This window comes from Sander lucioperca, chromosome 13 (assembly GCF_008315115.2).
Source record: "Sander lucioperca isolate FBNREF2018 chromosome 13, SLUC_FBN_1.2, whole genome shotgun sequence".
Lineage (NCBI taxonomy): Eukaryota > Metazoa > Chordata > Actinopteri > Perciformes > Percidae > Sander > Sander lucioperca.
Window position 1 is genome coordinate 12,540,899 of NC_050185.1, and position 144,179 is coordinate 12,685,077.

A 144,179-nucleotide genomic window follows, 5' to 3' on the forward strand; every position below is an offset into this window, starting at 1 on the left:
GTGCTCTGTTTTTTACACCTTCACCCTCATTAATTAAGTTGGACCTGATAATTTTAGCTGATGATTGGAGTTGGGCCAAGAGAACATGGACAATACAGGGATGCATGTCATGAACACTGCTCTTCATCCCCTTATCCTGAGCAGCTTAGTTTAAAGGTCCAACTTTTAAACACGTGCTTGAAGTGACTGTGAACTTTTAAAGACAGACCACAGCGAGATCTTTTGTTTCACAGGATGAAGAAGGCCAACAGCAATTTTACGGTTATGATCTGTAACTAATAATGGCCTATTTTCGGATGCCAGCCAGAGTATCCGAAGCCTTTCCAGAATTACAACTGTAGTTTGTTACAGTTCAATTGTCCCATCAAAAGAAATAATGAATAGGTCCGGTCCGCAATGAACTCATTTGGCACATGAGTAATGAGGAGTGTTGATGAGGTATTCAGGCCTATTCTTCCTGAGCCAAATCTGGTGTCTGAGTCTCCACAGGGTTATTCTCAAAGCTTAACTGTTGGCCCTCCATTCAAGAGTCAAACTAATCTTACCCAAACATTTCTCAAGGCTTGATTGCAGCGATGATTGCTCCAGATGTGAGAATGTGCTGCGCTGAAATATACAGACAAAAAAAACACTTATAGATATATAAACAAAGATCCATCTTGCCTAAGACACAGACCATCAATGCCTTTCTCCACCATGTCTTTTGTTATTTTTGCTTTTTGACAGTGTATCCTACTCTCCTGCCAGAGTTAGTTATAAGGATGAAAATGTGTTTTCAGTTAATAACTCACCTCATTAGTTTGTCAGGCTAAGAACAAAAGAGGTTACAGAGGAAAAGCACAACTTACATTCTGTGTTGATGTTGATGTGAGAAAGAGTCCAATAAAATAACAAGAGACGGGCGTTTTTATTGGCTTTACTCTGCAACTAATTTTTTTCTTATTACAATTAAACCTCCAAATAACAAACAAATGTGCAGGAAACAAATTGCAGACATCTGTGAATTGTGTAATTATCTTCAGTCTTAACGTGATTTGTCACATTAATAGATAATTTCCACTTCTTTAGAATGCATGCGTCCATGAGGTCAGTAAGTGTAAATCACCAATATTAGCAGGCCAGATGATTGAAGTGATATTTGAAAAACCACTAATATACAATTAGAAATTAAGGAATTAAGTTGGAGGCTGCAATCAAAGTAAAGTTAATAAAAGAATCTCAAAAGAGTATTCCACCAATTTTACAAATCAAATTCAGTTTACCTTACTGTGAAAACAGTTTCACAATGTCCTCTGTGGCTCACGGGGGAGCACTCTGAAGAAATAACCCTGATGATATCTTAGTGATGTCATCTGGTTTATCTCAGCTTGGGTTTAGAGACTAAAACAGAAAGCCTGCATTACAGACTTGGTGTGTGGAGTCTGAATACGATGTGGGCATTTAATAAAAGACGCCATCAAGTTGCATTATGGGAAGTGTAGGAGCCAGTGTTTTGGGGGCTTGAAACAATGGGACTAAAAGTCAGGATATCTTTGCCTCTGCTGCTTCAATTTTGACCATCTTTTTTGTAATATGTCACTAGTGAGTCTCCCAACTTTATGGAAGTGCAATACAAAATCATTGGAGTACCTTTAACAGTTGCTCTATTTGATGGTATTTCATAATGATGTTGACTCACTTTGATTACGTACGGGTCGCCTGATCAGACTCAAAAGGAAATCTTGTTGTTGTGTACGCTTTTGTATTCCCCCTTCTGATTTTTCTGTTGATACCAAAATCTTTCAGGATTGAAGAGAAAGGTAGAGGTGAGGGTGTGCAACCAGGATTCTTTTTATGCATTAAAAGTTAATGCAACATAGGAACTAATTTGTATTAGTTTCATTAATCAATTGTTCAACCAAATGATTGATCGATTGGTATTTTGATCGATATACTGGCACTGTCAGCTGCACTGTCAGTGCATACAAAGTGATCTGGAAAGTGTAAATCTGGCATTGAGAGCAGAAGCAGGCTTCAGTAGGTTTATAATAGTTAGCAGAAACAAAGGAGACAGCAGACAAAGGAAGGTTTACTTACAAAACAACTAGTGACAAAAGCAGGAAGGTAATCATACTTTCTTCACCATCTTGGGAACATGTATATGTGGGGAAGATTGTTTCAGATTGTCTGTTATTTAAGTCTGTGATAAAGTCAGTGAATGTCTACTGACTGCCTGGAATATACAGCTGTTACTGAGACTGATCACTGCCCCCAACTATGGAAAACATATGTGTATGACAACCTCTTGCACAATAGTACATGTCCATTTTCTTTTTAGAATTCTATCATGAAACACTGCACTTATGCAACTGTAGATGCCTGAAGTACTAATCATTATCACTTCAAAATGACTTAGTAACAGCATTCTAAATGATAGCCAGGACTCACTGGCTGAAGAACAAACTCCATCATAAAAGCAACAACAAGTCCTCAGAAGGCCTTTACTTGAGTTGCACTCAAGCCTGGATGGAGCCGTAAAAGTATTATGGAGAAAAACACAGTAATTCTGAAGAGATTTATTACAATTATGATAAAATTCAATCACACATCAGATGTATTCATCAGCTGTTGTGTCCGATACTGTGGGATATCTTTGCAACACCGACAAGCTCTGCTGAGTGGAACAGCTCCAGCGGACTGGAAAATAATGTTTCTGCAGCATGTCAAATCGCTGCCATTTGGCACAGTGTCCTCGTTATCATCAAATATACTGCTAAAGATGAAAAGATCCCAAGCAGACCCTCAGACTGAAGGCCAGGTGTTTGCCTGCATTGATAAAGAAACTACTGATTGTTTTCAAAATGTGAAATTCTTTAACAGATCAACACTGTTCAATATACTCATATATGTAAACCATCCCTAATTTCTAATATTTGGGATTTGTTTTTGTAACCTGTCCTTTTAGGAATAATATACAATTTTCAAATTGCATGACAACAAAGTTACTGCTTTCAGTGTTTGTGTCATTAGAAGCATAGCAAGTTGTTTGGTTATTGCAAAAGTTCTAAGCAAATAATTTGATAATTGATTTTGAATGACAATGAGGACTCAAGTTATTTCAAAAGGAAAGAGAAAAGAAGTATTTCAAAAAAAATGAATGTTAACAGTTTAAATTAAATTTTAAAATAAAAATGAAAATGTGAAACATGTCATAGAATGACAACCTAACCATAAAGTATCTGCTGGCTGTGTACACAAAGCCCTTTGGTTTCTGTATGCAACACATATATTATTTATCATTCAATACACAGAAGAAGGGAAATATCCACACATGAATATAAGAATGTTGGATCCCATGAAATATCTTCAGAGTATCTGTTAATTTATTCCACCTGGGCTAAACCTGCATTCCACATCTGCAAGCTGCTCTGAAGAAGAATTAAAGTCATATAAAGTACAATATGATGAAATCAAAAAGGGAATGAAAAACAAAAAAAGAACATCACTAGAAATGAAAAAGCATTCACTGTAAACTGTATCAACCATATGGTATGATAAAACATTATTATTTATGTTTAAGAATGTGGATTGCAAATCATATTGAACTGCAGAGGTCTGTTTAAAGTTACAATTACTGCTCCACTAAATCCTCTTGTTCCTGCCCAATACAAATATCACAGCTAGCTTCATAGCTAGCATAGCTTCACATACTGAATTCATAAAATCACATTGTTGTACTTGAGACACTAAAAGAGCAGGTCCACCAGACTCAACAAACCATAAGATATCAATGATCTACAAACCTATTTCCTACCACTTTGCAGTATAAATGTTTAAAAAGTACACCTGATCAGCAAAACACTTATATTTAGTTGCCTTTTCTCAATCTACACGACTCTGTTGTCTTGCTTCCCTGATCAGAAGATGACAAATGAAAAGAGATGCGCTGGAATCCACATCTTCCACTGATTATCACAGCATGTTGCCTTAATATTGGAATTAAACATATTATGAATAACTACAGTCTGATGTGTTCAGGGGCATGCTTATGGAAACAGATTGGGCCAGAGGTAGTCTTGCATTGCCAGACCTTCTTTCAAAGCGCTGCGGAGGAGGGTCTTTAAACCGATCACAATCATCTTGGGCGGTGCTAAGTGCCGAGTGGAGCCACGGTTCCTCTGCAAAATAGCCTTGGTAAGGAACTTTTTTTGGTGGAATAGAAAACTCAGATTGGATAGATAGTCTAGCTAGCGGTCTGGATTTACCCTGCAGAGATCTGAGGAGCAGTTAACCATAGTTCTCATAAATCGCCCAGAGTTTAAAATAACAGCACAAAGAAAGCGGAAGGTAATGGACATCTGAAAATGGACATCCGAAAAGAGTGACATCCGGCGGAATTTCTGGCAGAACGAGAGCAATCCCGGAAATGGAACGTCGTGGATATAGACTAGGCCAGAGGAATCACTGACAGATACAAATGTACACAATTTAAACTCTGTTGGCAAACAGTTGATGCAAACTATACATGCATGCTGGATTAATTCTGGTCATAGCAGCAGTGGGGGTGCAGCTGCTTTAAACCATCACTCTATCCTTGTCACAGTATTAATCAGACAGACTCAGGGGAACGGACAGAAACACAGTAATTTCAGCGGTTGCCACCCAGACACAACTGCACAGTTCCGCATCATCAGCAGTAACCTAAACCTCACAAATTGAATATTATAAGCGCTGAAGCTTTCCAATGCTTCTCCCTCATGATCTAGTGATTGCTATAGGCTAGGCCATAGGTTTTCTAGTTGGTACATTTTAAAATAAAATTTGTTTTTACATGCAGTTTCATGTTAAGTCAATAAGATGCATGACGACATGCAACCACCACTTTTATTTTTGACATGGTTGGTTTTCTCATCAATTCCACTCACACCATTTGTATGCCAACATCAACAAGGTGTAGGTAGAAAATCACAGTTTAGCTAAGCGCTTGCATATAAATTAGATCATCTGCACAGGTGGAGGTGCAGCTGTGTTTTGGTTGGTGTTTCTGTCAGACTCAATGCTGGCTGCTTGTTCCATTGTTTTCTTATGGACCATCTTGTGCTTTGTCTTCATGTCCCTCAGCAGCGACAGAGCTTCTTTATGCTCTTGCTTGCTAACACCTGTGCCTTGTATGGCACTGCCTGTACAGAGAACAAAATGTTATATGAAGACAGGTCGTGAAAGGTAAAGTTAGCTGACATTCATTATTCATTGTATCAGAAATGTGCATACTTAAGGGGACTTCTCTGATCGTTGTATGCTCTTTAATTTCCTTGATCATTTCATCAACCCTTGCAGTTGGCTTCTTTATTGGCTTCAAAGGTGGAAGTTCTTTAATCTGTGTATAGAAAAGTTATTCGTTTAAAGTCATGACATGTATGTGATAACATTCTCCTTGTTCTTTACAGGTCTTGCTAGTATTATTATACGTTGACAGTAATATTGAGCGCTGCATGCAATATATCCAACCCTTTTCTCTCTTTCTCTGTATGGCGTCTGAATGCTATCAAGTTTTGGTTTTGAGTCTCTGTAAACGTTAAGATTCTTCAGTGTGTGTTCCAGCATCCGAACAGCTGTTTGAATTCCTGTTGAAAGAAAAAATGGGGTACTTGTTTAGCCAAACTTTTAAAGACTTGAGAAAAATGTCCAAAAATAAATAGCTGAATATTGAAACTACAATCCTCACTGATGGGCTCCACCACATCATCAGGATCTGGTTTTGCATCCATCAACATTTTGTAGCATGTGAATCTTTCAGAATTGGCATCGTGCTTGTTCTCTGCAATTTCTTTATCATCAGCTTGAAGATCAAACTCACATTGAGGAACATCTGTTGCCTGAGATAAAATGAAATTCAGTAAATGTTGAGACTAAAAGAGAGGAGGAATATCAAAACCACAAAAAACAGATATGCATACCTGAGTTACAAAGAAGTGCTCTGTGTTTTCTTGGAGGGTGTCGTCTCGGCTATTCTTGCCCTCAGATTCTGGTGTTCTCTTGACAGTCATCTTACTTTTCTCTACCTGAGTTTGAGCAGGACAGGGTGCATCCATCAACATTGGCATCTTTGGGATTCTTTCTTCCACCTGCAATATAGAAATGTCCAAAAGAAAAGATGACTCCTATCAGTTTAATTTTCATAAAGTGAAATCTGGAGGGTCACTGTCAGACATCAATGCACATCCAACCTTCCATTTTGGATCAGTGGACACCTTCAGTGGGAGCTTCACCGCCTCCTGTGTCTTCTTACGCTTAATCGTAATCCCCAGTCTCTCATGGAGGTAATAGGTCAGTAAGGGAGGGTCTCCTGTGCTCACACAAAATCATAAAAGCAATTTCAGCATTGACAATTCACAACCAATCTTTAAAAAAAAAATGGCTTCATATAGGAGAAGCCTTACCACTTCTCTGTGTGGTCAGAGGGTTGGAGTGAATGTCAATTTCTCGAAGCATCGGGAAAAGAGCGACGGCCATCAGTGCTTCCTCCTCTGCAATCTGATGACGAAACACTGATGAGACATGTTAGCTCATTTTTCAAAAGGATCGTGGTTGTTTTGTTTGTACAAATTATCCAACACACCTTGTTGTTGGCTAAATTGAGGAACTGAAGCTCTGGTAGTGGGAAACTGGATCTTTTGCAGTGCTCCTCATAATTTTCCTTGTGAGAGATGCATAGGGTGACCAATGCAGAGATTTAAAATACGGGAAACACAGTGATGAAACATCTCAAACGTCAACTGTAGAATGAAATACCTGTGAGATGCTCTTGAAATGTTCAATGGTATTCAGATTTGTCTCAGTGTGGGCTGGATAGAGGATTAAGAGGATAAAAATTACTAAATATTAGTATATATATAGTTATATAGTTATAATAATATATTTTCTGAGGATGTTGAGGAAACTCTGACATGCAGGTCCATTAAGTAATTATAGATTACATCAAGCAGATTTACCAAGTTCCTCTTCTTCAGCTTGCACTTCAATAGGAGTCTGCAAAGGTTGGGAACAGCCCGGAAGTTGCAAATATGGTATATCAGAAATGTGGTTCTCCTGCAGGTTTAAATACTTTAGCCTGTAATTGACAATTATAAATTCTTAATAAATGTTTCTACAGATTTTGTTATGCATTATGATATACGAGTTTGCCTTAAGCGCCACAGAGGGAAGCCACACGCCGCACTGCCCACACAAAGATGACACAGAGCTGGATTGAAATTGGTAAAGTATCCCTTCAACTAACACTTTGTTTGATATAGCAAACTTCAAACCACATCATGACCTCTTAAGGTTTGCAAGACTGTTGAAGACTCCAGATGACAGTTTGTTATCGTCAAGCATCAGGACTTCAAGTGCTTTAAACTGTGTGTCTTCTTCTTTAGCCGGCCTGCACCAAGAAAAACAATACAATTCACACATATACTGATAAATATAGTTACATTCATTTGTAAAGTTACAGTAACATACTATATACAGTATGTGTGCACACCACTTTATGCTAGGCTTTATACACCTGGCTGTAGATTAGGTGTATGGAATGTCATTACATTTGCTTCACCAGAATCAAGAGTGTGAATTTGGAATATTTGTGCACCCCCTCTTGGTCAATTTGAAAACTGTTTCAAATGCATCTTGTTTGTGGCCTTTCGCAGTAATTAACTGTTATGAAATCATACCAATGTAAGAACTTTGAACACATTACAATTCATTGTTACTCATGAACTGTAACAATAAAGACATGGTGATACTTTGTAAGAAAGATAATGTATTATGTGGCTGTCAATCAATGATGATTTCTGCAGTAATAATTGCAAAAAGCAAGACCGGATGCAGCGTCAGACTGTAGTTAGAAGAAGAATTTGCATGGTCCTGAAAACATATTATGAAACGGATTAGTTCTCTTTCATTCTGCCAGTTATTCCATGACTCATATCAAAGTTTTTTGTAAGTATGGAAAGTAGGCGTTTTGCCACCATCTCACTGGCAAAACCGCAATTACACAAAGCAAGGTTTGACAGAGCTGACCTGTGTGAACCTGGGACAGAAAAGCCACACCACATTCAATAAATTAATCAACTATCTACTTGTGTTTTTGCTATTTTTCCCGAAACAAATGACCATATACTGTTAGCAGAGAAGTGGATTCATTTGTATTGATTTGTTTGTAAGTTTAAATCAAACTAGACAGAGACTATTAGCAAACAAGAGCAAATGTATCATCTGAGTTGACACAGTTGGCAAGTTGTCTGTAAAAAAAATAAAATATATATATATACATAGTAAGAATGCTATAAATAAACAAAAAAATCTCATAACACACTTGGTGACTAGTCACTCCTGTATTGCTGTTTCGTGAAAAATAATTTACTAACTGAGTTGGGTCATGGCTGGAGGAACCCAGATTAGGAGGAAGATGATGAAGCTGATTTCCAGTCAGATGAAGGACGTTTAGACGTGAAAGCCGACCAATAGAAACAATATCATCAGCTGACAAACTGTTGTAGGACAAATCCAAAACCTGTAAGGATTTAAAGAAATCATTAAGATAGACATTACCACATCATGAAGAAAATAGAAAAAGCAAAAGGATTATCGAGTGCAGGCCTGTGATATTGCAATGTGAAATATTATCAATGTTACATACTTAAAAATTCTCTAGATTTCCTGGTGCTCTGCCATGCGCTAGCATGAACTAATTATGCATTTTACCCTCCCTCATCATCAACTTTGCTAAAACATCAAACAAGTACAAATATTGAAATTCTATTCTCATAGATAGATATGAGATATTCTCTTATTATCAGTAGACACAACATAAATTGGCAGTCCATGGTTTCTTTGTTTGATACCAGTTAATATCAAAAGCTCTGATGAAATAAACATTTTGGAAATAAAAGGCTTTCAGGTTCTTGTTAGGACTAAAAGGTCATGCCAAGTTGGACTCTGTGGCTTGTTAATATTCCATATATATATATATATATATATATATATATATATATATATATATATATATATATATATATATATATATATATAACCTATATATAATACTAGTTTATCTAATAAGTAGGCTATGTCAAAGTCATCTTACCTCGAGATGAGGGAAGTCTGCAGCATCAAATTTCATGTTGCATAGCCCGTTTAATGCCAGATTGAGTTCTCTTAAAGACACAAAACTGCTGAAAGAACCTGTAGAAAAACATTTTCTCAAAGTTACAACTTCTTGCAAGATGCAGGAAATCTTCTGGAAGGTAAATCTGCATGATATATAAGAATAATCACCTAAAGAGAGGGAGTTAATAGATGCATTGATGTAAGCAACATTGTCAAACACCTTGAGGTCTTCTGCCTTGACCTGTGCACAGTAAGGAAACACAGCTGTAATTGTTTTTTTCCCACAGATTACCAAATAAATGTAATAACTATGTGAAAAGTGATTCTTACAGCATTCAGTTTCTGCTCACTGATGTCAACAGAGCAGAGCTCAGACGGCTTGTCAACACAATGTAATTGGAGCTACAAAACAAAATTGTATGGGGTCACCAACTGGTCTTGCTTTCTTTTATTAAATGAGCACTTCTTACATACGTAGGTTTCAGTGTCTTACCAAGTAGAGTCCATCTAATGTGTTACCATATGTAAAATCAGCCCCCCTGTTCTCAAATTCTTTAATTCTTCTATGAACATCCCTGCATCTCTGCTCCTCTGCCTTTCTGTAAGACACAAGCCAATGACCAGCACCTACAAGGCAGGTCAAATTGAATAAAATATAATCAGCAGATTTACAAATACATACTTAATAACAATGAGTGCCTTTACATGGTAGTTAAGTGTTTTGTTTTGTAGCTAATTTAACTTGACCCACCTTCCTTCCTTCGACGGGGTAATGTCCAGGGTGGGAAACATTTGGTAGGATTGCTCTGAGTCTGGCCACCATCAAATTTATAGCATGCTGCAGTCATCTTGTTTGCTTGTGAGATCCATTTATCGAAAACAACTTTTCATGTGTTAATTACGCGTTTCACAAAGTGAACTGACCCGACTACTTGCTACAATATATCTTGATCTTGAGATACACTGTAGTGCCCTGTATCCTAGCAACAGCATGTCGAGAGCTGCGCCTCCTGCCCAGAGGGTGGCGGTAAATAGTAAACATGAGTGTTTTATTTTTATTTTTTTTTATTTTTTTACAGGCGGAGGCGGAAGCAGAAGAAACCCATCAGCCTAGACGTCAAAGATTGAATTCAATGATAAGATAATAGTCCACCTAGCCACGTTAAGATACTTTAACACACAAAACATATATTGTTACGAAGATGTCGCAGTTTTCCATATATATAACACACGGTATCCAATTACTCACCAAGGCGAATTTACGTTCGACCCGTGTTCTTTTTATTTAGCTAGCTAGCTGGCGTCTAATCGGGATTGACCACATTGCGCATGCGTGATGCTGCACACCGGAGTATGTTTCTGATAACTCCTGTTCTCTAACATTTAGTAGCTACCATGTCTGTCATTAAGATGTTTGCACAACAAAATGAGTGATACTTGACACAACTGAATCGTTGGAGCTCTAGCTGACGTAGGTAGATAAAGCTAACGTGTATTTTAAGCAGCACGAGTCTAAACGAATACGGAAGTGAGTGCGACTGTCCTGTAGCTCCAGCGTCGTCTTGTTTTCTGATGAGCGCATAGCATCAGTATCGTGAACATCAGAGGTCTCTTTTGTGGCCTGAGATTAGACGGTATGATGCCGTTCACGAAAAGATCAAGGGTGACAGATGTAAAGAGTGACAAGTGAAGGTAAGGGTTTTGTTTTGCATGCACAATATACATTAGATGCTATTTGTAACAATGCAATAATATGTGTCTATGAGGAGCTGTTGGAGTGTGAACTCTTTCTGTGCAAAGATTGTTGAACAAGATTAAAGAAAACAAGCCAAAACTTGTCATATATTTGGAACATTTTGAATTCACAGGAACTCTGATCCACCATGGGAAACACATCATCAAAGGGTGGCAGCGGAGAGGAACCGGTCAAAACAACTTTGTTTGAAAAGGAGCCAAGTGGGATAACATACAGAATTCCTGCTCTAATTTATCTGAGGCACAGTCGCACCTTCCTCGCCTTTGCAGAGAAAAGATCCTCACCCGTTGACCAAGATGCCAAAATTCTTGTTATGAGAAGAGGAACGTTTAAAGATGATGGATCTGTTCAGGTTATTACTCACATGCAGTAACCAGCAGATACGCCTTTGCTTTAACACTCATATGTGTCAACAATATCTGTGCTCATCTTTTTAACTGTTGTCTGTTGTCATGTTTTTCCAGTGGTCGTCCAGTCAGGAGCTGTCAACAGCATGTCTACCAAACCACCGCACTATGAATCCTTGCCCTGTATATGAAAAAAACAACAAAACACTGTTTTTATTTTTCATCTGTATCTTGGGAACAACCACAGAGTGCAGGCAGATCTTCACAGGTAAGAACAAGGCGCGTCTTTGCTGTGTTAGCAGCAGCGATGACGGGCAAACCTGGAGTCAAGCGAGAGACTTAACAGAAAGTGTGATTGGCGAAACTATCCATAAGTGGGCCACATTCGCCGTGGGTCCGGGCCACGGTGTTCAGCTGGAGAACGGCAGATTGATCGTCCCAGCATACGCCTATTATGTCCCCTACCGATGCTGTTCCTTTCCCATTCCTTTTACAGTCTACCCACGTGCACTGTCAGTATATAGTGAGGACTTTGGCCAGACGTGGCATATAGGTAAGATGCTTCGAAAAAAGTCATGTGAATGTGAGATGGCAGAGATCATAGACCACGAGGGCAGGAGTCATCTTTACTGCAATGCTCGTAACACTGGAGGCCACAGGTGTGAGGCCCTGAGTGAAAACAGCGGTGTGTATTTTGACAAACCCCACATTGCTCCAGAGCTCGTCGAACCACCTTCAGGCTGTCAAGGCAGCGTCATTGGCTTTCCAGCTCCTGAATTTGTCCCCAATGATGACGCTGAAAGCAAAGCTTGCGGCACATCGCTCTTGTCTCCAGACACACAAACCTGGCTCCTCTTCATCCACCCAACTAACAAGTCGAGTAGAAGGGACATGGGGGTGTATTTGAACCGATCCCCCCTGCACTCATCTGGGTGGGACAGGCCCAGGATCATCCATCGCGGGCCCAGCGGCTACTCAGACCTGGCTTACAACGGAGACAAGGATCAGTTTTCGTGCCTGATGGAGTGCGGGAAAGAGAGTGAACTTGAGCAGATTGCATTCATGTCGTTTACCCTTAATGATGTCATGCAGACAGGCAGTAAGAAAGACAAGAAGATGCGTTGAATTTGCGGTTGCTTTATTTCTGTATTAACGATGCTCTCTAACATTCTCCTGCAACCTAAAAATCCAAGCAAAAGCCTCTAAATATGCTGTGCAGTAACATCTGTCTGTGTTTACTGTTGTTCTACAGTCTGGAGATGATGATAATGCATGCATGAGTCGTGTGTTTTGTTGTCTCCTTGTTTACATGCAAAAGTAATTTAAGTCTTTATAGTATTAATATGCAAGCAGCTGTGTAAGAAAGGAAACTATTTTTAATAGGTTGGGTGGCTGATTTGAAGCATGCTGTGCTGAGCTGTCATCTTTAAAACAGGCTTTGTGTGTAGCATGTTTGACAAGTACTTATGCCCATTTCTGCATTTTATTTAATTGTCAGTATATTCTGAGCAGGGGAGAGAATTTACCTACCTCTTTTTATTGTCATATGAAGATCATAGCAGGCCTTTTAAAATAGAGCGTATAGTTTCCTCCATGCGCAGTCGCTCCTTTACATTAAGTATACTCTGATTCACATATGCCTTCTATTCCACGGTTAAACTTTAGCTGTGCCACAGTCTGTCAGTGCACACATTTTCTGTAGGTCACAGTGAGCGCAAAGTTAGACAGAAAAGATAAATATTTACTTTTTACTTGCCACATCCAGCTAATCAATGAAGAGACCAACAGAACTGTACCACATCTATAAGTTTGAGGAGAACAGTTGATGGATTGATAGAGAGCAACACTTCTATCAAGAGCATTTGGGATACTTTGTGCTGTACACAGATTTTCAACAATATTTCACTTGGGTATATTATTTTGTTATTTATTTTCTGGCGCATTTAGCATGATTGTCTGAACAGGCTTCCCCCCCCCCCTCCCCCCGCCATCATTAATTCATTGCAGTGTATGATTGGCTGGCTGTTGGTTATCAAGTGAAAGCATGTAACAGAAGAAGAAGACTCACTATTTATAAAGCCTCTAGGAATTTGCACACACACACACACACACAACCTTGTACTGAGCGACTTTAACATTCATCTTTGCCTCCAGGTGGTTCTACACTAATTCCATTGTGTTTTTGTTGACTGTTGTGGAAAGTGACAAAACCTGCATGAAACATGTCTTTTAGTAGAAAATAAAAGTAACCTGTGATCATGAGACTCATCGGTTTTGTGCACATTTATCCTGATTACAGTGTAATTACAGTTATTATTGCTTTTAACAACTGACTGTTGGGATGCATTTAAGAAGACAAGTTAAACAATAATCATCGGTCAAATAGGGATAGGGGATAAAAGAATAGATAGGGCATGTGTGTGGTTTTAAAAAACAGCTATGAAAAACACTATCGGCTAGAGGGAGTATTTAATTCCCTGCGCAGCTAAAGGAGGCTTAGAGCATGTTGAAATGATGTGAAGGACTTTTGTTGTAAAGCGACCTTTGGGGAGTTGAATGTGATTCAGCAGATGTGCAGACAGCCGGGATAAATTAGTGACAGGAAGGAGCGTTTTAGTTGAGGATGGAATGTTGATATTCAGTTTTTTTTTCGAGTTCAAGTTGGTAGTGGCAGTTTTTGATAAACTGCAATTAACAAATGAAAACTAGCTGTGTCGTGACATGATTTACGGACTGTCTGTACAAATTAAAATATAACAATCTACAATTCACTAATACATGTCAATGGCTGTTACTAAGTGTTACACTACACTTGGCAAGGTCATTACAATAATGTTACATTCTCATTAAAAGTTCAAAACCTTATGTTATTTTAAATGTTTCTTAATGTCAACAAATCCCATTAAAAGACCAGTAAATATGTTACTATGATGTAACCAAACATTAAAAACGGCTTAGTCATTTCATAATAAAATAAAACGGCTGAGCTCTAGTTTTTATCTAACATTACTCAAACAGAAGTAAATAGTGCATTTCTTGGGGTCTATTTTCACCTCCAGATTAATACACAGTAATAGCAGTAGCAGGATGGTCACCCAGTGTGATATTGTGGCTCACTGATTTGTGTGTTTAATAGTTTTGGGACAACAATGGAGGCCTACAGCACAGAGGAATAAGATACCCTTCAAGTCCACTTAAAGCTTCACTGACTGTATTTAAATGCCACAATATGGCTGCAAATTGTAGTATATGGTGCAAGCACTCAACTCATACTGACATAGATTGCCTTGCTCTATTACATTTTTATATTTGTAAGGGAATTTCAGTAGACATCTCTTCCTTTTGGTACACAGCAGCAGCTACAGGTTACTTGGTACTTTGGTAGTGTGTGATTTATATAATCACTGAACTGGTACAGAAGCAACAACTAGGAAAGGTATGATGTGTATTTTATTAGATGTGGGGGCTTGTAAATCTCAAATGTGTTCTGACCAGCTACTTTCTTGCTTTCTGTTTTTCATCACCTTGTCCAACCAGCTTCTTTACAAGAAGGATTAATCACGCGGTGAAACAGGTTTTTCTCCGACAGTGTTGGCTGTGACACATCCAACGTTTTCCAGCACGTATGATAATCTTTATCAGATAGGGGCTTTCTGTAATACACACATATGTTTCATATATCACTTCAATGACATTTTGGGAGTCCAGCAACGAAGAGGCTAGCAGTGTCGGCATCACAGATGTTTTCTGTTTGTGGTAAGCATGTGTTGTGTCCCGGCAGGCTCTGCTCTTTCAGCAGCACGGATCAGTGCTGGACACAGCTGTCACATTGTTCTTGTAGCATCCATTTGATTGACCCTGTCGGACATTAGGAAGGATGACAGGAGTCCATTTAGTTTGTGGTGAAAATATTGCATGGCTTGGTAGCTCTTACTTTCTTTTTTTTTTTTTACTTCAAAGAGTTATTTGCATTTTAAAGTTGTGTTTTTCATCCGCCTTGTAAAGCAGCTATTGTTTTCCATTACATATACATTTTTACCAAGAAGAGAGCCATTATTTAGCAAACATCAAAATACATTCTACTATAACGTGTAAGTGCAAATGTGGCACCTTCGTATGCTTAGTATGTTCATATGCAATTGTATATCTCTGTGTACACATGGTAATAATGCAAAAGCGCTATTTTCCAACCTTAATTGCCTAATGCCACCACAGATATTTAGTAGGTGTGGGCCTTTGTTACACATATAATGTGTGAGCCTGCAAAACATAGCTGTTTTTCACAAATTAATAAACAAAAAAGCAAAAAATGTGTTCATGTCATCTAATAAAATGTCTTTGCCAGAATGAGAAACACTCAGGAATAAAAATAAGAGCTTGATCTAATTCTGCATGGGCACAAACAGTATTGAGTGTGAGCTTTTACAAGCAGCTCTGCATCTTTCTTTGTCTGAAGAGCCACATAGACATAACATTGATGTGCCTAAGATTTACGCACAGACAAAATCATGGTGCAAGCTCAGTACCTGTTGCTGTTAAAAAAAAGTCCTTTTAGTGTAACACACCAGGAAGCAGACACAGGCACATTAAGAGCTTCACTGGGTGCAGAAATGGAGCAACTAAACCTGTTCAAGGTTCAAGGTAGACTGTCTGATCTGTCTGAAGCATTGCAGGTGTGCATTATGGTGTGTGTGTTATGTACTGATGTCTTATATTAATCTGGCTTATGTTATGAGTGCAACTATACCAATTAGAATAGAAAAAGCAGTACTTCAAGCTGATGCTGCTGCTTGTTTTACTTTCTATCTACATAAACATTTTTACTCTGAGGGATTACAGTTTTATCATGGGAGCACATGGTATGTTAGACTGTTTATCGATTATAATCCTAGAACTAGGGGCATTGTAGGTTATAACCCATATACTATTCTTTTTGGGGATAGGTTATATGCAGCTTATAAGTTAATATCCCTGCACATATACACAAATAAACAGTTTATTCAAAATGTTAACGGGTTAGCTAATTTAAGCAAAACAGCTATGATTAGCCTATATAATCTTTTCTGACTATCTTTAAACATCTTGACTGTGTGTGTGTGTGTGTGTGTGTGTGTGTGTGTATGTTGTGCGCATAAAGCTCCTGTTTGGACAACCTTTTTGTCCGAATCCCAATGTAAATGTGTGCACGACAGCTCTGCAGGTTTCTATGTAACACGTTCAAACATAAAAAGAAACTATACCTTTAAAACATGTTTTGTACTTTGTCCCTTTAGGTTAGGATAGGTTTGAGCAACAGACATGATACATTCAGTATGAGTTGTCTCTTCTCTCTTTTGGTTTCTCTTTGTTGCAAGACAGTAAAATATAAGTTATGCAGGCAAAGTTACATTTTCAAGGTTTGATTGAAGTTATCTATGTACGCTGGATGCTACACTCGGTCAAACTGTACATCATCACAGAGTCACAGAGGGGAGCAACGTTTTAGCTGCTCCTTCAGGAATTCTTTCATGATTCATATATTCAACCTTTCTCTCACTGCCGAACAGATAAGCATATTTACAGTACAATATAACCTTGTAGAAACTAAACTAAACTATGTATCAAAACACATCCCCGCTCTGGCGATTGGTACTGCTTTCATGGGGAAATCACAAAAGGAACAAATCCCCCCTTCTTATTACAAAGTTTTGACATCAACACAAAACTAAAGGGAAAAGACATGAAATGCACAGTATAAAACCAGTCGTGCATGTGTGCAAGAATCAAATGAACAAACGATACAGAGAGAGAGAACTCCCAGAGAAATGAGCGGAGAAGCTAAATGTTTAGGCTTCCACAAAAAAAAGTTACATTTGCTAAATTTATCCTAAGTGAGCTGTGGCAAGAGTGATATCACATTTGATAAACTCAGTCTTATCATTGATGTCCTCTCATTTGAAAACTACTAGTTCACCACAGTGTGTCCCGATCTTTGTGTCAGATTTTCAGTGACCTTTCCAAATGTCTTGAACCTCTGATTTAGGAACAATGATGCTCTTCACAAGAATGGCATCATTGAAAGTGTTGTCAACACATTTTGATACAGTTTAGGACAATACAAAGATTATACGTCAGATGGACACACAGCTGTGTCTGTAGACTGCAGAGAGTTTTTAATGCATCCTGGATCAAACTGCCAGACCATTTAGAGTACAAAAATGGCTTACAAGGTCACTGCAAATCTACATAAGCCATAAAAGCCATGCCACATTTACACCCCGTTAGGGTTATTCTCTCTTAAAGGGACATGCGCACAGTTTACAAACAGAAGAGGCGAAAAGACTGCTGACAGAGCAGCAGGGTTGAGAAAGTTACTTTCAAAATCTTGCCCACTACTGATTCCTCATTGCCAATTTTAGATTGTAATACCTAACATAATGCACTCTAATTCAAAAGCCGGTCTATCAGTTAATGTTGCAGTATGATTGATTAATTTTCATTTCGATCAAGGATTTGTGCCAAAATCAATCATTGTTTCCGAGTGTGTAAAAAATGTCACAATATTTGTGTACTTTCAAAGCATATGATCCGTTCTTTTTTTAAAGTTACACCAGACTGGATTCTTTTTTTTTTTTTCACTATAATGACTTTACAAGTACTCCATTGTTCCCAACCCTGTAAAGCACTGAGCGTGGCAGACCAGTCACATGCACACTATGGGAAATGTTAGGCTAGACACATGAGTACTAACCTTTGGCTCTCAGGCTGCTGGGTACAAACATCATACAGAATAACAGGCGGCTGCGAGGGAAAGAATGAAAGCACCATTCACGCTTTAAAGTTGCATTTTAGCACAGCGGTCTTTTTTTTCCAACTTTAGAACATTTGATTACCAAGAGTCAAATGTGCTTTGACAACAGTTGAATATCTTTCAACCTCTCTGTGTATTGCAGAAACCTGCCGCTCCAACCATCCTCCCCCTCTGTAGAAATAATTAGTCTGTGAACAATTGGAAGAGAGCAATATATGACCTGTTTTGTTTTTTACTATTGAGAGATCTTCTTTTTTTCATACATGATACAATGTACTGCGCAAAATGAATATGCGCACATACTGGAAGCATAATGTTGCTGTGGACATGCAAGTTGTTGAGTATACAGCAGAGCAAAAAGCGATTTTTCCTAAATGTTATTGTCTCCTTCGTCTTCTCGAAAACATCATCTGTCACTCAGATTTGTATCTTCAAGCACGCAACTCTTTCTTTGAGTGTGGCTTGTTTCCCAGCAGGGCATCAATCTCAGCAATAGTTTGAGGGTTCATTTGGGATAAAATCTGCAAGTAGGAAGAAAAGACGGCAATCAGTTTAAAATTTTATCTCACTTTCTCACTTTGCATTGCACACAAAGTAGCATATGTATTGGTTCAAACAACCATGGCTCAGTATGTCAGGCACAGTTATTAACATGGAAGGAAAAAAAGGAAAGAAATTCTACCCGTAGGGCACCCAGGTTCTCAAGTAGCTGGTCTGTATTAGAAACACCCAGAAGAACTGAGCTAACTCCCTCACTGCGCAGACACCAGGCTGCAAAAAAGAGAGAAAACCAATGAAAATCATTCTCAATGATATATATCAGTGTTAACCAAAGAAAAATAGACACATTTGAATTTAATGGCCAGTGTCAAATGGCCAAATTAAACATGTATCTACCAACATTTTTTTGAGTATTCTGAATTCTGACCTAAGATCAGATGACCAAATACGCTTTGGTCTACTACCCAGATCAGTACACGTTATAGTAGATAGGCAAGGGCACATGGTGGACAAATCAGGCTTTCTAAACAACAAATAAACACTATTGATTAAACACAAAGATGGGGAAAAGTAATGTTATTAACTGATAAGGTCATTGATCAGCAGTAAAGTGGTTGCATACAGGCAGACGAGCACATAGGAAACATTTGTGTGAAGCAATACATCTGTTGCCTTTCACCTATGTGTAAAATAAGTGAACAAACATTTTGAATCAATAGTTTTGTGCCCCAACAATATGCATGTGTAAAAAGAAATGTTAACCTCCAGTCACACAACAATAACATAAACAAAATTTCTGTATGCCTACACTGTACAATTATGTTATCTGCCTGGGTCGTACCTATGGCTAACTGTGCAGCAGTGCAGCCCAGTCTGTCTGCCAGTAGATGGAGCTCCTTGATTTTAGCGAGCTGCCTGCGGCCCTCCTCGCTGTTCACTCGTTCCTTCAGCCACTGGTATCCCTTCACCAGGGGCAAATGGAGAAACGCATTGATACAGTACTGATTTCACACTACAATAACCCACTGATCAGGGAGAGAATAACACTGAGGCTAATTTCCAGTGAGAGAAATCCCAGAGGAGGGCCAGTCAAATCACACTGACCTTCATTGCTGCTCTGGAGCACTCTGGCACACCATCACTGTACTTCCCTGTGATTAATCCACAAGCAAGTGGAGACCAGGTCATTGCTCCAACACCTGAAAGAGGGGAATAAGGGTAGACATTTGAATACAACAGAATTAACCTTCAACTAAAATATTTAAGATAAATAGAGCTGCGAGACTGTGGATGTCTGACCGATCTTGTGGTAGAGCTCAGGAAGCTGCACCTCCACTTTATCCCTCTGGAAATAGTGATACTCTGCCTGCTCACACACCGGTGGTATCAGGTTGAACTGGCGTGCCACTGAGTATGCCTCCTGGTGCCAAACAGACAGAACAAAATGGTTATCGATCAGCACTTTTGCCATAACCTGACAGCATTGGGTTTGTAAAGAGTGAGCTTTTCTGAGTGTGAGATCAGCGTTCACCATGATTTCCATGGCACTCCAGCGTGAGGTTCCCCAGTACATGGCCATACCCTGGTTTATTACAAACGTCATGGCCCGTACAATCTCTGCAAATCACAGTATACAGCATTGCATTTACATAACTTACTCTTTTGAACACTTAAAGGCAATTGATTGCAGCAAACAAGAATCATTTTCAAATATCTGTGACTGACCTTCCATAGGACTATTGACATCGTTTCTGTTGGCAAAAACGATGTCCACGTATTCTAGCTGGAGTCTTGATAAGGATCCTCTTAAACCTGTCATAAGCAATGGTCAGTGATTAGATGTCATTATCATCGAAAACAGTCTACAGCCACGCTAGTGACTCTGTGAGGCTGTATTTAGGCATTAGCTGAGGCTGATGGGAATGTCATTAGTTCTGCAGGTATTTGGTCATAAACCATAGTAGTTGTCTAATGATGACACTAGATGAAAAGTGGGATCACCAAAGTAAAGACAATTCATCCTGACAGGAACATGAATGTGTGCATCAAATTCCATGCCAATCCATCTGATTATTGTCGAAATATTTCACTAAACATGTCAACCAATGTAAACAGATGTCAACCTCATGGTGACACTAGAGGAAAAGTCGGGGGATCAACACAGACTTTAGGATTCATCGTCTAGGAATCAGGACTGTACAAAACGTCATGGCAATCCATTCGATTGTTGCTGAGATAATTAAGTTAAGATTTCCAAGAAATAGTTGATTAACTACACTGTTCAACAAAGGGTAAAAAGCAATCATTTTACAGGGGGATATTGTTTTAGAAATGTTATACTAGATTTTGTTCTTCTTAAATTGTTTTGCATCAATGTCGCCTGTGTGCCAACTTTTCAACCTCGGGTGTGTTTGCACTTCGATGTCAAAGTAGAAGTCATACATTAGGTGAAATATACGTCCAAATATGAGCACTGTCCTTGCACTCAATTCACTCATTATGCAAAGGCCTCAAATCAAAAGCCTCATGACAATGACAGTCAAACAGCCCATTTAACTCCTCTGTAAATGGTCACCCCAAGGCCACACTACTTACAAAACATACAAAGAAGATGTCCTTATACAAGGCCAATAGCCTCTTAGCTTTCTTTATTTTACTTATATATATTTATTTTGTGGGAGGGGGAACTGATTTGGACAATCCTAATGATCCTGAGATGTTATTTGCACTAAAACTTCATTTTTACATTCCCTCATCTGTACTTTTGTTTTCCTTTGTCCCAGACAGAAGACAGACTTGAGTTAGCTACTGTACACCTGATGACAATCCACCGATCACACATCATGTCCTACTAGCAAACAGTCCACTAGCATCCTTGCAACCATCAACTGCTGCAAAGGGTTAGGGTTTGATGCATTCACTGTGACACGTGACATGGCTGAGTGAGACAAACAATGCACACTCAAAGATTAAAGGGTCATTAAATGATTCATCACAACTCAGGGTCTGGGTAGAATGCACTCTGGGAAACATTTTATATACAATAAAATGACCATACAATCCATTTAAACCGTTTCGAACTTTAATTAACCTCTTAACGTATGTTCAACATAGAAATTTAGCAACAATACACAGCTCTTTATTGACCCCTTTCCTTTTTTGACTCTGTTTTGTGATAAACCCAAGGTTAAAGGTGCTGTAGGTAGGATTGTGAAGATCCAGGACATAGCCAAAAAATCTGAAAACTTCTCAGTCCCTCCCCCCTTTCTGCTAAAGCCCAAAACGGTCTCCTAAGACCCTCCCCCTACAAGGGAGAATTAATGTGTGTGCATGAGCAGTGATTGACATGCAGTTAGACACCCCCCTGGCCCTGATTGGTGCATCTGAACAGGGAGCTGTGGATTTTTGCAAATCGCACTACAGTCTGTAGGTGGTGCCAGAGGAGCCAGATTTCTTTTTTAAATTACCTGCTTCATGTAGTTCTACTCGAACATAGGGTCAGTTTCAGCAAATATGACAGAAAGTTAGTTTTATAAGTCTTACCTACTGCACCTTTAAGAACCTAGAGCTAATCCTGAACCTGCTTGTATTATGTAATGATTTTTTATAAATTAAGTTCAGGTACTTCACTGTAAAAAATATGTATTTTACTCTACCTTCAATAATGTGCTTTCTGGAGAGTCCTCGCTCTGTCTCTGCTCTGTGGAGTGATGAAAACACACATTACTGATGAGCTATTGAAAGGATTAATAAAAACAAGGATTTTGATTTTATTTTTTTTTTTTAAAGGAAATAGTCTTTTAGTGTTATACTTACTGGCCTCCCCAATAGATCTTTGTTGTGATGACAAAACTTGAACGCCTGGCAAGGACACAAGATGGTTAGGAGCATTATTTTCCCATTTTTAATGGGAAAATAAGAATTTTAGTCGGAAATCATCTATTTTGTGATACTATGTACAGTTTCTTTAGATATCTATAAATAAATCCGATATAAAAAGTGGTAGTGTCAGATTACACATTATTATTTCAAAGTTTGGTGTTTATTTATCCGTATATTTTCCTTCAGATTAACACTATCTCAAGGACAGGCAAGTCATCCACCAGTGTTTATTTCCACATGGTATTTTAATCCTTTTATAGTCTTTTTGTGGCTAAAGCTCCTCATTTGACTAAAAATTATGAATTTCCCTTGAGATAATTTAATTGTGTGCCTGTTCCAACAGTAACAAAAACATGTGGACAAGCATTGAATTTAAGAAAAACAAGGGGATTATGAGGAATTATTAGGGTTTCAAAACATATTTTCATAATCTAATAGAAAAAACATTCCATGTGCATGTGAGTCAGTTTGGAAAAATGAGTAATATCACCTCCATCCCTTCTTCTTGACAATGTTCCCTAAAGTGATCTCCGCTCTGTGAAGAAACACATAAATTACTGTGATAGGTTGATGCTAAATTCAGATCACTGCACAACAATGTTGAATCATACAGGGAATCTGCAGACATGTCATACGTTAAAACAACCTGAACGATCATGAGAGACGTTGCATCAGAGAACACCTACTGATGAAAAACCATTCTACAAGAAGAAAAACAGAAGCAAAAGTTTGAACTGATGCTTAGAGGAAGAAGTGGCGCCTGACCTTCCAGAGGCGTACACCTCTGCTGTGTCAAACAGGTTCACTCCACTCTCATACGCTATGGTCATCAGGTTCTCAGCCATCTGGGTGGGAACACAAACATTAAAACTGAGAGAGGGAGACGTGGAAATATTCCAATTACACAGAGGTTGTCCATGAAGGGCACGATGCAGGGAGAACAATACAGTAGAGTTAATATCTAATATCTCACAAAGCTATTTTAGTTTCTAGGTATCAGGTCTGGGGGATTTTGAAACTGTCTTATAATTGAAAACATAGAGATTTGCGATTGCAGTGTTTTCCACTAAAGCACTATGAGTGAAGGTGCTCGGGAATCAACTTCTCATACAAACGGAGAGACAACAGAGCTCTCACCTCATCAGAGATCTGTGATCCAAATGTTACCCAGGTGCCTGAACGAGGAGAGACAGAGACATTTGTTTTGTTTCAGAAGTTAAAACAGATGAATATATTTCCCTGCCTTCAAACCAACTCACCTAACCCGAGGCAGGAAACACGTAGGCCTGACTTCCCCAGGTTCCTGTGAAGAAAGAAAGAAAGAAAAGAACAGTCTGTGAAGCTCATAGATAAAATGTGGAAAAAGATGGTATGCTGTGTGGGTATTTAGGACACAAACAATCACAGGTGAGATCCCATCTTACAGTACATTGATGTTTGTGAGTGACAAGTGCTGAACCCAAGTGTAGTTCTGAGGGACTTGTACTTTACCTTTTATGCTATTTTATACTTCTACTCCACTACATTTACATGACACCTGTGGTTACCAGTTACTTTGCAAATTAAGATTTTATGGACAAAACATATGATCACCTTTTAAAATATGATACTTGTACAAGTACACATAAAACAAAAAATACTAAAAACAAAAAAAAACAAGTTCCAATCTTATATGGACCATGAACATACAACAAACAAAGACAAATACATAAATAAATACAATTAATTACAATAAACCAAATGGGATGTAACACAAACCACGTGTTTTGCAAAAAACTGAAGTATAACACAGATAAAACCACTACATGTTAACATGCCGTACTTATTTCCTCTGTGTTCTTGGATGTGAATGCTTCCTTCACCACTGCCGCTGAGTGAAAGTCTTTCTTACCTGTGGTTAAATTACTGCCTGTGTCTAATTATTTCTGAAAAATTGGCTTTTTAGCCTTTGTATGTTAACAGTTCAGTGTATTACAGTAGGTCAGTGAAACAGCTGGAGGGAACAGAGCTCAGCTCAGATAGGATAAAGCTTCTCTCGTCTACAATAATGGCCCAAAATGTTCCATAAGCTGGAAGAGGAGTCCATTACCCAACATGCCACATCTGATTATCTAGACAGTTGAATTTTGAAGGGCGAGCAAGAAGAAGCAAAGAGCTGCATTTCTGACCACAGCCACATGTACAGCTAAAAATGATGTGGGCTTCATGCTTGCTCTCCTCCTCCATGCGCGCTCTCCCCCATTCTAATTAGCCATGGAGCCAGCTCGAGAGGCAGCAGAACTGCAGTGCAACTCACTGCTCGCCGTCTTTTCATCTCCAGCGCCTCCTCCCTTATCTGCCTGCCTGCATCCGCCACAAATAGCCAAATGCAGAAAGACAGACAGTCAGAGCATTTAGACTCAGTCGAACGAGTCCTGCTTTTACTTTCTGTGGTCTATTTTTAATGCCTGACCTTAAGCTATTTTTAGATTCTTGCGTATGTAAGCATTTGTGTCCCACTGTGTGCGTGTTGGGGGCGCCTGTGTTCATGTGTGCGCTGCGTGTGGGTGTGAAACGCATATTGTTTGTGTCATTACTTTAAACTCTGTCAAAATAGCACACAGGTGGAAGATCGGGAATTATATATACAGGCAAAAGCTGTTAGGGGGGTTTGATGTTGATGATTCCTTGTATGGTAATCTGGCTCTCAACCAGTGACAGCTCTGCCTGTTCTCACACACTGACAGTCACACTTTGAACACTGGGAGTAAATATAAATGAGGCACATGGGAGAAACACACTTCAGAGACTTTTCCCAAATCAAATATTGAATTTTTTTTTTTTTTCATTTGTTTTGTAGTTCTTTACTGGTATTTGTTTGTGACATCCATCAAGTTGTGCCTTTTTGCCTCAACTTCAGTCATGGGAAGTTCAAGGAAAAATGTTGTCTAACATTTGACAAGGTTGGACCAATAACAGCAACCTAAAAATATTCCCTGCTATTAAAACAGCTTCCCTCAGCTTCAAAACAAAAAGAAAGGCTTGGAATTTATCAAAAAATTGCAGCATTTATTTGCAGATTTTATTGATACCAATGCCATTATAAATTCTTCTTATTGGTCCGATTTAAGCCCATGTTGTGTAGAAAGACGTTTCAGCAGAATTCATTACATTAATAAAAATCTGCTTACCACCATAGTCACACAAGCTTAGTACCATAATGAAAAACAGAATGCTGTGTGTTAAATTTCACATTTAATGTGTGACAACTCGAACTGCAACTAAACATGAGTCAGCATTGTGAGACTGTCAAGCATCCGGTAGCATCCACAGCTATTACACAAATAAATGCTTTTAATAATCTTATATTCAAACTGCTTATTTTACAAGAAATAAGTACACTAAGCTGACACACTAACGTGTTTTTATGAGCAAAAGTGAAACCAGTTTGCATTAGTGGGTGAATTTCATGATTGCCGTGCCACACAAAACACTATTTTTCTTGTTTCTGGGCAATGGAGGATGTCATTGTTTCTCTTTCTGTGTGACAACTGGCTACCCCCTCCCTGCTCTCAACTCCACCACTCTCTGCAGTGCTGCAGTCTGCTAAATTACTATCAGTGAGTCTGGAGAGACACATGCTCTCTCTTTCCTTTCACTATCTCCCTCATGACAATATCTCCCACTCTCTCTTTCACACACACACACACACACACACACACACACACACACACTCACACACGCACACACGCACGCACACATACACAAATGCACGTACACACTCAGCCTATATTTAATTTGAAATGTATTTGGCATGAGTTAAAGCAAAAAAACTGACAAAATCTATACTGTGTCGGCGTCAGTGTGGCCAGTCGATGCTTTTACGTAAATGTTCACGCTTGATGGCAATTACACTTCAACACAGGCACAGATCTACATACGATCACTCATGCATGAATGCACTCGAGCGGGGCAAACACAGATGCTTCTCTGTAGCCTTTATAGGCTTCCTGTGCTTACTTGTTTATTTTTTCCTTGAAATAAATCATGAAGTCCAAGCAAGGTGATTATAGGGACTTGGTTGTTCCATACATTATTAATGGAAGAAAGCAGCCACACAGGTGCTCCCTCATGGTGTAGTCAGCATTTTAACCTGTGCTGACATTCACAGTTCGTTTTCAGCTGAGACAGGAGGAAGACACTATACAGATGGTTTAGGTGCAAATGATGGAGTTTTTTTTCCTGCAGTTGTCATAAAATGCCACACACATGCTGAGCAGGCTCTTCTCAAGAGGGAAGCACACCTAGATATTAATAACACTCACGTCAGTGCGTGTGTGTGTGTGTGTGTGTGTGTGTGTGTGTGTGTGTGCTTATATGTGCATTTTCTGAGCACAAACTTTGGGAAGATTGTGGACTGTCTGTTCTCTTTTAATAATGCTTTATAAACCGTTTCAGGGTTTTAAAGGGTCAGTTCACTCAAATTACAAAGAACATATTTTCTCACCCATGCAGATATTTCTTCTTCTGCCTCAATACAATGAAGGCTAAATAATTTCAACATCTTTTTTCGATGATCAGTGTTCTTTTTACTTTAGATATAAGTGAGACAATTTATACTGTGTGAACCAACTCTTTAACTCGGAGGGACAAGAACCGACAGTGCTCTTATTCTTGCTTCAGCTATTATTAATGACTAAACAACTGACTTTTCATGTAATGTAATGTTTTAATTGAGTTATATTAAAACAGTTAGGAAAGTAGGTCTGTCCTAATTATATAATACACATGCTGTGAGCAGAGGAAATGTAAAAAAAGAAGCACAAAGACACTCACACACACACACACACACACACACAGCTGCAACTGCTGCTCTCCACTAATGTTGCACATAAACTGCAAACACTGTTTGTGGTCGTGACTCTCCTATTAACTGAAATTGCACGTAATGAAGTGGCACAGCTGAGAGATTACACCAGCTGATATAAAAATTGTGGACCATTTTATATTTGTGCGAATTGTGTTTTTCTTTATTAAAGATTTGGGGCTGCTGCACATAAGGATGTATGTAGCACTACTTCCATTGTTTTGAAGGGCAACTGGGTGTATAAGAGACATTAAGGTGAAACAATACAAACATTTCTAGATAGTTTGAACTTACAGTAAGTTGTCAAAACGTATTTAAAGGGAGTTTATTAGTAATTACATCCAGTGTTCGAAAAGGTCACTGCACCTGGTTGCCTGCCGACCTTCTTTATGTCTGTTGCGAGAGTGACGATGATGTGTCAGTTTCCTGGTCTGCTGCCTCATAAATATAGACATGAAAGCTCGATGATTTTAAAATGATTAAATGCAGTCGCATATATGTTTTTAAGTATCATGGTGTCCCTCAGCAAACATAGGTATGAAAGCAACCAAGAGTCCAAAGAGCTTTTATAACTTTAAGATAAATAAAAATGTAAAGATTTTAAATTAATTAAATTAATACTTTTTTGAGACTTCTCCATGACCTTTGGAGATTCTTTTTCATTAGGCTGTGTTCCTGCTCTTACGTAATGACATGCAATGATGACGTTGTCTGTGCCGTAAGACAATATCAGACTTTGACTTTGACTAAGCAGCTTTTTCAGAGGACGTGACGCGGATATACCAGCACTGATTACGTCACTCGCTGTTTAGAACAACCCTGCTGATTGCTGCTTCCATCCACAGGCAAATATTGACAAATGTAAGCCTCATCAAACAACACTGACCCAGCAGTTGCTTCACATTTTGAAAAGACTAACTTATCTGCTTTATGTAAGTTGTTAAATCCCTCCCTAAGGTCTCCAACCTGAAACTGTAAAAATAACGGTCTAAAGTATTGCACAATTCCACCTAACTAAAATAGAGGGAGTCTCTGTCTGTCTGTCTGTCTCTCTGTCTGTCTGTCTGTCTGTCTGTCTGTCTGTCCTTCACTTTTCTCGACAACTGTTCATCTGATCGACTTCACACTTGGTGTGTTGCTGCAGCCCTAAGGAAGTGCAGTGTTGAGTGTGATCTCTTGAGATCTACAGGACATATCTGTTAGTAGTGCGTGTATTGAAAGTGGACCCCTGTTGACTGTTACACTGCCGAAAGGCGTGCTAGGTACAGCTCGCTCTTCGTCGCTCGCTACAGTACATTCAAATAACCGATGAAGAAAGACCGGAGATGTTACATTGTAGCAAACACAAATATTTCAAGCCTCAGCAATGAAACTTTCGGAATGAACATTTTTTTTCGTAAAATAGCCTGGTCCCAAATAATTAGCTGTTAGCAAATGACGCATATACTTTAGCATTGCTAGGGGAACGCAACTATGTCATGGCATGTATTGCTCAGGACCCAAAGAAATCGCAGCATTGAGTGTGAAGTGTTTGGACGAGCGTTTCTCGAGAAAACTGCAAGCAGCAACACCGGAGGCCAAGCAATCGGCCCGTTTCTAACAGCCAAGTTTTGAACAGGCACTACACTAGTGATTTATTATTATAGCATTCAACAACCTGTTAATACATATGTGGCAGATGAAATAAGAAGCCAGATTTTTGCAGTTTAGCAGCGAAAAAACAGATCATAGTTTGGATATATTTTGGTTAGGAGCCAGGCTGAAATCAAGCAAGAAGACTTGATGTGACTTTGCCTAAAACTTTTGCTGGACCTCGAAGTGATGTCACTAATATGTTCAGTCAATAGGAAACTCAAAAGCCCAGCGAGAGTTGAAGGTCAAGGTTGTTGCAGCACACAGTCTTGTTCTGCTACACAAACCATTTGTTTCCAATGATTATTAATCATGATAACAATAAGCATTTTAATTATCACTTAATTCGTTTTCATAACGACTCCACTCTGTGAAGTCCATATTTTATCATTGTTTGGTATTTATAATGGCATCCATAGGGTTTTATAAAAGTTTGAATAGTCTGCTTGCTAATCTTTCCACAGCTTTTCAGAGTTTTATAGATGAGGCAACTCTAAAACCACATTTAAGTAAATAGTCTGGGATCAAATTAACAAACTGAAGCTGTGAAGTCAATATGCCCTCTGCGTGTATAAAAGGGTAACACTGGGGCTGGATCACTGCCTCATAGCGCTAAATGACCACAATCTATCTGTACAACTTGACAGGGTTGTTCATCAGTACGACTCAATCATTACTTCATCAGCTGCTGAGAGTTCAGGCTTTCAAAACTCGCTGTTCAAGTGTACTCTGTTAGAGAACAGTGCCTCTCTGCATGGTTGAATGTCAGGACACTTCAAACCCTGATACAAATTCAAAAACATAAGCCTTGTTCTCCAGCTAAACATGCAACTCAATGTTAGATATAATTATCATTGGTATTTTGTTTTGTGCTTTAGCACCTTTCACTGGACATTTACATTTGTTATTTGGTTTAACTGTCTAGTGTACTCATTTCTACTGTGACTTTGTTGTCAACTACAGTCCATCAGGGTCAAAGTTCGAGAAAAAGCTAGTCAGTGGACCTTGGGTTAAGATCCTTTAATGTCTCATTCCCTCACCATATGATAATATACATATTATACTATATTATGCGACTATGTTACATTGACTCTTGTACTCTATTATATTACATTATATTATTACAGACAAATGCTTGAGTTCCATTACATCCATGTCAGTCTATGTACACTGTTTAAATAGACCTGTTGACTCTGCTGCTATTATTTACACCATTGTCACTTTATCATGTAATTTGTCTCCAAATACTCTTGTATAATTTCCATTTTATTCTTTATCTTTTAGTTTTGTATCTCTTATTGTTTATTTCTGTTACTTTGTATACTTATCTGTATTTATTTCTGTTGATTCTATTATACTGCTGCATCAACAGAATTTCTCCGCTGTGGATCAATAATGGTGCATCTTATCTTATCTTATCTGAAACTGATATTTACCATTTTTACTTGTGTTTATTAGCTTAGCTCACTTACAATAATGGTGGTTTTGTTCTTAATCCAAAGGGACTTCTATGGCCAGACTACAAGAGACCTACTGGTCGACCTAAGGCCATTGAACTGTTAAAGGAATAGTTCAACATCGGAGTTACATGACTCACTCACTGCAAGAAAGCCAAATGTCTTTCCCAAAACGTTGAAGTATTCCTTTGATGTTGCCAAACGTTCAGTTGGACTCCCTGAGAACATCAGGATGATGGATTTAAGAACAGCACATTAACGTGTCGTCATCCCTGAACATCTCCTTTTCTCTCTTTCTGTCATTAAAGTTGTTTTATAGAACCTACAACCAACATCTTTAAATTCTTTTGACTCTTTAACAACATTTGTATTGAATGGTTTAAGTATGGCTTTCCTACTTACATGTTCCTCTTCTCACTCATGCATTAAGATAGCTGTATCCAGCTGCCTGCAACTGACACAATGTGCCGGGCTGCCATTACATTGCAAAACTCCATGATAAATGTTCAAAAATGGCAGATATATCTATCCTGGAAATGTACCTGACCTGCATACCAGGTTGCTGTTGGTGAAAAGAGAAGGCCTGGTTCCCATAGAAACGGCCAATTTGCTAAGTGACAGACTTCTAGACTCACCTAACCCCCACAGGTTCCCTGGCAAAAAAGACTCCATGACTGCTGTGTTCTGCTGGGTATAACTATCTAGGTTTGAGGAATTAATTTAATTTTTTTTTGAAAATTTAAGAATTTTAAATGAGCTGATATGAACAGATCGTTTTGATTACAGGAATGTACCTTTCTGCTTTTCTTGGTTGATGCAAAGGTTTTACAGCTATTGTAATCACACAATTATTCAAAGGTATTACTGTACGTAAAAGATTGAAAAATAATGTTTAAAGCTATAGTGCACAACTATTTTATATTAATGAACGTCCGTTACAGTCAAGCCATTGCCACATTAGTTGATACAAAGCTAATTAAGCCTATCAGCTTCTGGATACTGGCTGGATACTTAAACACAGGCTTTTCCATGGTGACGCCGAAATCTGTGACCCATCAGAATGTGTGCCTGTAGAGCCGGTCTGCCTGCCGTAAAGCATTTTGTGACTTTGTGGGAAAAATCGGACCCGGACAAAGGCATTAATAAAAACTATATAAAAAGTGTTCGTCAGGTCATTTATGATCATCAGATAAAAAAATTACACTGTTTCAGAAACATTTTAAAGTTACATATAGTTACATTAAATATTGTCATCACCTTTTTCCTTATTTTATAAAGTATGTGCACACACACATTTTGACCTTAACACACAGAAAGCTGCACTGCACTGTAGTATTTCAAAGAAACTTAGTCAGAAATTGAGAAACTTGGATCAAAGAAAGGAGATAAAGAGAAATGCAAAGAGAAAGAGTTGGGGCAGGGGGTGACAGCAGGGGCTCATGTGGCCAAAAGACTACAGTTGAAAATTAGCTGGCTGGCTAACACTGGCACATTTACAGAAATGTTAATTAATGTGTGTTGTCCTTTATAAAATAAAGAATAAGAATAAGAATGGGAGTGATAACTGGCAGCAGGTGCCATCGTCTGCATCCAGCCAGTAAGTGATGAATACTCAGGTTAATGAGACAGCAGGGGGGGGATTAGAAAACATGCAGTCAAACAGGGCAACTAGTGGCAACGATAGGTGCCATCTGGAGCTGAAATTTACTAAGAACTCTTCTTTTCTGCTCTATTGTGGCATTGATATGGCCTCAATACACATCATGTCAAGAAATCTCCAACATTTACTCTCTGCACAGATACACAGACTCATTCCTGCAGCATGTTTTATGTAGATTCCTGTTCCTTCCTGACCTCAGTGGGGTTGTGACAGCAGTATAAAATGGAGAATGTGCGACCACTGTGCTGCAAACACTCCGTGGCCGGGTGGTGAGTCTTTGAAAGGCCTCAGTTGCAGAAGGGACTGATAAGCAACAGCAGTGCTGACTGATTAGGAAATAAGACAGACAAAAACTAAAGGCAATGCCTGGGGTGTTGCCACTGGCAACTGGAGCTGGCCATATGCTGTATAGATTTATTGTGCTGCTGCACTCCCTATTAGTGACACTTTTCCAGAGACAGCAGAGCTACCACCCAATCAGAAGAATATATGCAATTCTTAAGGAATATAAAACAGTAGTGGGGATATCCAGGTTTCATCTTGTGACTCATTCCCTTTTTAAACATCCTATTAAATGAAAACTAAATTGACTGGAGAGAATAGCAGCAATTCAATCAACCTGATTACCAGGAAAACAGGTCATTAAAACTATCCTCCTAGTTATTGAATTTTACAGTCTAAATGAAGGAAGCATACGGCATGAGTTTATGGTCTTATAGATTCTGGTGCATGCTGTGTGTGTTTTATATGCATATTTATACAGATGTGCATTATTGTCTACTGCTCTGAGAACCCCTGAGTGAGTGAAGGCTGACTGAGCAGCTACCCTTGTCTAGCTAAAGCTATAATCCATCAAGGTGAACTGAATAAGAGAAAAATTAAAAGAGAAAAAACTCAAATTACATTCTTTTCCTGCTGTTTATCTGGTCTGGTTCCCCCCCTACATTATGACTCAGACCTGAATCAGAATCAGAATACTTTATTGATCCAATCCCCTCAGGGAAATTATTTAGTTGCATTTGCTCACAGTCAAATTCAAGGTAAAATAAGAGTAAGAAAAGTCAATAAGTGTTTTAAGTAGCAAAAGTAATATAGCCACAGTAAGAAATAAATAAAAACGTTAAGTGGTGTGTGCAACAATGGTTTTGTGTGAATAAGATCCTCTGCTGCACCATTATTTTTATGAAAATGAAATGCTTTTAAAACCTCCAAGAAAAGCTGGTGGTCCTGGGATGCTTTTAGAAAGCTGTTATGGGAGGTAGGCCTTTTATTAACCTGTGGTGAAGGAAGAGACCAGGGCGAAATCTGCATAAAACACCTAAGCCTATAGCAGATGCTCCTATGCATACTGTCTGTTATACTGTGATAACAGAATAGTTGTTTGGTATGGATTATGTAAGCATTTTTACATCCATCAGTGCAAGTGTGTTTAAGCGTTAATGTCATTTTTTTTATAATGTCAGTAAAATCTCTGCTGTAGGTGCACTCACTCAGGTACATTATCCCGCTAATGGATATGTAGGCACAGTATGCATGTTGGTGACAATTCATGCTAACCATAGATTCACCTCGCATCTCAGCAAAGAGATGGACAGAAATAGAAAGCCTGGCCGGCAGAGCTTCATGATGAGAGGAGGGCCGATCAGATCAGCTTCCCCCCTCGTCACCTGGCGGAGGAGTTGCCACTGATGCTCATTATGATAATCTAGTACCCCTGGGATAATCTGGAGGTCAAAAGGCCGTGATAATTAAAGTGAAATGAAAACCAGTCAGATCCCTCTGATATGGATTAACCCTCCACCCCTGAAGCTCCTCATCTCCATACTCACCTGTACTTCATACTGCTGTGGCGCCCGATGGCCTCCTTCATGTGGGCATGGCCCTGTGGAGTCGGACGGGACCCGGACCCCTCCCTGGTCTTTCCTTGAGACATGTAGTTGCCATTGCTCCCTTGTCCACTACCACCTCCTCCTCCACTACCACCACCTCCTCCTCGATCACCGCCCCCTCCTCCTCCACTGCTTCCTCCAGGAGGTGGGGCGGTGCGAAGGCCACAGAGACGGTCCTCACTGCGACTCTTGAGGTTGTGCTCAGTGCAGGCGAAAGACACCTGCATCCTGACCCTGGTTTCTGGGGGCTCTTATTTTGATGGAGGGCCGGGGGAGGGGGGAGATACACAAACAGTAATGTCTGCAAACTATTGGTGCTGCTGGACACTGTTATCCCGTTGTGCTGTTGTGGCAAAGCAGTGATGCTCATATACAAAAAGGGCTCAGACAGGGCAGGTCAGAGCTTTTGGCTGACAGTTGGAGGGAGCAGGCAAGAGTCCAGCCTCTAACATGACACACACAGAGTTACCGTCTGCTCTGTCTCCTGTCTGGTGATGCAAACCTGGCAAAAGGGCTCTTTGAGTTTTCACACTCACAAGATGCATCAGGGCTGCCCTCCAAAAATCATCAGGAAGCGTGTAAGCTCACAGCAGTCCTCAAACGGATTTGGGGATGTGGCAGTTCTTGGGAACCTCAGTGCAATAGGAGCCCTCGAGTGTGTCAGCAGCTCGGCCTTCTCCCACATAGGCTACATGCACGGGTTCGTATGGCTTATGTTGGGTGGTAAAGCACTTGATAGCTCGCTGTCTTCTCTTCAGCTGAGGTTGGTTGTGTCTGTCTTGGGAAAAGGAGCTCCGGAGTGTGCCGCAGCAATGACACAACCACAGCTACAGGCATCCTCGCACCTCGCGTCGAAATAAGGCATTGCTATATTTTTTTTGTCGCAAGGTGGGTCAGCAAAAAAAAAAAAAAAAAACTGTCTTAACTGCTCGAATTTACATTGCCGTGGCGAACAGTCCGATATCATATAAACTTGATATGATGCGAATTCACCCAGTCAAGCCCCACCGATGCATCATCGCCCAGCAGCCTCACGCAGCATCAGATTGATGCAAGAGAAAGAGAGAGAGATGGGAAACAAAAGCAAATTCAAGAACAAACACCGAGCCGGTTTTTTTTATTACCTTCAGTGTGTGAAGTCGCTCACATACCGGCAGCAGCTGTGCAGGTCTCCCGTTATTCGACAAAATCTCACGGTACACGGATTTGAAAAAAACGCCGGTATACTGGCCCAAAAATTAGAAATTTCAAACGCTCGGTGCCGCCTCGTTTAGCATTATTTTGTTTTCTGAATTCAGACTTTTTTCTTTTCTTTCCTTTTTCCAGAGGCTCCGAAATGTTCACGACTCACAAGCAATGTGGGTTTTTAAAGATGCTCTCTCTCTCTCTCTCTCTCTCTCTCTCTCTCTCTCTCTCTCTCTCTCTCTCTCTCGGGTGTGATCTCTACATTTTTCATCACACGGGTGTACAAACATTTCATCACATATTACATACACTATAGTGTTTTGAAATAAGCAAAAACAATCATCACCCTACTCATGTTTTGAATATATCTCTAGAGTACCATTTTCTACACATGCCTCTGTTCTTTTCCATATGCAGGATCTCTCTTTCTACCACACCCATGTTTCCACCTTCAAACCCGTCTTTTCCACTTCATCTGCTGTGTTTCTATATGGCACATCACCCCAAATCATACTGCAACACTGTACCACCATCATCATCATCATCATCATCATCATCATCATCTCACAACAAAGAGCTGATACATGTCTTCGAAGTCACCTCACATCACATCATAACATGGCATAGCGTGGCATAGGCCTATCATATCGTATTGCATCACATCACATCATCTTACAATAAAACTGATGTGTCATTTGGTGATCAGACAATGATAATAGTTCCTTGAAGGCTGTGTTTACAATCTAAACTATGCTGCCATATCCTTAGAGAAGACTGCCAACCCAGGAAGTTGCTGTCAGTGCTCAGTGTTTGCTCTCTCTGCCTCACACAGCGGGACAAGCTGCAAAATAGTGCAAATAAAAATGCCGACACGCACTCATACAAACATTCATCATTTCTGTTAATTTGTTCTCAGGAGTCATGTCTAATGAAATCTTGCTTTAGAGCAATATTCAGTCCCAGAATGATCACAGAGCAGCAGCTGACAGCAGACTGTAACTTGGAGCTGGCAATCAGCTCTTTTTAAAGAGCTATTCAGTAGCCTACATGTTGGGACGGGGAAGTTTCCAGCTGTATAGGCAGAAAGAGAATGTCACTGCCACCCACTGGGACATTTTAGAAGAAAAGATAGTTTAATGATCTCCTGTACTGTTAAAGCACAGTAGAGCGCCTACACAGGTACGTGGATGTTGCAGCCACACACTTTCCAAGAATCACTTTATTCTGAGTTCCAGACCACTAACAAAATCACATTAAGTGAATGGACATTAACATAATGACTTTGACTAAATCTTCATCTACCCATAGGCTTAACCTTCACCTTTACTCCAAACAATGTCCATCATCATCATCATCATCATCATCCCTTTAATGCAATGACACATCCTGCTCCACAGTTTAGAAATGATGATGGCTCACCAACGCTTGGGAGCTTCACTCCACCACACTGTTATCACCAATTAGTTGATTTTACTAGAAATTTGCATGGAAACCCGTTGCCCCGTTTTTACACAAGGTGAAACTTAACAGGTCAAGTTGCAGCCTATTAACACAGAGCGGTAAGTTGATGCAGTAGACAAATCAAGTTTACATTAGTAGTCATTACTAAAAACCATTAGTAAACATAAAGTTATGTTAAGTTAAATGTCAGAGAAGTGAATGTTGCTACATGGCAGGTAGGCTGTCTCGAGGAGACCGCGCACCAGGCTACTGAACGAGACCGTAAGGACCGTAACTGAGGGTACTGCATGAGTCTATATTCAAACGGGTGTCTAGGTTCTCTGCAAGTTTGACTTATCAACCGATCCCAGAAGCCTTTATTTCTCGTGCATCTTAGATGATTGTGTACATAGAAATTCAGAGGCTACATTATCGATGGATATCACATACAAATACACGTCATGTTATCTTGGTAGTTATGTTAAAGGTCCTATGACATGCTGCTTTTTTGGATGCTTTTATATAGGCCTTAGTGGTCCCCTAATACTGTATCTGAAGTCTCTTTCCCGAAATTCAGCCTTGGTGCAGAATTACAGCCACTAGAGCCAGTCCCACAATGAGCTTTACTTAGGATGTGCCATTTCTGTGTCTGTAGCCTTTGAGGAGGAGAGGGGGGGGGCAAGGTGGAGGGTGGGGGTGTGGCCTTGACCAACTGCCACTTTGCTTGTTTGCAAGCCATGATGTCTCTCTCTTTCTCATGGGCGGGCCAAATTCTCTGGGTGGGCAAAGCAGAGAAAGGGGAGGTAACCTTGCTCCTTATGAGCTCATAAGGAACAAGATTCCAGATCAGTCCATCTGAGCTTTCAGTTTCTCAAAGGCAGAGCAGGATACCCAGGGCTCGGTTAACACATATCGCCATTTCTAGCCACTGGGGGACCATAGGCAGGCTGGGGGAACTCATATTAATGTTAAAAAAACTAATAAAGTGAAATGTTCATGCCATGGGACCTTTAAGTTAAATGTTTGTTACATGGTAGGTAGGCTGTCAAGAGAAGAGCACGCACCAGGCTACTGAACGAGACTGTAACCGTGCCTAATGCATAAGTCTATGTAATCAAACGGGTGTCTAGGTTCTCGGCAAGTCCCAGAAGCCTTTATGTCTTGTGCATTTTAGAATTGTGTTCATGGAAATTCATAGGCTACATTACCAAGGGGGAAGTATTATATCACATACAAATACACATAATGTTATCTTGGTAGTTATGTTAAGTTAAATGTTAGAAGTGAATGTTGCTACATGGTAGTTAGACTGTCACAAGGAGACCACGCACCAGGCTACCGAATGTAACCATGGCAAGTGCGTGAGTCTAGTGTCGGTCATTATGAGTGTGTAAATAGTATGGCGAGACCGAATGTAACCGCAACCGCTCGAGTCTAATGTAATCAAGTGGTGTCTTGGTTCCTGGCGGGGGAAGTAAACGTGCAATTTCCTCATGGGGGAGAGTGGGAGACCGAAACTACGCACTATAGCTTTAAATACGCAAAGCAACAATGACTACATAACATAAAAGACTTTTCAAACTATCACTGTTCAACAAATATATAAATATTGCTTTTCCTTTATGACAATCTAATTTTAAGAACAACACATTTAACAAAGTTCCCAATTTATTGTATTGTGTCAAATGTTTCACTCAGCAAACAGAGATACTTCTATTCGATCTGTATAATAAGTCAACATTCACTGCCCAGATACAAAACTAAAACCCAGATGACATAAATGCAGACCCAAAACATTAACAGAACATTATTAAAACACACTTTAACTAGGGCAGAAATCGTTCAGAACATTTTTCCCATGAGCCTTTGAGTCGCTTTAGCGCAGAACAGTTTAAACGACCCCGCCCCTCCCATACAGAACATCCTTGGTTATCTCTGCTTAATAAGATCTGTGCACTGCATACTTATAAATATTATAAACAACTAATGTGATTTAGCAATGAATATGTTTTTTAACAAAACATGAAAGAATAAGTAGTGACCACTAAAAAGTTTAATTACAACTAAATCTGGGTTTACAGTGTAACATAGAACACCAGCTGCTCCATTGTCAAGTCCTTCAAATAAGAAGGCTGTATTAAATTGCAATATCAGGAAGTTAGATTGAGGACCATCTTTCTACGGAGATGCATTATACAAATTGGAGGATTGACTTTAAATTCTATACAACTCTGCCATCAGACTCAGCACCAAAGCTCTTGTCTCTTCTGACTGTCATCTGCTACAAACTGCCAAGTCACCTTTAATAAAAATACTTAAGCTTATTTACATAATGATGTTTCTGGTGGACAACATGTTGCCATGGCCTGAACCTCTGCAGCACTTTCTCACAAAGTTCAGTAAATACATCTCTTATTTGAGTGAGGTTTTCTGAAAAATAAATATGTCCATTCATTGGTTTTGAATAATTACAGTATAATGTCATGATATAGGGGAGATGAGTTTTAGGTGATTGATCACTTGTTTGAAGTATAGAAAAGTGTGTGTTTTTGGCATAATCCCATTTAGCTAAGCCATTTTAAAAAAAAGCTTGCAGTAAGTAAAAATAACATTGAATAACGTGTAGAATATAGTTTAGCACAAATCAGGGGCTCAGCCCAAATCTAGGAGAGATTTTATTCCTGTTTACGGCAGCTATATGCACTATTTTTCAAGCCAAATTATAAAAGACTAGCCTGACAAGCCAGACCTACATCAAGATGTTGGGTCTGGGAACTCACCATTGGCAGGGCTCAATCCGAGGGGCGGAAAAATGGTTGTCTTTCAAATTCCCTCTGCACACAATAGGATAGCGCTACAACCAACCAGAGCAACGAAGAAGGTATCCGGTCGGCAAAACTGAATGACTTCAGTGCCGTTCTTTGTTCTTTTCTCAAAGAAAAGCTTAACTCCAAGTCTCCAGAGCCGATTCGAAAGACCGGCTTTGCCATCGTCTTTGTTTTCAAGTAGCAGGGAATTCACGTGGAACCGTCGTAACTCTGCCGTCATTATGTCAAGCCTGCCCGCCGACTCTATATACGATGTGATTGGCCCGGCTGGAGTTTGGCTTTTCCAGCTCACAAGCTAACGGAGAGTTGCTAGACCCCCTGGCTTCAAATTACATTTGCTGCTGATAGGGTGCGTCTAGATTTCTAGGCTAATAAAAGACTGCCTAAACATCTGTTCATCATTTGGGAAATCATTTGATAATTGCCAAGGAAAAAAATCATCCTGTAGAGCTTACATCCTATTTTGTATCTAATTGTTCTCCAACTGATTTCATTATTCTGAAACCAGAACACAACATGTTGAGGATGACTTATTTTTACTCCTGCCACCTAAAGAGAGGTAAACATTGTCTGATGTTACTGTTTTGAAAGTTGCATAACATAAGTAGGGTAGAAATTTGACGTAAACAGAATTATTATTATTAATATGCTGGAGTTCACAGAATGAATGTTTAGCTGACAGATCTGCTACATTTGAATCGGAATCCCATAATAATCTGGGCTGCTCTAACTGCATATCAAGGATCCCCAACAATGCCAAGTAAATGTGGTCTTCAATACTCTTATTTATTAGAGTAGTAAAGTAGTAGCATTTTAAAAACCTACTACAAAAGATTCAGGCATTTGAGAAAACATTCAGGAATGGAGCACCAGAAGCCACTCCCCACCCCTTTCCGCCCCTGGCACAAATGTTGCCCAGAGGAGAAATCTAGATGGAGTAAAGAAGAACATCTCTCACTGTGTCATATTTTATGGTGGCTGCAGAGATGCTAACAGCTGGTTTTGACTTCCTTGAGTTGAAGCTGAAATGAAGAATGCTGAGAATTGTTTTTGGTGTGCCTCTACAAGAAATGTGCATGCAGTTTAGCAAAGATGAAGGCATTTATCCTTGCTGAAACTGTAACTTTGAAGTATTCCCATCAGACAGCTTGTTTTTCTTGTGGTTTTGGTCTTTGGTCTTAAAATGATTCAGTTTAGCATTAAGTTTTTCACAAAGAGGACAGCCAAAGGACAGTTATTAAATGCTTTTAGTAGGATTGCTTTTACTTAAATCCATCAAAATTCTGAATCCAGCCGACTAATTGTAATTTGTTCAAATATGTCTCACCTTTAAGCTTTATTTTAGTGAAAGACAAGATTATGCTTTCAGCCCTCCTAATCTGTTTGTCAAAAATGTAAGTATCTGTCTCACTTTCCTAAATTTGCTCTGCACTCAGGAGATCAGTGGATGTGGAAAAAAGTTGTTTCCAGCAAAACCGGCTAATTAGACAGAACGCCAAGGTAGATTGTTAGCTGTTGTGTTGATTACAAGTAATGACTTTCAGTCTCGAGGGAGTTCAAATCTGATGCATCATTACACAAATGAACCAAAGCTCACATAGGCTATCACATGCACAGAGGCTGCACAGACTGCTGCTATTACAGACATGAAGTGTGAAGAGGAAATTTACAGTGATGGAAGAATCTGTTCAATTGCATTATACTCTGTTATGTAATTCATGTATACCAGTTATCAAATGTGTGCTGATAGAAAACACTGCAAATAGATCTGAGAGTAAATGGGGCACGTTTTCTGAGATTGTTCATAATGATACCCTTTAAGCTGCAGATTTTGTTCCTTCTCTATTTGAGTCATTGAGCCACAGCACTGACTGCATGTCTTCACACCAGAGTGACGCTGCCACCTAGAGGTATTTTTACTGGAGTCTCAATGGTTGTGTGAGTCTGTTTGAGATATACACTATCAAATAAAATGCCACCTTGTGTCACGACAAACCTTAATCCAAAAATATAGGCTTATATAAATACATACAAATAAGCCACTGATATTAAACATACACAAATCTACAACATCTATAAAACAATTTGCTGTTTATCTTCTATGTTTATACTCTTTATAGTTTCATTTTGCACATTATTCAGTGGCCATGGATCCATGGCAACCTTTTTATCCTAAAATAGCTAAACTGAGCACGTAAAACTGAGAGATACAAGCACTGTAACAACCAACTGCCATTCAGCCATCATTAACCCTGAATGCCTGCCCCACTGATGTTGACCCTGTCATGCTGTCTTTTGGAGGAGAATTAGACAATGGTTGAGGTACAAGTCCCACGTAAGTTACTGTATCTGGCATTCACATTAGTTATCCTGAACAACCACATTTTTACGCAGTCCAGCCACATTTATTCAGCGCTGCTGTGCTTTGAAATCTCATGAAACGTGTGATATTTCTTTCTGGGTCACTGGTGGGGTAAAAAAACTGTATATTCATATATATATGAATGATGTCCCCACTCACTGCCTTCAATTGCAGTCCTCTTCAAACACTCAACTACATTCATGCATTATTAATATATAAGAAAAATATTAATAATGTTATTTAAATGGATCATCCATCGATGGCTGAGTGCTCAGGATGGTTGGATAATCTCTCTCTATCTCAAATATTTAGTTTGTCCTGCATTCTCTATTAAATCTGTCAGTCTGGCAGATTTGTGTGCATATTCAGATGTTATTTCTCTTAATATTCACTATTTATGAATGCAACAGAAAGGTTAAATTCCAAGGTGTTTTACATGATCGGTCATCTTTTTATTCCCAAAAATCAAATTGCCTTGTGGTTTCACATTATAATTTTGTTATACTTTCCCCCTCTTTCTGCCTCCTTCCCCCTCACCTGTATGTCATTGCAGAGCGCTCAGCCTCGCACTCGGCCAGGGAGAGGCCACATTCTCTCAGGTAGAGCTCCAGTCGGCGTCGCTCCACCAGCCTGTGTGCTGCCGCTAGGATCTGAGAAGCCAGGGCCTCTGACTCGGTCCTCTGGTCCGGGGTCTTGCTGCTCCGGGCTCCAGATTTGGCCACAATACTCCCTGAGGAGGACGACGCCTTGGGCTTCTTACTGATGCCATAGAGGTCTTCCACTGAGTATTTCCCTCCTTTACCTCCTCCAGTTCCACCACGGCTGGCAAACATTGTTATCTGGAATCAAGTGCTGCAATCTGATAAAAATCGCTTGCTTGCTACATCTACTCAGGCTTCTCAGTTTGAAACGAGAAACAACAAGGCAGAGCTATTTTGATAGAGATTCGGGAAGATTTGAAACATCCGGCCCAAGGATGTCAGACATCAAACTGCTGGAAACAAGAACTTGAAGCACCTGTAAAATATCAAAAAGTCTCGACTGCTCCTTTGTGGAGTCTAAATCCAAAATAAAACAAAGCCAGTCTTAACATGTCAGCAGCATCACCCAGTCACAAACAATGACTCGTGCTGATGTGAGGTGCTTCTTTGAGCAAAAATGGATAGGAAAAGCAATCAGCATCCTTCTGTCTTTATCTTTGAAAAGAGGGATTTGTGTTGAAGCCTCACCAGCTTACATTTGTTCAGATTAAGAGAGCGCCCGGATAAATTATCTGTACTTCTGTGGTTGCCATATAATCTGATACAGCAGAGGCTGCATCTCTCTGACATTTTCTTCAGATTCTGAGTAATAATGAATCCTTTTTTTTTTTTTTTTTTTTACCTACGTAGAGTTTTGATCAGTTCATCTGCTGGGGCAATGTCATCATAACTAACAGTCTTGTTGCCTGAAACAAAAAGAGAGTGGCATCCTCCCAAAGCCTGGCCCTGGCTTCAGGCCAGTGCTGAGTGTTACTGTCAGGGTCTGGGTTAATGTGCAAACCCCCAGTGCCTGATTTTCACACAAAGCATAAAGAAGCACAGAATGTGTGAACCTCTTTCCACTGGAGGGGAAAATAAAATCTCTTACCACTGATTGTATATCATCTGGGTGCTAAAATGATATCAACATTAAAGAAAATAAAGACAGAAATGGAAACACAGGATGATACGGTTTATAGAATGGTGATGCTGATAGAGAGGATTACTTATCTTCTCAATGATGTATGCAAAAAAACCACCTTCTAATCTCATATGTGCATGCTTGCTAAATCCCAGTTTAAAAACCAATACAGGAAACAAAAATCTATTTAAAAAAAAAAAAAAAAAAGTAATTCACTCTCTACCACCATGAAACAACTGCAGGTTATTATTTGGATGGATATGTTTTTCATTAAAAAAAAAAAAACAATCAGATGAGGAATGATTCAAATTTCAAAGTTTGCTTGTTCACAACCTCACATATGTCACACTCTAGTAGGTTAAAGGTGGGATACATGGGATTAAAAAAACAATGAATGAACAGATGAATGGAAATACACAAAGGTCAAGCTCATTGACTGTCTGAGAATCCATTCATGCCTCTGTCTCTCTTTCTGTTCCTTCATCTTCCAGCCGTTAATGGCGGCCAGGCGCTATTTCTAAACTGCAGTCCTCGCTGACTTTGCTGCAGTGGCTTTTAAAAGCAGAGATCATCTGGGATTAAGCTGCTATAATCGCTCTTTCGATTGACCACAGTCACACAGGCAGCTGCTGGAGGTCAGCCTTGATCTTCAGTATAAATTACAACCCTGAGTGTGTCTGGGCCACAGAAGGTGCATGGCGGCTTCCACCAATTCTCAGTAGTGAGATTATTTTAGGAGAAGTACTAGAGAGAAAAAATATATGTTTGCTTTTGTGTGAGCAATCTTGGTTTCCACATTGTATAACTGGCATATATCTGGGTTAGAACAGTTTGTTTTTAGTAAACTGTTGCATAAGTGCAAAGATAGATTTAGTCAGTCTGACAATATAGTAACTGTACGAAACTATATGGAGTGGTGTTATTTTTGTTCCCTTGTACATACTGTACAGTGATGATGAGAGGGTGGTAAGCTCAATTGTTTGTGAGAGAAGTGGATTTACTGCAGATGGAGGCAGAAAAAACCAACTTGAATCATGTCACCATTGTTCAGGATCCCTGCCCAGGTTCAGTGTTACTCACCCACTACCACCTTTAAACACTGATGCACCGATGGGTGTCAGATTCATTTTACTGCAACTATGGGAGAGGTGGGGGCAGAGACAGTCTGTAAAAGTCTTGGTGGCAAATCACAAAACCACACTAAGGGACTGTATGAAAATTATTTAACAAGTCCTCCCAATTAAAGGACAAAGCACATTGTTTGTCCATTCCCTCGAGTACGACACAAGAAGCATTTTCTGATGTGATGCCCCACAGCATCAGCACAACGACATCATTTGTCTGTACCTTCCAAACCTGTTACATATCACTGATGAAAACAACCAGTTTTATGTACCAAATACCAAAATCTGTGACCCTTCAGAATGTGTGCTCTGTAGCGCCGTCTACCTGCTGTGAATCATTTTGTGACTTTGCGGAAAATTCGGACCTGGGCAAAGGCATTCATAAAAACTATGTAAAATACTGTTCTTTTCACTGTTAGTCTCGGTTGCTGTTACAGGTCATTTATCATCAGATGGAAAATTACACAAATTAAGAAATGTTCCTCTTAGCTACTTTAAGGCCCTTTTATTTATTTTGCCATCAATGACCAAAAGTACACACAAATTTATAGTGTACTTCCAATTTAAACCTTAATATGTGAATGGAATAAGCATTTTCACAACATAACAAATTGACACATTTTACTTTCCTGGGCGTTTGTGTGAAGATGCTGACAAACGACGGGCTCTCTGGAGAGACACTCGAGACCCTTCCCCACACTCCCAAAAAATGTAGAATACCCTCGCTTCAGCAAAATGAAAACAACCTGATCCTCCCCTTTTTAAGAACCCCACTTCCCCCTAATAATTTCCATACAGTCCCTAAGAATTCACCTCTTTTTTTTCTCACAAACAATATCATATGCTGAAATTCTTTAACAAGTTTTATGATACTGTAATGCTTCACCACCTATGAGGTATTGATTTGGTTTGTTTGTAATTCCATGTACCTGTTGTTGGGGTTGGGAAGTGGCACTCTTGTTGTTATGAAATTATGAAAATATACATAACCATTTACATAATGTACAGTAGGTATGAAAGGGAGTAAGGAGAATGATTGGTCAGAGTAAGATGATTATGCATTCAACCTCGTCCCCAAAGAGCAAATTTATATACTTATAAAGGCATGGAATATATTTATACAAGCACACAATATTTTCCATATTGAGTTTCAGACAAACAGGAGAAGGGCTTCATTTTAGCAGGGAAAGATTAGTGTCTCTGTGCTTGTGAACAAAGCCAACCATCAAATGGCTTAACGTGCTTTTAAAAATGTAGACCAAGTATAAATATACAGCAGGGTGTTTGACAGTGTGTGTGTGTGTGTGTGTGTGTGTGTGTGTGTGTGTGTGTGTGTGCGTGCGTGTGCGTGTGCGTGTGTTGAGGCTCCTCTCACACCTCCACTTGTGGTTGGTCAGCCAAGCGAAACATGACTCTCCTTTTTCTTTCTTCAGGGTGCCACATCCTCCCATCACCGCTAGGAGGCGACAAAGCAGCGCGGCTGAATCATAGTCTACTGATGTCTGCCTTTCGAATCAAGTTACCGTGCGGGAATCATGAAATGCTAAAGTTCAATTCATTTTTAAGCAGTAGACGAATCCTCCCTGTGATGTGTCGAAGAGACAGACATTGTCACCAACAGGTAAAATGCTGATGAGCGCCTCACCTTTAAAACTCAATAATACAAAAAAACACATTTACAAACACATTGGAGATGGACGCTGACCGAATATGTAGCCTATTTGACATGACTTGTGGACACTACAGTTGACAACTCTGAACTCATTTCACACACGCTGCTCTCTCTGCTCTGTGTGTCCTCGTCTGATCCAGACATGTGGAGGCAATGGCGCAGGCTGCACACCGTGTTTTATTTCGGAGAGCACACTGTGTGAACAGACTGTGACAGAGTAAAAATTATCAGGCATTAACACACCCTGCTGAATGCTTGACACGAGTTTATTGATCCAGACAGCATGTTCTTCTAATTGTGAAGTTGGACCGATGTCAAGCATCAAAATATGCTGAGACACTGCATACACAGGGCAACCCGTCTCTGCACAAGCAGTAGCTCACATGCATCCATGTCTGATATGCAGAAGGTCTGGATGTATTTCATATTTCAAGCTTACATTAACTTCCTATTTTCCCTTACACTGACCAGCCTGAATGTATGGATTAGGATACACGTGAGCAAAATTAATTATTATTTTTCAGTAGCTATTATATTTAGTAGAGTATAGTTTCTGCACACTAGAGGGAGCTCATAGCACAATAAATAATGCCAATGCCTTCTTTTTTTTTTGGGGGGGGGGGGGGTAAATTCTTTTATCCTGGGTATGTTATGTATTTGAAAAGGCGTGGTGGTCGTTGCATGTGACTGTGTACAATTAGAGAGTATGCACAGCGTTGATTACAGTTACTTCATTTGTGTAATCTGATTACATTCAATACACATTCAGTGACACACTTCATACTTTGTAAACCTGCTTGTATTGCATCCAGATGCTGATTAAATCATAACCATGTGCTCCTTCCTCAGATTTCTAAGTGGGCTCTGCACATGTTGAAAAAAGGTGACTCACACACACACACACACACACACACACACACACACACACACACACACGGTCCTGACTGTCCTGCAGACTGTCACAATGCGAGCCCAGAAAACACGGTTTGTTCATGGGGTCAGTGATGAACGTGAGTGGTCATGTTTTTACAGTATAATCAACAGTTGTGATGGATTGTCATTTATCCGAAGCAGGCTGGGACAGCGGGTGTAGGTTAGGGGGTGCCCCGGGGGAACAGAAGGGGGTGCTTTAATCCGTAGGCCTGCTGTGTAAGGAGCTGCATTCATTCACGCAGCAGCCCCCCCCCCCCAAAAAAAGGGACTGAATTAGGTTCGTACTTTACATTTAAGAGCAAAATCTGTTCTGCAGTGCACATTTATTTGAATATCCAGTGTTTACTGCTCATCTATGAGAATAGCTTATTTAGGCTATTGGTTGGCAAACTATATAATTTAAATGTTGAAAAAGAAGGGGAAACATCCAGTTAAGGTAAACAGCTATGACCACAATACAAATAGAAATACCAGATTTCACTGTAATCATGAAAAACAGAATAAACAGACAAAGCTGAGGGCTTTACTGCAAGCACAAAAAACAACCCGTAGATGTTTTAAACTGGTTATTTTCTCAGAAATCCTTAAAGTTCTACAAACCTTTTCTGATTAAACCTCAAAAATGTCTGGTGGTAAGAAAAGGCCGTGTTTCTCAGTGTATGAGGGGGGTGACTTTTGGTGGATAGCCTATGCATTTTTCAGCAGATGGTAAAGATTTATGCTTATGGGGTTCAGAGGTGTGGAGGAGTTAGGTTGAGTTAGGACTTGAAGGTGAGGCCTGTGTGAGAGAAGCACAACACCGAAGAGTAAACTCATCAATCTGAGTTCAATAAGCAGAGTTCAAAAAGGACGTCAATCAAACTGATCAGAAACATCTTTAACATGAGATGCTTGCCATTTCTGAATCTCACTTCACACACTCTCTCACACTCTCTCTCTCTCTCACACACTCACACACACACACACACACACACACACACATTTTTGTCACACAACACCTCACTACTTCTGACTTTTAGAGCAATTTGATAGTTTTTCCCTACTTTTCCCCCTTGTGGTCCTTGACGCATGTGGATTGAGTTTCAGAATGCCAGGGGATTCACACAGAGAGGATAAAAAGCAGAGGAGGTCACACTCCTTTCATTTCCTCACAGAAGGCAAAGCTGAGACAGAGCAGGAACCTGCAAACACCTTTGGAGGGGCCAGTCGCTCGTCCTGAAGGTGTTCATATTTGCATTCTTCATCCCACTAACACCTCCTCTTCTTTTGAGGTCTGGAGAAGAAGAAGTGCATACCAGCTATATACTGTATGTTATGGTCGTTTTGGAGTCATAATATGTATTGGAAAAACTATTTGGCTTTATGAATAATCCATTTTTATGAGCAAACATATGCACAAAGGAGCAGACATGGATCTATAACTGTGGAAATTGCATAAAACTCAAATAAATTGAGATTACACCAAAATAAATTCATTCTGGAGGTGACAGCATGGAAGGAGATAACATAACAATATTTGAATACTCTGCTACAACAAATAATAACAATAATAGCACTGAGGGGACAGCAGGGGCCTGTAATCTAAAGGTTTACATTGATTAACTGGATTAAGTGTATGATGAAAAGTACAAGACTAATTCCACATCAAATTGTACTGCAGCATGAAAGTATAATTAAATTCGTACAACTTTATTTGACCAGGTGGGTCAGCAAAAAACAAATTCTTATTTACAGCGATGGCCTGGCAGAAGCTCCAGCAAAGTCAACAGAAATGCTGTAGAACAGCGGGAAGGGACAACTTTCCCAGTGATCAGATTTAATACGAAACAGAGTGGAAGCGCTCAGCCGCGCAATGTGCCTCTCCACAATCACGCTGCGTACACAAGAAAAATAATCTTAGCTGGCTGCTCGTTGGATTTGCCCAGAAATATTGGGCCATTTTGATGAAATTGTCTGCAAGTCATCTCGGGAAGGAAATCAGGCACCTGAAGTGGAGGGAGAGAAATGATCATTTCATCCATCTTCAAGCTTCTGCTGTTCAAAGCATTGCTGCAGATCCAAAAAGAAGATTAAGATTAAGTTAGTCAGTAGTTTCCAAAAACAGAGCTACTTTTACATGTTAAAGGGGCATGCCACTAGCCTGGAAACCAGACAAATCTGCAAGCTCATGTTTCATTTGCTCTGGCATACGTCGGGCCCCCCTCACAGAATTCCAGTTAGCCAGATTCTGGACGGACCAATCACATCCGTTTGTCTGACATGGGGCGGGATTTAGACGATGATGAGGAGCATCAGCTAACCTAACATATTTACAGAATGTAACTGGCATAATGCGTCCAGCACCAGGCTCACGCATTTGCGAATTAGTCTGGCGATGCCAGGCTAGCATTCCACCAATTTTACACATGAGAACTTCATGTCGGTATATGCTTGAAAAGAACTAGTTTGTACAACGTGTCGTCTGCCCACGTCGGAAAGCAAAAGTGTTCCTAGCTGTTCCAAATGGTCACATCATTGAGAGGAGCGAGATACGTTAATCATTCATATGCTGTATGGCTTGATGTTGTACACTTTCAGACAGTCTTTCCTGGAAAGCATTGATAGGGTTGCACTCGTTTGCACTCACAAAAAGAAAAAGTTCAAACCCGAGTCTCTTTCTCACCTCACCTGGCCAATGGATGAAAGTTACATAAATTGTCAGACACATCCCCCTCAAATTCCAACGTCAGAAACGTGTGGGGGACAGGGTTTCAGGCGCTGACCTTGATGATGTCATCAGGGTTATTTATCAATCTGTTATCTCGGATAAGGCGTGAGACTTTTGATGCTTTGAACAAGAAGCCTGCATTACAAACTGGAGGGTTTGAGAGGAGTGATCATTTGAGGGGCAGGGAGGATCTAACGGAACATGCTATCGAGTTGCTTTATTGGAATTGTAGGATACAGTGTTTTTGGAGCTTAAACCATACTAGAAGCTAAAATTCCAGATATTTCGAAATCAGCTGTATCAAATTAGACTATTCTTATTTTTCTTTTTTTTTGTCTCTTGTGAGTCCCCCAACTTTATGGAAGTGCAACAGTAAATCGCTGGGGTGCGCCTTTAACAATACACTTTGATGCAGGATCACACTTTGAATTTCTGTTCACAGCCAAAGACATGGTGAAACCATTTCAGATAGTCTCTTATCCCGTCTCTCCCTCCTTGCCCCCCTTGCTTGCAAACAAAAATGTACCTGTCCCACTGGTTAACCCCCACCCACCGCTACCATCCACCCACACACACACACACACACACACACACACACTCCACACTTGAATGCACACAGGAATGCGAGGGGAATGACACAACCCACCAAAGCCTAAAACCAGGGCGGCCTGGTTGGCTCTCTGCTCAACAGCAGACCTGATGAATGGCCATTCAGATACACAGACAAAGCTGAGGCTAGATTTCTACTATACGGTGGGGTCAAGGGTCATTCAAAGCACTGACAGAAGTAGAAACCAGAGCTGAATGCCTGTCTCTCTCGTTCAAACACTGAATCACTCCGACACACCAAAACACACTGTGGGGTTTAAAAAAAAAAAAAAAAAAAAAAAAAACTTGCTTACAAGAAAAGTTACTCATCGTTATTTATCTCCACTACATGGAAGCTCCACTTGTGCAGGTCTGTACTTTGTGGGCCACACGAGAGCACTAGAACAAGAGGAATGAGTCAGGACCACAGAGATAATCAAAGTACATTAATCAATGAACCTAAACACTTCTCGAAGCCATGGCAGCTTTGCCTGTTTATGGTAGCTCTGGAGATAGGAGGGAAGAGAAGAAAAAAAGAGTTAAAGATTATTCTGCACTCTAAGCTGCTCTCAGCCCGGGGCACGGGAGAAGAAAAGAACATCTCTTCATGATTAAAGGGGCTGAGGACCAGGAAGGGAAACATAGGAGAGGACAAGCCTCCAGCCCTCAAGGGGTAAAGGCTTTCTGGAGAAACAGACGACAAGAGGAAAGGCAAAGCTGGAAAATATAGGGGAAGTGAGACTCAAGTCTCATTCTCGCAGTCTCCTGTTTCTCATTGTCATTTTTAAAAACAGGTCGACGGGATAGATGAGAGGCACGTCTGCAACATGAGCCACAAAGAAGACAGAAAAATATACCCCCATTAGACATTTTATTTGCACATTTCTGCTGCTATGATTATAGACAGTTCAGATGAGCCATTATCAAACCAAAGATAAAAACAAGAGAACCAAGAACAATTTATTTACCTCACATCTGTGCGCACTGAAGTAAAACTCAAGACAATAAAAGGTTCAAGCAAATCCAGAAACATCAGTGTGTTTTGGCAAGGGTGGAGCTGCTTTGCTATGAATTTGGGACAGAAGTCATCGGGGTCACTGGGACAGATCAGCCTGTCATCAGACCGCAGACAGGTAAATTATACAGGTTTTCACTTTCAGGTCGGACAGGAACTTCCTTTGACGTCTAAACAAAGAAGTCCACATATGTATGGGCAGTTGTCATGCTCCACTTAAAGTGAGAATGACGATAATTATCTACAGAGGCCATTCGACATGTTAACAAGCAGAAAAATTATCATCAATGTCATTGATGGTAAACACTGGTGTGTATCTTTATTATGAATACTGAATACAGATTAGCCTACACACAGGACAGTAATCAAAACATACTTTATCTATTCATTATTTCAAAGTTAAATTTGAGATCTTCAATATGAAGACCACATTTCCCATAATCCTTAAAGGAATCTCTCAGACTCTTGTGTGACAATACCAGTGTTTTTAATGAAGGCCTAACATAAATTTACGTTAGATAAGAGAATGGATATATTTTATGGTATAAACGTTTCGACCACACTTTTTTTAACACTATGTGGCCATTATCACCACCTCATTTTTGGTGTGAAGCAACCAGACTTGAATTTCTGTTAGACATCACATTTAAATGGAATTTGAATGTGTGTAGATTGCACTTTGCACCTTTTAAAAACCACAGATAAGAATCACATTATGATAGAAATGCCATGTTAAAAAGGAAAACCCAAATTGCCAATTGAAAAAAACACCTAATCACAAAAGTGCTCTATGGCAAGGTTAAAAACATTTAGAAAAAGCAGTCATAGCATTTGGTATTCAACATAGTTGATGGAGTATGTTTTAGTGGCCGTTTAAACTTCATTTTTCTAAATCACTGCAGGTAAATTGTGCATGACCTAAATGTCAAAAACACTGGTGTTATCCTTCGAGAGATGCAAAGTCTTTGAGCAATATTGTAACATTTTGAACTCCGGTCTGTTATTCTTCTTCAACAAGCACTTGTAATAATGTTATGGGCCGCTACTCAGCTAATCAAACAGCAGCTCAACAATATGATTAGCATTTCACCTTGAAACCAATGGATACAACGGACTAAAAGCTAGCATGTTAGCTGGTAGCTATGTATTGTTTTCTATGCTAAATGTTAAACAATGTTTTTGTAGCTTTGTGCCAAAAGCCACACAACCAGCATCTGATGAACGAAAAAAATACACTGAACTTAAAATGTGAATGAGCTGCTGTGCTAATCAAACAGCAGCTCAACAGTGTTAGCATTCCACCCTGAAACCAATGGATACTGCTTACTGCAAGCTAGCATGTTAGCTTAGCTGGTAGCTGTATATTTTTTCAATGCTAAATGTTAAGAATCTCAAGAGGGTCATTTTGTGTAGCTCTGAGGCAAAAGCAGAAACAATGTTCCCGACTACATGACCAGCATGAAGGAAAATAATACACTGAATTTCAAAATGTCAAAGTAACCCTTTGAGGTACATTTTAATGAGACAAGATGAATCACTCATGAGATTTCTGCTTCATAAAATTGGCATTTAAGTCCACAAAGACGACTGAATGGCACTGGAAGATGGAGAATACAGAATAAGAGAATTAAAAATGCATCCGTTATATCAAGAAAAACAAGTTGGAGGCCAGATAGCTTCCTTGGTACAACAAAGAAAACCGACTGTACAGTGTTCTCTGGTCTCTGAGTCCACTTGGTCCTTGTTCAGTCTAACTATAATAAAAGTGAGCTGCCAGCAGAAACACAGGCAGTAGAAATAACCAACCACACGCCGAGAGAAACACATGGAGTTACTGAAGATTACAATTCACTCTGAAATGACAAAAGTGCTGATATGTCTCTCTGTCTCTCTTCTCCTCACGCTCAGTGGAGCTGATTAGTGGAGAGACCGAGGAAGATGAGAGAAGTCTGATTAGGACTAGGAGTACAGTGCTCTCCAAAGTTTGCATTACACATCACACCTGAGAGAAGAGGAGGTAATGTTGAAATCAAATGGAAACGAAGTGAAATCCAACTGTTAAAATGTTCGGTCTTGATGTGAAAAATGTCTACGTAGTAATGTAATCCAGATGGATTTGATGCAAGACACCCAGGGTGAAAGCAGTTCTCATTCATAATTACACACTGATATGACAACTGAAATCCTTGGATTGGCACTGGCATTTCTTTTTGTCTCCTTTGGTGAAGTGACTTTTTACTCGACAACAAAACAGTCGACTGTGTCGACAGTCTATGTTTCCAAAATGACATGATACTACAGAAACTTTGTAAACTCTGATCAGTCTCTCCTCTTAGTTTAGCACATTTATCAGGTCCTGACTTTAGGTCGATATAAAAACACCACAAACTGTAAAAATGAGTCAACTTCATCTCCTGGTCCCTGTGGATGACAGGGACTCGCCTTTCTCTAAACGACTTTGTCATCCTGATGAGAATGTCATGTTTAGTCGTTTATTTTTCAAAAAAAAAATTCTGGTCATAGTAAATACTGCCAATCTCCCTTGGAGTCCGTGTTCAAAGTAGGTCACAGGAGAGGATCCAGAGTACTCTCAGTACATGGCTGCACGTCCAGATTAGGAGACAGGTGAGCTAGAAGCTCACGGTTGCAGTGCTCTTGCTCCGAAAAGTCATTGTCTGGATGCTGGAAAGGATTTTCCTCTGGTGCCCGGCCAGAGTCACTCCCATGTGCAGCAGATCCCTGAACACAGACAAGAACAATCACTAATTAGACAGGAAGAACAGGAACAAACTTAAAGCTATAGATTTGATGGACATTAAAATAATATTTCAGTCATCACATTTTTTTTCTCTCTGGGCTTCCATCATCTTAAATTCAAATGAAATTGCACTTCAGGAAAATGTAAATGTAACTTTTTAAAAGAAGTAATTTAGTCTGTTTGCAACTGTTACTACTAAAAGCTATGAGGCTAGCTTCCCGACCTTGTACCATGAAAGTGTGCATTGAAAAGTGAAAATGTTCCTCCAGAGACAAGTATCAGTTTAGATAAGAAAACTGGAGAAAGGAACTGACTGTGTGGTGATCTGGGCCAGCTGGTCCACTGAGTTGAAGCCGGCCTGCAGGAAGCTGTCTTCGTAGCGCTCCATCTTGATTGCCCTCAGCCATTCTCCCACTGAAGCACACGGCGAGAGGGCTAAAGGTGCACGCTGGTCCAGCAGGGGGTAAGACGGCCTGTGGGACAGAGTAGAGAAACAATGGAAGAACTTACACACACTGTCTTCAAAACAGCAGTGAGGAGCTTATATATATCCTGCAGCAACATTCCAGTCGACAAGCAAAGGTATAATCTGAGGCTGAGTGACTGACAGGGACAAACAATGGCATTTGTCAGGGGTGGAGTGTCCTCGGCTGTATGCGACCAGCTGACAGGCAGAATGTGGAGGAAGGGAAATGGGCACAGCAAGTGGTTGACAGGTCACAGCAGGACATTAAGGTGGTACATAAGATTGGGCAGTAGGACGCTAATGTCTGCCCTGTGACTGTTAGAACTCTAAATGGACACTAAAGAAAGGGACATCAAGAAGTGACTGACATGCTTCCTTTTTATCATTCTCAAGCTGTACATTTGCTGCCATTGTAACCTCATCAGGCAGGTTTTCTGTCAATCACCCAAACACATCCACACTCACCCTGCGCCTTCTTGAGCCACTATTTTCAGCGATGCAGGGTTGCGGATCAGCTTGTCCAGAGCACTGACAATGTCCGCGAAACGAGGGCGCGCCGAGCGGTCCTTCTGCCAGCAGTCCAGCATCAGCTGGTGCAGATGAGTGGGACAGTCAGGGGGCGGTGGCAGCCGGTAGTCCTGCTCTATGGCATTGATTACCTGAAAGGAAGAAAAATGATCACTTTTCAAACCAATGCTTTAACTTAAATGTGCACTGTACGACAGTGTTGCTGGGCAATCTCATGGTTAATGAGATCTCATGGTCTTTTTTTCAGAATTCAAATGTTAAATTCTGTTTTGCAAAAGCTCGACTTCGTGCTGTGCCTAACAAAACCTTCAAAACCATTTTCAGGTATGGCCCAACATGGCTGTTTGCTTAAACTTATGTACATCCAGGGGCGCCTGGTTAGCTCACCTTGTTGAGGGTGCGCCCCATGTACAGAGGCTCAGTCCTTGTTGCAGTGGCCGTTGGTTCGGTTCTGACCTGTGGCCCTTTGCTGCATGTCATCCCCATCTCTCTCCTACTTTCCTTACTTAACCTGTCCTATCAATAAAGGCAATAAAAGCTAAAAAAGTCATCTTTAAAAATAAAAAAAACTTACGTCCTGGTTGCTCATGTCCCAGTATGGTCTCTCTCCAAAAGACATGACCTCCCACATGACAATGCCATAGCTCCACACATCTGAGGCTGAGGTAAACTTTCTGAAGGCTATCGCCTCCGGTGCTGTCCAACGGATTGGGATCTTACCTCCCTGCACATAAAAGAAAACAGTCAGCATGGCAAAACTTCATAACAACATGTTCAGACAGGGAAAATTAAAAGGTTGTAAAATAATAGAGACGAAATAATGAACTTTAAAACCATATTGAAAAAGACAAAAATAAAGCCTTGAGTAATTTGTCAAATCAGTGTCCCAACCACCCATTCACCTGCTGAAGCCTCGAACTGAACGTTTTGGAGGAAACAAAGCGATTTTTAGCTTTTATGAAATAAAGACCTCATATTGTGCTCATTTAAAGGTTCATAATTGTATTTACAGGTTATATCAGAATAGGTTTACATGGTTTAATTTTCAAATAACACCATATTTTTGTCGTACTACACATTGTTGCAGCTCCTCTTTTTACCATGTGTGTTGAGCTCTCTGTTTTAGCTACAGAGTGAGGCATCACACTTCTATTCCATCTTTGTTAGGTGTCGCACATGCGCAGTACCTAGATAAGGACTACTAGCCAGTCAGAAGCAGAGAAGGGTGGGTCTCCTGGACATGGCGATACAAATATCTGAACTCTTCGGGCCTCCGCTCTAACTAGCTTGGTTTGAGGACATGCCACACTAGCAGCTAGGCCGGCATTATAATGTGTGTTACAAGGTGAAGCAAAATGACACGCGTTTGTCACGAAAGTAAAGGCTGGACTACAATAGAGCTGTTTGGAGCAGTTTGTGAACAGTGTTTTCTGTGGGAGATGGTAACTCCCTTTGGGGTGGACTTTGGGCTTTTTCACTTTGTAAACCTACAACGTGCACAAAAAAGATATACTATAACAAAGGAAGGGGAAAAAACCCAAAAAGCATATTATGAGCACTTTAATATTGTGAATATGATTTGATATAGAAATGAATAAATGCCGTCTGACAGGCAGATACACTGTAGACAAATTTAATGAAAGTGTTTTTTTAGGCATCATCTGAAGTCATCTTACCAAAGAGCTGGTGTAGGTCGGATCAGAGGAGTTCTCCTGCAAGAAGCGTGACAAGCCGAAGTCGGACACCTTGCACACGAGGTTGCTGTTGATCAAGATGTTGCGGGCAGCCAGGTCTCGGTGGACGTAGCTCATCTCTGCCAGGTACTTCATGCCGGAGGCGATGCCGCGCAGCATACCCACCAGCTGGATGGGAGTGAACTGGCTGTCGTTCAGCTACGGAGGAGAGAAACGGTTCAGATGGAGAATGATTGAAGTGGCGGTGTGTTTCAGTGTGCGAGTGAAGTGCCTGTGTCTCTCAATGTGTGTTCTCTGTTTCACACTCACCCGTAGAAAAGAGTCCAGAGCTCCGTTCTCCATAAACTCTGTGAGGATCATGACTGGACAGCTGGCTGTGATGATCCCCTCCAGGTGGATGATGTTGGGGTGCTGGAACTGACCCATGATGGACGCTTCAGAAAGGAAGTCACGTCTCTGCTTGTCAGTGTAGCCTCCTTTTAACGTCTTAATTGCTACGTAGTTTTCTTTTTTTCCTGGGATCTTCAGCCGCCCTCGACACACCTCCCCAAACTCTCCTGCAGCACACAGACACATAAACACACATTAGGGCTGTTTTCTTTAACTGGTGTTTACCACATTAGGAGGATGACAATTGTCTTCGGCAAACCTAAAGCTCGCCCGCAGCTAGTGTAGCCCTTTTGTTTGAATAAGGGCTGGTTAATTGCTTTATTCACGCTGCAATATTGAATTTTGTCTGATAAAGAAGAATACAGACAATGGTTTTAAATGTCACAGAATCAATTTAACTTAGTAAATTAGATATATCCTTAATAGTGTTATTTTAAAAAAGGACAATCTGTAAGGCTAAAAAACAAACCGTCTGTGAGTCCACAAAAAAGAGTTGACCAGTACAAAGTTTACACATTTTGGGAATAATGCAGAAAGCATACGGGTGGGGCTTACCAGCACCGATAACCTCCTCGATCTTGACAAAGGAAACATCAATTTCCTTGGCAAATTCTCGCACGGCCTCATTAGGGTCCTCATAGGTGAAGGGGTCGATATAAACCTTGACCCCTGCGAGAGAAAGACAAACAGAGTCGTGGGAAAGGAAAAGAAGAAATGTTAGAGTGCTATGAGCAGCAATGAGCTGGGTCACATTAAAAATGATTTTCTTGACGTGAACGAGTTGTAAATCACAGCTGAGGTTTAGTGTGCACGTCCTTGATTTGTTACCTTGGCCAACAAGGTACTGGCTGTTTTTGTCGCTCAGCTCTGGATCCTTCACTCGGCTGTGTCTGCTGCAGGTAGAAAGAGATTGGGATGAATAAAAAAAGATTAGGATTGGCAGTGCAGCTATCTGCAGAATAGATGTCAGACTTTTTTGGCAAGCATTTCTAATGCTTTATCAGCCCAGTGTTATGCAAATCTCTGGTCTTACAATCTGACTGTTCATGCAATGACAGTAATAAGACGCTTCTGTGACTAAAATACACATTTAAAAAAAAAAAAAAGCAAAAATGGGCCAAAAAAAGAATTCATAAATTGTATGATTATTTTTATTTAATGTTTAAAAAAATCCAACACGGTCTCACGGCAGATCGTGAAATTGTCATGTTATTTTTAATCTATTGATTCATGTACAACAACACGTTTATCTCGTTTTTTTTCGTGGTGGCCAGCACGAAATGGGAACCATCTATACGGAGGTTGGGTTTAGGAAAAGATTAACGGGGAAAGCAAACGTCACACCCCGGGACACGTTCCGCGGTCTCTGGGGGACACGCGACAACAACAGGGTGGCGGAGGTTGGGTTTAGGAAAAAAACAACGGGGAAAGGACGCCTCACACGCCAGGAGACGGCCGCGGGGGATGCGCAACAATAATGGGACGGTTGTGATTAGGAAAACAACAACGGGGAAACAAATCGCCACACGCGGGACGCGATCCCCGGTCTCTGGGGTGAAAGTCCTGTATCGTTTGACCCATCCACCACCCCAACCAACCTCCTTACGCGGATTTTCGGCATTTCATACTACTCGCTACCGTAGTCGTGCTGTGATCACGACATATGCTTCCCATTGAAATACATTAGTTTACATTTTCGTGCTGGCCACCATGAAAAAAAATGAGAAAAACGTCCCCGTGTACACAAATCAATAGATTAAATAACATGACCATTTCACAAACTGCAGTGAGACTGGGTTGAAAAATCTATGGTGCAAGCAAGCATAGCAAAATATGATAATTTATTGGTCCCCTTTTTGAATATTCTGCTATCTTGGAGAGGTCAGAGGTCAGTAGAGCTATAGACCAATACCCTCCAGCCAACAGAGATACAGCTCTCTGTTTCAAAAACACCTTCATCATTTTGTTTTTTCTTGGACACAAAAACTCTGCTTGGTTGAGGAAAGGCTTTTGTTGGCCTTGGACAATCTTCAGTGATCTCAAACGCACAACACCCGATGGCTTGTGGTAACGGTGAGTACCTGAGCCAACCCCTATGGTTCTGCTCTTCGACACAAGCAGCTCCATTATAATTCTGCTGGCGCAAACTCATCCCTGCAAGACTTTAACAACCCTGTAGCTACTGGATCCCTGCCTTCCTCTATTTCTCTCCAGCTCCCACCTCATACGCCTAAAATAGCAATAATGCACCACCCTCGGTTAGTGGCAGATCTGGGCCTCAGCCACTGGTTTGTGTGTGTGTGTGTCACAAGGTCACAGCTATTGTTCTCCTGTCCTGTGGAAACAGGGTTGGGACGCCTGCATCCTGTCTCCTGCCCTCTACCTCTATCGTCATGTCTCTCTTACACACACACACACACACACACACACACACACACACACACACACACACACACACACACACAGCATCCAACACTATTTACTCAAACAATGAAGCCTAAGGAAAATGTCCTAATGAGCAGGATAACTTTTAGCTGTGTAAGCAAAAGACTACATGAGCATTGCTTTGTGTATGAACTGCCTCACACAGAAAAAAGGGTATGGGTAACAGAGTGCAAATCCACTGTTGATAAGATATGATTTCTATAAACAAAAGAACAAAGTGGTGCAAAACTGTAAAATTGGGGTCACGTTGTTATTGGTTTTTGATTTCCCCCCCATTTTACCGTTTCCTGTTATTCTGTCAGCTTCTTTCCCTTCTAAATCTGTCGTTTTCTCTGCCTCTTTCCCTTTCCCGTTCTCACCGTATGCAGTAGGCGGCCACTAAGACGAAAGTGACAAGCAGCAGCATCCCAACAGCGATAAGGATTCCAGGTACTAAGAACTGAGCGGCGGAGTCGTGACCTGAGAGAGGAGACGGAAAGACAAGAGAGTTAGAGTAATGTCATCATGACAGGAGGTTTACATTGGTAGTACAGAAAAGTATGAGAAGGAAAAAAAGAACATGACAGGAATTTATAATATTAAAGAGGCTCAATACAAGGACACCAACTCAATACAAGGACACAGGCGGCAAGACATTCATTCAACAAGAAATTGTGCAGGGACTGAAAAGAATCTGAAAAACCTTCCCAATGGAAATTAAAAAAATGTGTGAAAGAAAAAAAAAGAGCAATGTGTGTGAAACTCCTTCTTCAAGTGCAAACTAACCATCAGGCAGCGTGCGGAACATGGCTGCACGACTGAAGCTGCCATAACCGGCCACGGTGCGCGCCCGAACCTGCACCTCGTACTGAGTGGCCCTGCGGAGGTCCGTCAGCACGGCCTGGTTTCTGTTACTCTCTGTGTAGTGGCACTGATCTTCACTACGTCGCTCCTACCGTATGAAAACAGAGTTAGCTGGACTGGAAGTGAGCGCAAAACAGGAATAAGTGAGAAAACAACAGAGATCACTGTGGAAAAAAACCGGAAAGACTGCTAGAAAGCCACTAAAGGGTCATCTATAGGAATTCAATTTGATATTGATGGTGTTGAATATGAAGTTTAGTCAAATTGACTCAATCCAATTACAGCGCATTTAAAACACCATTACACAATCTTAATCAGAAGCATGTTAACTAATATGTTTTGTAGGATTACATATGTTTTTTAGATATATATTGTTCACACAGAAGTGTCTTGTGTCTCAGCTGTATGATGGTGGTTCTGAGTCAGGGCATTCCCTGTGTGTTTTGGTCAAAGCAAAAACACAAACCTAAACTGAAATGTCAAAAACACACCCATGTGTACTGCATACTGCCTCAACAGTTGTCACATGCAACACTGAAAAAAAGCCTTATGTCTTAAGCTGACATACTGCAATATATAATTTAGACTGTCAAATACCTGAGGCATTGTTTGGCTAGGCAATATACAGGCAATTTGGGTTTTTAGTTCATTTGACCTTAGCCACTGTGCTATGCTGTTTACATTTCTTTGCGAAATTTCGAATCCTGAGCCGTAGTACACCTCAAAATAAAATGATGAAACCTGAATATTATGTGAACTTTAAGCCAGACAGTTGAGAGATGTTGCCAGGGGGCTCTCACCTTCTCACAGTAGCGTAGCTGATACTGCAGGATGGTGTAGTGTGGCTGAGCCGGGACTGGCCAGTGCAGAGTCAGACTGCTCTCTGTGGAGTCACTCTTCTGAATCACAGAAACCAGCGATGGCACTGCACGGATGGAAGAAGGATTATAAATACCACATGAAATTCAGAAAATGTATACCTTTCTACCTCTTCCCCTCTACCTCTCTTACCGTCATGGCTTGTGGTGATGTTGACGCTTTCACTGCCAGGGTCTTTTCCGCTGACCAGAGACACCCCGTTGAGCGTCTGGATTGTGAAAGTGTATGTGGTGTGAGGCAGCAGGCCCCACACCTCCACCCTGCGACCCAGCAGGCCGTGCTGCGCGGGCCGATAGCTGACGCTGTCTCCGCAGGAGAGGCACGGCCCCTTCGGTGACCTGCACACAGAGCATGTCACGGAGTAGCTCAGGTCTGTTCTGCCGCCGTTGTCCAAGGGCTCGTTCCACTCCAGACTGAGCGTGGTGTCGTTGATCTGGGTGACGATGCTGCGCGGAGCCGAGGGAGGTCCTACAGTGACAAAACATTTGTTTTTAATTAAACTGATTTGGCATTCCTGATACTGGAAATACCATAAATCAGCAGAATAATTGTCCCTCAAGCTCCGGTACTAGTCCGACACATTACACAAATAGTTTCTGTACTTCACTATTGAAAAAATTAGACATAACATAACTCATTAGTGAGCTTTAGAGGTAGAGTAGGTAGATTTATTTTGTTGTTTTGGATGTTTCCCTGTTCCCAGTATTTATGCTAAGCTAATTGTCTGCTGGCTGTAGCTTCATATTTACCATACAGACTGTGGACAGTGGTATTGATCTCTAAAGAATTCTGAAGAGATCAAATATGCAAATCCCAAAATGGCAAACTAGTACTTTAAATGTTCTCTTTTCCTATTCTGAAGCTAGTCTTTTCTAAATACCCTCAGAAAGCACCAGTTGTCATCCACAAAATACTGTCACATTATTCGGTCAAAAATGTCATCACATTTTAATATATAGGCATTGCTTAGCCCTGATGCAATCATAAATGTCTCCATCAAATCAAGTTATAATCTCTTCTGTGTCATTTTACTGCTGCTTTACCTTTCCATGACCCACACAGACCATTTGTTTACGTTTTTCCCTATGTGTTGAAGACATTTTATTCAGTCTGCACATGTAGTCACGAAGCAGAACAATGCTCCTGCAGTGGCTTTGCTTCACAGCAGGAGCATATGTGTGGCGGAATTTAACTGGTGCAATTACGTTTGTCTAAAACTGGATGATAATGATCACCGTCTGAAAATTGTAAGAAGATAGCTATTGCCTCAAGCCAAGCATAACTAAACAGCAATACCACTCAGCCACTGTGAATGAGTTTCTGTTCCTGCCAAGGAGGCTTTGTCACTGAGCCTGCAGCTAACTTAAGTGCTAATAGTGGAAACCAAAGTGGTCACAGCATCATAGACAATCTGGGTGCGAATGAATTCTGAATTCAACATTTGGGAGTGGGGATTTTTTTTTAGAGGTGATACATTTTATGACATAACAATCAAAATCCACTTTATTAAAATCACCAAGGCTGTCGCAGTAATGTAAAACACTTATTTTCTGGGGGAAATGTCCGCATGTTTTACAGATGGCACGGCTGGTTTGCAATTTTGCACACAAATTGAAAATATAAGCGATATGCAGAATTGCACAGACAAACCAGTACAATAACATAATTTATAATATGAATGGCCTAATTAACTGATTAATAATTAAGATAAAGCCTTTGTAATTAAAGTTATCAGTAATAATAAAATTGGATGTAAAGTCTAGTTGGCATATCACACCTGCAGAGAGCAGGAACCTTTTAAAATCCTGCCCGTGTTTCACTTTGTTTCACATCCTCTTCATGGCCATTCCTAAAGAGTGCACCTCATTAAAAAGTCCCTCCCATTCACACATCCAACATGCGGCTGAATTGAAATTCCTGAATCTGCTTGGATGTGTCACTTGAGACCATCAATGCCTACTCCACTTTGGAGTGGAAGCCCTACCCCCAACAACCTGCCACAAAAGACATGCATCTCAATACCCAGCATTGGGACAAAGGACACAAAGAAGATTAGAGAAGTTTGGCTAAATGACACCAGGGGAAAAAAGAAATAGCACCAGAGACGGAAAAAACAAAGTGAAGTAGAGCGGGGGAAAGTAGAGAGTGAAAACAAACAAGTGGATGCTTGTGTTTCTTAGCACCTCCGCATTTGCATGTGGTATCGTGCATAAGTACGTTTTTCTGCATACTTACTAGTGCACGGCATGTTGGGAGATTCAGACTCTGCACGCAAGTATCCGGAGCGACACGCACACAACGACGCCCCTCCCATGGCGGCGTGGCTGAATCCTGGACAGCCTGTGCACTGTCCCTCTGAGGTCGACTTAAACTGACCCACAGGACAGCCTGGGGAAGACAGGAGGGGAAAACAAATGAAGGCAAATTATCATGAGATTTGATTCTGGACATGACCTGTGAATACTACACAACACTGCACCAAATCTTCACATTCACTGTGTCCCAGACAGACCGGGGTGCTGTTTTATTTCAGGGTACTTAGGTGCCAGATGGTTGTAGAATGACAGACAGAACCATGTAATGAGGGCCATAAACTGAGGACAATCACAGTGATGAAGCTGGTAGTAGTAACAGTCTATTTAGTGTATAAACATGTCTGACATTCACCTGCTGCTTATCATTGCCTTTATCTGACCATAGGGCTGTTAATCAAATTTGAATCGGGATTACGATTTCGGCTCCTAACGATCACAAAAACAATGTAATCGAGAAAAAAATTATTATTATTTTGCACATTACGTTTTGCAAGTAAACTCTTGTTTTGGTTTGTGTTCTGAATGAAAAACTAAGTTCAAACTGTAAAAGTATCAAGGGGAATATCACAGTTCAAAATGTTTTCACTGTTTATTTGTTTAACTGTTTCACTGTTTTTTAAGTTCAATAATTGCAACATCTTTCCAAAAGTCGATGAGTAAACGTGTTAAATAATAGGGATTTCAATATTGACCAAAATAATCGTAATTATGATTTTTCCCATAATCGAGCAGCCCTACCTGACCATATCTGAATAACAAGACTAAACAAGTGGGTGTCCTCACAAAGAACTGCCTTTGCTTATTGATCCAAATATTGTACTCTCTCTGTAATCTCGTCACTAAAACCAAAAACAGCGCTGCGGTATTTAGAGTGTAAAGGACCAGTGAAATGAGTCGGAACTAGTGCTGAAAGGATTAGTTGATCAATTGATTCAAAGATGCCAAACATTCTCTGGTTTTGGCCTTTCTCTTACCATAAATGTATCATTATATAACATTTTCTTGACTAATCTATCAATCAAATAAAAATGGAATAAAAGAAATAACATATATCATTTGATAATGATAATGGTCATTAGTTGCAGCTCTAGTCTGAACCCTTTCTCCTCTCAGCTTCACAAATGATACACACCAGATTCAACACACAGACACTTCTCCCACAGGTGAATTTGTAATGACCCGTCACCTTGTAATGGCACATACAGTCACCAAAACCGGTAGTGTTTGCAATATGTGCCCAGGGTGGCTGTTGAAATGCAGCTCCAGCTGCTGAGTAAGAGGAATAAAACAATAAACTTTCACACCAAGTGGAGCATTGTTAAAGGGTCAACACACTCTGGCCAGTCCTTTCCGACTGACATTTTGCCTGCTGGAATTTCCCACATGTGAAAAATGTATTGGTGTGTTCTGAGTGCTGATGCATGTCTCACCTGTTGAAGGTTGTTAAAATATATACTTTATAGGTCAAATGCAAGTGACCGTCACAAGACAGGATTATGAAACTAACCTGGGTGCTTTTAGAGTCTTATTCACCACATGATAAACACAAATTACACTTTCTGATTTACAGCAACAGCCTGTTTTTAATGACTTCAGAATGTTTAGCACAGTCCGTGCTAATTTGAGTGATTATTTTGTTCTGAACCTTTTTCTGACTAAAGACTATCTGGAATAAATACTGATATCAAAATACTTTTCACTTTTGTTTCAAATATGAAGATTAATATTAATATTTCTGGAGTTTGTTGACAGCTGCTAACATTTTGACGTAACTTCACATCTATTTGGGAATATACAGGGCATCATCTTGTACCCTTTTGTATTATATAACATGGGTACAGCTTCAGTATAATGGCACATGGGGAAATACACCCCTCCCATGTAGCAGTATTTATAGTCTGCTCGAGCTTTACTTCAAAGACGTGTTTAAATATTCTAATCAAGATCCTCTATAACACTTAATCAACTTGACAACATTCATAAGTTTTACGTCAAAGGGCTGTGTTTGACCCAGAAAAAGTATGTATTGTCTATGGGAGATAATGGCATTACAGCTAAAGTAATTTAATTTTAAACGTCAATTGCATTTTCTGAAGTGACCGGCCTATGAAGCAAATTAACTGTTCAATCTTGCTATAAAAGGCAATTTCCCTTTATGGTCTGGTGATTGTTTCTTCCTTACGGCACTCTTCAATGACAGAACGCTGGAAAATGCCAACCCCACTTCACCAGAAGCAAAATGTTAGAAATAATTTTTTCGTTATGGAAAATCATTATACCTCCCACAGAGATCAAACCAAAATCCCTCCTTTAAACACGCACAGATGCAACCGCACACTTTCTTGAGAAAATGTAGCATTTCTTCTTGTGTTTCTGTGTTTTTAGTGCTCAACATTTATCCGTGTTGATGCGATGCAGTGTGTGTGAGCGTGGGGGGGGGGGAATGTTCATGCACAAGGCTTGTTAATTGGACTCATTAGACAGAGCTGCTGCACAGCTCCAGAGAGAATCCTCCTGCTTCTTTCCTTCTGTTTTTTGTCTGCTTTGCTTTGATGTTGTCAAAGTGATATGATCTTTACCCCGAGCGCCCACCCCCCCTGCTCTCACTCCCCTCACCTCTCCTGTCCCCCTGTGCTCCTTCTAACTTAGCTGAACCATGAGTTTTCACAGCAGTACGCATTTGACCCTGCTCTTCCTCTCTGAGATAAGTGCTGCGCCACCTGACCTCTCTCTGTCCACTCCATGTTACAGCCGTTCTCCTGCCTCGTTAACTTCCTACGTCTCTCATTTCTCTGCTCCAACATTTCGATCCTCAGTGAACCCCACGCTCAGCTCACCATTGTTTTCTTGTTTAGTGTGCCTGCCCTGCTGCATATGCGAGTGTAGTTTATATACATGCTTGTATATGTGGCCTAACCTTGCCTCCTTCTTACCTGTGCATCTAGTGTGTCCTTCGGCAGACTCAAATCCTGGTAGGCAGGCGCAGGAGGTTGTTGGCTGGCCCACCCACTGGCCATCTTCCCCGCAGAAGAGCTTAGGTGGCCGAGGTCGGGGCCCTTGCTGGGCCGCGTGCTCCACACACACACCCTGCGCCTCTTGCACCAGAGTACGGGGAACAGTCTCGGGGAAAGAGGAAAGAGCACTGACCAGGGGGGGGCACTTTTTGAAGAATACCCTGACTGACAGCAGGGCCATGCAGGCGCCCTGAGCCTGAAAAGCCAAGTAGAAGCCTCTCTTAGATAGAGGGCCGAGTCTTAAGGTCTTCACATTGAATTTCCGCTCCCCTCCCTTCCTCAGAAGAAAGTCTGCAGCCACTGTGTCCACCTAGGACAGGAAGAAAGAGAAAAGATCTTATGTAATGGCCTGATTCCAACACACAGGATACAGCCGTAAAAACGACCAGACTGGTGGTTTCGCATGTTTTAGCCATTTTAGCCCATTAAATACACATCACATATGCTTTACATTATTGAACATTTTCCAAAGCATACCACTGTGATTTTAGATTGATTTCCTGGCAGCCATTGTTTCTCATTTGTTACAGTACGCTTTGAAACTCAACTTGCAGGGACCTGGAACTTGCTTGGATGAAAGGTAATTCATCACAGTAAACAATTCATCACTTTTATTGTTCTGTCAAAGTTACATTATTAAGTGGTAATAAAGTCTAACAACAGGCACTATTTTGAAACCTCTCTTTGGCGATGTGTTCAAGGACGCCACAACATCTGAGGTTTGAAAATGAGATGCCAAAAAGACCTTCACTTACAAACTATGCATTTGGTAAATGAAAGCCAGAAAATAAACAGAAAGTAAACATGCAGGTTGTGAAACAGATTAAATGCACCGATGAAGAGAGTTTTCAAAACAAGACTTGCTCCCATGAGACGAAAACATAACTTGGAGAAAACAAATAAAAGTGATTTAATGTCGACTGTAATAAATACATAACTAAAGCAATGTTTCGGTCTCTACAGGCTGATGACTGTAAAGAAGTGAACTGGCCAATTGCATATTAGAAGTCAATCTGAAAACGTTAGTATGCTTTTGAAATGTATTATTTACAGTACAATGCAGATATATCATACATACATACATCGACTAAAAATGCAAAACAACCAGTTAAGTCCTTTAATCCTTTAATTTGTCCCTTCTTAAATAAAATAAAAAATAATGAAATGTGGTCTTCTTCTAGTTTCAGAGAGAGCAACTAATATGGTCAAAGGGAAAGTCAAGAAATTTGGTTATTTTTCAATGATTTGGAAATTATACACTGCTGTTCTTTTTTCTGACTGTGTTGTAGGGTTTTTTTTGTTCTTTTTTTACTTAAAGCGTACTTAAAGGTAGAATATGTATTGAATATGTATTGAGCATTTTTCCCTAAACAAAACTAAAGTCTTTATTGATTAATCGAGAAAATAAATTGCATTAATCGCTGAAAATAATCGTTAGTTACAGCCCTATAATTAACTGTTCTCAGATGTAAAAAAAAGTTTCTAAGAGTTCCTCCAGAGCCAAATTGCACAGTGGTTCTCACAGGCTCAATGATACTTACCATGACAAGGAAACTGATCTTCATATGTAAAAATAGGTGAAATAACCCTTTAATGCAGATGTTCAATATGTTGAAAGTCCATACAAAATAGTATTTAACAACAACAGAGAGAAAAAAGTGTCCTTTAATAATAACAACATGATATCCCATAACAATGAGCATTTGTGACATATTGACATATACCGTCAGAGGGTGGGCGTGGACGTACCTTGGTGTATGGGTTCTCCATCCAGGGCGGGTAAGAGGACGTGGCCTCGTTGGAGTCTGCCTGGTAGTAGTACAGGTTAAAGGTCTCCTTACAGCTGCGGTGGTGGGTGCTCCTGGATGAACACTCCATCATGGTGAATCGCAGTTCCACGTAAACCTGAGACGCTCCACGTCGCTGGATGAAGCCGCTGCGCAGCCAATGGCTGGATGAGCTGTCAGTCTGACAGATCTGATAGGTCCTCACACTGTTGTTTTCCTCATCTAAACCGCTTACTTCCTCCCACTGAGAGCAAAGAGGAGAACAAAGGGTTGTCAAAGGTTGCCAGTTGAAATGACACCTGACCCAGAAAACTTGTGAACATTTTTAATTCTCCTAAAGACTTTCACTCGGGTCGTTATAAAACTGGTCACATTAAAAGCCCTCTGCTGTACTGCACCTCAGAGGCTCGTGGGACAGAACTGGCCTGCTGTGGATTTAGATCCAGCCCAAATTTGAAACTGGGTTGGTAAATCATTCCTCCTGCTGAGCTGCAGCTCAGCTAGTGGGAATACAAATCTCACTTGTCAAACAGAGCACACTGCTGCACACAGCATCCGAGACAGACACAGATCTTACCCTTCAAACACACTTTTAGACTAAAATAAAAGGGGCATATCACAAATACATATAAAGCGAAAACCCTCCTCAGAAATCTACATTTGTTAGGGAGCCAAATGCAACAAAAAAGACTTTAATGTACGACTTCTGAGTCAACAGCAAACATGTTCACCATCACTATGTTCCCAAGAGCAGGAAACAAGCATGAAATTAACATACTCAGGGCAGAATTTAGCAGATTTGCTCAACTTGAGGCTCAGAAATTCAGTTATGTAAATATGTAAATCTTTAAAAATCCATTTGCAGATGATGTGTTGAGTGAGGCAGAATACTGGTGTGAATGAATTACAGTGCAGCAGAGCACTGAGAGCCAGGTTTGAATCTCTCAGAGGGCAGAATTTCCCTTTCAATCCCAAAAAAATAAATACTTAGGACTTTGGCAGTACATTATTCTGTGAACAAAATGTTTTCTGTGATGGCAATGCACAGGGCTCTTCTGGATTTGACAGAAATTATTGAAAGAACTTGGTAGAAATAAGTGTTTGAAAAAAAATCAGAGAGATGTACAAATATACAGATGTATAACTACTGCGAGACTGATTTAGTAATATAGGCCATATGTTTGACATTCCTTTGAGTACAAAGCATTCTGTAGGTCTGAGCGAGGTAAATGACACGACTTTTACACACACAAACTTATGTGTATGTTTTATTTAGACACACAGCTTTCAACCAGCATTCAACCTGTTAATGCATGAACAGGGTTGATCGTGTGTTATCGCTGTTTACACAAGATTTGAGTCTGTAACTGGAGTCCGATACATATCACTAAAACTTAAACTACAAAATTATACTGATAGTTTCATTAAAATAGTTTTACACTAGAGGTTTAACATGAATATTAGCTTTATTTGGTGTCCTTTTATTTATATATATATATATATATATATATATATATATATATATATATATATAAATTGGGGGGGCAGTCCGTAGGGAGTTGGGTTAGGAACCAAAGGGTCGCTGGTTCAAGTCCCTGTTCAGACTGGAGAGATGCCAGTTCACCTCCTGGGCACTGCCAAGGTGCTCTTGAGCAAGGCACCGAACCCCCAACTGCTCGGCCAAGGAGCCCCCTCACTCTGACATCTCTCCATTAGTGTGTATAGCATGTATAGGTCCTGAGCATGTTTGTAATTTAGGCATGTGTTTAATGTGTGTGCAACTGTACTAACAGAGTGAAAATTATGAAAAAGTTTTTCTGAAATTGAGAAGCCAGAATTTATATCTGACAGGTTTGGAAGTTCCCACAAATATGACGGTATTATAATCCTTGAATGCTAAAAATAAATAACCATATCTTAACTGTTTTATATCTGTAAATTTGATGAAGTGAGCTCACGGCATGTCCCCACTGCTGCCTGTCATTGCTATCTAAATCACTGTTTAATACTCTTTGTTTAAAGCTTTTGATCAATGGCTTCAAATGATAATGGCTCTGCAAACTATTTAGAGACTGTCGGCCTGTTTTGCTTTGCATCTTAATCAAAAGCGCCGATACATTTGTTGAGTATTTCTGTCTGGTTCCAGATATCTCCTTGCCAGCATTACTGTAACCATTTTCCTTCTGAGAAATCAGCAAGTTAGACAGTTTTGGACGCTGTTGGCAAAAAATACCCTAGCGACCACTCCTTAGTTGATCAAATTACAAATATGTCGTTTTTTGGCAGCAGTATTCAAAACTGTGGGCAGCCAGTAACTTCAACTCTAAGGTTGATGAGATATATCACAGCATCTGCTTTCAATGTACTTTGAATCCCAAATTCACTCTGGCGTTTCTTTTATTCTGTCAGTTACCTGCCATATAAGGAGCTCTTTTATAGCCAAAGTAACAAAGGAACAGCTGGAAGCCAAAAATCTCCAGTCACCACAAGGGTTGTGTTAGTAATACAGATAACATGGTGAAGCTGGGGTTACATACCTCGGGTTTGGCATGTGAGAAGATGGTCCATTTGAGATCAGAAGTCTCCGTTTTAGTGTTCATCAGGACCTCTGTGAAAAAAGATGTGAGCAGGAAATATAAAAATGACACGTACAAGACTCATTTACATTCAGAGAAACACACAAGTGAATTTTAAATCAAAGATTGGACATATTTCAAGTCCCAAGCTGTCTGCCAAGTATCAGCTATGGCTTACACTGGGATTACGCTCGAAAATGGAGTTTCACCAGTCAATTACATCTACAGAAACATCCCCACTACCTTAAAATTGTCTTTCTTCTCATGTTTGTTTTTATTCCCCCCACGTCCCTTGTGTTCCCTGCAACACACCATGCCTGTGGTCACACTAAACCTGCTGAAAAGAATCCGCTTTTGTCCAGAGAGAGTAGGGACGAGTAGTAGGAACAAGAGAACAGACTAGACTTGCATAGAAACACACTCACAGACACACAAATATAAAGATTTAAGCCCTTCCAGTCACGATCTGTGATTACAATAGAATTGATTTTTGTAATCTTTTGAGGGGCAGGCTGCCAGCTCACAAACAATCTGAGCAGTTCTGCTATGATTCAGTATCACAATAAAATCCGGGACCTGAACTGCATGCAACTTTGCAAGTTAGGTTAGGGTGAAGGGACTTCTTTTCATGTGAGGACATCTTTCTCCCCCCAGCTGTCTTGGCAGATTGTCTCTGCTGAATTGTGACTAGTTTTTATACTGATGGGATGAGCTTTCTGTCACAGACTGGTTTTTAGAGCCCTACGTGTTCCCCACAGAAGCTCATCTCAAGGGTGAGGCCGTTTGGTTTTACCAATAAACAGGATTTAATGCAGCTCTCCTGTGTGCCATGATCAGGGTGAGCACTTGCATGAAAATGGATGCTGGAGGAAATGGGGGTTTTAGTGAGAGTTTATCATTGGGGTTATTGAGATGTTTTGTTGAATTAGGCTCCCAATATAAGGCTCAACAGTAAAGTCTGGCATACCAACACACACGCACACACGCGCACACACACGCACACACGCGCACACACACGCGCACACACACGCGCACACACACACACATCTGACCCGGCATGCAAAAAAAACAACTTTTCTCAGTTTTCCTTCATGGTTTTATGTTTCCCCAATTTTGGTTTCAACATCTTTATTTAAGTATAAACAGAATAATTTGTTTCAGCTCTAAAGTAAAGAAAAATATCTACATCCAATATAATACCTCGCATAGTTTGACTACAAGTGTCAATGTAAGAAATGATGCCACCGAATTATAAGAATTCGTCCTTACAGTGGAATCATGAACAGACAATGAAAGTTACTTTCATTGTCTGTTCAATAACTGTTAATGATTACAGTCAGTTTCCTATGGAACACTGTATACAGGAGAAAAGGATGTTTGGAAAAAACATTTCACGTAGAACATTAAAGAAATGAAAGCTGTCAGAGACTCCTCGTGCTCTATGAATATATATTTCAGCCCTAACACTTAGTAGTATTTTTCAAAAATAACTGCAACGCCTACAGTTACTAATCTCTGTGATCCTGTGTAAAGTGAGAGGCAATTACATTTACCACTTAGCAACCCACATGTCAATGAAATACACATGAAGGCCCAACAAAAAGCTCAAGAGATAAAACAGAGTCTGACTGGCGCTTCCTACTGAGACAAATGTTACAGCTGCTGCTATTGTTTAACACTACTGAACGGTAAACTGTCGGTTTAAGATCAGATAATGCAGGGAAGCTCGGCCCATTCAGGATGGACTGTTTAAACTCTCTCTTTAGTCCTTCCACACTTAAAACTGAATATAAAGGGATACTGATATATTCTAAGTATATAGTTTATGGAAAATCAGCTTGTTCCATCGTGCTTGATGAAGGTATCTTTTCCCATAAAAAAACATAAAAAAACGTTTTTAATGAATTATCCTACATCCCACTACACGGAAATATTAATAGGATAAATTGACAGAATAATACAGTATTAACATAGTTGGTCAGAAGTCCCAATGTCTATAAAAATACAAAGTAATACACATTGTAGATTGCCTTGACTATACTACTGAATATATATCTTCCACTGCCCCAATGCATACTTTAGATTGAAAAACCTGTTAACACATTTACATTTTAATACAAAACAATTAACAGTAAAAGAACAATTGAAAAACATCTAGTGTCAGTTTTTTTTTTTCATAATGATTTCAATGATCACTCGATCACACCCACCGCTGCTCACATCTTAGCTCCTGCTAATTTAATACATTTCCTCAGTGAACAACACACGCAGTATTTATCCCCTTCTCGACCCCACTCCCACTGCCGTACAGCCAAATTATTTAAATCTTTCTTACAGCATTCCACCTCAGTTTCATTTTCTCGTTCCCATCATCTGGGTGGCCTGTCTCATACACCGCACATGAAAGCAACGACTTGACATCACTAATTATCAGGGTTGCATGTATGCAGCAGGTTCGTCGGGATATCACACTGAGAGGTAAATGTGACTCGAATCAATTTTATTACCCATTTGTCTTTTACAATCTACTCATTTTACGCTCTCTCTGTGCAACCTCCTTGTAAAGAAACACAAACATACATGCCTTTCTCCCTCTCTCCCCCCTCTCGCTTTATAGCAACAATATGAGGCGATAAAGAGTAAGAAAGGGAAGTCTGCAGAGAGAAAGGGGAGAGGTGATAATTGGATGACAAAGTTCAGGCTGGTGCTTTCCCCGCATTTAGTCTAGCTCGAGTTTACTCCGGCATAATAAAAAAATAAAAATAAACACCTTCATAATACTCAGGCTGCCCCTTCTCCGCACCTGCCTCCGTTTCATATTCAAATTTTTTTTTTTAAGTAGTGGAAAAGAAATATCACCCCTCCCCCCAGCATGATAATCACTGTTTATCACTGCTCTGTCATTAAGGTTTATGAGACAGGATGTGTGAGCGTGAGTGTTTCGATGAGATGGTGAGTGTTTCTATTATGTGCATGCACGGCCTTGCCTTTCTCTGAAGTAGGCTCAGACTTAAGCCCTGTTAGAGGAAGCTGGCGTTTCCCCTACATTCTTACAACAGCGGCGGCCACCCACCACCGGAAAATTGCTCCGAGTGCTAGAAAAATTTAGGAACAATGAAAATTCTTCATCCGGCCACATTTAACACCCAAAACAAACAATTGTACAGTAATTACAGTACAATCGTCCACATTAGCAGACAGCAGAGAAGTCTAAACTGATACTGGCACTGGCAAGAAGACTTGAACTGAGCCATGGAATTACAATTATGGAAAAAAATGGAACATTATAAGACATTTTTTCCGCAGGTAACGACACTGAGAGGCAGGTCTGAAGTAGGTGTGTTGAGATATTAGAATTTGTCTTGGTATAGTTTTTTATAAATTCATTTTAGAAAAACACAGGTAAGGGTTAGGTATTGCTTTTTTTTGTATCAAATGTAAAACCTGACCCTGTATTTTTCACAAAGGGGGACTATATGGCGAATATTACACCCTCATCATACAGACGTCTTCAGGCTTTAGACAACCAACCTCAAATTCGAGAGCAGGAGCCATTTGATCTAAATCCTGCTCACAATTCTTCACCTTTGTGTTCATTTCTTTCCCGCATGCCCTTTCCCTCCCTGTTTTACACTTTCTCTGTGGCTCTGGAGTGTGATAGGGAAATTATAGGCCTATGAACATTTGCCCTGGTTCAGCTACAATTAGACCTCATTTTAATTAAAGAAACAGAGTGCCAATTACCCTCATACACATAGAGAAATGGAGACAGAGGGGAAGAACAGGAATAATGAAAAAGAGGAATTGAGAAGGGGAAGAGATGTTAGAAAGATTTATAGATGACAAAAAACTAGATGGGCTTATTAGTGTATTTGCCAATATTACAGCTACCTCTCAATGTCATTTTTTTCCCCAAGTGCTTAGTCAGCTAACATGAAGCCATGACATGCTGATAACGTGGTGTCATTATAATATATTTGCGCTCAATACTTTCCTTTTACATCACATCTTCCCAATACAAATATTGACATGAACCACATGTGCAGCTTCATTATTTTAACACAAAGTCAAACACTGAAATTAGTTTTGTGTCAGTGAAATACTTTTTTTTTTTTTTCATGAAGTAGTTCAATAAATACAAGACATGGAAATTAAATAGATCATGAATTGCTAAGCAAAGGAATCTCAACTGCTCGCATTACATTTGTTTGGTGGTTTGGGACTTAAAGCTGCTCCCTTCCATGCTCCATATGTCATTTCTTGATAGGGGAGTTACTGTCCTCCAGGTATAACTCAGAACCTCATGTGATTCAAGGGTAACTGCTAGCACATGTTCTAAAATTTCCAAAGCCAATACCCTAAAATCAGACATGCGTATGGGATGATCTGGTGCCTCGGGCAATTTACTACCTAGCCTATATGTTTCGCATTTAAATTAAAAAGAATAGTTCAACATGTTGGGAAATATGCTTATTCGCTTACTTGCCAAGAGTTGGATGAGAATATCTATACCACTCTCATGTCTGTACCATTAGCTTATCGCAAAGACTGGAAACAGCTAGCATGGGTCTGTTCCCGTCTTTGTGCTAAGCTAAGCTAACCGGCTGCTGGCAGTAGCTTAATATGGACATAGGAGTGGTATTCTCTAACTTGGCACGAAGCCAAATAAGCGTATTTCCTAAAATGTTGAACTATTCCTTAATTGAATCCTTCATTTTCTCTTTATAGTAACATTAGCAGATGTTTCCAAGCGAGGCCAATATTCATACATGGCTAACTATAGGTAAAATGAATAAGGTTGTCTGATAGATGTTTGATGGATTACAGCTGCTACTAGAAAAGTCAGTGAAGTGTATTTTGTTTGTTGGAGTCTTTAAATAATTCCTTTGCAGAAAATTATCCCATTCATTATGTGATAGGAACGATTGTTCTCCAGGTATTTTTGGGCACATGTTACAAAGAATATTGTTGGTTAATCTTTAAAAATGCTAATTTTGGATGTATTTGGCACTCAGGTTATCTACCATAGTGCACATGAAGAATGCAAATGGAAAAAAAAAAATGTTTCCTCTTCACGAGCTTTCCAGCCAGCTTTGTTTCTGTGAGTGTAGGTCAGAGTATGCACGTGAACATAATAACTTTTGTACTGAATGTGTGTGAGCCCTGTTTGTGTGTCTTTGACAGAGTTGTGTCTACTGAGATTAGACCTCAGCTTCCTTTAGTTCCCATCCCCTTCCTGTCTCCTGGTCTGGTGGAGGGACGGCCGCCAACAAGCACATCACTCACATGCACAGCAACCAAGCAGGACGCATTTAACCCCTCGTCTGCTGTATAACAAAAGCCTCCTGTGGCATGTGTGGATGAGCTCAGCAACTTTAAGTGTGTGTCGTGGAGTAGTGAGATGAAAGGAGTGAAGGTGAGATGAAAAAAGGGTGTTAATGTTTGACACTTTTTTGCCTGTAGGGACGCATATCAATACGTGTTGTGGTTGGTCTCTGTCCCAGGACAGGATGTGACCTAGCTAGGCAGGGAGCTTGATACTGGACAGAAACCAAAGATGTGACACTACTGTGAAAGCCAAAAAGCACTGAGTGTTGACTACAGGTCATCACAGATTCACTGGGCAGAACCATCACATTAATCATTTCCAGTTATCTCAGAGTCCTTTAGCCAACAGCTAACACGTTCACTACAACACTGAAACTCTTTTTAAATTCTAGCCATTTTTCAGCCAAACATATGCTCTAATACCCGGGCAAATCACCTTTTTTTTTACAAAAAGCTTTTCTCTGGCGTTGGAACACAAAACAAATGTTGATTAATACAGATACTCAAAAGTACGTCTATGATTCATTGTCATTCCCTTTTCATTAAATGTGATAAAGTGGAAGGAAAAACTGTTGCATTATTCAACAAGTCGCACAAGTTCAAGGTGACTATTTACTTTAATCACAGTAGTATTAATAGTTGTGACCCTCATATAAAATGAGAGGTTGAGGTTAATGGCTCTGACACACCAACCCGAAGGCCGACCATTGGCAGAAAAGGCAGTCGGACTGATCAGTCTCCCCGAGTTGGTCAAAAAAGTGCCTCGGAACACACCGAAGTGACGCCGACTTGAGCGTACGTTCTGCGCGTGCACGAGACGTAATATGTCTCCATAACAGCAGGCGGTGCTAAAATGAAAACCGGAAATGACGAATGCGTTATGTGGGTCTGGTGGATACAGTTGCTGAATCTGTCTTCATTTCAGATCGACAAAGGTCAGTTTAAAAGATTTTCGTCAGATTTTGAGAGGCGTTCGTCCCACTCATCCCGCTCGTCATTTCCGGGTTAGCACTCCACCAATCAGATTGGTCATTGAGTCCAACTGCCCGCCCTCCGATTCAACATGTAAAATCGGCCAAAATGAAGGAAGACGGCCCCTCTGACGGACAACGGCACGGAACACACCGAACAGACTCAAGTCACTGACCTTGCCAGACTGTCCGACGGCCGATTATCGGGTTGGTGTGTCAGGGCCTTAAGAGGACATGAGACATTGACTTGGTTCTGTACCTTTTTATATCACAGCCTACGAGTAATGAGTTTTGACCCATGGTGTCAACTGCTGGACAGCCTTTCTCCCTCAGACAAACAAAATCCACATAGCTGTGAGGCCAAACATACTCCCAAAGACACTGCACCAGATAAAAAATTATCTATTGAGAGGTGACATATTTGACAATAAATTAGAGTGTAGTTATGGAATGTGATTACTGTTTGACATCTGCCCAAAATGAACTGACTAATATTGGCAAGAAGAAGTGAAAGCAATAGATTTGAACATTTAAAGGGGAAATGAAACGTCCATGTTTTTGCACTGGTAGTAGCTACATATATAAAAAAAATTACCTTGCCTAAAATTTTATTTTAAAAAGTTGTTAAAACCACAGATATGACAAAATTATTTTCGTAATTTCTAGCTAGCTATCTACCTAGCAAGTCGCCATTTTGGTGTGACGTCACAGTCTACGTAACAGGGTTGGTTGGTTCTGTTGGTGAGTGAAGAGAGTGAAGCGTTCCTGGACCGTACTGAATACGCACTTGATTTTAAATGGAGGAAGACGAACTTGAAAGACCTGTTGAGTCCGTGTGTCCCATTGCGTACGCATTTGAGCCGATACGGCGTGGGAACCGAGCAGTGGTACGTCGATATGTTGAACAGCCGGTGGTGGTTTGGGGCGAAGAGCGGGTTGGCAACGCTACCTGGTGTCAGTGTGGCTGTTGTACTGCGACGCCCACCGTGTCGGAGTCCATCTGCTGTCAAGAGGCTGATCTTGACCATGTATTGCGTGGTCAATCCTGCATCACTATGGTGCGCACATTTGCCATACTGTGCCGGGAGGTAGACGTGTTGGAAGTGGCAATGCTTTCCCTGAAGGATGTCAGAGCGGAGACACTGGAGCATCCCATCAATAGCTGGTAAGTCAAGCTAGCTTCAACCGCTGCCGAATGGTCCGATAAGGTTAACTGTATGCAGTAACGTTACAGCAAATACATTCTAACTTACATGGTGTTGACAAGAGACAGGAATATGATGGCAGACATCGCGAACAATGTTTCCATGTGCAGTTTGTTTACATATAACGTTAGACGTCGTCTTTTTATCTGGTACTAATAAACTTCACTAAATTAGCTAAACACTAAGTTAGCATGAGTTAGTTAATGCTTACAGCTGTTAGCTAATAATGACTGTACCTAACGTTAGCTAGTTGTTTGCGGTCAAAACACCGTGGTGTAGACAGTTTGATGTCGGGATATTCCTACATTCAGCCAGGTTTATTGTCAATAACTCATCACGAGATCATCACTAACGCAGCCATATTCTGTAATCTGACAGAAATTATTCACCCTCTTGTAATTGATAGCAGATACAAATAATACATAATGTAATGTGCTAGATTACATCACCAACGTTATTCTGCAGTGCAAAACCCATAAAGACAAACTGTATTGAACAGAATTCTGTGGCCCTGTGGTGAAAACAACAATCAGCAGACCTCCCCTGGTAACTGACTGTCACTTTATTCTGAAAGCTTGTTACACAGCCAGATGTAAACAACTATTTTATGAACTAAATCATGTGGAACTGCATGAATAGCTAACAGTTCTGGAGAGTAAATGTATGAATACATGTAGTTATACTAAACTACTAAAAAAATGTGTACATATACATTACAAAATAAGTGTTTTATAAGGCCATGAAATGTACAAAAAAAAAATTATTTGAAACCTAACCAATACATTTATTTTTTTTCATCAGTAAAATTAAACTAAATTAATTCTAATATACAGTGTAATCATGGAACAATTAAGGAAATTAACAATCAAGGAAAAAAACAATTTTGACAAGGATAGTGTTAGTCACTTTAACATGTTAATAAACTTTGTGTTGTTCTTTCTGCTCTTTCTCAGTCAGGGTTTGTTACTCTGTTACGGGACTGTGAGGATGCGAATCTGAGATCCACTTCTCTTTCAACTTAGTCACACTTCCCTCACATGTTGTGACACAAAACCAGATGTGGTTTGTGATCATTCTGATCCACTCAAACAACTCTTCGTTGTGGCACTGCAGCAGTCGTTTTTTGACAGACTTAACAATGTGCCAGAGGTCATATTCATGCTGTATAGATTTATATTCCTGACGCATGACTTTCTGCACTGATGGGTGGCAGTCGGTTGCCAAAACAGATATGGTCACACCATATTCTCCCAACTTGGAAAGGCACCTTTCCATACCATCCACCTCAAGCCAATAACTGTTCTTCACCTCTGTGACTTGAACAGTTTCCTGTGCCACCACCAACTTCGACTTGATGTCCAGGAGTGAGTAGGTTCCATATGAGGCGTTGTGACCTGGACTGTCATATCTGGAGTCTCCTGACACGATGAGCCGCTCATCACCTAAGGCACTCAGTACAGCCTCATTGTGTACTGTCCAGGTATTGTTGACCTCTGGGATGACATAGGCCTTCTGTATGTTGAACCACTGTCTTTTTGAGATGGTTTCCAGACCAATGGTGTCGCACACCTCCATGAATGGACTGCACTCATTTCCAGTGACAAATACAGCAGCAGGTACAGAAACATTGCATTCCATAATTCCTCTAACTAAAGGCTGAGAATGCCACATAAAATCATGGCCATCAATGCATTCTGTGTTGATCCTAAGCCCAAATCCACTTTTGGAGACTGCCGGTGGCCTCACCAAACATTTGCCACAGCCTTCCCAATGACACACGTGAAAGAGCTTCAACAATTCTCCTGTCGACACAATACTTTTTCGCTCTTGTGAGACATTTGTTTCCTCATCCTCAACATCACTGAAACTTTGATCCTCATCACTGATGCTTTCCTCTCTACCCAACTCAAACTCATCTTCATTGCAATTATCTTGACTCTCTTCCATTAAACTTTCTACCTCAGACTCTTCACAGCCCTCACTGCTAAGTTCCAGATCTTGCTGAGATGACAGTGCCGTAGCTGGGGAGAAGCCTTCCACAGAAGTAAAATATGAATGGTCATTTTTTATTATGTAGTTGTTAAGTATGTCATCTGTCAAAGTGCCTGTGCAAATGTACTGCTTATTGCCTCCCTCTTCTGTTTCCTGTTCAGGTGGATCGGTCTGGGTGCTGACACTGACTGTCGAGAAGATGTGGACACTGCCTATCTCCTGCTCTATCTCCTTACAGATGTCAGCTTCTGGGAAATTGCTACTGGCCACCAGACGCATGCATGTCTGCCTAACCTGTAAACACATTTACTGTTTTTAGGTACCCAACTGATATTGACAGCCTTATCATGGAATACTTTGTACTCAGATCCTGACTATTGGTTTAAAGCATATAAAAGAATCTTATACTGAAACACTGTTTCTTGTTGTTTTATTCTTACAATAACCATGTAATAATAATACTTTTTGATTCAATGTCCATACCAGTTATGTGCTGTAATTGTTGATTAAATCAGTAAAATTACTTTTATTTGGTGTTTTATTAACATAAGAGTAAAATGTGTAACACTAGGGATGTTTGTTACGCTTCTGAGGGATGTTAAAAATATATATATAAATATATATATATATATATATATATATATATATATATATATATATATATATATATATATATATATATATATATATATATATATATATATATATATATATATGACATCAGCCAATCAAAAAGGCTTATTTTGTTGCGAGCCAATTCAGGGTGGTAAAACCTGGAGTCTGGAGTGAAGTGTAAGCCTGACTGCTATGGAAAGTTGAGTCACGGTAAGAAATATTTCTTCGAGGTTTCCATCAACTGTGTTGACCTTCTCTGGCTAGTGAATGAAATTAGGATGTGAGTTTTAGGTGAATGCTTTCAGGTGTTTTTAATGGTTGTTTATTTTGAATTTCGTTGTCATTTTGGCTGTTATATTGATACATCAGATAAATCATATGCTGCTATGGAAATAATTAGGCTAGGGGGACGTGTTTTGGGTTGGGAGGGGTAACTTAAATAATAATAAATAAATACACAAATACACATACTTGAAATAACTATATACATAAATGTATAGAAATAAGTCATTATAAACTGCACAGGGTGTGATATGCTTATAGGAGGCCCTGTTTTTGCTTTGACACAGCTCCAGCCATTACAGGGTTAAATTTTCACCGGCACATTTGGTATCTATCGACTTGTCTGCTCATTGGCTAAAAATGTAGACGGGTCTTATAGCATTTAAATCTAACTGGTCCGAGCAAATGTCGCTTGAGTACACGTGGGCTCAAATCGCGTCAGAGGAGTCTTCAGCTTTCTTATTGGTGTATCACAGGCAAACTTGCACCGATTGGCTTATACCAGATGTCTATTGAAACCTGAGATCTCAGAGAATAGAGTGACGCCCACATCAAGTTGCTAGGAGCCTCAGGAGAGATGCGTGCAGCGATACAAATAGGCTGAGTAACAGTGTAGCGATTTTCCGTTGTGATTCGGCCAGAAACGTCAAGATTGTGAGGCGAACAGCTCGTTTTGGATATAATGGCTTGAATATTCCATTTCCTTGGACTCTTGGGGATTTAAGAAAAAAAAGTTTTGGGCAAAAAATCCCCGCAGTGGCTAAAGGGACAAGGAAACAGGTATGAATGCACTACACGCCAGCTGCGCTGTTTACGCTGTATTGTTTTATTTATTATAACTTTGTAGCAGTTGTGTAACTGCTATAAATCATCTTATGCTTTGTGTGTGGGCTTAATGGAATCATGAGCTTTCAATTGGTGTGTCGCATGGTTGTATATTTTGAAGATTTAATGCTTTAAAGTTATAAAAACGTTTATGAATGGAGGTTACAGCGACAAGCTGTACCATAGACGGTACAGTGACCCTTACGAGGTTAATAGATGTTGGTGAATATTGTTTATTTGATTTTGGTGTGGGCATCTTTGATGCTGACTTCTGTGGGTCGCTGAATGCCCTACCTGTCTCTTCCCTGCCTGGCTGGCGCGTTTTAGTGCCCTGTCCTTACGGCGGACTGATGCCTCTGTCTTGCTGTTGTCAGAGTATGTTGGGCGGTCAGTAGAGTACATATTATAGGCAGTGAAATTGAAGACAGAAGGAGCAACTTCAGGCTTTAGTCTGTTGGTCCGGCGAACAACTAGTTTACCAAACTCAAAGGTCTTCTCCTCAATGTAATCCTCCTCCAGAAAATGTTCACTGCAAACCCTAGAGTCAGCGCCCATCGGAGGGCTCTTTCTCTTCAGAGCCGTTAGCCAGCGCAGCAGTACAGTTTTCCGTTTCAGCGGCAGTTTATGAAAATGGACTGTTTTGTCCTTGGCTTTGACCCTGTAAAATTCGTTTTTACATCCAGGAGCAATACAATAGTGGCCTCCCTTTCGTATTCTTCTATCCTGTGGCTCCTCAGTCTCCATCTTCCACTAAGCTAAGTTACCTGTCTTTCACTGTCTCTTCCACTAACTTAACATTAGCTCTGTCTTTCGCTATCTTTGTATTTCACTATCTATCTTTCACTGTCTTTCACTATCTCTGTCGTTCACTACCTCTATCTTTCACTGTCTCTTTCACTATCTCTGTCGTTCACTATCTCCATCTTTCACTGTCTCTTTCACTATCTCTGTCGTTCACTGCCCAGAGCCAACCAACCCCGTGACGTCACATGTTAGAATACTGCACAATGGCGTCGCCCTGGCCGCGAAAGATATAGCGGTTTTTCTTTTTTCTTTTATATGTTTACAATTGTCATGTTTCTTATATAATTGTTGATTATAGTGGAAGTCCATCTTGTAAATCATGTAAACTTGATTGAGTGCTTCATTTCCCCTTTAATTCAACAGCAAGAAAGGGAAAAAAAACCTTACTTTCTTTTTTTTCTGGTTAAATAGTTTATTATTCGGAATTCAGTTCTAAGTAGGCCCATTTAAAAACTCTGAGCTTGAAACACATAATTCGCTACACTGTCCCTCATACCGTGTGATTGATTAAATTGCCTTGCTTTACAGCATATTTCAGCTATTTTGGAATATTGATCTGCCACTGGGTGAATTCACCTCCCGCTACTTCCAATTAAGGGCACCACTTTCTCAATCCCTCTTCAAAAATAACCAGATTCTGTGAAAAACTGAAAGGTTTCTAGAGAACATCGTTGCAGGCTACACCAACTCCCTGGTGGCTTCCTGATACAGAATCCAATAAGGAGGAATGAATTACAAAGGAAAAGTTAAAAAGACTTTTTATCAACTCAGTATATTTTGGGAGGGTATGCTGCACTTTTTAAGACCTCTGCATTTCCACACAAGCCATGCTGTCTTTAAATAAAGAATACTATAAGAGATGATGCCAAAATTAGAACAAAGACAAACTAGTAGTGTGTGATCTCTTGCTTTTGGGGCTAGACAAGCAGATTCTTCTTTTCCACTGTAACCTGGAGACACTAATTTCTCTCATGACTTGGGCCGTCCTTTTTTTTCTGCCAGACCAACAGCCCAAAACCCAAAGATATCCCATTTACTATCATGTACAGTATAATAAAGAAAATCATCAAATCCTCACATTTGAGAGTTTGGAACCAGAAGATGTTTGGCATTTGTGCTTTTAAAAACACTAACGATTAATTAAAATAGTTTCCGATTAATTTTCTCTCTAATCTATGAATGGACTAATTGTTGCAGATGTATCCATGACATTTTGTCCCTTCTAAACCAAACTTTCCACTCCCACATTTTTCATTCTTCTCTATTGTTTACACACATTTTGTCTGTTCTCTCTTCATCCATAATTTCTTTACCTTAAATTATCTTTCTAAGATGACAGTGAGTGTGTTTATATGACCTAATAAAGCAGTTTTGTTACTAGTATTTTTCATGTATAAAGGGAATATGAATAACCGGATTTCTCTTTGCTCATGTAAACACCATATCCCAAATATGATCATAACAAGAGTAAACCTCATAACCGGGTTATTCATGTGCATGTTAATACACTCAATTATAAGAATTCAAAGGCTTCTGAACTAGACTATATTAACTAAATGCCTAAGGCCACATCCACACGTATCAAAACAATCTTTTTTTTCCCGTCTTCCCTGGCATCGTTTCAAGAATAGTTGCGTCCAAACGGATCTATTTGTAAATGACTCAACACGCTACTTCATATTCCAGGCCTATAGGTGGCGCTGTTTCTGCTACAGAAATTCACCAAAAACGGAGAAGAGGCAGAGCATGCCCATAAAGCTTGCACGCTGTATACAAACAGACAGTAGAAGAAGAAACCAAACACAAGAAGAAGACGACGAAAATGGCTAGTGCAAGGAAACCAGAATTTTTTGCGTGGACCGATAGTGAATTGTTGTTGTTGTTGTTATGAGACGTCGTCGCGGGATAAGAGGTCGAAGGCTAGAGGTCGAGGGGTGTGGCGATGACATCATCAATACGCAAGTATGCAGCGTTTTCAAAAATTTTTCACCCTGGGACCAGGTTTCAAAAAAGTGCGTCTTCAGGCAGTGCGTTTACAGGATTCGTTTGGACGATCGGCCAAAACAATGCAAAACATGTGCGTTAATACCAAAAAGCGTTTCCGTGTGGATGGCCCCTAAGATGTAAATCAATAGACATAGCATTCCCCACCAATATTCAACATTTTATTGTATTTCTGTATTTAGTTTAATTTCCTACACTTAATCCTACCTGCTACTGTCGATAAGAGGCCATTTACTTGAAATTGGGGTCACGTGTTGATTAGTATAACCAGACACATTTTATATTCATCATCATGTACATAGTAATTCTGCTGTTAGAGTCTGACAGTATTAAGGGAATATACGTTAATATTACTCACTTGTATTTAATTAAAAACATATGCAGCATGTGCAAACCTGGGGAGATGAGGAATGCCTTATTTTAGTAAGTGTGTCCCATCGTTGTGACGAAGTTGTGCTGAAGCTTCCTCTGAGCTTGAAAAAAACGTGTATTTCTTCTTTCCAGAGACTTTGACTCTACAAGATTGAAAGGCAAGTGCCTTTGTAAACAGATGTGGGCTGCACAGCACATTTTAGCACTTTAGTCTTTTAAAAGACAATTTCTGTGATGACGGTCTTTAGCGGCATGCTTTTGGCAAAAGGTTTTACTTTGTTAGATGTCGTCAAAGATTACCGTCTGTACAATTGCAGAGTAGAAGAGGAAATGAGCTAAACAGAAACTCAAAGCCAAACTCATCTACTTAAAAAAAGAGGTTTAGATTGGGAAATGGTTATCATTGAGTGATCACATTTAAAGATAATCCATCATCCTAGAACAAGAACATATAACTAAGATAGAAAGCTGCCATATATTTTTGTTTTTTTATACCACAGCACCAAGACCCTTATGGAACAAATTCAGGTCTGACAACTTTATACAGACACTTCCCTGGGAGCTACCACACATCATCACACTGTGGTCAGAACTGCCCTCTATAAACAAACTAGCCTCAAGTTTCAATCTCCTTCATAGAAGGCTTGAAGGCAGCTGATCATCTGTCAAGTCAGAGAGCTGAGCTGTGTCATCGCAGCAGAAGAAGCACCAGGAGAAAGTGCAGGATATGTGCTTGTTTTCTTTATCCTTCAAGAGGATATTCATTGTCTTGTCTTCTCCTGTCCAGGGGGAGGCCTGAGGTTAGGGTCAGTCATAGACTGGCACCCCTGAAGGGCGGACACTTTAGAGACATGCAGTGCTGAAATCTGGGATGATCTTCCTAAGCAGCAGGAGACTCTGCCACCCCCCTGTTTGCTGTGTCTTCCAACAATTGGACCAGATAGTTTGTCAGTGAACTACTGGTATAGATTAATTATTAGCAAATTTGTGTCTTGTGTCATTTAATCATGAACAGAAGAGACTGGGATCCATTCTAAAACGTTGGAACGTGTGTTGATGATAGAAGAATGATCTAATATCCTACAGAGTTGCAGCAGCAAAATGAACTTCCATTGTTTGTTAGTAGGGAGATTCAATAAACATTTGACCTTGATTACGATAAATGAATGATTATTTTGTTTTGTCTGCATACTACACGTGGTAGTATGTTCTTAAGGGGAACGTACATGAATACACACATTGGGAAAAGTATTAACAGGATTTAAAAAAAAATAAAAAAATAACCGGCATGGGCAAGTTACGTTGGCTAGAGGTTCTGAATATCGGTTTCGATTACTTTCCGATTAATCGTCCAGCCCTATTTGTTAGAACAAAACAAGCATGAAAATGTGATTATAAAATGATACAGGATAGGGAACCAATCCTAATTGGCATGATAAAAAACCCCCATAGCTCTATCTACCGCTGTGATGAGCCCCAAAAATGTCTACTGCTGTACTTATAACAGAATTGCTATCAAAGCCTTTACTAAAGCAGAATCGACAATTCATTTTTTTGGATAAAAAAAAAATCTTGGAGAATAAAACACACACACACACACACACACACACACACACACACACACACACACACACACACACACACACACACACACACACACACACACACACACACACACAGCTTTCAGTGACTAATCTGCAGTGGGAGGTGGACAGCTTGAAGCCAACAGTGCAGACTCCAGCTAAATAAACCATCTAAGGATTGACACATCTAAGTAGAGATACAAGAAAACAGACTCTGAAAATTTTCTGTTGTACTCCGACACATTACACTTTTTCATATTCAAACATCAACAGATACACTGCGAGCTAATTCTCTTCATCAGCCTATGCGTTGCTCCTCCAAGCCTGCGACTGGGTGTTTGTGTGGCGGTGACCGATATATCTAAAATAAAGATAGAATCATCTCTTTAGCTGTGAAGCCATTTAGTTGAGTACAAAGAGCATCATTTTATGTTATTGGCCAGCCACGTTATGTTTTCAGCAAGGGGTGAATAGAGTAATTCACCAACTGAATTACAAAACCACACTTTAGTCCAATCTCTGAAAAACTGACAGATTTTTAATAATACAATGTCTCTTCTTCAAGTGGTTGGATAGAGTTGAGCAAATAAGGCAATCACTTAAAAGCACGGTGATGTGTAAGAACATAAGGGAGAGAACATTTTGTGTGCAGCACTCCTTAAAAACATGATACCAAGGTGCCAAAGAGGTGTTTAATGCTTCTTTAACTGAACTGACCCACTCCTATTTGTAGCATGACTCCCTCTTGAAGCTCTTAGCTGTGTGCAGGCTGTAGGAGGGCAGCTAGCGTACAGGAATGTCTCTGTTATGTCGTTGGTTCAGTGTGGCATATGAAAGCAGGCCCTGGGAGACATACTGAAGCTGTGTGCATGCATAAAGGTGGACGCAAAATGTTCACATGGGTCTCTAGGTTGATGTGGAACCAAATTAACTCAAAACGGCCATATCAAACACAAGATGTAGGTCAACCTATGACGCAGGGAGGAAAATATACCAGACTCAAATCGAATCAAGCCTACTGATGGCGCATGCTTCAAGCTGAGACATTTTCACATCAAGGATGCTTTTTTTTAATCAATTCTTGCACATCCAGCCGCACGTCTCGCCGGCCTCATGTTGCTTTTTACCCACTTCAAGATTTCATTCTATTCTTTTAAATGTGAGGACAAAACACCACAAGGCACATGACAACCATAGCACGTAGAAACGCTTCACAAAAGATGTTTCGCTACAGTGTGCCTCTAATAGCTGTGATTAATGCGTAAGATAAATGAGAAAGATGGACCTGAGATAAATACCTCCTTCTCATTTGTTGTCTCCTAATTAAAGGCCTTTTTAATCCCTTTGTTATAATCACATTTTCATCCCATCGCATATATTGCACATCTCTGGCCCCAGGTGTGTATGATTACAGAATGCAAATAGGCAATATACATACTTTGCTCATTATGCAGTGTGCAGACGTGCACATTACTTGCAACCTCCTAGCCCTCTTTCCATTTCTTCGGCTCATGCCGGTCTCCCCATCTCTCCTTGACTCACTTCAAAGAGAACCCCCATCCCTCTAAAAGTCCCATTCTCCTTGGTGCTTATGGCTGATAGGCTGTGGCCTCATTCCCTCTCTGCTGCAGCCTGTCCCCATTGTGTCCCACTCTCAGAGAGTAGCGTGTGGGTGGAGGACAGACTGGCTCTCCAAAGTGAATGCCTGACATGGATGTATGGGCTGTGGGTGTATCCTCTCACCGAGCTAAACTATCATCCACCTGCAATTCCTGGCTGCCATATGCATCCTTCACAGCGAGAGAAAGACATGGACTGAGAGTACTTGTGGCACTCGGATGCCTGTTTAACTCTTGAGGAAGCTAATCATCGGATTGAGGTAGTGAGGATGATGGGCTACAGGCTTTCACAGAGGGGGGAGGTTGCTTTAAATGCAAATCCCTTTCTTATAAAAATCGGTTCCGTTTAAAAGGATTTCTGGGAAACGATCCACACTTCCACGGCAGGGGAGACAGTCAGCAAGAGAAAACAGTATAGCACCAGTCAAACATCAAGGAGACAGAGGACGTGGAAAGGGTAGCAAAAGAAAAGGCTACATGTCTGTGAAAGAAGGGATTGAGGCTCAAGTAAGGTCTCTAAGATAAAAACATCCTTTCTGCATTTAAGACACTTAGTGAGTTTTAGTTTAGATTGAGAAGCATTATGCCATTCATCATGCTAGGTATGTCAATGAGGAGATAGGAGGTAATAAACAGAAGAGACATTGTGTAGAAAATGCAAGAATATTTAAGCTTTTAGAGGGATGATGTCAATGTTTCCCTCCACCTAAAAGCGCTTTATCAGCAGATTACATAAATATGCCTTGAATGTTTGAATTCCCTTTAAAGAAGCCTGCTATGTTGTATAGCTAACTGAGTATAAGCAACTGGTGAGTGTTGCAGTATTTGTTTAAGGCAAGATACAGATGTGCAGTGGCTTTAGGGCTGTATCGGTTTTCAATACCTTTAAGGTGTCGACCGAAATAACGCAATACTAGGCAGAATTTAAACTTTTCTAGTCAAGTCTGGAAAAAAAAATACTATTTGTATGGCCTTGCTTGCAGCCAATCACCGCCAGCTTTCTTCAATTTAAGGCGACCTGTGATTGGCCCACTACTGCAGCAGCTACAACCCATACAGTCTGTGGTGTGGTGAAGTCGAATGCATTTAAACATTTTTAAAATGTATTTGTGTAAAAATCATTAGGATAGGTGGTGATAGTGGTGATGGCATTTTACACAACTGAAAATGTTTCGATTCACATGATGGGTATCGAATGAAGTAAGAAAAAAAAGGTATCAAATTAAGTACTCTAATGTTGGTATTGGTATCACTTTTATGGTACTAGTATTGATATTTTATAAGCGATACCCAGCCCTAATTGGCTTCCCTCGCTGCTTCCACCCAACCACTACCAATCAAGATCACTGCCTAACATTTTCAGTGAGACTGTGCTTGTGGGGAAATGTGTGCGTCTTTGTCAACCCACTCACATTACAGCATGGCGATATATCCGCTTTTATGATTTCTTTTCTCCCCTCATCAAATATGTATGAAGATATTGTTTTTAATTTACAATGCTTTAAATCATGTAACTCTAATGGAAATGTGAATGTATTACTCCGTTATCACATTACTCCCAGTTGGCCCCTGGCACATCTGCTTGTAGCTGTGTGAGCTCATTGTTCAGGATGGAGGCAGCAGGTGTGTCATTTCAAGTGCAGAACAAAATATGTTAATGTCAACTCTTTTGTACAAGTTTGATTTGGTTTGGCAGAGTGTGATATATGTATGTATATATGTATATATAAAAACACACTGCAGTGTGTAAAGTTTACAAGAGACAGGATGACACGTCCCCCTCTCTCCATCAGCAGAGGCGAAAAAGTGCTGTTGATGTTTTTCAGCCTAACAAGTCGGGCTTCTGCTTAACAAATCACACTGGCAGCTGCACTCTCTTGTTGCATACCATGTGAAACGATGATTTGTAAATGGAGGGAGGTAACGGCTGCAGTAACATAGCATTTTGCATAAGCAGATGATTGCCAGGATACAGAAAGCTGGATTTACAATGCTGTAAAAACTATAGGCACTAAGTGCAAGCCTCCCAGCCAAAAAGAATCAATTTTGCTAAAGACAACATCAACTTCAGAATCTCAGCTATTTCTCAACTACAACTGATCGACAGGCAAGTTTCATGTACCCATGTAACAAGATTCTTATAGTGTATTTCCATCCACTCGTTTCTATGCCCATTTTAGTATTCCACATTCAAAAAAACCTGAGTGGAAACACAGGAAATAAAAAAATAAAAATGCAACTAAGTGCAATGGAAACCGCTCTTCTTCTGAAATAATTAATGGCAACTTGACTTGAGAATTGGCGCCACTACAAACTGTTTTTGATTAGGACAACTCCTCTATTTTGCATGACAGTAGTACAGTAGTAATTCAGTAGCACAAGTTCTCAAAAGTGCCTTTAAGCCATGGAAATAAAACAGGACAGAATATGTCGTCCACCGGGTTGAAAATTTGTCCTCCGAGTTCAGATGAGTGCCGACAAGTTTGCATCACTTCTGAAAATGATGGTAATATCATTGCAGCTCTGGACCTGAGCAGGTGCAAAAAGACTGCAGTGCTTTTGTCACTGGCTGCATCTTGCCATTGGTAAGAGAGAGAAACTGTATGTGCAAGGAATAACGAGGGGCAGGGAGAAAAACAAAATGGGTACTTTACAGGTTGAGCTTGTGTGTGGGAGGATAAAGAACATTTATAGCTTACATTTATAATGTCAAATATGTTTTTAGAATTGCAGTATGGCTACATTAGTGAGAATTATTAATACTGGATGAAAAGCTTGTGCCTTTTCACAGTTTAAGACCTTGGTTATAGTATTCTGTACGCGAGGCAGAGAAAAAGTGTTTGTTTTTTCTGTGTGTGTGTGTGTGTGTGTGTGTGACAATTTGTGTGCATCTTCATTTCAATTTCCACCCAAAAGCTTGTCATTAATTCCCAGCCAAAGTAATTATCGGATCAAGAGGGCTGCTTTTTAATCTTCATGGAGACAGAAGGACGAGAGATCCATGCGCTGAACGAGCAAGTGGTGTAAGTGAGTCATTTATCCTTTAGTTGGAAAAGGAGGAGAGATTTGGCAGCTGTGATCTTCATCTTCCCTCCCATCAGTTCATTACAGAATTCCCTACTAGGTGGAGAACAAGGGGGAGGATGATCCAGAGTGTGCTGGCAGAGGAGCAGGCCATTACCCAAGATACGGAAACCAGACATCTTGCTCACACTTGGTAGGACACAGATGTTCTGGAGTTAGTCGGCAAGGCGCTATGACCCATCAGCTCCCATCTACATGTCTGTTCTCCAAATCGAGCCTGTGCTGCACCTGTTTGGAACCAGCATCTTGTAAACATTGACAAGGGGGGAATGAAGCCAAGTTGACTGAGACTATTCTTGATTTTCTAAAAAGGGACGTTTGATAATTCTGCCACCAAAAGCCTGCTGAGCATCACTATCCACACAGATCTGAGATTAAGCATCTCTTTTGTCTCAGAGGAAAAGACAGGAACAGAAAGTCAGAGTTGAGTCAGAGGTAGGGTTTGAGCTGAAGTATAAGCTACATTTCTTCTAATCGGCTGCTCCTTGGCTCCCAGAAAACGGAGTAAATGTTAAATGTCTGGGAAAATCCCAACCTTCTCTCTTGAAATACAAAGTCAACAATGTTTTTCCTGCAAGAATTCAGACTCTCAGTAGCTGTGGTAATTTAACATCTTCTTTTGATGGGTGTGCGTTTGAGCTGCAAATCTAAGCTTCAAAACACCCTTCAGAAGACCCGGGGTGATCTCACGTACTGTACGCAGCCTCTATGTATTAGTAGAGTCTAGATAGTAGAAGTCATACTGTAAGTCCACCCCTCCAAGAAAGGGCATTTTGTACCAGCGGATACATGACGCCCAGACTCAAACCAGAAGCAGTTGACAGATTCATGTTCCTGCCACAGAGTATGTGAAGCCATGCATGTTCATGATGTTCCTGTTTACAGCAACTATGGATTGGAATGAACAAACATGGGGAAAAGTTTGATTGTTAAAGAGCCCATTGTTTTCATGGCAAATTAATTTTTTTAGTCACAAAACACCTACCTTATTTAGCAGTACAAACTGGGAACTAGCCAGAGAAATGGCTGTTGTGTCAAAGTTTTGTATTAAGTTAATGCACGTATGTGTGTCCAAGGTTTTCCCCGCCATTATAAGGTTTAGGTGCAGCACCCGAGCCATTTTGGGCAGCACCTAAGCCGAATGAATGTAAATAAAATACTTTTCTCAGATCTAATGATTGTAGTTGGTCCCCAGTGGACTTCTTTAGCTTTAAGTTTTGTCATTAAGCTTTTTGAGTGTTATTTATTTGTTAGCTGCTTTATCTTTTCCAACGTTTTAGACACAGATATTGTAATAGTAACGGTCCAAAGTGATGTGAAAAAGAGAGGCAAAACTAACACAGAAACTCAAAACACACGCAGAAAAGAAAACAAAAATGACCAAAAAGAGACACAACACTGAACACAACTACAAGTTGACGCAAAATCACACAAAGACACACAAAACGTATGGGAAAATTGCTTCTTTTTAAAAAAATTAACAACGTAACATTTTCTTGAGGAATGACGCCTAAACCCCTTGCCAAATAAGCACAGCTAAGGCTGTTTTATGCTTCTGCGTCAACTCCACCCCGTAGCTACAACGTCGTGACCCTTTCGGAGTTCTGCATCGGGGTTGCTTTGCATCGCGGTGCATTTCACTGCCATAACGCTAGGGGGTGATAAGTCTGAGGTTATTTGCGAGGTGTCTGCCAGCCAGTTGATGTTATGTTAGCAAGCAAACTTTAGCACAACTGCCCACGAAGTACTGCTTGCTGGCGAAGTGCTAATTTTTTAAAACGTTACCGACTTATCACTTTACAAATGGATAACCCCGTCATTGTAACCAAAATATGAGTTTATTTGCAAAGCTTATGTCAGTGAATTAGCATGTTGCTACTCCTCACAGTAGGCTGCTTGAAACACCGACTATCAACACACGACGAGTTGACCGATCACAGTCCTTGTGGTCTGCGTCGCCTCGATGCAAAGTTACAAATTTTTGGAGGTGCACGTTGAGCTACGGCGGAGGGCTCGGTGGGGGGTTTGCGGCGACGCAGAGGGGTCTGTGGGGGTACGCCGTCGATTTGACGCAGAAGCATAAATCAGCCTTTAGTCTTCCACAAATCGAGGGAAAACACTGGTGTCCATTCTTCACATTGTGACGTTAACTAGTGAGGGAAAATGAGACTTTCAAACATGCTTGTTAAGCCACAATGGCAACCTAAGCAGCTGTGTGTAAGCCTAAAACACTACCAGCAATAGCATGATGGAGACTAAAGAGTAGCCTTCACTCTTCAGAAGAACACAACAGCATGCAGCCTACACAGCAGTAAGGTACTTTTAAAAACCCTGCAGATCAACAGGTCTTAGGCCGGCTACACACTGGCTGCGTGGCGTGAGCGTGTCAGCTGCGTGGCGTGTCCGTTTTTATTTCGGCTCCCATGTTAAAAAAACGCGTGCATGCTAGAAATAGGACCGACGCCTATTTTTCACGCGACATGCAAGCGTGTTGGAAGCGTTTCCAGGCAAAATAGAATACAAAAAGAAGTTTATATGTCATTTTGACACAAATACATATTAATTAATTACATTTTGATGTTTGAAAGTCTATTTTGCCGTCAATACTGCCGACACTGTCTTTGCTGTTATCAAATCAGTATTTATGTTTAACATGAAGTATACTACTAGCCTGGTCCTACCAGACTCTCGTACATTTCATTTGTACAGAGAGTCTGGCCACTCTCCATTTACAAGTGTTAACTTCCTTGAAGGCGGGTACTCTGTTGAAGTTTAAAACTATTGGATCTGCCCAGAGCCACTCTGGATCTGCCATAACCAATCGCTAACGTTTGGTCGTGACGTATGCCATGCGCAACAAGAGGGGAGACCGACTATCGGCTTATATTTAGCATTAGCATCGCTAGCGTTAGCCTTAGCCAACTCCTTCACCACTAACGGAGCGAGCTGGAAAATCAAACTTTTCCCGAACCCCGTGGGGAGGAGGGCCACAACATCATGGTCACCAACACAACTCAGCAAAGATTGTTCTTGCTCTGGCTTTAACTTCTGGATATTCGGCAGCGTTGCCACAATGGACCGAATGGCTGCGCTCGCATCTTTCTAATGCACGTCCTCAACGTCATCGTTCTTAGCCACTCCCTCTGTTTGCTGATTGGACCGCCAAATATTTAACCGGAGAAAACCCAAGAATATACCACAAACCCAGACGGAGTAGTGAAGGAAAATGAAAATTCAGCAGAAATACGTAGGAGGGCAGAGCCAGGCTAGTATACTACTGCTTAAGTGCAGTAAATCAATGGGAAACATACATGTGTACAGACAAGGCTAGCAGCAGCAGCTCCGCGTCAGACACGTTTCTGGTGTGCAAAGACATAGAAAACGCCACGCAGCCGCCACGCAACTGACCTGCAGCCAGTCTTACAGAAACACAGTTGTGATCCTTTGATCCACAGTAAAACATAGGCCCAATATTTCCAAATACCTTTTTTTAATCAAAGTTTTTACAGTAACCCCTGCAGGGTTCAAAATTAGCACCATTTACCAGCCAAATGATGTAAAAATACGCAAGTGGCTGGTAGATTTGCTTCATTCACCAGCCAAAAAAACAATGATGATCTATTGAGTGGCTGGTAAAATTTGAACATTCACTAGCCATTTGGCTGGTGGATGAAAAAGTTAATCTGAACCCTGGATAGTTGTCTCTACAGCATTCTTAATCTCAAATTAGTTTTCAATTGACTTCACAGCACTGAAACTTCCCCATTGGTGTCACAGAGACATGCCAGGAGATAAAAAATAAATGAACACTCAGGCCTTCTAGTTGATTCTGATTTGTCAATGTGGCTCACTGAGGCTCAGTCTTCCACCCATGCATTTTAAGCCAATTATCCAGACACTGGCCCTGTTGTTATGCTGATGATGCCGATCTATACTCGTCTGTAAAACCAGACAACTTGAAAGCATTATTTTCTTCATTATGATAGCTAATTTCAGTCCTATTTGTCCCTCCAGGGTTCACAAAGCTGATCCAGAACAAATTGCCTGTTGATGTCAAGACTGCTGCCAGAAACTAATATAAATCATGATCCAGATTATATATTTGATACTAAGGGTTTGATGTTTTTTCCTCAAAGCTGAATGTAAACGTTAAAATGTGTCACATAAATATCTACATCTACATCAACCCACAGAAAATCACATCAGCCCTGTATTAGCCTCAATGCACTGAATTATATTATTGATTTTAGGGTGAGCTGGTCAAGGGTCCTGAGGGTAATTGTGATAACTAGGGTGACTCTAAAGCGATAACTAATAGTGACTAGATCTTAGAAATGGACTTCCTGACGATATCAAGAGAGGAAACCAATATTTTTTGTAATTTCTTTGGCAACACTGTGGAAGACACTCTTTTCAAAATAAGATAAATAGCCCACTGCCAGAAGAAGAAGGAAAGAAAATCCTGATTGAATGCACATTTCCATGGTGGCACTACTATTGGGATTAATGTTATGTCTGTAACATACAGTACTTTTAATCAGTGAGGTTGCAGGGCACATCCTGCCATGATATTTCTATGATTATTTCCATGAGTTCTTGCTTATCTTTGCATAGCATGCTCTTCAAATTTCTTGTGGTTTTACTGCACTCCCTTTTTGGCAAGGAACAGGATGTAATACAAATTGGATATCTCACTCAGCCATTCAACCACAGAAAACAAGTCCAGGCAGCATTTGAAAGGAAAACTCCAGACTCACCTTCCTCTGCAGAAGCCAGAAGAGACCAGTCCAGAAAGATGCACCCCAGCAGAACAATGATCCTGTATGTCAGCTCCATAGTGCTGTTACTAAATGGTAAAAAATGAACCGACTTCTGTTTTGCCTTGAATTAAAAATCAAGTGGCACTGGCAGCTCGGCTGTGCACTGACTGACTGCAAACCAGTCCGCATTTAAAGTGGACTTCAGTTCGGAGAGCCTCACACAACACTGCAGTAAAAACTACACTTTTGCTAAGTGCGGATTCAGACGATTGTGAATATAAAGCACGTTTAACTGGTCGGCTGCAGCACCTTAAATAGCAAGTGTTAGGACAGACCTCGAAACTTCTATGAATTGTCCAACTTTGTGTTGTGGTGAAAGTATGGGCAGAAAAACAACATGCTTCAGCGTTTCAACTCTTCTTCCACCTCAGTCCTCTGTCAGCACAAGGGCTGCATGGTCCAAACTTGTATCCTCGGCTTTACAAAAACCTTTGTGCTCCACACGACTTCTCCCAAATTCTCCCCGTCAGCCTGATGATCGAGCAGCCTGAATCCGCAACAAGGGCACCTCACTGCATATGTGTTAGTTGCAGAGATAATCCTCATTATCAGTCGGTTCATACCTACTTCCACATCTTCTCGTCATGTTTGGCAAACAATCCGCGAAAGTGTGTTTTCCTTTTTTTCTCTTAAAGCACCAGACTGTTAGGGCTGCGGGGAGAAAAAAAAATCCACGAAAGGTGGTGGGGATATTGCGCGACACGTCTAGCCTGGCCTGGATTAACAGGCGAAAATTAGACTGAAACTGGGGTGAATATCTAGTTTGTTCTCTGGATAAGTCAGCAGACTGGACCAACAGCGGATACTAAAAGTTGTGCGCTAAAGTAGCTCGTAGGGCTGACACTGTACGTTCAACGTTGGTCACCGAAGACTTCATCACCGCATGAAAGCCGGAGTCGAATGGCACCAGCAGCAAGCTCCGCCCACTACGTTTCCATAGTAGCAGAGTCAAGTGCAGAGTGCACCAGAGTCGGCACTCGATAAGATACAGGATTTCCGGAGGGCACCTTCACAATAAAACCCTTATTAACAAACATTTAGAAAAAAGAAGGAATATTCCCTATTATGGTTAAAGAAAAGATTTAATTTTGTTTTATTTTCTCAAAGTGACCCTTTTCATTTTGTAGGCTATACACTAGGCCTGAAAATTAATGGAAATTGTATCAAAATCGCAAAATGGCCTAATGCATTTTCAAATCGCAGGAGGCACAATATTAAAGTTTTTAAATTGTTAAAGGCGAAATGTGTCAAAATTTGTATTTTCTAAATTAAATAGCGTGATGCTATAGATATGTCCTTGCCCAAACATCATATTCTACACACTTAAGATAACATTATTGTTTTGTACACATCCCCGCAAAAATCACACCATAAATCACTTAAATATGTTTTTCAGTGAAAATAAGAATGATGCTGTAAAGATTATCATTCCCTCTAATATTGCAAATCATATCGCAGTTGCAATAAAATCATTCAACCCTACTATACACACAATTTGCAAAGGTATACCTGATCATTGATCCCACAGCAGGAAAATCAAAGTTTCACAGCAGCAAACAGAAGCACAAAAATAGGTATAGTTAAGGGAAGTAGCCTGATAAACTAAAACACTTTATACAGTATTTATACATCAAAGAGCAAGAAAGGTCAATGGTGGTAGGCTATATACATTATGCATGCTGTAAAACTACAATCATCATAAATAAATAAATAAATACACCTTACATAGACACTAAACAAATAATTCCTATGCTACAACATTGCTTGGAACAATAAGAGCTGTGTTGACAATACCTTTTTCAGCCCATGTACTTGTTCCAGTCATCTAGATAAATCCGTTGGTCATATAAGTTCAAGGTGGCTTCCCAAGTTAGCTTCACTGGGGCACATCTGCTTCTGAAATTCTTAAAGCATGCACTGAAAAAACACTGTAAAAAGTAACTTATCCTGTAACCTTTTTTCTACAACATCAGCAAGGCGGTTCTAAATGTAGGTACTCTCCATTTGCTTCGGCACCACCAACAGTAAACATTTGGAACAATTCCACTTTACTTACCAGTCCTGTTTGTTTTTCTCACTGTCTCAAATTCAGGTGGTGTCTAACCCAAATGGAGCTCTCTTATTTCTTTCCACATGGAGCACAGTTCACGTTAAAACACAATGGGCAAAGGAAATATGAATGCTTTTATTTTGACAACAGATTCACACTACTTCCGGTGTTATTTAGATTATTTCTGTGTGTTTTGACTCCAAAACAACAATTAAGTCCGTCCTATCTACAAGTACAGGCATGCTGTAAACTGTCCTCTAGATCAGGGATCTTCAATATGGGGTCCGGGACCCCCAGGGGGTCTTCAGAGTCACTCCAGGGGGGCCTCCAAATTAGTCAAAAAGTCTTAACATGATTCCAACATATTATTAGCAAATATTAATCCCCACTGATGTTAGGCTTACTGGCCAGTAGGTAATGTAGTCACTAAGGTAGCCATCCACAGATACAGTTCATCCCAAAGGATTGACCAACAATTATTAGGCTATTTGAATAGCTTAGTATTCTATGCAAAAAAGATATCTATAAATGCTTTAGGCTGCCCTAAAAGTTATTGTAGGACCAGATTAATATGCAACTTCATTTTATACAATATATGTAGTAAGTAGGGGGTCCTTGATCCGTCTCTCTTTCAGTTAAGGGGTCCTTGGCTTAAAAAACGTTGAAGACTGCTGCTCTAGATGAAACCTGCAGGTAGGTGGTGATATAATCAGCCCAGCCACTCAGATTGGGTCCAATATCCAGAACTAGGCCCAATCTGAGCCCCGTAGGTAGGGAAAGCAATCCTTTTGTACTAATTCTTTATGCTGACCAAAATCAGGTAAGCCTACATTTTTACTGACATATATTTGGTATAATATGTAATGACTCCCAATTTTGGGCAAATTGGAGCCACAGAGTAGCAACACTTAAGGATACAGCCAGTCCTTCAAGGACTCTGCAGCGCCGATCACTTCTGGCACTGGGGATTTGATACAGTAGGCTATGTGGTCTCCAATTGGGGTCAAATAAGCTCAAGTCTGCTAAATACAGATATACCAACTTAGTAGGCTACATTACCTGACTCATGGTGCAACCCTGCTGCATTAATGCCTTGGGCAGATAAGACTGAATGTGTTTTCTTGCAGTCTATTGAATAAATATACATTTTGCATAATACGCTCTGTTAGCATTAAAAAAAATAGCTATCATGCATTTGTGCCACCTCACTGACCATGTTAAACGTATATTTTATGACATATCTCTCTTAAATGTGCATGCATTTCTGCAGCTAACCATCTGAACACAGCATATTTTAATGAGAGCCATAAGATTACCCATTCATACATACAGTCTATTTTCTTATTTCATTAATGGGTGTTTTCCTCAAGAGGAACTGAATGGAATCAGTTTTTGAAGACGATCTGGGAGAGACAGCGGCATAAATAAGAGAAAATGGAAATTTTAAGTCTAAATGACAAAATGTAAATAAGACATTAGCATTTCAAGCTCACTAACAAGGCCAGACCAATGTTTCATTTTGGTAAGGCAAGACCAGTCTTTCTTGTTCTCTGGGTTCAACTTGTATTGTCATCTTTTTTTCTAATGTGTGTAAAGCAGAAATTTTGAGTGAAACACATTTAATTTATCCATCCTTTTGAAATCACCACATATAGTGCAACGCTGTATCTCCCAAAAGTATCCATCCATCCATCCATCCATCCATCCATCCATCTTCTTCCGCTTATCCGGTAACGGGTCGCGGGGGTAGCAGCTCCAGCAGGGGACCCCAAACTTCCCTTTCCCGAGCCACATTAACCAGCTCCGACTGGGGGATCCCGAGGCGTTCCCAGGCCAGGTTGAAGATATAATCCTTCCACCTAGTCCTGGGTCTTCCCCGAGGCCTCCTCCCAGCTGGACGTGCCTGGAACACCTCCCTAGGGACGCGCCCAGGGGGCATCCTTACCAGATGCCCAAACCACCTCAACTGGCTCCTTTCGACGCGAAGGAGCAGCGGCTCTACTTCGAGCTCCTCACGGATGACTGAGCTTCTCACCCTATCTCTAAGGGAGACGCCAGCCACCCTCCTGAGGAAACCCATTTCGGCCGCTTGTACCCTGGATCTCGTTCTTTCGGTCATGACCCAGCCTTCATGACCATAGGTGAGGGTAGGAACGAAAACTGACCGGTAGATTGAGAGCTTTGCTCAGCTCTCTTTTCGTCACAACGGTGCGATAAATTGAGTATTGTAATACCGCACCCGCTGCGCCAATTCTCCGACCAATCTCCCGCTCCATTGTCCCCTCACTCGCGAACAATACCCCAAGGTACTTGAACTCCTTCACTTGGGGTAAAGACTCATTCCCTACCTGGAGAAGGCACTCCATCGGTTTCCTGCTGAGAACCATGGCCTCAGATTTAGAGGTGCTGATCCTCATCCCAGCTGCTTCACACTCGGCTGCGAACCGATCCAGTGAGTGCTGAAGGTCACAGGCCGATGATGCCATCAGGACCACATCATCCGCAAAAAGCAGCGATGAGATCCCCAGCTCACCAAACTGCAACCCCTCTCCACCCCGACTACGCCTCGATATCCTGTCCATAAATACTACAAACAGGATTGGTGACAAAGCGCAGCCCTGGCGGAGGCCAACTCTCACCTGAAACGAGTCCGACTTACTGCCGAGAACCCGGACACAGCTCTCGCTTTGGTCGTACAGAGATTGGATGGCCCTGAGAAGGGACCCCCTCACCCCATACTCCCGCAGCACCTCCCACAGTATCTCCTGGGGGACCCGGTCATACGCCTTCTCCAGATCCACAAAGCACATGTAGACCGGTTGGGCATACTCCCAGGCTCCCTCCAGGATCCTTGCGAGAGTAAAGATCTGGTCCGTTGTTCCACGACCAGGACGGAATCCGCATTGTTCCTCTTCAACCTGAGGTTCGACTATCGACAGAACCCTCCTTTCCAGCACCTTGGAGTAGACTTTACCGGGGAGGCTGAGAAGTGTGATACCCCTGTAATTGGCACACACCCTCTGGTCCCCCTTTTTGAAAAGGGGAACCACCACCCCGGTCTGCCACTCCTTAGGCCCCGACTTCCACGCAATGTTGAAGAGGCGTGTCAACCAAGACAACCCCTCCACACCCAGAGCTTTAAGCATTTCTGGACGGATCTCATCAATCCCTGGGGCTTTGCCACTGTGGAGTTGTTTAACTACCTCAGCAACTTCCACCAGGGAAATTGACGACAATCCCCCATCATCCTCCAGCTCTGCCTCTACCATAGAGGGTATATTAGTCGGATTTAGGAGTTCCTCAAAGTGCTCCTTCCACCGCCCTATTACCTCCTCAGTTGAGGTCAACAGCGTCCCATCCTTACTGTACACAGCTTGGATGGTTCCCCGCTTCCCCCTCCTGAGGTGGCGAACGGTTTTCCAGAAGCACCTTGGTGCCGACCGAAAGTCCTTCTCCATGTCTTCTCCGGCATACGCACAAACAACAGTCAGACTTTTTCCCCCCACAACCTGCAGGCGTAGGGAGGCGACCCTCTCGCCCACCGGGGTAAACTCCAACGTAGCAGCGCTCAGCCGGGGGCTTGTGAGTATCCCCACACCCGCCCGGCGCCTCACACCCTGGGCAACTCCGGAGAAGAAAAGAGTCCAACCCCTATCCAGGAGTATGGTTCCAGAACCGGGACTGTGCGTAGAGGTAAGCCCCACCAGATCTAACCGGTTGCGCTCCACCTCCCGCACCAGTTCCGGCTCCTTCCCCCACAGAGAGGTGACATTCCACGTCCCCAGAGCCACCGTCTGCTGCCCGGGTCTGGTCCGTCGAGGCCCCTGACCTTCACTGCCACCCATGTGGCAGCGCACCCGACCCCAGTGGTTCCTCCCACAGGTGGTGGGCTCATGGGATGGAGAGATGGATGCCACGTAGCTTTTTCGGGCTGTGCCCGGCCGGGCTCCGTGGCAAACCCGGCCACCAGACGCTCGCTGACGAGCCCTCCATCTGGGCCTGGCTCCAGACGGGGGCCCCGGGCTTCCTCCGGGCAGGGTCACTCCATCTCTTCCTCAGTCACTCATAGGGTTTTTGAACCATTCTTTGTCTGGCCCCTCACCTATATATGTTTGCATTAACTCTTCTTTTTTAGCAGCATCTATCTGGTCTGTACAGTTTACTCTTTCGTAAATATGTATTTGGTGTATTATTTCAGTGGGCACATGGGTGTATTGGCCAAAGCATTTTCAATTTCTAACGCTGGCTTATTCTTATATGCCATCATCCTAATATTTGATATCATATGTCATCATTGCTACTACAAAGTGAAAGTGTGCATTTGGCCCAGGTGACATTATAAGTCTTCCTGGGCTAAGCTCTGCCCTTGCAGATGCAGCTTATAAAAGGAAACCAGAATGCTGTATATTTTAAAAATGGCTGTCATTTTCCTTGTTGGTGCTATGCAAAATCAAAATCTTCGTCACTTGTCATTTTCCATTAATTTCAAGGTTGCTGAATATTAAATGCAGAAGTTAACATTCCTTTGAAGCCAACATGCCATGTTTTAATTAGCGGAATGGGCATAGAGTTGACATTTTTCAACAGAAGTAAACATGCCGAAACACTTCTCAAAAACCCCATAATTTCAGTATAGAAATATCTTCTGTGGCAGGTATGGCTACAGTGTGGTGTTTTTTCTTTTTGGACAGATTATCATAATGAAGCTTTCAGAGTCACCAAAAGGCAGAAGAACCCATTAGGCTTAATCCAACATTAGTCTGAGAGCTCTGGTACAAAAACAGTGAAGTCGGTATTATCCACCTCTTTTCAAACAGCATAAAGCAGCATCTTAACAGCGAACCCCTGCACCACACCCTGTGCACACTAATCTGAGGATGAATCATCTGATCTTTATGCAGTCGATGTGATATTCATTGATAACGAGCACTGAAGCAGCCAAAGTGATATCATCTGGAGCACAAGATATAAACGTATATAAGTGTTGAACTCAAGTTGTCCCACACAAACAGTTTGATGGGTGCCAGCTGGGACCTCATGGGTGGAGGAGCAAAAAAAAAAGAAGAAGGGGACAAAGATTCGGCGAGTAGAAGACGCAGCAGGCTAAAATGAATAATAAAATATGAACATGGAAAGGATCTGTGTTTGATCCTCTGCTGCTGGCTGTAGCTGTCATGTTGAAATGAAGGTAACAAATGGTGGTGACAACCTCCTGTGTGTGCAGCCAAAGTGTTTGGTAGACAGATTGAAATGTCTGTGACTAACAGTTACTATTGCAGTTTTTGACACTCCTTTAAAGAAACATGACTGCTATATAATTATCCTGGATCTAAGAGGATTATTTGGGCCAAATGATTGAATCTGAGAAGAAGGATACAGGCACACCCATCTGAAATCATGAAGGTATAGAAACATGTTGTAAATGGGATGAATTTAAATATATGTGGACCTATTTACTGAAAGCTTTGCTGTGTACCACCACTCATATATACATATTTTCAAGAGACATCAGCACTTATTGGGATAATCTTGGGGGTGTCTACTACAAGTCAGGACTACAAGTTAAGGTTCAGGGATGACTGATGCTTGAAACGCCTGTGTGCCTTCAAGCTGATAATATTGGCTTTGAGTTGTGTGATAACTTGTGTTGTACTGAAATGCTTTACTGCTTTAGTGCAGAAGCATATGAGCAGTTTTGAGATGACTGCGTTGAGATAATTCTTCTTTCCAACACTCACAAGACACAGACGTCATCTGTTAGTAGCTCTGGACCCCATAGCAGCAGGCACAAAGAGATATTACTCCATTACCAGCCTATTGTGAAACAGGCTGTGAATAATTGCCGATGATACAGTAATGGGACCAAGTTGCAACGCATAATGACTATCACCTTGTTCCCACTAAGAGTCGTGAGATCGAACAGTTTGACAATTATCCCGCTAATTTCACTCCACCAGCTTTCTTGTTTCATTGTATTTGGAGTGAAATATGATTCTAATAACTTGCTTGATTTAATTATTCCATTTGGAAGCTTTCAAATCATTTCTCATTCCTCCTTAGTTTAAAATGACTGTCTGCCCTGCCAGTAAAGCAGGATACCGGCAATGAATTGTGCGCACATCTGTGACATACACGGTTTCAAGATTTCCCAAAACATGAATCACTTTACAAAGAGAGTTTATCCAGTGAGTCAGATACTTAATTAAGAAGAAATTTCAAGTTCTAACCACATTGCTTTGGCAAATTTTACAATAATCCATCTGTGAGGCATCTGTCTTGCTCTCGGATCCAACTGTGCATTCTCCCACCAGCTTGTGGGTAGCTGCATTACATGCCCTGTATATAGTATAGACACCTGTTAATGGCTGATAGGAGGATGACAAAACGTGTGGATGGGAGTAACCTGATGGCTGTAAGGCCTTAGATACATACCAGCTTGCAGGTTTAAATCCTGTTTATGACCTTTGATGGATGTTCTCCCCAAACTCTGTCAAATCCTTTATATCACTTTCAGGTGTCACAACCAGGTGATTGATGTTTTGATCTTCATAAGTGAAATACCGCAGCCTCCCTCAACCCTGAACAAGTGGTTAAGAAAATGGATGAGGATTTTACCTCAGTCATTTAAACCCTTTACACATTTCACATTTTCCACTTAAACAGGTTTAAGGGTGGGGTAATAATCTTATTCCACACTGTCTGAGTTTATTCAGGCTCTTCATATTCAAACCCAGACTTTTTCTACCTGCCTTCACCAGACATTTTGTGCATAATTTTATACATAATTTAACAGCTTGGATTTTTCTTAAACAGAGATAGGCTGTGTGTCAGCTTGTGGTTCATTTATCAAGGAGGGCCTCTTGTTTGTGACCACATTCCCCAAATGGATCTATAAACAATCACAACTCATAATTTAGGGCTGTTTGACCCTTTGTTAATACACAATACCGATATGAGTAAACCATAACCATACAGCATCGATAAACAACTTACAACTTAGATGTGTGGGCAACAACAGGTCAAATTTTATGTTTCATGTTTTGTTAGTTGGACTAGTATGCATTTTTTTTCAATTTTCTTAACATTAGAATCACAGATTGTGCCTAACTGTCCAGATGCCAGAAATATGCCTCAAGCCTGGGGCAAGGGATATATGATCATAGCACCCACACACACAGTGTGATTGTCTGCCTGTTCGCACATACACACACACACACACACACACACACACACACACACACACACACACACACACACACACACACACATAGCTAATCAAACGAAAGGATCCTCATTGTGTGCTTTTCTAAAGAGAAAATGGTTCCCCTGATGAGAGACAGGGGTGCGGGCGGAGCGCCTGGCAAATAGGAGCCACAGCATGTATGTGTAAATGCAGCTGAGGAGCTTGTATAAGCAGCTGAAAATGGAGAATGAGTGCCCTCCCCTGGTCGTACATGTTGCTTTCTTGCAGCCTTCACCTGTGGAACTGTGAGACATCAAATCATCAACACAAATAAAAAAACAAGGCTGCTGAGTCCATTTTCAGAAAGCATTTTTAAATTAATTTTATTATTTTATAGCTAATTTACAACAAGCGCTTCACTGAACTGGAACATTTTATTTTGCTTGATATTGTCATTGTTAAATATATTTTTCTGCATCAGTTGACTTTGTTGTAATGTTGTAATCAGTCTTTTCTGTAAAAATTCATATATTTTATAAGGAATATCACACTATGATACGGATGGCTGAGAGATATTAAGAAATACATTGATATTTGAACCCTCAAATAAAGAAATTGAAAACATATTATTCCATTCATGGATATGTTGTCATGTGTTGTTGTTTCTGTGATTCTCTCAATGTATAAATGTAAATGAATATGCTGATATCTTTATGTGCGTATATGTGTGTGTGTGTGTGTGTGTGTGTGTGTGTGTGTGTTTTGCCCACCCGGAGTGTGCAGATGTTGTTTCTATGTTTGAGCAGTTTAACTGGGCTGCGGCTCTGATGGATCCTGTACTTGCATCAATTCAGCAGTGTGCACGACTAAACCTAAAGCCACACAGCACTCCAACATCTCTTTTGTATATACAGCATTTCTGGCCGAGACCCAAAAGCTCTCTCAATGTGGAAAAAAATACAAAAATATACAGACTTGAGATAGAACCTGTGACAGTTCTTAATAAATAATAAATCATACTGTAAACAAAAACTTGGTACTTGTCATTCACAAGCTTCAGCTGTTCCACCTTGAGCTGGGAGAAGCAAGTGAGCAAAAATAAACAAACAATAAATATGAATGGTCACTTCCATCAACACTTCCACCTTCACTCTTATAATTCAGAACAAATTATAAGTAAAAACAAACACATGCTCATAAAACTTGGAGTCCACCTTCTTTTTCTTGCTGATACCTGTAGCATATAATGCCGTCAGTGCAAACTTTATAAATACTGTTTTAATCTTAGACACACACGTAAAACCATCTTCATTGCATAACATCATAGCAGTATTGCACTACATCTTCATGTGGGTGTCTCACTCTCTCACTCTGGCACACACACATACGCACACCACCCATTAATTTATTATACATTATACCCACCAGTGGATGTTATAAAGGATAGATATTATCATATAGTATCATTTATATTTTATACACAACACATACTTTCTTGTCAGCCGCACACACAAGCAGCAAACACATGTATGCACACGCACACAGTCATACAGACACACATACAGCTGCATTGTACATGTTTCAAATCGTTTTCAACGTACACAAGAACATGTCAAATATATATGTCAGTTCAAAGCTCTAGTTTGAGGTCTGCTTTAAATTGAACGGTTCAGTTATTTCTGTGTAGCCTTTTGCTGCGTTTTACAACAATAAAATGGGAATGTGTGTAAATTCAACAACCAAACTGCAATATAACTGAAAGGAATCAATGGAATATTGTTTGGAGATGTTGATTTTTACAGACTTAGTCCCTTTAGAAATTGTTATAAAAAGATATATATATATATATATATATATTTATATTCATATTTATATTTATATATATATAGGCCATTTATTTGTTAAACATGACTTAGCTTTAATTTGTGGACACAAGAGGGAGAAAGAAGCAGAGAAAAAGTGGAAAAGAGAGAATAAAAGAAGACCTATTCCTCCCACACAGAGGAGTTTCCACACATGAATGTGCACATATGTGCACATACAGAGACCCACGCACACACACACGTGCACGCGCGCGCGCACACACACACACACACACACACACACACACACACACACACACACACACACACACACACACACACACACACAGACACACACACACACCATGGCTTTTACTGCGGCCACTGGAAACAGTGTGTACGTCTGTGGCTGAGGGATTCTTCTGGAAGAGTGATCGGTGAGTTGGCTGTGGTGCGATGAAGCTAACAGCTCTGCTGTTTGTGCCTAGAGAGATAACATTCATCCTGGATTCTGACTAGCAGGTCAGAACAGCCAGTCGCCCTGTAGAGGAGTGTGCTAGGTTACAGCTGAGGTTACAACTCTACGTGTGTGTGTTGGTGGATGGGTGTGAGAGCGTATGGGTGCGTGAGTGTGTGCGTGTGTGTGTAAGAGAGCAGAGGCTAAACATATGTCAGAGCATCTACTGCGCTCAGGTTTGGCCTCTCAAGACAATCTCTCAAGACTGTGTCTCTCTTCTCTTCTTCCTCCATGAGACATGCTAAAAAACTCCTCCACAAAGGAGGTGGAAAAGGAGAACACACCCTACTTACTTTCTTTTTTATCTTTTTTTTAAAGTCAGATTTTTCCATTGTTTTTGTCTCCATTGTCTTTGAGGATGCATGCACAAATTCAGCATATGTGTTTTTATCATTATAATTATTTGAACTGCCTTTAAATAATGCCTCGCAATATTAAACATGGGTGATTGAGCAAATGCCAGTCTTAGTCACTGAGGTGTTATTCAGAGTTCACACTCAGAACCAAGAGGCGATTCACACGAAAAGGGACTCTTTGCCGAGTAAAGACTCCTCATCAAGAGGGACTCAGCAGGATCTGGGCGCCCTGTTCTCAGTCGTCCCCCTTTCCTGTCCTGAAACAAGGCAGAGCTGACAGGAGGAGGAGGAGAGAAAGCCAGGAGGTTATATAAAAAGAGGGGCCAGCGTCTTTTTGGGCACCTCCATCTCAGACATAGGCGCGTGGAGGTGTTCAATGGGAGCATGAGACTTGAGAGGGGTGGGGTGGGTGAGGTGGTCTTAATACTACCTCAGGGTCCGTCCCTGCTGGGTCACCCTCTACTCTCTTTCAAGCCCTGTTCAGATCTAATGTCCAAATATATCCAGACTGTGTTGAGATCCAGATGGACTGCGGTTCACACCTGGCATCAGAATGCATCTGAACTCTCTCAAGTAATCACTTGTGATTGGATTTTCGCTTCACATTTGCTTTTATCTGTTGGGAAACTGCAACTGCATCTAAACAGAGAAAACACACATTACACACTAAGTTGTTTGGCAGTGCTTAATCAACTGCGTTTAGGACATTTGCGTTCCCAGATAGGGGTGCAGTCACATGTATTAAGAGCTGTCCACTTGTGGCCAAGATGCATTTTAATGCTGAGTGTGAACAGGGCCTCAATGCTCAATCCTGCCTCATTAAAGTGGAATACTGATTACGTCTTTTCTTGCCATCTCTTTCAGTCTAATTACACAGTGCTGTGTTCACATCTGTCTCAGAGTCTCTCTTTTGGTATCGTTCTTTGCCTCGCTGTGTCAATTCCTGTATTTGTCTCTGTCTCTGTGTTTGTCTTAGTATGCATTTGTCTCTCTGTGTCATTCTCAGGGATTGCCTAAGCACTGACTTTGCTGGAGGGCAGACAGGCAGGCGAGGCTGGCTTGGCCGTGAGGGTGGAGGGTGGTGTCGGTTGGTGGTTGTGAGAAAGGGGTGGTTCGGATAGGGTGCAGCATCACAGCCTCTCCCGAGTGGGGATCCAGATGTAAGGCCCTGATTGCTCCTCGATCACTGTCTTTACTTTGTGATAGACCTCTTCAAAGCTGTCCCCTTCCACGACAGCTGCAGCAGGACACAGGATGTGTGAGGGAAGGAGAGAAAACAATGAGGGGCGGGGAAAAAATGGCAAGCAAAGACAAAAGAGAGACAGTAGGAAGCACGAAAAACGGTGTCATTAGGGTGGAAAGACAGAGAGGGACAAAGGAAAGGAAGGATGTTTATCAGATGTGTTTGAGAGGAGACAATGAGAGGAATAATCAATTAAGAATACAATTTTATAATCTGTATACATTGTAAATATTGTGTAAAATCACAATGTCAAACAACAGGCACATTTCCATTATGTATGTATTTCTACAAAGGCTCCCACATGTTTATTCAGTCTCACACATATTTTTTCAGTGGCTTACGACAGCTCACGATTTATTATAAATTGTACACCGCATTAGCTTTGTGAGGAATCCTAACATCCATATTCTGTCGACCGCTGTGATTTGCCCTAAATGTGTGACTTAATGTTAAAATGCTCAGAGTCCTCCCAGAATGTGTTCATTCTCTCATTTAACTCACTCGGCCAGGAACATGTAAAGTGAAATCCATCTTTGTGGAGGAGGCTTGCTTTATCATTTGCTGGTATTAAACCATAGACTGTTAATATTAATGGACAGAGCATGTGTGACGTCACCCATTGGTTCGTGGAGATCTGCTATGAGTCGTCGAGTTTGCCATTACGGGCGCAGCCATCCTGGTTGCGGATGTGACGATTTTAGACGAGAGGGAGGAGTGAGGGAGGAGCCATGTTACGCTACACACTTTCACTGACAATCACATCATAGCCACGCCCTAAAACACCCCCTGCTTTATCGCCGATTTTAAAATCAACGAGACCATAATTCAAAAAATGAACATCATTCTGTATTGCAGAAGACTTAAAACTAGCGATTGAGACCATAAACTCATTATGAAAATGTTTACTGAGGTAATAAATCAAGTGAGAAGTGGGTCACTTTCTCATAGACTTCTACAGAAACCGACCTCCTTTTGCAACCGCACGTGTCGCCCCCTGCTGGAATTCAGATAGAATGCAGGTTTAAGGCACTTCCCCATTTGCAGCACTTCACTGAACCGGATGCTTTGTCCATTAATATTAACAGTCTATATATTAAACAATAAAAAAGAGTAAAAAGTTATAAAGTGAAATGCACATATTATCATCCTCAAAAGTGTGGAGCTGAGCACCAGCAATAAACCCAAAATACAGACAACCTGTTGTTTCAAAAATCTTGTAATCATAAGGATTTTTATGATCACCACTCCACATCAAATAGATTAGTGTACAGCGGAGTGCAAACACAGGTGAATTAGCTCGCTTTTACCATCTGGTGCTGCCATAATCCAAACCAGATTCCACTTGTAGGTAGACAGTACATGATATTTGCTAGAAATTCCATGCTCTGTGTCTACACATCATTTCTGTGTGTTCATGTCATATAGACACAAACTCTCCGATCTTACCCGAGAAACACTCTAGGAAGTCTTGTTCTAGTTTGAGGGCTCGGTCCATTCCTTTCCTGGCCTGCTCCTCTGTCAGGCGAGTGTTGATCTCTCTGTTAACATCACACACAAAATCTTCATTATAACACATATTTTCATTATGCACAACATATTTAATGCTTGTTAAGCATACATTTTCAAAATGTATTAAGAGCTTTTGAAGTACATACAGGACATTCTCCAGTGACTTGGGCCGGACAAAGATGGCGATGGGATGAAGCTGAGCTGCTTGTAGTCTGCGCACAGCATTGGCAGAGACATCCAGGATGCAGTGTTTCCCCTGCTGCTTGTGCACAAGTGCAGGGAAAGAAATGTAATAATAATTAAAAGGATTAATAAATACACTACATTTTAGCAACAACTTTTAATTTGCCAGTTAATTGGGCAACAAGTCATGAAAGGTTGTGGCTCATCACTTAAACTTTTCTCTGAGGAAGTATTGCTTTTATAAAACATATACATCACTGATAAATTCATCATTTTGCCAGTCTTAGTCACTGAGGTGTTATTCAGAGTTCACACTCAGAACCAAGAGGCGATTTTTCTTAAGGAGTTTTATTAGCTGTGTACCTGCTCAGCCACCTCACGGACACTCTGGACACTGGTGCCATACAGGTGACTGTTGTACTGGCCCGCCTCGATGAACCGATGGCTCTGGATGTCCTTCTCCATCTGTTCCCGTGACGACACAAAATGATAGTCCCGCCCATCCACTTCATACTCCCTCTTAGGCCGTGTGGTGTCTGTTAGGCGAAGAACAATACAGTAAACGCTGCTTTGAATCTCAAAATTAAAGCAATTACTTGATGGGGAGGGATGTATTATGCAGACATCACCCTAAAATGGCTGCAGGTGGCAGCAGTGACATGCAAATAAAAAACTAGTGAACGGCTCAGTCTCCATGACTGACAGCATAATTACTTACGGGGGACACAAGATCCAAACTTATCAGGGAACTCAGACAACAGGTCATCATTTATCCTGTCTTTCACAGGACCCAGAATGATGATGGGCCTCGCATAATGAACTTGAAGAGAAAGAGAGAAGAAAGTGAGTAGGAGCATTCAGAAAAGGGAAAAAGAAACAAAAATGAAATGTAATATAAAAGCCTTAAATAATGGACTTCTATTTGACCTTACCTTCCACTTGGGTGACAGTCTCATAACTTTGTGAGGTTTTATCTCTCCCTGGTGACAGAAAAGCATTCAGACACATTTCTTTTTACCATTAAAAATGAAATTCAGGTTCATGATTCTGCATCTGTGCGTAGTGAATATGATATATTCTCAAATGTCGCAGCTAATACATCAGATGTCGTTAGTGACAAGAACAGTAAACATGTGACTGTTGGAGATGAGGTGTGCATTAGACTACAGTTAGGAAGAAAATTTGAGTAAAGAGTTTATATTTGGCATTGTGTGTAATGTCAACACGTTGGTGGTGAGGCATTTGGAGATTACAGCAGTGCTGAAGAGTAGGGCAAAGGTAGGGAAGGGACTTCTCTGTAGCTGCAGTTAATGCTACTTGCACCTTCAATTGAGCTATAAATCTTGTTATCGTGTTACAGTGTGACTGATTACTATTTACATATAAGTATATAATATGTATGTAAATAAAACAGGGAGATATTGTTTGTGTATGTGTCAGCAAATCGTGTTCCTGTGTTGCTGCCCATTGCTAGTGTTAACTGTAGTCAGCTAACATGCTTGAAGTGTCAATACACAGTACATTTATACTTCATACTAATTACCTTGAGTGCCCAAGCTGTCTCGACCATGGTCCTGCAACAGAAACCAGAGCAGAGATTTACACACTGGGAGGCAGTTTGAGAGAACAGGTACAACTCATTCAAACAACTGGTGAATGAACTTACCCTCTCTTTGGTGTTAACACGAGACCACTCTTTTCTTTCCACCCTGTAGAAACAAGGAGGGAGAACAAAAATATTTAATTTTGGAGACAGAATAATTATGTTAGAAAAGTTGAACCAGAATGTTTAGTAATTTTGTTGAAGCACAATGAAAGATAAGTCGGACCTCCCCCACTCACTCACAGTGAAAAGTCTGACCTGTTCTTGCTAGGGATGAAGCCGACCTCTTCAGCCTCGTTCTGGGGGCTGACCTTACGGGCCTGCCACCATTCCTCATCTCCGCAGTCCAACACATGCAGCACATCCCCAAACCTGAAGCCCAGTGCCTGACTGAGGAAGCCACAGTCTGCAGTCTTGTCATAGTCAAAAAGAGCCCTGAGTGATGGAAGAATTCAAATCACTAACTTAATAAAAAAACCTCTTTAAATTCTATTTAACCACTTGAACACCAATATTATGAACAGTCTTCTTACATTTCTCAAGTAGCTTCATAAATACATTTGTTGTAGAGAGAATATACAAATACAAGATGTTAAATCATTCCACAGAAACAGCACTTACAAAAGTGGTGAATGACTTGCTACTGTCTATTTTTTATTTTTTTTATTTATTTTATTACAGGGACAGTGCATATCAATAAACATTTCTGTCAATATTCCACAATTAGCCAGAAGGCTATTTTTCATCTGCAGTCCCTAGACAGATGGTAAAAAAGTCACCCGAAAAAGAAGGTAAAATTACACATTTACATTACAATATAACATTAAAATACATATAGATTCAGGGTCAACAAGTGTTTTATTGCTGTTAGATCTTAGCGCTGCTTTCGATATGGTTGACCACTGTATACTATTGGATAGACTTGAGAATTTCTTTGGCATCTCAGGACAAGTTTTAGAGTGGTTAAGATCATACCTGTCAGAAAGATTTCAATGTGTTTTATATGACAACATACTCTCTGAGTCCTGTACCGTCAAGCACGGGGTGCCCCAGGGGTCTGTACTGGGTCCATTGCTTTTTTCACTTTACCTATCCCCACTGGGTCAGATTTTCCGTTCTTTTCGGATTGCTTTTCATTGTTATGCTGACGATATGCAGCTGTATATGCCATTAGGTGTAGGAAGCGAGTCTAATACAGCTAAACTTGAGGCCTGTCTTGCAGCTGTTAAGATCTGGTTATCAACAAATTTCTTGTTGCTTAATTCTGCTAAGACAGAAATGATGGTTATCGGACCAGCAAAATTAGGTCATCTTTTTGATCACATTACTTTGTCTCTCGATGATTGTGCATTAAATCGCAGAGACCAAGTTAAGAATCTTGGTGTGCTTTTCGATCAGACACTTTCGTTTGATTTACATATAAAGGAGGTGACCAGAGTTGCTTTTTTCCATCTTAGAAACATCTCAATCAGATCAATACTGTCGTTTAAGGACTCTGAGGTCCTCATTCATGCCTTTGTGTCATCTAGGCTAGATTATTGTAATGTCCTCCTGTCGGGTCTGCCAAAGAAAAGTCTTCGGAGTCTGCAGATGGTTCAGAATGCGGCAGCTCGTGTTCTGACCGGAGCCTCCAGATATGAACATATTACACCAGTGTTATCCTCTCTCCATTGGCTCCCTGTTCATGCCAGAGCAGATTTTAAGGTGTTGCTGCTAACCTATAAAATATGAAATGGCAGCGCACCGTTGTATCTTAAAGTGCCCATATTATGAAAAAATCACTTTTTCTGGGATTTGGGGTGTTATGTTGTGTCTCTGGTGCTTCCACACACATACAAACTTTGAAAAAAATCCATCCATGCTGTTTAGAGTGAGATACGGTTTCTGAATGTGTCCTGCCTTCAGTCTCTGGGTGAGCTGTTCAAAATCGGCACGGCTTGTGACGTCACAAGCCGAAACGAGCAGGCTAACCGCAACCATTAGCTCGTAGCGTTAGCGTTAGCATGCTAACGCTAGCATGCTACCTCGTTCTCAATAGCAAAGCACTGCTACAACACACACAAGTTCACCATAATCTACAAAAGAACTACTTCCATGTGCGCCCTCATTTAGAAGTCTCCCAGCTAATCCTGCCTTGTAACTGACCGAAGTTGTAGAAAGAGCCTTTCTTTTACTGTCTATGGAGCTAGCTAGCTGACATGATCTACATCTGAGCTACTGAGCATGTGCAGTGCAATCAGAGATAGTACAGAAGAAGAAGAAGAACAGAGGTTTCACTCTGTAGCTAAAACAGAGACCAGCTGAAAAGAGGATCTGCAGCAGTGAGAGAGAGCGGTGCAGTACAACAAAAAGATGGTGTTTTTTGAAAATTAAACCATGTAAACCTATTCTGGTACAACCTTAAAATACAATTATGAACCTAAAAATGAGCAGAATATGGCTGCTTTAAAGACCTAGTGAACCCCTATGTGCCTGCTCGAGCCCTGCGTTCTCAGGGGATGGGTCTTCTGAGTGTCCCAAAGGTTAAAAAGAAGACAATTGGTGAACGGGCTTTTTCTTTTCGTGCACCGACATTGTGGAACAGTTTACCTCTGGACATCAGGCAGGCTTGTTCTGTTGAGGCTTTTAAAGCAAAGCTAAAGACCCATCTGTTTACTGTTGTGTATGAGGCCTAATTTCTCTGTATGTTTTCCTGAGAGTCCGAGTGTGTGTTTATTTTTGTTTCAGTTATTTGAAATGTTTTTAAACTGTATTTCCTATGCTCTGTACAGCACTTTGACTGAAAGTGCTTTACAAATAAATGTATTATTATTATTATTATTATTATTATTTTGTTAAGTCCCCAAACGGAACATTATGGATGTCCATTGAACGGATGCACGGAACAGTTATAACTACTAATGTTTGTGTACATTGTCATAAATCAGACAGTACATAGTACAATAGTCAAGATAATAATTTAGCTAGCAAAACATAAGAAAACACAAGGAACATAGAAACCCTCTGTGATTTACAGAAGCAAAGAAAACACTTGGGGGCATTCTGCTTCATTAGTATGATTGCCATATTATTCCCGGCCAGCAGTGGCAGCACTTAGCGCTCTGCTTCTGTGCACGACTGCAGTCGTTGAGCAAGGAAAAAATTCTGCACTACACTGTATTTTCTTGTTTTAAAAGTGGCATAAATTAAATCATATTCTTGTAACTTTAAACACCCCTGACACTGCCGTGAATTCTGCTGAACTGTTGCTGAGTAGTCCCCTTGCCCTCTAGTTGTTTAGCTAAATGTCCAGCCTTCATCTGATAAGCAACTTTTTGTTTAGCAGGGAATGCCTGTAATCAGTGTTTCTGTCATTCAGGACCAAGAAATGTAAAGTCCCACACAGTATCATGGCTAGGCGAAGTTCCGGGAACACACTGGAGCATATACAGTCTTTTGACCCCCGAACGCCAGCTGCAAATACATTCACCCAACGTCTAACGTTAGCTAATATTTTTGTGTTAATGGCAAATCATTTAAGCTAATGTTAGCCTCATAGTCACTGCCATCAGAAACGAAGACAGCAGTAATGTTGATGTCAGCCAGGGCGGATACAGTATTTTAATCCAGATGTTGTCATCAACAATAGATCCAATGTTTTCTCGGTAATTCTGATTGACAGAATAAAAAGAAGACGGAACTCTGGCCATAGCTAGATGAAGAAGCAGGACGAACACCGAACACGGTATCATCTCCAGTTTTGGAGGGAAACTAAAAATCTGAGCTAACCTATTGGGAGGCACTGTTGCTGTCAGTATCAACGGACTGATACAGAGCGTGTAATACCGTGACCCAGAGCAGACTATTTTCATTGTCCTGGCTGTCACTGCTGGTTGATTGAGTCACACCTGGACCTGGTGAGGACTTAATTAACTATTTGCACAGGAAATCAAGTAACGTTAAGAAGTTATTCTAAAGGTAAGAGCCATGTTCCTTTTACCCTGTGCTAACCCTGTGCAGTCAGTGTGATATGGTTTTGTGACTGGATGTTTGCTCATTGTGGCAGAGTTTTAGGTTTAAACTGGTTGCATAGATTGTGATGATTAGAACATAATTTATTTTTATACCATTGTTTTCATAAACTCATATCTTGTTTTCTGTCGCTGGTTGGTGTGATTAACGTTTGACAGCTATGAGTGGAGTGGCGGCGGCGCTGTTCAGGGTGCTGAAACAGTGCTGAGCTGCTCATGGAGTTTACAGAATCTCACTGTATTTACACAACTTTGCACACACACATGGGATGATCACTGCAGCTTCCTCTGCAACAATTTGGCATTTCATCATCAAATTGGCTTATATAAAGTCTAATTTGGCACATAATGATGTCTTGTCTTTGTATGTAAACTAAAGCACAGCACAGGAGTTCTTAACTAGTACATATAACAAGTCTATGGGGTAGCCTAAAGTTGTAAACTACAGCATTTTATTTACTGTACACAGGAAATCTAAATGGGGTGCAGATTACTGTACATCATTATGTACAGCAAACATGAGCTTTTTAGTGTATTGTAGTAAACAGTAATGCAATGACATTTTTATTTATTTATTGTCTTGAATCTGCAAGACACGTGTAAAGCCACAGTGAGTCTTACTGTGGTACATTATTTATTTAGTCTTTGTTAGACTTGGTAACCTTGGCTGTGACATGCTTACCATATTATGTAAATGTACATTATTTATTCCTTTGCAGTTTGTACCCTTTAATGTACACCTTTTGTGTGGACATTTTGTTAATCCAGGCCTGTCCTGAGGTTTGAGCAGGGCTTGCCCTAACTTGAGTTTGTTAAGAAAGATCTGCCAAAGGGGTTGATGGGGTCAGGTTTCTAGCTACAGCCTGTGATTGATAAGTAAATGTTCCATTACGTTTCTCTATATTTAAGAAATCCCTATATTAAAAGTGTAAACCCATTAGCTAGCATATGCTGACATAAATCTTGACCTTGTTTAAAAAAAACTGAAATGTGTAAAACTGTTCTCATTGGCTTTTAAGAAGGAAAGAACATCATTAGATTTTTTGAATGAGTTGGACTCCTATTCTCCTACTCCTACTCCTATTCCTATTCATCACGATTTTTGTGTGCATAGTACCTGCCTTACATATTGCCACTTTAACTCTCTGTTCTGGTTTACCCACACAACTTTGGAGCCTCTTTAACTTGTGTCTACAGTTAATAATTTCTTTCTAATAATCAAAGTCCCTCAGGTGACATTACAATGACTCATATTCTCACTTTCAAAATTCAACAGCTCTAGAAAGGCTTTGTAGTTACTTCATAAATTTAATAACAACAGTTGGCACCAAAACAGCCCTTTAGTGTAGACTGAGCAATCCAGTCATGTCACATATAAAGTTCTCTGGTCCTAAAACAGCTGCGTTGATTGTAAGCTAGCTAATGCCAGATTGCTGGTTACTTCAAAGCATATCACTGACATTAGTTTTGGCTAACCATGCATAGTATAATGTTGGCAACTAGTATGCAAATGTAGAGGCATTTGCGTGCATCTGTGTAAGACCTGATGTAGAAGCCTCTCTTTGGGTTGCTCCTTAGCGTCGTGGTCCCAGAGCCCATACTGCTGTTCATCAGCTGTTCCCTCAAGTCATGGATCTTAGCCTCAAAACGGCTGTACTCTGAAACAAAGAAGTACAAACACATAAAGACCCCTTGGCTGATAAATTCCGCTTTCTTTGTGTTGGAATTTTAAACCCCGGTCAATTTATGAGGACCATGGATAACTACTCCTCAGATCTCTGCAGGTTAAATCCAGACAGCTAGGTAGACGATCTGTCCAATCTGAGTTTTCTGTTGCACGACTAAAACAACCTTTAAACGTACACACGTTCCACCCAAACAAGTTCCTTCCCGAGGCTATTTTGCAGCGGCACCGTGGCTCCGTACGGAGCTTAGCATGACGATTGTGATTAGTTTAAAGAAATGGCAATAAACCAGAGCACGTTTTTCTCCCATCCCAGTATGCTGTGTGGACTAGCCAGACCCTCCTCTGCAGTGCTGTGGAGGAAGGTCTGGCAATGCAAGACTAGGGATGCACCAATTCAATGTTTTCTTTCCCAAGACCAATTCTGATACCTCAACTTAGAGTACTGATCTAATACCAAATGATTATTAATAATTTTAATTTAAGAAATGTTTGTAAGACACCTTACATGACTATTTTACATTGAAATTGTATAATATTAGAAATGAGATGTCTGTGGCTTTACCATCGGGTCTGTACTGAGCGATGATGGTCACTGTCTGGCCAGCGTTCTTCAATGCTGCAGCTGCCTGTTCGTGTGTGGCCATACGCAGGTCCACGCCGTTCACCTGACGCACACACAGTATGACTGTTTACATCCACAGCTGAAAAATCACTTAGTGCAACTGTAAAATGCATTAATGTTTATGTGACAACTTAAAGAAGATAAAGGTATCTTTACACTGAGGATCTGATCGCCCTTGTGCAGCTCTCCGCTGAGGTCAGCTGGCCCCCCTGCCAGGATGAAAGAGATAAAGATTCCCTCTCCGTCCTCTCCTCCAACAATGTTGAATCCCAGACCAGTGGAGCCTCGGTGGATCAAAACTCTGCGAGGCTCCCTGGAAGAGAGATGGAGGAGAGAGGAAAGTAGACAGTCATGTTATCAATAAGACTTTGCACAATGCAAGCTCAATATAAACAGTACTACTAACACTAATACTGGCAATCCTACTATTACTAATAAATCAGTATACAGTACATGTTTAGCTGAAGGAGCATTGCTCACCTGGGGATGTCATCATCTCCCATCATGCCATGCAGAACGGGAGAAAACCGACTAGGTGAGGTGGGAGTGAGGGCTTGTGGGTAATCTGACCCAAGATAGGTGGGGTGGCTGAGTTCAGTGTCCATATGGGAATATGCTGGAAAAATACACACAAAACCAAAAGAGGTATAATATATGGTTTTTCCACCCTACTATTATAATTTTTAGGTGCAGCACCCAAGCCGTTTTGGGCAGCACCTAAGCCAAATGAATATGAAATCAATGTGAGCATCAAACTAATATAAAGCTAGGGAAAACACTGAAATGTACTTGTGGAATGTGATTTCTTCTTTAGTATGAATTCTCTGTAATCATCTCATGAAAGCCTATTGCAAAAAGAGTATTACCATGCCCAGATTCTTTCTTTACAAGGGCATACTTTCTTCAAGTCAAGTCAACTCTGCACCTGTACACCTCAGCTTTGAATTTTCATAGAATTCCCACAGTCATATCTTGTGATTTAGAAAGAACAAGTTATTCCCTCAACTCTACTTTTGACTGCTGTTTCAAATCTGGAAAAAAAAGCTCTCATGTTTGTGGGTGCAAATTCTTGGAAATGCATTAACTCGAAGGCAGGACATTTGGTGACGTTTTCTGGTATGATTTTTCGCTAGCCATACTTCACAACAGTGAAGTGTAGAATTTCACACAGAGAGGGGCTTACTGCTGGTGAGGTCGGGAGGGTTGTAGGAGTTGGTCAGGTACAGGTTGTTGGGCTTGGCCACCCTGAGGTACACCACCTCGGCTGTGTTCTTCAGAGCCCCCACCGCATCCTCATGCATCACATCCTCAAGACACACGTTGTTCACCTGATTGTTTACGACAAGAGATCAAATTTAGATGGACATTTAGCAGCAAAAGGTTTATCTAAATTTCATCTCTCTTTTTAACTTCAATAATTTTAGTGCTGATAGTAACATTTCTTTTATAATTCTTAATGCTAGAACAATGAGCTTAAACTGATTTGTTACAGCACATACCTCAATTTAAATTATACACAAGGTAAAATGAACTACCACATGTATCAGAAATTCCTTACTCTAGAAATCATATACAAATGTGCTAACCGTCAATCAGATTAGATGGGTAAAGATGAGCTAAGCCAGAAATAAAACTAGGGGTCCCCTCTGGATTTGGAGCCCTTAAGGTAATATGCAAATGTCCACTCTTAACTAGCTGTTTGTATTAAGGTGCAAAAAATAGCATTTTACATATGACTTAACATAGCCATTCATGGAAATGCATTTTTGAACAGATCATAATGAGCAAAAAAGCATGTTGCCTATCCCATTTCGAGGTAAAACATTTGCTCAGACACCATTTAGTAGAAACCAAGCACCATTTTGAAGTTGCTGGCTGTGAGCTTGCCATCAGCTGCTACGCTACAGTCTCTCTGTTCTCCAGCAGATGGCAGCAATACTGTTTGAGACTCATTGTGGCAACACTCCAGTTAAACATTTATCCCATCCTACACAGCTAGCCTATTAACATATTAATGAAAGTAATTTCAGGCCATGAAAATCACAGCTGTAATTTATCTTGGCTCTTAATACATCAATGTTGGTTGTATACAAATGTGTGAGTGCGCATTTGTGTGAATGTGTGTCTGTGTGCTTAAAAGGTGAGAGTCTGAGGCTATCAGTGACATGTATATACAGTATATCTCTCCATGCTAGCAGTTATTCCATTTAAATGACCGACCGCTAAGATCTTGTCCCCGATCTGCAGACGGCAATCTTTATGAGCCGCTCCGCCTTCAATGATCTTGGTGACATAGATACTGTTATCTCCTGGTATGTGCTGGTTTCCCACCCCTCCAGCAATGCTGAAACCTAATCCTGAGAAAAGGGAGCGACGACAGAGGCAGAGAGTGAGCAAAGGAGCAGATTTGCTAAATCCAGAGGGCACAGTTTAGCTGGGTATAAAGGCTCCTTAAACCCACACAAAAGCATTGATGTTGTACACCAGTCTACACTTCCACATACCTTTAGGGCCTTTGATGAGTTTGATTTCAGTGACTTTCTCTGCTGCTGGTTTTCTGCGGAGAACATAGAGGCGGACGATAGCACCTGCCTCCTTAAGGGCCTCCACAGCTTGGCTGTGTGTCACCTCCCTCACATCAACATCATTCACAAAAAGGATGCAGTCGTTCACACTTAGAAATAGAGAGCGTAAGAGAGAGAGGGAGAGAGAGGGAGAGAGAGGGAGATGGTGCAAGGGAGAGGGAAAATACAGAATTTGTTTTGGTGAAGAAATTGGGTGTAATCCTTCACCAGAAGAGGTCAGGAGCAGTCAGTCTCCAACTAAAGGTGTGTTGGGGATCCAGTTTCACCACAGACATCTGGCCTCTCCCCCCAACTCTCAGTATCTGATATTAACGAGTGTGGAAACCCTTCTGCTATTGATCTAGCACAAGGTTTAGCTTTGGTATAGCTCTCTTTGCGTTAAAATGATAAGGAGTTGATATATGAAATGCAAGTGACAGCCTGTGTGCAGGAGACAAGCTGATTTTCAATCAGGAAGATTTTGATAAAATAGTTATTTTCAAAGGCACACATTCTTCCTCTAAGGGCCTAAAAACTCTACTTATAACTCTTCCATTCATGTGTTTAAAATTGATTTTTACAGCCATGAAAATTTTAGGGTGGAACATTTTGTAAGGCTGAAATAATTCTTGAGGGCTGCAAGAGGTTTAACAAATGATCCACTGAGCTCATCGAAAGTCCTGCTCCACATCCCATTCATCTCTCTCCCAGCCATCCATTCACCCCTTCACCAAAACCACCACCACCAGTGTCTAGACTCCATCAGAGGGATATTCCTGTACAGCTCATGGCATGACTAACACCTCAAAATGATGATGACACCACAGTGAGGTCTAATTGCCAAAGGCTTCTCACATATTTCTTCAACTTTAACCTGTTGTGCACACAATGTCAAATAAATTAATTGAATTCCTCTTAAGCATCACTTTCAATTAAGTCTCTTCTGATTGAAGTGAGATACATCACTAAGCCAACTCCAAAGGCAACCAATGGCTGCTGACATCTTCATACAAAGAATTTTACACTGACAAAGTCTGAGCTGCACGGTGTTTGTGAGGCAATATTATATACTTTTTGCATGTAGAGAAGAGCAAATTGTTATCGTACAGTAACACATTTTTAATGCTGTTGATTCTAGTGCAACTCCACTATAGAGTATCCTTTAATGTTCTTTGCAGCTCTGTGCTCATAGGGGTTTACATGCAACCTTTTATTAAGCCATAAAGAACAATTAATGTACATATAAAATGTTACAAATCAGCACTATTAAACAACACTTTCATAAACCTCACCGAATGTTTTATACTGATTTTCAAAGATTTTTCAAAATGAATAATGTCAAGCTCACCACTGCCCTGTTGTCTCTGCATTTTTGGGTCCGCCATTTCCCTAAACCTTACAAATAATAGGAGCCACTTCAAACCATCTGAAGCAACATGAAGTTTACACCCACAAATTGCAGGTTTTGTAAGGTTTTCAAGGTATCCCATTTTTTTTAGATACTAGGAGTAGAAAGGCTTAAATTATTTTCCTTAAGAAATTTGAGATATGTTGCTCACAGCAGACTGTAAAGGCCAAGAAAAAAAACATTGCATTCAGGCAAATATAAGTAATATAATATCTCTCCAGGCCTGCTTTACACTCTGAAGTCCTTCCAAATGGACATTTATAGGTCAACTGTAAAGAGATGGGCGAGAAGGATGCCTCTGTACAGGGCTTATTTATTGCTGTTTATTGCTATTTCTTTACCATTCTATATTTTGCGATTAAAATAGGATCTCTTTTAACATTTATGCATGTTGTATATTTGTACAAGACTGTTTTGAACCTTCCAAAAAAAACAAAATTAGTAGTGGATATTTAGTTGGGTAGATGCATTCAGGTCTTGACTTAAACAGGCAGGCATTCTCTGTTGTAACTTTGATGCTTAAAATGAAGGTTCTACTTTGGTGGTTTCTCTGTCTCTAAGTGTGTTTGCTAGGAAGAAAAGTGACTGGCTGTCTGAATCAGTAAATTAAAAAAAAAATGTGCAGGAAGGTGGAGGGAAAAGGCAGGGTAAATGGGGGCATAGAGCAGTATTTCTTTCATCTGAAACCCGAGACGACCTAATGGGCCCATGGGCTTTTTTGATTGTTGGATTTTATATTTGTGAAGTGTGGGAACATGCATGCATGAATGCTGGCTTTGTGTTTATTGTAGCTTTGATGTGTGTGCTTTTACCTCAGCCGCCCATCCTGAGCCGCGGCTCCTCCAGGTATGATTTTGGTGATGAAGATGCTGGGGTCGTCGCCCACGTGAGGGTTGTCTGTTCCACCTGCTATGCTGAAGCCCAGGCCTGAGTTACCCTGCAGTAGCAAATACAAACAAACAAACACATTAGTATTCACATCAGGGGCATTTGAATGTGGCTTTAGAGATTAAAGTTAGTTGAAACTGTGCTTTTTTTCATCTACTTTTTCATACATGTGTCTAAAATTTTAGTTTAAAAGATCATTTTCTCAGACTCACTCTCTCCAGTGTGATCTCCTCATATTCGATTTCCCCTTCTGTCCCATTCACCTGTCAGAAAGGAATATTTATAGTGTCATTTACAGAAAGTTAGATTTTAAGGAATTTTACAATTATTTAAACAATTATACAAGTTTAACTATTTGTACAAATGATTTATTATGTTGATTCAGCATTTGCCTTCTGGGCTTGATCAATGTTGCTATTCTTAAACTGACTCAGAAGTCCTGCTTGGGGTATTTCCCATCAGTTACTGAACACAGCATCATCAGCACCAACATCTAATTAAAGCATCTCTTAACCAGTCCACTAAATTTGATCCAGAATCATTCTGCTCCTTTTTGACATACTGTATGTTTGGACCAGTTTGGTTGAAAATAGCAACACTATTCTTTTAGTCTAATTTTGCCTTCTGCATTAGCATTACCTCTGCAATTAAACGAGTCCCAGAGGAAGAGGGAATTTAAAGAACTTCAGACTTCACTGTTTTGGTGTCTGACCTAGAAAACAACTTTTCTTAGTACTGTAGTGGTGCAGAAATACTGGTCTGTGGTGGGAGGCTTTTCTCTGAGAAGCCTCATTCTGTAATCCCTTACAACTCATGACACTGCTTTTGTTTTAGAAAAGACATCATTAAAAAACTTCAAATCAAATTGGCTAATGTATATCAAACAGAGAGACCTACATTTAATTAAAAAGGGGTAAAATGAGTTTGTACTTTTATCATTCAGATTAAAACAATGCGCAAAGACCTACCTGGATGCTGGGAAAGGAATGGAATTACAGATAATATGGACGGAATATGAAGGCAGTTAAATTGAGCCTAACATAACAATACAATAAAGGGAAGATTAAACATAATCCTTACATATGGGGAGCCATCGAGTGTGTCAGTGTTCACCACCACTGGAGGAGTATTTCCCTGGAGGCAGAGGGAAAACACATTATTAAGAAAGAATGGCTAAAAACTCAAAGATGAGGCAGCTCCTGGATGAGCTCTCAGTAAATATCCCACAAACATACAATCACAGCCAAGACTGATGGCCATTTTAGCTCTCAGCTGTGATAATAACACCATTCTCATTCTGCTATGGTTGTTACTCTAAAAAGGATACAGAGCACTGCTCGAGAGCCATTTGTTACTATCCAGCCATGATGGACACAGAATAATTCATGCTCAACCCCATGGTTTTTCCAAACTCTTGGATTATCTTGGTTGAATTATAATATAGCTTGTGTTACTGATGCTGTAAATGGCTATCTAGTTAATTACTGTGGGTATGGACGTCTGCCTCCCACCTACCAGTCGTTTCAAAACAAACCTCTAAAGATATAAAGTCAATGAGAGGACAGGGTTTTTTGGCATTGATGTGGTTTGGGTTTACCTGCTGGGACTGTTCTCTGTCAGCTCATCTAACGTGTGACAGATAACCTTAACACGCTATTCTTTTCCCTCTCTTTTAATCTCTTTATAACATGTTCTCATTCTTTCATGCTTCTTTCAATGATTCACTCTCATCATTAAGGTATCTGATGTTGGAAGATGTAGATACACCATTATGTACAGTACACTTTTGGAGAACACTCCTGTGTTTATTTCTGTCATTGTACTGTACCACGCTGATTAGCATGGGAGAGACGCTGCGCATCTGAAGTGCTTACAGAACAGCTAACAGCAGCATAAAATCAGCCTGCTGACCTTCACAGCTCTGACAGCTCTGACACACACACACACACACACACACACACACAGCTTCACAACCACACTAAACCGCTTTTAAGAAAACAATTTTGTTGAATTGTATTGCATTATACTGTCAAAGGTTTCCATTATTTTGTCCCATTATTTTATCTCAATGAGGGTATGCTAAATAACATAAACACCACCCTATTATTGTCCTGCTATAACATCTCATAACGTACTGGGGTTGTTGGGTCTTTGTAAATTATAGTGTGTAGAGTGTGGTCTATACCTACTCTATCTGTAAAGTGTCCTGAGATAACTCCTGTTATGATTTGATACTATAAATAAAATTCAATTCAATTCAATATAGCTGCCATTAAAAAGAGAGAATTCTCATCCACATGAGGTAAAGACATAAAACTCTCCCTTAGCCGTCACAAAACGCCAGAGCTCAGCTTTAACTGCACACTGTTCGATTATAACAGCGCCTGTGCAAAGCTTCACCATGTAGCTGTGTCCAACGGGCCGTGCTGCTGAACATTACGTCAAATTCATCCTTATCTAGAGACAGAAATAATGAGTATAGCCAGTAGAAATCTAAGCCCAGTGCAGGCAGTTTCCCTGCGGGGATTTTGAGAGAGCCCTCTCTCCCTCTCTCTGCTCTGTCAAGTCGTCCCACGTCGCGGTTGTTAGGATTTACAGTGTTTGGCTGCTCTTCCCACCTATATTTTAGCACCACGTATTCAGCTAACCTGTCCTCTGCCATGTCTGTACAGGCAGCACCAGCATCCATCCACACTCAGACCTTTACCTCTTGATGGATTTATATGCAGCAAGCAAAGTGCTGGAATATGCATGTTCAAAGACAAATATAACTGATTTATTTAGATGTTTCTTGTTACACTGATTCCCAGATTTTACAGTGTGACGTGTGGTGTAATTATTTCCTAAATAAAAGAATATATATGAATTTTCTACATGTGCTGTGCTGAGGCAAGAAACAGAGTAGCAAAAGAGTGAAGCAGTGTGTTTAAATCAACATTTCCCCCATTAGGGTTGAATAAATAGACGTTGTACTGGCAATTTAGCACTGGAAACCAAAAGCTTTAGCCTTTGTTAAAGATGTAGCTACATAATGTATGCTCCCTCCTGATTATGTGAATCACAAGACTTTCAGGTGATCTGATCAATCTCTACTGCTCTCTACGTTTGTCTAAGGGCTCGTGACCCTAGTGTCTAGTAGCTTTTATACCGATGGACATTTATAGTTGAATGAGGTATAATAACGACATTCACCTGTTTAGTTAAGCCTAAGGATATTTAAAACACCAGCTGCTGTATTTGCCTTTCCCCATTGAGATTAAGTGTGCGAAGAATACTTCAATATCATCAAAGGGGATGATGTCACGTGTGAGCTGGCACTGGATACAAACCAGAGGTTGCATTAGAGTGGCTTTAACGCTCCATGTCCTGCACACCTTGCAGCAGCAACAAAGCCTTTAACACGTAAAAGCCATCCGCTCAATAAGCAAGATAATGACCTCCATTGAAATACGCAATGTCAAGGCATGTGTTTGATAAAGACAATGAGTTTTTTGAGAGCAACAATAAAGCAGGCAAGCATTATGGGTAGCTTAATGCAGGATTGTAGTGTGTATCTAAGTTGCAGCTCTTCTGTTTAAGAGAGAAAGAGGTACAGATGGATAACAGTACCAAATACTCCAGACTGACCCTTACCTTAGGTTTGTGCAAGGCTGTTAAAGAAACGGAGATGAGAGGACAGAACGTTTGTGAAATGTTGGTGTGGGTTTTAGTGCACTGTGTGACAGAGGTTAATTTGGCCATCACATTATTCCCATTGCTCACTTATTGGCTTCTTATTAAGTCCCACGCATATCTGTGGGGTGCAGGAAAAGGTGGCAGCATAGTTGTATGTGTGTTGGTTATGGGGTTGTGAAGTTGGTGGTGACATGCAGCCCTTTGTTTGTTGAAATATTGAACAAAAGAAACTGCACTTTCACACCATTAGAGAAGGACTCAGACACACACACACACACACACACACACACACACACACACACATACACAGTGCGTTTCACTATCTTTGTGGGGACCCGTCATTGACATAATGCATTCCCTAGCCCCTTACCCTAACCTTAACCATCAAAACTAAATGCCTAACCTTAACCCTTACCCTCACCCTAGCCATAACCTAATTCTAACCCTAATCCTAAAACCAAGTCTTAACCCTCAAACAGCCCCCAAAAGTTGTTGGACCCCACGAATGTAGTTAAACAAGAACACATACACACACACACACACACACACACACACACACACACACACACACACACACACACACACACACACACACACACACACACACACACACACACACACTCACTCACAGCCTGAGTGGGATTTGATTAGTATTAACAGATTTGATTACTCAGGCTCAATGTGATTAAAATATCATGGGCCTTAAGTGCAGCCATAGCCTTGAGTTTTCTATCTGTGCAGATAAACAAAACAAAGCCTTGTTACCATAATAATGACACAATCAAACATACTCTTCAAGCACCACCTCTTACTGAGCCACTAAGCAAAATGGCATTTTCATTCAGATTTCCCAAATATATCAAGGTACAGGCATAGTAAAAAAGAGTAAACATGTTAAAAACATGCCTACCATCTTATGATGTCGCTGTTTCTGGGCTTTCCGTACATTGTTGAGGAACCGGCAGCCCATCTTTTTGGCGTACCACACGGACATGAACATTCTGCTTCAGTGCCGAAATGTAAATTGTGGCTGATACTGGGAGCAAACCCTGCTCACCTCCCAAAATGACATCCACACTCACCAAGTGTGTGGCTAGGAGAGTTCGAGTGCTCTCTAGAAGTGTCTGCTTTTAACAATACCACAAAAGCATTATTGCAAAGCGAGCCATTAGGTCTAGGCCCTGCCATAACAGTTGAGCAGAAACCAGAGCTTCCAGATTGCCTCAATTAAAAAAAATATCTTTTACCTTAACACGTGCAGTTTCAGCTTTGCTTTCCACTCAATCTAAATAAAACATAATAGCAAAGATGTGGATGAAGGATACACCTTTATGCAATTTTAAATCCAAAATCACAGAAAAAGCACAGGCCAATTAGTGTCTTCCTCTTGCTGAGTTGCTGTGCTGAAGACTTCATTTGAGGAAGCCCAATAACATCCTCCAACCCAAGGCTTGAGTTATAAAAATTACTCATCGCTGATAAGGCTGTTATTTTCTAAGACAAAACTGTCCTGTCTTCAAAAATCACCCATCCAGAGTAAAAATGAGCATTTACAAACAGATCCTTCCTGTCTTCGTCATCCGTGGCAGTGGACTGCGATAGCGGTGCCTCCCTGCTACTGGTCTGTGCTCAGCGAGAATGCAGTTCATATTTTCTGCTGCTACTGTACTGTACCCCTCCCATCTCCGCTGCTGAGGGAAAGAGAAGCGAGCAGGAAAGTTTGATGGCAATTACTTAGCTGTCTCTCTGTATAATGTTGAAGCTGGTGATGTGAGAGGGGGAGGAAATATACTTGGCTGAACTTAGAAGGACAAGCAGCTCAAACTGGCCTGACTCGGGTGCACTTGAAACTGAGAGGGGGCTGGAGACCTGTAAGCCCCAGTTCTACAGTCAGTCAGTCTGAATAGTGAAACCTAAACTGCAGTGATGGCAGGGAGAATGGAAAAACGTAGCTTGACATCAGATCATTTTAGTTTGTCCCCTGTTGTTTTCCTGGTATATTTTTTTGTGTTTACAGTTTTAGTTAAGGAATCAACATTCAACATTTTGAGGCAAAGTCAATCTAAGACCCTCAAGCCTTAAAGCCTTTTTTGCTGCAAATTAATTCAGCACCATGGACAGCAAAACACTTGAAGGAGGGTAACGAATAGGACAGGATGTTTTGAAAAGGAAATTACTTGCATGCTTGCCATATTTTCATTCCTTAAATTAAGTATTAAATGTTGGATGTAGCCTTACAAAAGCACACACTTAACTTACAAAAAGAAAAGTAAAATTCCCATTTAAATCCACATCTTTTTGTCACAGCTCGCTTGAGCTCTTTTTTCGAAAGACAGATGGATCGACAGGCTTGTAATATATGTATATGTACACACACACAGACACACACACACACACACACACACACACACACACACACACACACACACAAAGACATGCACACTGAACAGACTTATGTAAGGACATGCTGAAGGACAAGCTGTCAACTGACGTTTCATTTCTCATTCTCTTAAAAAAATACCTCGTCTACCTATCTAATTTTCTCACCCTTCCAATTGCAAGGCCCGCTCTATCTGTCTTACTCCGCCATTCAGCATGAGCAGCTCTCTCCTCTTTTGGCATGCATATTTTTCTTCCCTGTCTCTCTCCACTCTCCTTCCCAAAGGACCTGAGCTGCTGCTGCACTGTAATTACACCGAAGCTGCAGGGGGATATTTAAACATTTATTAAAGAAAAGTAAGGAGGATGAAGAAAATGAAGATAGAAACCAGATACCAACGAGACAAGAGTGCAGAGCAGAAAGGGGAGGATATAATCTCTCTTGGGGAAACACTACATAAAACAGTAATTGAATCTTTACAATAAAATTGTTGCCTTTTTTTGCTCAAGTGTCAAACTCATCTTGGAGGGGTTGACTGTTTTGTCTGAAGAGGATTTGTGTGAAAGGTATTGTGTATAGAAACAGCTCTGTGGTTATAGAGGAGAGAAAGGGATATGCATCCTTTTTCATTAGAAGAGCCAGAGTGCAACATAAACAGGGCGATGGGGGTCTTCAATAAGCAATTAATGCCTGCTGGTTCTTACTCCCGGCTCATCAGATGAAGGTAAATGGCAAATGTGTTGTGTAATGTTTTCAGCTCAAGAAAAACTGTTTCCCTAAGACTATTTTTGAGACAGATCTCTGTCAGTGAATAAAGCCAAAAGTAGTTATAAAAAGAGACGGAGAGCTGCTACAGCACTGCCTCCAGGGCAGTTGATGTGTGAGTGAACCTCATCCAAAATATAGAGAATGAATGGAATTTTAAAGGCACCGATTGGTTTTTGGGGTAGGCTACTTGTAGTATTTTATCCTGCTTCTTCAGAGTCACACACAAACACACACACACACACACACACACACACACACACACATACACACACACTCATTGGAGCCTGCTTTTATGTCTATTTGGGAAGTTTGACGGTCTCTTGAATGCTGAATTCAGCCAATAACTAGATGTCTGTGGGATTCACTGGCAAGGCAGGGAAATACCCTTGCTGCAACACTAAAGGTTTAAGACTTGATGCTCATTGGCTTAGCCTTTGTTTTTTGAAACAACCCTTTTCTTAAAGTGCCCATATTATGAAAAAAAATCACTTTTTCTGGGATTTGGGGTGTTATTTTGTGTCTCTGGTGCTTCCACACGCATAGAAACTTGGAAAAAAAAAACATCCATGCTGTTTTGAGTGACATACGGGTTTCTGAATGTGTCCTGCCTTCAGTCTCCGGGTGAGCTGTTCAAAATCTGCAGGGTTTTCTACGTCACTAGCCGAAACCATCCTAGCGCTAGCATGCTAGCGGTTAGCCCCCTCGTTCTCAATGGCAAAACACTGCAACAACACACACAAGTTCACTATAACCTACAAAAGAACTACTTACATGTCCCTATTCTGCAGGTATTCCACGCAAAGTTGGAAATGCGCCCTTGTTTAGAAGAAGTCTCTCGGCTAATCCTGCCTTGTACAGACTGAAGTTAGAGAAACAGCTAGCTAGCTGATGTGATCCTTACCTAGCTACTGCGCATGTGCGAATCCCAACAAAGATGGTACAGAAGTAGGATGTCTCACTCTGTAGCTAAAATAGAATGTGCAGTACAACAAACATATGGTGTTTTTTGAAAATTAAACCATGTAAACCTATTCTGGTACAACCTCAAAATACAATTATGAACCTAAAAATTAGCATAATATGGGCACTTTAAAGGAACAGTTCATCCCAAAATCAAAAATAATACATTTGAAAAACTCAACAGCAATGTTTCTTTCCAGAAATCATGAGGGGCAGAGGGAAGCGTACTCATGGACGAGAGGCTCGTGCTTGTCACAGTTCGAGATGTAAACATAATGGCGTCCTCCTCAGCTGAGCTGTGGTGTTAGCTAGCAGTATCGGTTAGCTATAAACTAATCTCCACAAGCTAGCAATGTCAGACTACGAGGAAGACATCCACAAGTATGCTTCCCTCTGTGTGGTGATATGGTTGTTAGGTTTACTTAGGTAAAAAGAAAATAGTTTCTACATGAAACTGCTCACATCCAGGTCTGTGGATTATCTTGAGTAACCGAGTCATAATTTGTGAAAAGAAACATTGCTGTTGAGTTTTCCAAATGTAGTTTTTTGGCACTTTGAGCAATTGCCATCTAGTTACATTATATTGGAGAGAAGACAGACATCACTATGACCGATATTTCTAACACTGGGCAACTCATACAAAAACAATATAGATTGATAAATAGAACTGCAGGTGAGATGAAATATGTATATTTGATTTTGGGGTTAACTGTTCCTTTAATATTGTTTTAGGATAAGAGAGCAAATAATGGATTCGTTGTTTCTGGATTTTTTTATGCTATATAATGTGTACAATGTGGTATATAAGCATTTATTCAGATCTTGTGTTTGCTGATAGAACATGAACTTTTAATGTAATCACAGCAGCAAGAAAAACAAAACACCCCTCACAAAAATGTATGTCATTATAATAAAAGGGGGACATAGAACAGCACTTATAGACTTATAGAGTCATACAGAGTAGAAGAGGTAGGAAGATCCATTAATATGAGCACAGATCGATATCAAAAGTTCTGGGCAGTGTGAAAAAAAAATCATTTCTAATTACATTATGCCCTAAGTAAAAAAAAAAATAGATGTCATTTGAAGCTAAAGCACCTCTTCACTAAATCATGTACATAACCCAAAGACCTCATTTTACTTTGCCAAACCATTGCAGTGCTTCCAGAGACAATCCTACCCATAAATCAGTGGGGCCTGGAGTGGTACTGGCAAACCCCACACCATTAAAGCAATAAAGAGACAGACTGACGACACCACCTACACATCAATGAGAAGCACACAGGCACTACACCGGCTGCAAAGACATGCACACACATAGGCATTACTGCAATGCATCTCAGAGACAGAACATATACTCTACCTAACCAGTGTAAAAAATGTAATGCATATGCAGAATGAAATACGTCTGAATATGTGTGAGGGAAGGGATATGAAGAAATTATGTATTGTTACAAGAGAAACTACTTGTGTCATATTTTATAGTCTGCTCCTTCCAAGGATCCTGACTTTTCCCAAAATAATTCTAATCAAGTAAACATTTAGGTTTTCCATTACTCGTAGGCTATATTTATAAAGGATAATTTGCTTGTTGCTATTTTCTATGGTAGCAGGGAATAACTAATGGCACTTTAGTATGAATTCCTCTGCCATTGTATAATATTTTGCTGTCTTGCATGACAGACAAAATCGTTTAGGCAATTCATGGTGCATGAGGCTAATGCAACCTGTCTGATCATAAAACTGTTTTATTGAGAAAGAAGCATAGCCATCTTTTCAAGGTTATGAAAGTCAATCTGCACAGTCTAACACTGACACCTACAGGTTACAGTCTGACCTGCAAACAGATTACATCTATCTGTCTATCTGACCCTCATACTATATGACATCTTCCAGATACCACTGAAGGTGTCACAGTGATGCACATTAGGATTAGTTTCATCTCTACTCATTTCTCATAGCATCATGGGTACTTTTCTATTGATAAACATATTTCAGAATAGGTTTTTACGGTGGCCGACAAGGGTAAACGAAATGCAACTTTATGAAACACATGCAAATAGACAAAACACAAGCAAATTAAGAAAACCTCTTCATTAATTTGACAACACATGCGCAGCATTTAGCAAACGCGCTGCATATACACACAACACAACCAAATACACAAACGCGCTGCAAATACAGAAACGATGCAAAAAGAAAAGCACACAATCCCCGAAAACAAATGCCCCAGAAAAAAGCTGCATCCAGTTTACACAACGGAAGTTCTCCAGGCCTCCAGGGGTAGTGCTAAGTGGACTCTGCCTTTTTATTTCCACGAGTTTACAGACTCTGCTGATTGACTGTCACCTGTGACCTGAGCCAATAAACTAGAGACACACCCACCTAACGAGAGAAAACATATCTCAAACATAGACTTAATATTTACAGTCTATGATCTCAAAGCAGTTGCACACCGTTTCGCAACGGTAAACACTATTCTGAGATTGAATGTGCCCCGTCTCTCTCTCTCTCTCTCTCTCTCTCTCTCTCTCTCTCTCTCTCTCTCTCTCTGGGGTCGAAAATCAAGCTGTTCCACTTAGCGCTCCCCCTAGAGGCCTGGAGAACTTTGGTTGTGTAAACTGGATGCAGGTTTTGTTTTGTTGCATTTGTTTTCGGGGTTTGTGTGCTTTTCTTTTTGCATCGTTTCTATATTTGCAGCGTGTCTGTGTAATTGGTTGTGTTGTGTGTATTTGCAGCGCGTTTGCTAAATGCTGCGCATGTGTTGTCAAATTAATGAAGATGTTTTCTTAATTTGCTTGTGTTTTGTCTATTTGTGTGTGTTTCATTAAGTTACAGTGTGTTTGACCCTGTCGGCCACCGTAGGTTTTGTGTGTTTTCAAAATCCAACCTGAGAAACTGATTCTAGAAAAATATGCTGGTAAAACCATGACTTCTTTACACTGAAACAGGGTCCACAATGCACATTTTTTGGATTGTTCACAATAGTAGTAGCAATGTGAATAAACCACAGGAAACATTATAATTTGATGGAAGCACAACATTTGAAAACTTTTCAGTCCCAGTCATTTGATTTCACAGGCCCAAAAATAGTCATTGAGTATAAGCAGAACAAATCTGTCAGACAGAGGAGATTTGAATGACAATGAGTATGAACACACTGATATCATCAGAAAACAAATGACCTCATACTCTGGCAGTACCGATAAAATGGCGTTGAATGGAGCAGCTGTCTGTCTGCAATCAGACAACCAAAGTTGTCACCAAATCTAGCAAAGACAGGAAATGAGGACACAAATCAGACTGATGATGATGACTGATGATGATACCGGTAACTTTCAGAATGACGAAGCGGCTTGGGTCGCAGTGCTCTTACCAGTGTGGAAACAGCAGAGGTGTACATTGGAGTGTGTCCCGTAGACATCAACACAGGCTGCAAAACAACATAAGGGAGAGGGTAATTGTGCAGGGCATGCGGATGGGTACAGGGGGAAAAAAATGGGTACTGCTTTGTTTTGTTTAGTTTTTTTCTGGGTTCACAGCAGAGGCAAAAAAAACTGGTTACCAGAAGTATATTATTAATAAAATCTCTATTAAGCTTATACTAGATGCTTTGAATATGATATACATGTCACATACAAAAACACTGGGAACTTTCAGCAGTGTGCCATATAGAAAGCATATAGTACAGTTTTGCATAAAATCTGTATAAAAGGGGACACTCTCAGGGAAAACACAAAAACTGTGTATACATGTGATATCATTCTTTTATAGATTTTGTACAGGTATTTAAATATATTCAGACCACTAAAAGGGTTCCACAACAATTATACAAACGAGGCACTTGCCTTTATCTATTAATCTGATGATATTATGCACTCACAGTAAACCACACATTTTAAAAAAAGACCAATAATAGAACAGAAAATACACAACATAACATGCTTGATGATGTAGCACCTCTTTTTCCCTACCAGTCATTGATAACTTACTGATGGACTAATAAAAAACAGCTTATTCAGAATCAGTTAACCATTAAAGAACAGTGGATTATTATGCCTGTTAAAGCAGAATAGATCATTTTATCTTTTTTTCATTTTATGAATTTTTATGAAAACAGCAGCAGCGCATCATTTTCACATGTCAGGAGAAACTGTTCTTCCCACTGGAAGTTTTACATTGCAGCAAAGCATGTCATTAAAGTATGAATGTTGGGACAACTGTATTTGCTGATCCAAGTAAGACTACCTGGGAGGTAAATTCATGCTGATCCAAACAAATACTATATGTGCACATCTCTTTCCTAATATAGACATGGCTTTCTATTAATGGCTCCACTGGAGACATTTTGGACTTTAGTGCCTTGCTCAATGGCACATTGGCAGAATTTTGTTTTCCAGCAACAGAGTATTTAACTATAGCACTAATGAAGCTCAGCATAAATTATTTCAGGATAACTTCTATACGGTTGGCACTTGAGGGCCACCGTACTTCTACGCTTCACATTTCTTTTATCCCTTCATCACCTCCACCAGTGTCTAGACGACATCGGGGGGATATTCCTATATTTTTTATAGTCAATTAACATTACGATGGAGTCTAATCGCCAAAGACTAACATATCAACCTATTATGTGTGCCTATTATACATTACATTTATTTCACTCTTAAATTAAGTCTCTCCTGATTGAAATGTACTTAATCACACTGCCCCCATGAAGACTTTCCTTGCAGGTGCCAACTTCCTTGAGCTTTTTGCTGCCAGGAGGAACCAAACACAAGCAGGGAGAGGGGTGCAGGAGGGGGGTTGTGTGGTGTGGAAAAGGGAAGGCGAAGCATACAACTAATAAGAGATGTCAAAATACAACATGGGAGTGGAGTGATGCAGGCCAGGTTATCCACTGAAAATAATCATCATATCACACAGTAACGAACAGGGTCACAAAACCAAAATGTCAAGCCCCAATGAGGTCATCATGATACTGTCAGCAAGCAATACTAGTGCAAGGGGTAACACAAAGTGATGAGATAAACCAGCCACTTCCATCATCATCATTCTCATCACATCATTAGCCTTACTCTCATCATCAAAATCGTCACCATAAACAACAAAAATAGCAAAAAACAACCCTCGTCTTCATCATGTTATCCTCAGATTTAATAATCTGTTACACTTATTTTATTATAACTCACCAGGTATAAATGTTAATTCTTGCAGATCCCTCATGAATACAGCAGAATTCACAACATGCTCATAATCACTGGCATGAAGCTGAAAAAACAAAATGGCTCCAACAGTGTTTGTCCACAGCCACACATTAGCCTGGGATTGAGTTACTTTTATATATGTTTTATGTTTTCACTCAAGGATGCAGACCACTGACATAAAATGATGCAAACAATTCATTTTTAACTAAGTTAACCCTGTTCTTCACAGTGCATACACTTCTCCCTGAAGATAAACACAAGACTTCATAAATAATGGCAGTATTCCAGAAATAGAAATAGGGCCAATACTGGTTCCCAAAACATGCTGCCTTTCATGTGATAGGAAAAAAATATTCTCAATATGGTATTTTACCGCATTGTAGGTATCTTAAAATAAAATGTTATTATTGCTATAATTTTAATTTCAGTTACTTTCCCCCACCACTTCACATATACAGGTAAGACAGTTTTGTATCTCATATCTAAATTTTAGATTCAGCATTGACTAAAGTGTTTTTTCTCCTACAAACTAATTTTGATGCGGAAGTACAGACTGCCCACACTTTTATTACCTATAATGAAGGTCAATCTAAATCATATCCTGTTGACATACTGAGCAGAGCACCATAAATTAACTTTTGCAAATGGGGGAGATCTCCAAATTGTCTGTTAGGAGAGATGGGACTTTATGTTTTAGGCTTATAAAACCAGTGTATTTATACACAAAAGTATTACCTGGAGCTGGAGGGACAATATGAAGAAGACGTTTTTGTGGCCTAGTTTTAAACCACATTCTTCCAGACAGAAGTGCTTTTGTGGTATAAAGACAACAAGTTAGCGAGGAGCCAAACATACTAGAATCTCATAGATCTTAGATCTGTCACTGTCAAAGCTGTTCAAGCTCAGTTTGCATTTGGTGTTTCTCTGTGTCACATTAATCTATTTGTGAAGGAATGTAGTGCTTTAGACTCTAGCACTCAGGCTAGTTACATAGTATGCTTGCCAGACAGATAATATGACATGAAACAAGGGAATTGAGCTGGAATCAAAACAGGGTTGTTTGCGATATAGAAGATAAAATATAGAAGATTATGTCAAAGTGTTATAGCCTTCAAAGTGCATTCACACTTGGCTAGTGCAAAGTACAAGTCAATCAAATAAAATGTGAATATTATTGGAACAAATTGTATTGATTAAAATCATTACTTGAAAGGATTTATTTATTTCCAAGCGCATGGTGTCAGGAAACTTACATCAAGTACATTATAGTGCATTTTACATGATGCGTGAAACCCACACAATGCATTGGTTTTAGTTCTAAATATGGTGATATGTAATTATAGTTTGTGTTTATTTTTAATGTAACCCATTGCTGATAGTTGGTTAAAACAACATCAAGACTTGAAAAAAGCTCCTAGGCCCAAGAAAAGCATGCTAGAAAAAAAATCCATTAATAATATAGAGCTAATAATTGGTACAAAGTCACGTTATACAAACACCAGTGACTGATGATCAGCACTCAAAAAGTTACATTGCTTGATGATTCTGCTCCTTCCTTTATCACAGATGGCTTGTACTGAAGCACCCATCCAGCAAAATGCACTTTGTCCCCTGATTTTAATGAAATGCACTAGAAGTCAAGATAGTCATGGTCAAGACTCTTGAGGACAACACAGACGTGTTGGACAGCCAGTAAAATTATTTAGCCGTGCAAAGACGTGACATCAACATCCTGTGGGGGAACTTGCATACTGTGCATGTTGAAAAATCTTCTACTTTTGATGGTCCTTGACTAAAGTGTTTTTTTCTGCTACTAACAGATTTTGATGCGGAAGTGCAGACTGCCCACACTTTTATTACTAATGAAGGTCAATCTAAATCATATCCTGTTTGAATGAAACCATTTTCCGACATTTTCCAAATTCCGCACCCCGTTTCTGCCTCTCAGCCTCAAGCCTATCTTTACTTTTCTTTTGAAACAGGTCACAAATACATAGTTTCCTTTTTCAAAAAAGTCTCAGTAATTTCATTTAACAGCTGTGCACTGTAGTTATTAGCAAACATTACTCAAAAAAGAGTAAATTGTGTATTTGTTGGGGACTATTTTCACAATTCTTTAGGTGTAGATTAATAACCATTTTTGGCAGAGTGAGTATGGCAGCAGGACAGTTTATGTGGGATTGACAGTGACTCAAACAAATTAGTGCCCATGTTCATGATGTAAGTCAAGATGAGTTCAACCTAATTTATTATTATTCTTGATTGTTTTATGCTATTAAGATCTGTGACATTTTCTTTAAATATTCTTTTGTTTAGACAAAATCATCCACCATCCACCAACCCTAAGCAGTGTAAACCATTTCACTGCATTGCAATAAAATGTTGGAACGGCACCACTGGATTCTGTGTTTAAAGGTCCAGTGTGTAACGTGTTTAGTTGTTCATTATCAAAATCTGTGTTTTACATTTGCATTTGTATGAACTGGGGTAGACGCTCTATATTCATGCGCCATCTTGAAATACGTTAGCTGGTAAGGGACATACAGGACATACTGCTCCGCCTTTCTCATTTTCGCTGTCACATGATAAACTCACAGGAGCTGCTAATGCTGCTAATGGGTATCGTAGCTTCCTGGCCCCGTCAAGTTTGAAGAAGGAAACATGGAGGACCACACGTATTCAAAATCCAAATTTCAGGAACAGGAGTCTTCTTCTTCGCCCAGAAAAATAAAAAAGATATTGAAAAGAGCAAGAGACTGGCTTTTTGAAGCGTGAAGGCTATCGTAGCTGTAATACGTACTTTGAACTGCGTGGTGCGAGAGAGTTGATTGCGATATATGATCTCAACCCTAGATGGGAGAAATTCCTACACATTGGACCTTTAAATGTGCACACCACATCAGATGTTCAGTGAGCCAACACCATCAGCACAATATAGTTTTTTTCAGTTACAGTACATCACCCCTAAAATCTGGTTTAACAGAGACTAGTCTGAATCAACTGAAGTACATGCCTGGTTCTTTCAGTGAATGATCGTAAACATTTACAAAGAATATGTTTGCTATTTAACTGGGATGTTTCGGGACCGTTTGACAGGGATTAGTTTCGCATTGCCAGACCTATCTCAACAGCGCTGTGGAGTAAGGTCTGGCTACACCACAAATACATTCTAGGATAGGAGAAAAAATGCTCTAGGTTCTTTGCATTTCTTTAAACCAATCACAATTGTCTTGGGTGGCGCTAATATTTTATGTGGCGTTTCCTTCCTGAGAATTTTGCAGAATCACCATCACTGTATCTAGAACTTAGCGCCGCCCAAGACGATTGTAATTGGTTTAAAGAAATGCAAACAACCCAGAACGTTTTTTCCTCCTATCCTAGAATATATGTGTGGTGTAGCCAGACCTTACTCCACAGCGCTGTGGAGATAGGTCTGGCAATGCGAGACTAAACAGAGACTGACATGTAACACCTTTCAGTTGTCAACCACCAGCTACAGTGGCTGCTGGATTCACACTTTGACTCGACAAAGCAGCTAAGACACAGAGACATACTGGGACTGACAAAGAAAACTACCGCAACAAGATTATGACTGGTGCTTGTTTATCTCTGTCTTGTTTCATTGCTTATTGTTCATTGAACAATCCCCATTAAATGAAAACCCAGTAGTCAGCAGTTCATTCTGTTCTGTTCAAGTTGCTGTTTGTTCAGGTCCTTTTTAAATGCAAATGACCAGTGAGCAGTAAATGAAGGGACACAGAATCAGATAGTAAAACATAAAACAACTTTTGCTAATTACTGACACACAGGGTATTTCCTTAGATCTTCTACTGGGATCTTCTACCTGTGTTACTCGTGTGATATGCTGATTTGATGTTCATTATTTAATAATCGTGTGTGCACTGTGCCATATAATGAATTGTTTCTAGTGTCCTATATGACTACGGGAACTGACTCTCCATATTGCCAGAACTTTTCAATTTGACAGTGTTCCTAAACTGAGCACCTCCATGGCCCCACAGCTCATGCTGAACAGGCTGTGTACGTTTTAAATAGCAGTGGTAAAGCACCATAACTCAGCCTCTCCTCTCTGCTCATTAAAAGAGAGCATTTTAATGTACATATCTGCTCCTCAGGGACTTCAGTGTACTCCCATGTAGGCAATAAAGAAACACTTCCCCCCTCAGAGCAAATAAAGGCAGGAGCTCTTAAGTCTTAATAGCCAATGAGGCTGTTAAATAACATGTGTGGGCATATGAGATGGATCGTTATTAAGTACACATTACAGCTTACACCTGCTTGCATTTGTAGCTACAGTATGTATTTGTTAATGCACTCCAGGCAACATGACTCTGCTCAGATTCCCACTGATGTCAGCTGTATCTTTTGACAGTGTGACCAGTAGTTCTTATGTCGTCTGTATAAATGGCTCCTTCAATGTAATAGAGCTCTTATAGAGGTTTGTTTCTCTGCATTGGATTTTGCATTTGTAAGACCTGTGTCTTAAATAAATACTTTCAGGGGTTCTGTAACTGTGACTACATGTGCCAGTCAGGCTATTTTGTTTTCATCATTTTTCCTAAACAAAACTACTAATGAGAGATTTTATTTGAATGTGTAAATCTGAAACGGTTCAGGTGATCCGATTACTGAATGCATCTTGTGTCCACATGCACTTAAATTTTCATCCTGTTAAGCACTGATATCAAATTGCCCAGTATGCATGTTCAAACAGGTGTAAAGTTGATTAAACACTTAAAGTTGCCAGGAGGCCGGGTTTCCACATAACTACATTATATTCCCATCAAAGTATTTATGTTGCAGAATTAGAATTTCAAAATAGACAACACATCGTTTTAAGCTCAAAGTAATAATAGATAATGTGTTGCAATGAACCACTTGCCTGTGAGCTAACTGGAACTGATATAAATGTAACAAGCGCAGGTTATATCTTTGAATTAAGCAAAGTAGAATACAGGAAACTACACCTGACCATCTGTCTGGTGAGTGAACTTGGGATTTCAATCCTAGCATTTGTATTAATAGCAAACTGGTAATGCATATAATTTAACACAGTAATAGCCCCATTCCTAAGTACTGACAGCCAGGTGTATTGTGCTGTTGTAATAGTGTTACGTATTGATAAACAGCATACATGAATGAGTGTGTGTGTGTGTGTGTGTGTGTGTGTGTGTGTGTGTGTGTGTGTGTGTGTGTGTGTGTGTGTTTGTGAGTCCTACCTTGACAGGAGAGATATGTGTGTGTGGTGTGTAGCCATGAATGGCCTCCATGGCAGCGAGGTTCTTGTCACTCATATGAAGCATCTCGGCACTTTTCCCTGGAGCCAGATGTGCTGGACTGTGCTCCAAGGGGGGCGTCTCCTCATCCTGGTACCTGTACTTCTACAGAGACACATACAGACACACATGGGGCCGTCAGTCTTAACAGGTCTCATGTGTAATTAGCAGCAATTGTCTTGGCTGAGTGTATTTTATTAAAAAACATTTAGGGTTGATAATATTTAAATCACAAACAGAATCCCCTGTCTGCCTTATTGTAACCTTTCATTCATGTCCTCTTTCAAACATAATGGTGTAAATGTCAAACTCCCTTCACAGAGCTGTATTTCCATCACAGTGGCATTTTTAGCTAAATGTGGGCAATCTGCAAATCTTGTATATCACATAACATGTGTGACGCCTACAAGTGCAAAGTGAAGACATCACAGAAGCCTTAAAATATTGCCATTGTGCGTTGAGCAGAGCGATCGTCCTCCACAACACACATGGAGCAACCAGATCCATGACTCATAGTGACTCTTCAGTAGCAGAATATGCAGCTTCTTTCTAGTAGCCTTACTCTCCTACCGATAACCCACACCTGGGCTGCCTGCCAGCAGCCCACTGTGTTAACCACACATGGTAGGTTTCATTCTAGGCGTGATGACACAAAATCTGCACCAGCATTTTCCATCACAAACACATCAGAAGGTGGGGAGCATCACAGTGGAGATCTGCCACCCTGTCCTGTGGGTTAGCACTTGTGTTTTTGCTACAAATCTGTACCCTCCTGAAGCCCCCCAAGGCTCACAATATGCTCTGCTGCACTGCAGATGTGAAGCAGCCCATTCTGAAAACAGAGAAATTTGGAGGGATCATCTGAATTTTGGCTGATGGCCTGATGGCCAGCTCTGCCACGTTCTCTTTTTTTTTAATTTTTTTGGAGGCAGACGGAGAGGGAGGTGCATCACCGAGCCCTGTCTCAGACAGGCTGCCTAGCAACTAAAGCAGAGCAGAGATTGCAGTGCCACAGTTGGGGCTGCCAGCACCGGTCCTGGATCACATTGCACTGAGACAGCAAGAAAGAGAGGGAGTGAAATAGAGATGAAGATAAAGGAGAAAGTGAGGGGGGATGGGTAAAAATGAAAAAAACAGTGAGACTGTCCATAAAGGGAAGCAGAAAACAGCAGCATGGGGGTGGACCAGAGAGAAAATTAATAGTTGTTAAAAGCACCGTTCCACAATCACAGGTTTATAAGCAGAAAATGACTGATTATTCTTTAATAAGCACTGCGGAGGCGGGCATTGCTACATTAATGTAAACACATTAAATATTATGTAACTGTATAACACCAACTACCTATATGAACAACTGCTGGTGGATCAACTAATCTTAATCATGTCTATATCAGTAAACTCTACAAAGAAAGAGGTGTATCAAATATCAGAAAACATTAACTTAAAACTCGGACAGATTTGTAAATTACGTACATGAATCACAGCAGCCCTGAGCACTTTGGTCTCCCATGCCTCCCCCTTTCCTGCATGACCACTCATGCTGCCATGTTGCCTTCTGTCCCACTGGTGGGGGATGTGGCAGTCAATGCTTATATGTTACAATGTGTCCTTCTGGAGAGGGGTTTAGGTGCATTTCCAATCACTGAATTGTGATGATTGTCGC

The 144,179-nt window shown here is 40.5% G+C and overlaps 5 protein-coding genes and 1 long non-coding RNA gene across 20 annotated transcripts in view; 2 read left to right on the top strand and 4 right to left on the bottom strand.

Moving 5' to 3' along the window:
- Positions 1–4,845: 4,845 nt before the first annotated feature.
- Positions 4,846–10,416, bottom strand: xrra1 (X-ray radiation resistance associated 1). Of its 3 annotated transcripts, none has more exons than XM_036008876.1 (17): positions 9,881–10,416; positions 9,623–9,728; positions 9,460–9,531; positions 9,298–9,370; positions 9,107–9,204; positions 8,388–8,533; positions 7,298–7,402; positions 6,972–7,090; positions 6,772–6,824; positions 6,599–6,688; positions 6,420–6,513; positions 6,207–6,325; positions 5,937–6,104; positions 5,705–5,855; positions 5,488–5,603; positions 5,251–5,356; positions 4,846–5,159 (listed from the first exon to the last, which is right to left on the bottom strand). In XM_036008876.1, exons 1-17 carry the CDS (start codon positions 9,919–9,921, stop codon positions 4,975–4,977), a joined length of 1,842 nt encoding a protein of 613 aa, XP_035864769.1. In that variant the 5' UTR covers positions 9,922–10,416; the 3' UTR covers positions 4,846–4,974. The 3 variants fall into 3 exon arrangements, with proteins under 3 accessions (XP_035864769.1, XP_031175907.1, XP_035864768.1); XM_031320047.2 differs by having other exon boundaries at positions 6,599–6,676; positions 9,623–9,756; positions 9,881–10,415; XM_036008875.1 differs by having other exon boundaries at positions 9,623–9,756; positions 9,881–10,415.
- An 11-nt stretch (positions 10,417–10,427) lies between these two features.
- Positions 10,428–14,087, top strand: neu3.1 (sialidase 3 (membrane sialidase), tandem duplicate 1). Its single transcript, XM_031320054.2, has 3 exons — positions 10,428–10,821; positions 10,998–11,237; positions 11,350–14,087. The coding sequence occupies exons 2-3, from the start codon at positions 11,013–11,015 to the stop codon at positions 12,355–12,357; spliced, it is 1,233 nt and encodes a 410-aa protein (XP_031175914.1). The 5' UTR covers positions 10,428–10,821; positions 10,998–11,012; the 3' UTR covers positions 12,358–14,087.
- Positions 14,088–14,665: 578 nt separating this feature from the next.
- LOC116064792 (voltage-gated potassium channel subunit beta-3) lies at positions 14,666–42,909 on the bottom strand. 4 transcript variants are annotated; one of them, XM_031320050.2, is made up of 14 exons: positions 42,242–42,909; positions 23,665–23,708; positions 23,543–23,580; positions 23,171–23,250; positions 22,896–22,940; positions 22,340–22,384; positions 22,180–22,223; positions 20,249–20,335; positions 20,055–20,140; positions 19,823–19,943; positions 19,628–19,722; positions 19,365–19,485; positions 18,705–18,793; positions 14,666–18,543 (listed from the first exon to the last, which is right to left on the bottom strand). In XM_031320050.2, exons 1-14 carry the CDS (start codon positions 42,535–42,537, stop codon positions 18,454–18,456), a joined length of 1,281 nt encoding a protein of 426 aa, XP_031175910.1. In that variant the 5' UTR covers positions 42,538–42,909; the 3' UTR covers positions 14,666–18,453. The 4 variants fall into 4 exon arrangements, with proteins under 4 accessions (XP_031175910.1, XP_031175911.1, XP_035864770.1 ...); XM_031320051.2 differs by lacking the exon at positions 42,242–42,909 and adding an exon at positions 33,830–35,282; XM_036008877.1 differs by lacking the exon at positions 42,242–42,909 and adding an exon at positions 35,041–35,279.
- Positions 42,910–45,859: 2,950 nt separating this feature from the next.
- On the top strand, positions 45,860–48,256 carry LOC116064740. Its single transcript, XR_004108600.2, has 3 exons — positions 45,860–46,111; positions 47,012–47,045; positions 48,182–48,256. It is a non-coding gene; the product is annotated as an uncharacterized LOC116064740 (long non-coding RNA).
- Positions 48,257–51,247: 2,991 nt separating this feature from the next.
- Positions 51,248–97,514, bottom strand: ephb4a (eph receptor B4a). Its single transcript, XM_031320096.2, has 17 exons — positions 96,542–97,514; positions 71,062–71,132; positions 68,487–68,768; positions 66,657–67,047; positions 63,644–63,796; positions 61,541–61,876; positions 61,330–61,454; positions 60,452–60,617; positions 60,046–60,145; positions 58,070–58,134; positions 57,797–57,910; positions 57,161–57,408; positions 56,834–57,049; positions 55,732–55,881; positions 55,095–55,288; positions 54,478–54,636; positions 51,248–54,144 (listed from the first exon to the last, which is right to left on the bottom strand). Exons 1-17 carry the CDS (start codon positions 96,618–96,620, stop codon positions 54,036–54,038), a joined length of 2,958 nt encoding a protein of 985 aa, XP_031175956.1. The 5' UTR covers positions 96,621–97,514; the 3' UTR covers positions 51,248–54,035.
- An 8,679-nt stretch (positions 97,515–106,193) lies between these two features.
- LOC116064863 (disks large homolog 4) overlaps positions 106,194–144,179 on the bottom strand; it is a 69,372-nt gene continuing 31,386 nt past the window's right edge. For 3 of the 10 annotated variants that reach the window (XM_031320202.2, XM_031320196.2, XM_031320200.2), the window contains exons 2-22: positions 142,460–142,621; positions 135,389–135,445; positions 125,310–125,363; positions 124,442–124,492; positions 124,154–124,278; positions 121,874–122,043; positions 121,590–121,726; positions 120,553–120,697; positions 119,850–119,985; positions 119,526–119,682; positions 119,310–119,412; positions 118,604–118,718; positions 113,294–113,485; positions 113,114–113,156; positions 112,991–113,021; positions 112,380–112,427; positions 112,166–112,267; positions 111,811–111,983; positions 111,411–111,523; positions 111,202–111,293; positions 106,194–109,749 (exon numbers count right to left, since the gene is read on the bottom strand). In XM_031320202.2, the coding sequence (XP_031176062.1) occupies positions 109,643–109,749; positions 111,202–111,293; positions 111,411–111,523; positions 111,811–111,983; positions 112,166–112,267; positions 112,380–112,427; positions 112,991–113,021; positions 113,114–113,156; positions 113,294–113,485; positions 118,604–118,718; positions 119,310–119,412; positions 119,526–119,682; positions 119,850–119,985; positions 120,553–120,697; positions 121,590–121,726; positions 121,874–122,043; positions 124,154–124,278; positions 124,442–124,492; positions 125,310–125,363; positions 135,389–135,445; positions 142,460–142,621 (2,313 nt within the window). In that variant the 3' untranslated portion in view covers positions 106,194–109,642. Of the gene's footprint in view, positions 109,750–111,201; positions 111,294–111,410; positions 111,524–111,810; positions 111,984–112,165; positions 112,268–112,379; positions 112,428–112,990; positions 113,022–113,113; positions 113,157–113,293; positions 113,486–118,603; positions 118,719–119,309; positions 119,413–119,525; positions 119,683–119,849; positions 119,986–120,552; positions 120,698–121,589; positions 121,727–121,873; positions 122,044–124,153; positions 124,279–124,441; positions 124,493–125,309; positions 125,364–128,814; positions 129,568–135,388; positions 135,446–142,459; positions 142,622–144,179 lie in introns of those variants that run through there. The other 7 variants (XM_036009005.1, XM_031320198.2, XM_036009004.1 and 4 more) reach the window with 4 other exon arrangements.

Excerpts from the sequence above, each read along its gene's own strand:
- xrra1 (XM_036008875.1), bottom strand. The coding sequence starts at position 9,977 with ATGACTGCAGCATGCTATAAATTTGATGGTGGCCAGACTCAGAGCAAT. Across the intron at positions 9,205-9,297 it reads TATTAACTCCCTCTCTTTAG|GTTCTTTCAGCAGTTTTGTG; the intron begins GTGATTATTCTT and ends GTTTTTCTACAG. Across the intron at positions 6,689-6,771 it reads ATTTCAAGAGCATCTCACAG|ATCTCTCACAAGGAAAATTA; the intron begins GTATTTCATTCT and ends GTCACCCTATGC.
- neu3.1 (XM_031320054.2), top strand. The coding sequence starts at position 11,013 with ATGGGAAACACATCATCAAAGGGTGGCAGCGGAGAGGAACCGGTCAAA. Across the intron at positions 11,238-11,349 it reads AAGATGATGGATCTGTTCAG|TGGTCGTCCAGTCAGGAGCT; the intron begins GTTATTACTCAC and ends ATGTTTTTCCAG.
- LOC116064792 (XM_031320050.2), bottom strand. The coding sequence starts at position 42,537 with ATGTTTGCCAGCCGTGGTGGAACTGGAGGAGGTAAAGGAGGGAAATAC. Across the intron at positions 20,336-22,179 it reads CAGAAAGCACATTATTGAAG|GTTTAAGAGGATCCTTATCA; the intron begins GTAGAGTAAAAT and ends TGCTTATGACAG. Across the intron at positions 18,794-19,364 it reads TGCTGCACAGTTAGCCATAG|CCTGGTGTCTGCGCAGTGAG; the intron begins GTACGACCCAGG and ends TCTTTTTTGCAG.
- ephb4a (XM_031320096.2), bottom strand. The coding sequence starts at position 96,620 with ATGGAGCTGACATACAGGATCATTGTTCTGCTGGGGTGCATCTTTCTG. Across the intron at positions 55,289-55,731 it reads GGGACATGAGCAACCAGGAC|GTAATCAATGCCATAGAGCA; the intron begins GTAAGTTTTTTT and ends TCTTCCTTTCAG. Across the intron at positions 54,145-54,477 it reads CTGGCCCAGATCACCACACA|GGATCTGCTGCACATGGGAG; the intron begins GTCAGTTCCTTT and ends GTCTGTGTTCAG.